At 31.9% G+C, this 135,878-nt stretch overlaps 3 protein-coding genes across 5 annotated transcripts; 1 reads left to right on the top strand and 2 right to left on the bottom strand.

Moving 5' to 3' along the window:
- Nucleotides 1-11,886: 11,886 nt before the first annotated feature.
- LOC143042507 (rho guanine nucleotide exchange factor 17-like) lies at nt 11,887-62,148 on the bottom strand. 2 transcript variants are annotated; one of them, XM_076214837.1, is made up of 22 exons: nt 62,106-62,148; nt 56,202-57,982; nt 53,735-53,812; nt 52,876-53,052; nt 51,676-51,792; nt 50,361-50,453; nt 49,096-49,263; nt 47,122-47,172; nt 46,426-46,526; nt 45,897-45,985; nt 44,644-44,756; nt 43,122-43,237; nt 41,501-41,592; nt 37,577-37,650; nt 35,863-36,068; nt 35,226-35,428; nt 31,808-31,934; nt 30,727-30,813; nt 29,344-29,560; nt 28,579-28,753; nt 26,786-26,959; nt 11,887-21,514 (listed from the first exon to the last, which is right to left on the bottom strand). In XM_076214837.1, the coding sequence occupies exons 2-22, from the start codon at nt 57,849-57,851 to the stop codon at nt 21,222-21,224; spliced, it is 4,401 nt and encodes a 1,466-aa protein (XP_076070952.1). In that variant the 5' UTR covers nt 57,852-57,982; nt 62,106-62,148; the 3' UTR covers nt 11,887-21,221. The 2 variants fall into 2 exon arrangements, with proteins under 2 accessions (XP_076070952.1, XP_076070951.1); XM_076214836.1 differs by having other exon boundaries at nt 62,102-62,145.
- A 4,600-nt stretch (nt 62,149-66,748) lies between these two features.
- LOC143042506 (uncharacterized) lies at nt 66,749-113,539 on the top strand. 2 transcript variants are annotated; one of them, XM_076214833.1, is made up of 20 exons: nt 66,749-66,832; nt 69,186-69,312; nt 70,233-70,301; nt 71,799-71,846; nt 77,054-77,107; nt 78,395-78,430; nt 78,996-79,049; nt 81,062-81,121; nt 84,118-84,249; nt 84,550-84,729; nt 88,101-88,175; nt 88,746-88,904; nt 92,378-92,437; nt 101,636-101,773; nt 103,047-103,214; nt 105,362-105,436; nt 106,244-106,439; nt 107,196-107,282; nt 110,497-110,574; nt 113,010-113,539. In XM_076214833.1, the coding sequence occupies exons 2-20, from the start codon at nt 69,248-69,250 to the stop codon at nt 113,271-113,273; spliced, it is 1,998 nt and encodes a 665-aa protein (XP_076070948.1). In that variant the 5' UTR covers nt 66,749-66,832; nt 69,186-69,247; the 3' UTR covers nt 113,274-113,539. The 2 variants fall into 2 exon arrangements, with proteins under 2 accessions (XP_076070948.1, XP_076070950.1); XM_076214835.1 differs by lacking the exon at nt 103,047-103,214.
- Nucleotides 113,540-119,458: 5,919 nt separating this feature from the next.
- On the bottom strand, nt 119,459-135,269 carry LOC143043507 (gamma-aminobutyric acid receptor subunit alpha-6-like). Its single transcript, XM_076215791.1, has 9 exons — nt 135,169-135,269; nt 133,203-133,297; nt 128,742-128,809; nt 126,313-126,536; nt 124,783-124,865; nt 123,650-123,790; nt 121,842-121,994; nt 121,109-121,314; nt 119,459-119,823 (listed from the first exon to the last, which is right to left on the bottom strand). Exons 1-9 carry the CDS (start codon nt 135,204-135,206, stop codon nt 119,557-119,559), a joined length of 1,275 nt encoding a protein of 424 aa, XP_076071906.1. The 5' UTR covers nt 135,207-135,269; the 3' UTR covers nt 119,459-119,556.
- Nucleotides 135,270-135,878: the final 609 nt, after the last annotated feature.

Below are 135,878 nucleotides of genomic sequence, written 5' to 3'. Positions count from 1 at the left end.
TTTTGAACAATTTTTGCATGTCTATATCGAATAGCCTATTATTTGCGATATTTTAGGAATATTGACAGTTTAAATCTAGCGTTTGACAGAAGTTAACGGTACAAATAATTATTTAACAAGACAATGACGTAAATTACTCGATATATTCAAGGTACTGTATATTTTAATATACAATTCCTTGATATATTGTGTATTGTTTTCATCAGTTGTTAATTAATTAGAGATATAAAAATAATTAGCTGATTTTCATGACTTAGTTTGATGAAGAATGCATATACGAGTCGAGTAAACTCATTTTAGTTCATGAATACCCCCTTCTCCAACAAATAATTAACCAGCCTCCGCGGTCCAGTCTCAGCCGGCCCAATATGTTTTACAATATTTTAGACCTACGATTCTCTGACCAGGGAAGTCATAAAATAAAACTGTAAGCTTTGAATGCTTTTAATTATAAGCCCTGCATTAACTTACAAACTGGCAAATCAGGAAATTTACCTAACCGCCTATCGCCGGGTAAATAATATGCCATACGTATAGATATTTGCTCATGTTGCACAAGTTGGACCATGCATATATATATATATCATATATAATGATCATGATTATGATTGAAATCATCATGCACACCCTCCGGGTTATCATCAGGCCGGCGAAGTATAAGAATTATTAAAACACCCTCGGGGTTATCGGAGAGGGAAGTAAGAATCTGGGACTAATATTATACTTTAGTATAAGAGTTCCAACAAGAATTCAGTATCATCACACCCTCAGAGTTATCGGAGGGATGTTTTAACAAGATTTAATTCTAAATTTGTAAGTAACTTTCATGGTATATACAAATCAAATTGTTCTACTAAGCTGCATGAATAATAATAACTGGACCAGTCATACACACAATATTTAATCTCAGAAAGCGTGTATACATGAGCTAGTGCACTGACCGTCTTGCTGTCAAAACAGTCAACATCTTCACATTCACGGTGACCGACATGCATGCAGTGTTCTTAGTATAGTGTCCAGGGGCGGGTCCAGCCATTTTAAAAAGGGGGGGGGGGTCCCAACCCAGGACAAAAAGGGGGGTCCAACTATATGTCCCCATTCAAATGCATTGATCGTCCAAAAAAGGGGGGTTCCAACCCTCAGAACCCTCCCCCTGGATCCGCCACTGGTGTCACACGGGTAGTGAATTTGCTGTGGCATTTGCCTTAATATATAGTACTTAAGTTTTTAATTCGAACTCCGAAAATGACAGACGCATTCAACTCCAATATTAACTGCATGACTATATGATTGTCCGTTTTCCTACCGATGATGGGTGGTTCTCTCTGGACATTTCAGCTTCCTCCATTTAACTGACCTTCACGATATATATAACCAACAAACATTCAATAAGTGTTTGTTTTACTAAGTTAAAACTACAAATCTGAATCTATGACACACGTACGACTGGATGATTTCAACTCTCCGTGTGCAAACTTTCCTTTTACCAGCAGCAGCATATATATCATTTGTCTTAAGTTATCTTTGTTGTTTTTTGGATACTGTGATTTATCTTATGATCGTTTTTCGTTGGGTTTTTTTCAATCACATTTTCAATTTGTTTTCGACTTCGTTATGAATGTGAATATCCCTTTGGTATCTTTCGTATCCCTACTAATACCTTAAACGTTCGACGGTTCGAACATGTTCACGCTATACCGATTTCGTTAACCGGGGTGTGCTTCTTAACCCCGTCCAAAAATGCTCCAGCACATTAACAAGTAAAAACGACTGAAATTTACACATAAGTTTACGATCAGCAACTCAAAATCAGTGAGTTGATTCAATAAATGTGTCGGTGTATTAACTCGATAGCGCCAAGTTTTTGCCGTCTAATATATCTTATATTTAAGTTGTCTGATCACGGCATTTTTTCCGATTGTGTCCTATTCCTGAGTGTGGCTTTTTAATCGAGTTTGAATTCGCGATGATTGGTGCTGCATGCATAGTAGGAGACTCACCAAGTCTGGCCGCTTCTTTTTGGAGTTCTTGTGGTTCAAAGTTTTTGTCTGTAACATTGATTTGTCTCATCCTATATTCGATCTACGAGATTTGAACATCGAAAAAGTACTGCAGCATAAATCAAAGTACAATAATAAATATTAAAATCTGAAATCACATATTCGAGTATTTTACATACAATATGTTAATCTATGATAAAATTGAGAATGGAAATGGGGAATGTGTCAAAGAGACAACAACCCGCCCAAATAAAAAACAACAGCAGAGGGTCACCAACAGGTCTTCAATGTAGCGAGAAATTCCCGCACCCGGAGGCGTCCTTCAGCTGGCCCCTAAACAAATATATACTAGTCCAGTGATAATGAACGCCATACTAATTTCCAAATTGTACACAAGAAACTAAAATTAAAATAATACAAGACTAACAAAGGCCAGAGGCTCCTGACTTGGGACAGGCGCAAAAATGCGGCGGGGTTAAACATGTTTGTGAGATCTCAACCCTCCCCCTATACCTCTAACCAATGTAGTAAAGTAAACGCATAACAATACGCACATTAAAATTCAGTTCAAGAGAAATCCGAGTCTGATGTCAGAAGATGTAACCAAAGAAAATAAACAAAATGACAATAATACATAAATAACAACAGACTACTAGCAGTTAACTGACATGCCAGCTCCAGACTTCAACTAAACTGACTGAAAGATTATGATTTCATCATATGAACATCAGGCACAATCCTTCCCGTTAGGGGTTTAGTATCATACCATCATAACATATATGAGAAGAACATAACCCGTGTCATGCCAACAACTGTTTTTAGAATAAATGTGTTTAGTTCCGATGCAAAGACCTTATCAGTGACTCAATATTAACGCCAAAATATGCAATCTTTAATGACTTGACAACAGTATCGTAATTATATCCCTTCTTAATAAGTCATGATATAAGTCATGATATTTTCTTCTAGAGAAGTTGTATGTTACTTATCATATCATAGATTAACACTCTTAGAATATTTTAAACAAAGAATCAACTGACAGAAAATCATATAATACAAATGTGAACGTTTTTCATATTTGTCGAGCCTTCGACTTTTGTCGAAAAAGCGAGACATACCGATTCTGCACTCCCTCGTCGTCGTTGTCGGCCGGCGTCGTCCACAAGTATTCACTCTATGGTTAAAGTTTTTAAAATTTAAATAACTTTCTTATTAAAACTATCCTGGATTTGTACCAAACTTGGAAAGAAGTTTGTTTATGATCATAAGATAGTATCCAGAAGTAAATTAAAAATAATCATGTTTATTCGTATTTTACTTATAAATGGACTTAGTTTTCTGTCAGGAACCATTACATTCATTCCGAGATTAAAGTTTTTAAAATCGATCATAAGATCCAGAAGTAAATTTTGCAATAAAAAATCAATCATTTTTTCCGTATTTTAGTTATAAATGGACTTAGTTTTTCTGCCAGGAAACATTAGATTCACTCTGAGATTAAAGTTTTTTAAATCTTATTAACTTTATTAAACTATCCTGTTTTCAGTACCAAACTTGCACAGAAGCTTGTTTATGATCAAAAGCTAGTATCTATAGCGGGAAATTTTGTTAAAATTGTGTACATGTTTTTCCTTTTTTTACTTATAAATGGACTCAGTTTTTCTTCCAGTTAAGATTACATACAGTAACAGTCTGTAGTTAAAGCTTTTAAAACATTTATTAGATTCATAAACTATTCTAGATTTTTACAAAACTTGGACAGAATAGTTATCAAAGGTACCAGGATTATAATTTAGTACGCCAGACGCGCGTTTCGTCTACATAAGACTCATCAGTGACGCTCATATCAAAATATTATAAAGCCAAATAAGTACAAAGTTGAGGAGCATTGAGTATCCAAAATTCCAAAAAGTTGTGCCAAATACGGCTAAGGTTATCTATACCTGAGATAAGAAAATCCTTAGTTTTTTCGAAAAATTCAAAGTTTTGTAAACAGGAAATTTATAAAAATGACCACATTATTGATATTCATGTCAACACCGAAGTGTTGACTACTGGGCTGGTGATACCCTCGGGGACGAAACATCCACCAGCAGTGGCATCGACCCAGTGGTGTAAATAGTTATCAAAGGTACCAGGATTATAATTTAGTACGCCAGACGCGCGTTTCGTCTACATAGGACTCATCAGTGAAATCATAGTTATTCGATTTAAGGCTAAAGCAGGTAGTTGAGTTCAGTTTAAAAAGAAAACCCAAGATATCAAAACATCGCCGATGATTTATTCAACTTTGACCTTATTGAATCCGTTTTCTTGTGACCTTGGATTTAACCCCTTAGCTAGAGATTGTTTACGCATGTGTTAGGCGTGTTCAGTCATTAACAGGGGGAAAAAGGTGGAAAAAAAGGTTAAAAAAAAGGTGAACCATTTGGTTGACAGAAAAATAACATTCTTTTACAGAAAAAAAACCCCGCTGATTCACTCATTTTTATAATCTATAACATGAAATCTAGCTGACCTAGAAAAATCAAATTGAATATAGACACAATCTATATATATTTCTGTTGGCAGTCTTCAGAGGTCATCTGGATGGTTAATCAGACTAAATACACACGAAACGTTGACCCATAAATAAGATGTGGTTTGAGGGCCAGTGTGACAACCACAAGCACTTGTCTCAGAAAAAAATTCTTATATACCTTTATATATAACACTTATATTAAGGTATATAGGAATTTTTTTTCTAATTCTAAGACTGCCTGTGGTGACAACTCTCCATCCAAGCCACAATTTGTATAAAAAGTTAACAATTATAGGTAAAAAATTGTCTATTGTTTATTCACACTTCATGTAATTTGGATATACGTTTTTGTATTTTATAAATAAATATCAGAATTTGAGTCAGATCAGTGAACCCTGTAACTGTCAAAATAAAATTGAGAATGGAAATGGGGAATCTGTCAAAGAGACAACAACCCGACCACAGAGAAGACAACAGCAGAAGGTCACCAACAGGTCTTCAATGCAGCGAGAAATTCCCGCACCCGGAGGCGTCCTTCAGCTGCCCCCTAAACAAATATATATACTAGTTCAGTGATAATCACCGGCGGATCTAGAAATTTTCATAAGTGGGGGCTCACTGACTGCCTAAAGGGGGGGGGGGGGGGGCTCCAGTCACGCTTCAGTGATTCCCTATATAAGCAACCAAAATTTTTCCTGCCCCGCCTAAATCCACCTCTGATAATGAACGCCATACTAAACTCCAAATTGTACACAAGAAACTAAAATTAGAAATAATACAAGACTAACAAAGGCCAGAGGCTCCTGACTTGTATTGTTATGAGTTACAATTTATGACTAAAATTAGCAAAGACCCATCAAAACAACATTTGATACAAAAATTTAACAATACTTTTAGATATTTGGATGATATATTGGCTCTCAATAATGACGACTTCAGTATGTATACTAAAGAAATTTATCCTGTTGAACCTGGGAACAGTATACCTATATGTATATGTTCCTGGTTGAACTTACTTTAAATAAAGCTAATATTAACAATGACCACTGCCCTTTCCTCGATCTTGATATCTCTATCATTAACGGGAAGCTTAATACAAAAATTTATGATAAAAGAGATGATTTTTCATTTCCTATTGTTAATTATCCATTTTTAGATGGTGACGTTCCCTTGTCACCATCTTATGGTGTTTATATATCTCAACTTGTACGATTGGCTCGTGTATGTAACAATGTATTAGATTTTAGCGAGAGAAATTTATGTATTACTGAAAAATTATTACACCAGGGTGTTCGATATCACAAACTAGTCAAAACATTTACTAAATTTTATCATCGATATGAGGAAATAATTTGTAAATAATACCTCAACATGCAGACATCTTCAGGTATTTCACATCCAATCTTTTATGGTAATATTCTTTACAAAGCACAAAAATGTCAGTATTCACCTCAAAAGCTTACAAAACCTTTAAACAGACTTATTAAGAAGGGATATAGTTACGATACTGTTGTCAGGTCATTAAAGATTGCATATTTTGGCTTTAATATTGATTAACTTTAAGGGTTTTTGCATCGAAACTAAACACATTTATTTAAAAAACAGTTGTTGGCATGACACGGGTTATGTTCTTCTCATATATTTTATGATAGTATGATACTAAACCCCTAACAGGAGGGATTGTGCCTGATATTCATTAGATGAAGACATAATCTTTCAATCAGTTTAATTGAGGCTTGGAGCTGGCATGTCAGTTAACTGCTAGTAGTCTGTTGTTATTTATGTATTACTGTCATTTTGTTTATTTTCTTTTGTTACATCTTCTGACATCAGACTCGGACTTCTCTTGAACTGAATTTTAATGTGTGTATTGTTATGCGTTTACTCTTCTACATTGGCTAGAGGTATAGGAGGAGGGTTAAGATCTCATAAACATGTTTAACCCTGCTGCAATTTTGCGCCTGTCCCAAGTCAGGAGCCTGTTGCCTTTGTTATACAAAAAAGAAGATGTGGTATGATTGCCAATGAGACAACTATCCACAAAAGACCAAAATGACACAGACTTGTTAGTCTTGTATGGTCTGACGTCCATTATCACTGAACTAGTATATACATATTTTCGAGGGGCCATCTGAAGGACGCCTCCAGGTGCGGGAGTTTCTCGCTACATTGAAGACCCATTGGTGGCCTTCGGCTCTATGGCCAGGTTGTTGTCGCTTTGACACATTCCCCATTTTCTTTCTCAATTTTACTGTTTTTGGGCAATGGTCAAAATATAAGATTGCGATTCTTTCAACATTTTATTTTATTTAAACCAAAGCTTATTGTTATATGTTGAACAATCCCTCCCTTTGATTCCTTCTGACAATTTATTTTCACATATAAATGTTATAAGGATAAATCTTTCACTTTCGCTGTTTACTGAAAAAATTGTTATTCACAATTGTTATTCACAATTTTTAAACATGATAATAGACAAAATTGATAATTGAGATTTATTAAAAAAAATCCTCAATAACTGTGTCGAAATTGTTTCAATCATATTGAAATTTGTAGGTGTTACATTACTGATATTTATTTGCTGTTTAGTTTCTACTGTCAGTGAGTTGAGAATTTTTTGCAGAACTAGAAGCTCTACAAAGAGTCACCTAACATCATGTGCAATTCCAACAATGGGCTCTCCAACATTGTAGACTAGAATTGAATTCATTCTTGTTGTTGATCTTGAATTGCTGATCATTGTTTTTCTGTTAAGCCTACAATTTCTTTAGTTATTGTCCAAAACAATAAAAGAAGGATAGTTTTCAAGATAATAGACAACAAGAGTGCACACGCTGAAATGTCTCGCCTTCTTTACTAATTATTGATATTATTTTGATAGTCCTAAGTATAAAGCTTTATTAAAAACTCACATAAACTTAGCATTAACCAAGATAATTAAACAAAGACAAATGAACCATGAAAATGAGGTCAAGGTCAGATGAACCATGCCAGGCAGACAGCTAACAATGATTCCATACAACAAATATAGTTGACCTATTACTTTTTTAAGAAAAATAGACCAAAACACAAAAACTTAACACTGAGCAATGAACCGTGAAAATGAGGTCGAGGTCAAATAAAACCTGCGGGACTGACATATAGATCATAAAATATTTCCATACACCAAATATAGTTGACCTATGGCATATAGTATTAGATAAAAAGACCAAAACTCAAAAACTTAACTTTGACCACTCAACCATGAAAATGAGGTCAAGGTCAGATGACATCTGCCGCTAGACATGTACATCTTACAATCATTCCATACAACAAATATAGTAGATCTATTGCATAAAGTATGAGAAAAACAGACTAAAACACAAAAACTTAACTATAACCACTGAACCATGAAAATGAGGTCAAGGTCAGATGACACCTGCCAGTTGGACATGTACACCTTACAGTCCTTCCATACACCGAATATACTAGACCTATTGCTTATAGTATCTGGGATATGGACTTGACCACCAAAACTTAACCTTGTTCACTGATCCATGAAATGAGGTCGAGGTCAAGTGAAAACTGTCTGACGGGCACGAGGACCTTGCAAGGTACGCACATACCAAATATAATTATCCTATTACTTATAATAAGAGAGAATTCAACATTACAAAAAATCTGAACTTTTTTTTCAAGTGGTCACTGAACCATGAAAATGAGGTCAAGGACATTTGACATGTGACTGACGGAAACTTCGTAACATGAGGCATCTATATACAAAGTATGAAGCATCCAGGTCTTCCACCCTCTAAAATATAAAGCTTTTAAAAAGTTAGCTAACGCCGCCGCCGGATCACTATCCCTATGTCGAGCTTTCTGCAACAAAAGTTGCAGGCTCGACAAAAACACTGAAAGAAAGCATCATTGATGTTGTGATCGAACCAGTTTCACAGCTAGTGATATTTTTTCTGACCATCCTAAGGCTTTCTTCTTTCAATTTTTTTTTATACTCTTTTCATTTCAATTTTACTGTAAAAGTTAACAAAAGTACTGAAGTACTGAACAAGGGATGAACGCATTTTTTTTTTATTGTGGATGGTCACAAACCATACCTGTCAACCTGTGACGATGAAAATGCAGGTCATGACCTGCATTGAAGAATCAAATCTCAGTTCATAACGCGTACGAACTTTTTCGAGCTGAATTTCAGTATTTATGGTACATTTTCTTATAATGTATATCAAATATACCAAAACATCAATGCATGTTCACTTTGTTAAGTCATTTTAAATCTTATTAAATATTATTTCATTGCACTTTTAAAGATTTTTATAAATTTGTGTAGCTTAGTCTTATGTGCTTTACTTTTTGAGAAAAAAATACTGCAATCATCAAACACTAGAATTTAATATAATTCTTAAATGTTTGAGACAATTGACTATGTAGCCTTTAACCAAATTATTTTCATTTAACAAGGAAATTAGACTATGATAAAATATAGTAATACAGTTAAAGGAAGTATAAATGTAAAAAATAATTTTCAACTTTCAAAAAAAAAATTGTATAAAGGTATAAGAATAATGAAAAGTTATTTTTCAATATGTATTTGAATTTTATATTTTTATGATTTAATCTTTTTCACCCATAAAACGTAAATATAAGGAATAATTTTGAATGCTGACAAATAAGGGGAAGTAACTCTAGTTTAGTTTGTGAACCAATGCCATTGGCAATGGTGCAATTTATTTACGACCTAAAGCTAAGGTAATTGGTGTTAATTAACAGTGTGTTTGACACCAAAGCTGTCAAGTGAAGCCATGCACTTAATGGGTCACTTAATTTGACAGTTTACATAGCTAGGTGAACTTCCTGTTCATGGAAGAATTACGAATTTGCCGGTATTTCAAAGGACTATTACTTATGAAATCAATCTCAAGGCTAAGAAATACGGGTGAAATCGGGTCATTTTCGGAATTCCCGGGTTATTTCAATGACCCGGCGGGTGTTCCGGGTGATCCCTCAGAATTGTGAAAATCTCGGATCACACCCGCAGAATACGGGTCAGTTGACAGGTATGCACAAACACTTGTCTCAGAGAAAAATCACATCTCTATACCTGAAAGAGAGGTTGACACTGGATTTTACTCGTGAAATAAAGTCTACTTGCATTTTTATACATATTTTTTATTATTTTTCAAAAAAATCCAACTAATCATTTGCTTTTAAATCATTCAGCTTTCACACAAAATTAACGGAAGAATTTAATGTAGTGTAGATCAAAACTTTGGTGAATTAAGACTGATTCCAATTAATACTTACAACATTTTGAATGTAATTGTCATGACAGTTGATAATTATACTAATATTGTATCAAATTCTTACTTGCCTGAGGGAAGAATTGGAGTTATAGCATTTCAAATAAAATGCTTTGCTGAGCGCAGCCTGATACAAACGCAGAGGTCAAACCCTGAACAGTTGGAACAAAAATTGTGGCAATCAAATTAGCTTTATTATCTTACACAAGCATAATATAATAAGAAATTTTATGGAATTTTTATCTACTGATTAAATTGATGTATTTTGCTTTTTCACATTAATTCATAAATAGTAAATAATTAATTATGAATTTGAATTACATAGGAACTATAGCTATATGCTAGTGTATATCTGAAATAAAGTAGCTGTTCAACCAATCAAAAGGGGCCACGCTCCAGTCATGCTTCAGTTATTCCCTATATAATCACCCAGATTTTTTCCAGAAAAAGGGGGGGGGGGCATACCCCCCCTTAATACCTGCCTCTGAGTACCATAGGGTTTGATTGCACTTACTTCATGCAATCTTTATCCAAAAATCATTATTATAGAGCAGTAACTCCAATAAGGAGTTGACATATAATTTCAGTACATGTAATTAGTAAAAGTAATAAGATATGGTATGAGTGCCAATGAGACAACTCTTCATCCAAGTCGCAATGTATAAAATGATTGTAGATCTACTGTCTGATTTTTACTATTAAAAGTTTCTAAGCTGTTAAGTAAATAGTCAAAAAAAAGAGGTAAAAAATGTCTATAAATTCAATAAGGAATCGTCTGAAGATTTCTCCTGTGGACTCATTTGAAGAAATTGTGCTGCTAATGTTTCAAATTAAGAAGATGTGGTATAATTGCCAATGAGAAAACTCTGCAAGAGACCATGTGACTTTGAAGTTTACAACTACCACTAATACATCTATTATAATTTTTAACATAATATTCATAAATGAAAAATGAATTAGTAAAATTTGTCATTTAAGGGAAATAACTCCTATTAGAATTCATCTGACAGTTGTAAAACTTGTGATATAAATGAAAAGTAGGTAGATCTCAACATTCTGAAATTTGCGTCTGTCAAATTTTGTCTTTAAAAGCTGTTCTCAAGATGATAGACAACATTTGTATTTTACCCTTGTATGTTGTTTTTTAAGCTGTCTGCCATGTTGGTTGGAAGGCAGGATTGCCAGACACACCTTTTAAAATTGATACCCAAAATGATAATTGTACAAGTTTGGTTCAATATTTTGTAAAAAGTTAAAGGATGACCACAGAAGCCAAGTAATAAGAAAAGCTTACTTGGCCCTTTGAGCCAGGCTACCTAAATATAGTCCAACATTCTATATGACTGTTCATCTCCCAAGTAACTCAGTGGTTGTCATTTGTTGCTGTGTATCAATTTTGTATTTTGCTTGATGTTTTGTACATGTATAAATCAGGCCTCTAGTTTTCACATTTGAACTGTTTTACATTTGTCCTGTTTGCTTTTTATGTAGTATGGGTTTTGCTCATTGTTTAAGGCCATACTGTGACCTATAGTTCCTAACTTCTGTGTTGTTTGGTCTTGGGTGTAAAGTTGTCTCTTTAGCAATCATACCACATCTTCTTCTTATTTTGTTGATAAAAATCATCATTGAAGGGGGGCATAGTGAGTCATCTTAGAACTTATGGACAATGGTAAGAAGGTAGATTTTAACATTCAGAGCATTTGTTTTCTCAATCTTTTATGGGTTTTGAGATATTAGACAAATGATGCATTTAATCCTTGTGTTCCATTTTTTGCCATGATGGCCATGTTGATTGAATGGCAGGAACCAACCAAGCTTTATACAAGACATCCTAAGGATCACTCAGTTTAAGTTTGGCTGAAATGGTCCACTGGTTTAAGAGAACATTTTTGAAAAGTAAACAATGACTGACCCAGACAACAGACAGTTGGGAATGGACCATATGACCTCTAAAAAAATATTGTTTTTATTGTAATGATACACAATATTGTAAATAAAATATTTTTCAAGAAAGAAGTTTACTATGACAATTTGTAACTAGTAAGTCAAAAATATAAAAAATAAATTTCATAAGTTTAAATCTATTTTTATTTAATTTTTTTACAAACAATATGGACATATTATATGAAAAGGTATTAATATCTTTTAACTAACAAATGCTAACACAAACACTTCATAAATTCTTAAAGCTTCGAAATCCATAACATTCGTATTTCGAGTCATAATTAAACTAAAACAATATAAGACAATATGAATGATAAATACTGTCCTTAAATGACAGACTAGATTTATAGCACCTCAATATACAGGGGTTGTAAATATGGATTCAGTACACTACTTCAAAGGAACATAAAAATGGGTGGTAAGCATGGAACAACAACATAGTGATTGCATAATGACCAGGATATATTTTTGTTAATTACACCTTATAAAAGAAAATCAGATTTTGATTGGTTGATACCCAGTGTATTTTTTACATATTCTAATATTTGTTCCTCATTTCAAACGAATTTGCCTGTTTTTCACCAGTGCCTGTGAATTTGCCATTTAGGATATTCCTTTCTACCCTCTCGAGCATCTTCCCGACAAAAATTTTCAGATATGACGTTACATAAAAAGGCGAGCTAAAGCATATTAGTACATGTATAATTCCCGTGGTTCTTTGATAATATCCTCTTATCCTCAAAATTATGCATAAACATGTTAATGAATTACAGCTTTCAAGAGGGGGGGATAGGACCTTTATCGGGACTCCGGGATCGGGTGTTTTTAAGCTCGGGATTTCAGGATTTACTCCTTCGGGATCCGGGAATTCTTTTTTTCAAATTTCGGGATCCGGGATTTAACTTTATTTAAATTCAGGATTTCGTGTTTTTAACCCCGGGATTTGGGGATCAGGACCCCTCCTACCCCCTCTTTCAAGTATAAACCAGGTGCTCCGCAGGGCGCAGCTTTATACGACCGCAGAGGTCGAACCCTGAACAGTTGGGGCAAGTATGGACAAAACATTCAAGCGTGATACAGCTCTGAATTTGGATTGTGATCAAATTTTTGACATTATATGTTTTTTTTTTACACAAAACAAATGTCAAGATTTTACAAATCAATTAAAGATTTCTTCAAACTTTTTAAATCTAAAATTAAATAGTTGACACAGCATAGGTTTCTGACACAGAATGAATGTGGTCTAATGAACTTAAAAGTTTTTTTTTTGCCTTTGAGCAATTCACTATGCTGTTGAATATTAATCCTCTCAAAAAAATGTTTGAAGAAATTTTCTTTTTATTTATGAAATCTGAAATGAGAAAAATTTAAACCCCCCCTTTTTTTCACATCCCCGTTTCCCTTTTTCCAAAACTGATATCAATTCAAATTTCTAATGGAGTTTGCAACAATAACTACTCTTTTAAATACATCATAAAATATTAAAATGTAAAAAAACTGCTTGTTATCACTGAATGGTAAAGATTATTTTAATTTATCAGTTGGTAGTAAAAAGTGAATATACATTGTATATTGTATATAACAAAGATTTAAGTTGATTCTGGACAAAGAAAGATAACTCCAATTAAAAAAAAATCTTGCTATTGCACAATATTTTGCAATTAGATATTTCTTGCTTACTATTCTGGACAAAGAAAGATAACTCTAATTAAAAAAAAAATTGTTATTTCACAATATTGTGCAATTAGATATTTCTTGCCATTGCGCAATACTGTGCAATTGAAAAGACTTGCTATTGCACAATACTTAATATAATAATTTTAGATCCTGATTTGGACCAACTTGAAAACTGGGCCCATAATCAAAAATCTAAGTACATTTTTGGATTCAGCATATCAAAGAACCCCAAGATTTCAATTTTTGTTAAAATCAGACTAAGTTTAATTTTGGACCCTTTGGACTTTAGTGTAGACCAATTTGAAAACAGGACCAAAAATGAAGAATCTACATACACAGTTAGATTTGGTATATCAAAGAACCCCATTTATTCAATTTTTGATGAAATCAAACAAAGTTTAATTTTGGACCCCGATTTGGACCAACTTGAAAACTGGGCCAATAATCAAGAATCTAAGTACATTTTTAGATTCAGCATATCAAAGAACCTAACTGATTCATTTTTTGTCAAAATCAAACTAAGTTTAATTTTGGACCCTTTGGACCTTAATGTAGACCAATTTGAAAACGGGACCAAAAGTTAAGAATCTACATACACAGTCATGACAGTTAGATTCGGCATATCAAAGAAACCCAATTATTCAATTTTGATGAAATCAAACAAAGTTTAATTTTGGACCCTTTGGGCCCCTTATTCTGTTAGGACCAAAACTCCCAAAATCAATACCAACCTTCCTTTTATGGTCATAAACCTTGTGTTTAAATTTCATAGATTTCTATTTACTTAAACTAAAGTTATTGTGCGAAAACCAAGAATAATGCTTATTTGGGCCCTTTTTTGGCCCCTAATTCCTAAACTGTTGAAACCAAAACTCCCAAAATCAATCCCAACCGTTCTTTTGTGGTCATAAACCTTGTGTCAAAATTTCATAGATTTCTATTAACTTAAACTAAAGTTATAGTGCGAAAACCAAGAAAATGCTTATTTGGGCCCTTTTTGGCCCCTAATTCCTAAAATGTTGGGACCAAAACTCCCAAAATCAATACCAACCTTCCTTTTGTGGTCATAAACCTTGTGTTAAAATTTCATAGATTTCCATTCACTTTTACTAAAGTTAGAGTGCGAAAACTAAAAGTATTCGGACGACGACGACGACGCAGCGACGACGACGACGCCGACGCCAACGTGATAGCAATATACGACGAAAAATTTTTCAAATTTTGCGGTCGTATAAAAAAACCAGTTGATCAGATCCACTTCATCAAGTTAATCCTCATATTCCTAAATTTTTATTTAACCATATAAATAGTCTATAACATCATAAGTGGGGGTAGGGGTGGTGTACTGGTAAAACACTGATCATTCTAATACAACTGCAACAAAGGACAGTGTAACCCATAGTTCTGGTCTTAATGTACAGATATAGCCTTCAGGAAATCTAGCAAAGAATTTTGCTCAACCTAGAGTTATGGGCAACCATGAACTTGCAGTGTGGTGTAAGCTTTGTTTCATGTTGAAGGCCTTGCTGTTATTTTCAGATGAAGACACCAATAAAAGCACTGCTCCTTTGCTTTGGGTTATCCATTGTTTGTTCTGATTCTTGTTGTGAATTAATACACCTTATCCCTTCTTTTCCTTTCTTATTAAAATTTAGAACTAATTGAACCAATAAGAATTTCTTCTTACAGTTTGCCCTATTCTAAATAAGAACAGAAAAGAATCGATAATTATAGAATAACTAATCAAAGAATTCAAATATGGAAAAATATTTGATTCATGACCAAACAACTAATGCATTTCGTGCATTTGTGAATTTATGTGTTGTTTGGTGACTGATTATTTTCTATAATTACCCTTTCTTATTCAGAACTAGGCATGCTGTTATTCCTATTGGTAAATGACAAGATCAACTATCCATTATTTAGATGTTCACAACTGTAGTGATTTGTTTGAAGACCGGTTCATAGCTGATTCAGTTTATAAATATCCCAAAAAATAATGAATTCTTTTACAATATATAAGCAATTTCATTTCATATGAACATGGCATGAAATTTCCACATTTCATATAATCATAAAAACAATTATAAAACAATACAAAACACACACTTTTAAAAGCTACAGATAATTTTCAGAGATAATATGAATTACAGGACGGATTTAAAGCTGTATCCAAACAATATGACAATTATTTCTTCTACTTAATGTTAGCATTATACAGATATATACCACATTAAAATCAATAAATAAGCTAATAAAAAGGAGGATGTAAATATCTAATTATATACATATAGCAGTGTATCTAAAAAGGAGGATGTAAATATCTAATTATATACATATAGCAGTGTATCAACCTAAAACAACATAAACCTGGAGTCTAAACCCCTCAATACACATCAACAATAACAGATCTGATTAAACTTAACAAACTATATAAATAATAATTCTATCTGATATACATGTATATGTCCAGCAGACAAAACACACTGACCATACAAAGCTAGGAACAATGAAACGAAGAAAAATATCATTTAACAGAATAATCCTACAATAGGAAGATGACATAATATCAAGTTTATACACACATTATTGGACCACACATGAAATATATGCAGATATTTATACATTATCAATGGTTTTGCAAAAGAGGAATTGTTTTTCTGCTACAATCTCATCAAAAGACCAACAGCCGTGAGAATAAATGTTGTTGAGAAACATCCCTGAGTTTGGAATCCAATTGATAATATGTTTCTGGCTATTTTGTGTATGCTGTAGTTTGTGTCAACACTGTCAATGGTAGAAGCACCCTTAGTTTCTAGTCATATTTTCTATGGTAGAAGCACCCTTAGTTTCTAATCATATTTTCTATGGTAGAAGCACCCTTAGTTTCTAGTCATATTTTCTATGGTAGAAGCACCCTTAGTTTCTAGTCATATTTTCTATGGTAGAAGCACCCTTAGTTTCTAGTCATATTTTCTATGGTAGAAGCACCCTTAGTTTCTAGTCATATTTTCTATGGAAGAAGCACCCTTAGTTTCTAGTCATATTTTCTATGGTAGAAGCACCCTTAGTTTCTAGTCATATTTTCTATGGTAGAAGCACCCTTAGTTTCTAGTCATATTTTCTATGGTAGAAGCACCCTTAGTTTCTAGTCATATTTTCTATGGTAGAAGCACCCTTAGTTTCTAGTCATATTTTCTATGGTAGAAGCACCCTTAGTGTCTAGTCATATTTTCTATGGTAGAAGCACCCTTAGTGTCTAGTCATATTTTCTATGGTAGAAGCACCCTTAGTGTCTAGTCATATTTTCTATGGTAGAAGCACCCTTAGTGTCTAGTCATATTTTCTATGGTAGAAGCACCCTTAGTTTCTAGTCATATTTTCTATGGTAGAAGCACCCTTAGTTTCTAGTAATATTTTCTATCTCAAGGGAGTACCATGAACTGAAAAATCATCACAAAAAAAGATCAAAGAAAAAAATACACAAAATAGCAATCAATATATCTTTTTTTTTCATTATTGACACAATCATTTAGCATTGGAATGAATAAGAAGCCTTCCTCAAGCCAATTATTTTTAATCTTAAGTCAAGTTTGAAATACAATGTATATGTCAATTGTTATTTACCTATACATGCAACAAACTTGTCAACAAGGGGCCTCTGGAAGATTAAAGGAGTAATTACACCTTGAAAAATTATCAAAAGTAAAGTGTTTCAATCTTTACACAAATTTATTGTATCAAATGTAAACATATGTATTTTAATTTAATTTTGCTTTATGGATTTTGCCCCCTGGAGTGAATTCAGCATAATTATGACAGTCAACTTTTGTTACTAAGAAACATTACTGGGTCAATATGATTGGATTTGATGTTTTCATAGTTGATCTTTGAAGAAAGTTTTGCAAGTTTATTGCAGAGTTTGTTTCTATCGAGATTTGTTTTCCCCTCAAAATAAAGTAGTGTTGCACTTAAAACTATACAATGAATATTTTTTGTCACTATGATGTCTATTGGGTAATTGTGGTTAGAGCTACTGGTTGTAAGACTACTAAAAACAGGAACTTCAAAGATATTAAGATTTGCATCTGGACTTGACCAGGATGAAAAATAAAATATAATCACATCACAAAATAACTATGTGCTTTCATATATTTTTGTTTTTCATTTAAAAACATGAATTTTCATTTAAAAACATGAAGAAGTTGGGGACAGAGATCTGTGTGGTTATATCTTTATTATATTTCACCTTATACATGTATCATAGATTTTGATTGGTCAATAACTTGTATGTTTTACTTTACTTCAATGCTTAATTACCCCAACTTAGGTTAAATAGATTTATAAAAATAATGTACTGAAAATAATCTATGCTTCTGTCAGACTTTTGACGCATACAACAATCACTTTTCCATTGTGGCGTCAGATATCTTTTTTCATGACGCCAAAATTTTACGGGAACCTGTGTGATATCCAGTAATGGCGGACAAAAAGTGATAAGGTGTATTGTTAGAGAGCTCGTGTAACAAACCAAGCAATACAAGATAGTGACAACAACAACAAAAATACATATACTTCATGTGTGATCCATACAAAGTAAAATATGATCTAGCAGTAAAAATACATACAACCAAAATGAATAAACTTATAATAAGACCTTGTAAAGATCAAACATTGGTTACACCAATCTAATAAAAAAATAATAAAGACACAACTAACAACAAAAAGTGAGACATACCTATCAAAATATGACAAAATTCATAAGTCATAAGAATCTCTGCTGAGTTTTCAATGCAGCAGAATTTCTTATTAGAATTCAGAACCCAACATTTAATATATTGCAATATACACTATTAAAGCAGTGTTTAACAACCTTGACCACCCATGAGGGTCTCACATTGTCATTAAATACACTCTGTTTACAAATATAACTCAAAGTCAAATTTCAGGTTTCAAATAATCAGGAGACAGCCAAGTTTTGCTGGATTTTACTTCTTAAAGCTGGATATATTGCACAAATCTGTGACCTAATTGGCACATTAATCACTGTTTTAATACAATTAACAAAAATATACATACATGATTAAAATTCTACAATATGACAACAATAAATAGGACATTCCTTATGAAGCATATTGTTTTATATTTCCCTTACAACACTGTTTATCAAATGCCCCAATATTTTCATAAATACCAATTACCCTTTATTAACGTCTTTTATATTGGTCTCTTTGTTTATAACAATTTAAACTATAATAAACATATTTAATATGATATGTATATAAGTTTGATTGTCACATTCATTTGATCAAGTATTTTCTCTTAACAACAATTCCATTTCCCCATTTCTAACCTTTATCTAGCAAGGATCTGAATATAGAAATTGATAATTACCTTCTTCAATATTCTGAGTACAATTAAGGGAATGGTGTGATCTTTATCTTTAAAATAAAAACCTCCTGATTATGTCAACAACTAATAACTCTTATAGAAGTAAAACATTTATATATGTTCATTTTAATCTAGGACACAAAATCAAACAGACCTAGACCATCACTTTACTATTGCCCATGCCTGTCTGTCTGTCTATCTATATCTATATTTGCTTTAGATCAAGTCACATGACCATAGGCAGTCATCGGAGGTAATCTCTATGGTTAATAAGATGAGATTTTGTCCTAAAATACACACAAATGCTGATACTTTATTTCTTTTTTGTGCATTGTTTATTGTTTCTCTATAGAACTTTTGTAATACATGTAAATTTTTTATTGATAAAATTGTTGGTAATGAATTTGGCATCTCATGCGACTTTAAGAGGTTTGCCATCTAGCTTATATACATAATATCAACAAAAGATGTTTGGTTTATGTCAATGAGACAGCATCAAAACAACACATAAACTGTTGACACAGAGAGATGTCTCACCTGTCTGCATAAAATTCAGAAGACAATCCCATGGACATTAACATTGCTAATAATTCAAACTTGCTGGACCATGAGTTAGTGAGAAGGTTTTCGATATGGTCATATGGTTAGTAATGTAACGTTATATAAAAAACTATTGTCAATTGTAAGTCCTATCAAACTGACTAAAGCAGAAAATTCAACATTGAAAATTGGTAACTAATTCAAAGTCACTGGACCTTTTTCTTGGGGATAGGGCCCCAAAATAGTCGTCAAACTGATATGCACTGATAGTAATGCAATTCATACAAAACATTCATTGATTTTTCAGAAGTTGTTCCTGTCAAACTAACTTAAACAGAAAACTTAACAATTGTCATAGTCGCCATCACCAGAAAAGCAATACCCATGTCTCACTTTCTGCGCCTTTCTTCACAGGCAAGAAAATAAAAACCACAAAAAAAAATAGAGAGGTTAACAAATGGTCTTCAACGACAGACAAATGATTATAAATATGTCAGTTCTAAATAATCCCTTAATATATATGTATATAAAATCTTAATGACATTTCTAAAAAATATTTCATTTAATACATGTATCTTTAAATGACATATTGGAATAATGATCTTATAGCACTCTATAGACTTCAGCCAGTGATTGTTTGGAAATGGTTAATTACAAACTAATTATAATACTATGCATAGATTTTCACTCATAGTCATACTCATAAAATGGTGAAAGTGTGGACAAACTGAAATCTGCGTAATTGATTGTCAGAATAAATATTTCAATGATGTTTGGTTAATATGGTTGACAGTCATTTAGATCAAAGTATAAAAAAAAGATATAATTCTGTTTAAAAAAAAATAATCTAATGAGAATCAACAAACCCTGTAAGAACTAATAGTAATTGAAGAGACAATGAACCATGAAAATGAGGTCCAGATTAAGTGTCTCATAAAGATGTTTACCATAAAAAGATTCTAAAGTCTCTAAATATTTATTTTGTATTATATAATAACTGACCTGACAACTGAATGTCATTATCCCACTAATCAAATAATTATTTTTTTATGTTAATATCTCTGAAACAACAAGTCAAATTTCCAACAATTATGTAACAAAGAGAAAAATGGCCTTACAAGGTTCGTTAACCACATGAAAATATACTGTAAATAAAAAAATTATTGCGAATTTGCTAAATATGCAAAATTTACTTACATGACCCAGAAACATTTAATATTCATGATTCAAATAAAACTGCCGTATTATAAAAATGTGATCTGAACCCATTTGTTTTATTCCCATGAATAAAAATATTGCACTAACTTTTAAATTTACAGTAATCCAAGTGAAAGAATAAAAGCATAAATGGAAACAAAAAACTAAAAAAAAGAGATATTTTTTTTGCACTGTATATAATGGTAAAATATGGATTCTTAAAAGAGGGTGGTAAAGGTTTTTTTTTTGTGCAACATGTTTTGCCATTTTTAAATCACGTGTAGCCGTGAAAAACATTCGTTATTCACCGTGTTTCATGAAATCAGTAAAAAAAATCAACGTGCAGAAAATTTTTAAATGTTCGTTCATTGTAAAATATCAATTTTATTTTGTGTTCTTCCGTGCAGATAACCCCCCTTTACGCCCCTCTTAACAATGATCTTACTCAGAGATAATCAATCAATAAAAACAATGAAAGCAAACAACAATTGATGCAGTCTTATGTTTGAGGTCAACAGATATGTTAGCTAGAGTTATTTATAGAGAGTTACCCTTCTGGCCCCATATGGACTAAACATTAAAGTACACAGGAGACTAGTATAACATAAATACACCAGGGGACTAATATATAAGGTTGACTAGTTATTATTTTCAAACATGCCACAATAGTAAATGATTTGTGCTATCATCACGTCCAGCAGATTCATTAGCAGACGTGGTACGGAAATCCTCATACCCGTCTCCACCACTTATCACAAGCATTCGTGTTGCCATAGTAGCAGTAGTTGCAGCAACAGAGGATCTACGGGGCATGTCTTTTATGGCAAGGTTTTCTGGCAGTGACGATTCCTCTTCATTATCTGTCCTACTGGAAGTTGCTGCAGCTGCATTCATTTCAACACATGTTAAAAATCTAACATGACCGGTATGTCCATACACAAGACCTACAAATATATATATATATATATCAATCTAACATGGCATGTATGTCCATACACAAGACCTACAAATATATATATATTTATATCAATCTAATATGGCATGTATGTCCATACACAAGACCTACAAATATATATATATATATCAATCTAACATGGCATGTATGTCCATACACAAGACCTACAAATATATATATATATATATCAATCTAATATGGCATGTATGTCCATACACAAGACCTACAAATATATATATATATATATATATATCAATCTAACATGGCCGTATGTCCATACACAAGACCTACAAATATATATATATATCAATCTAACATGGCATGTATGTCCATACACAAGACCTACAAATATATATATATATATATATATATATATCAATCAAACATGGTATGAATGTCCATTATATATATATATATATCAATCAAACATGGCATGAATGTCCATACACAAGACCTACAAATATATATATATAATATATATATATCAATCTAACATGGCATGAATGTCCATACACAAGACCTACAAATATATATATATATATCAATCTAACATGGCATGTACCGGTATGTCCATACACAAGACCTACAAATATATATATATATATATATATATATATCAATCTAACATGGCATGTATGTCCATACACAAGACCTACAAATATATATATATTTATCGGACCACAGATGAATTATCACGTTGCAATTGGTTAAATGGCGTCACGTGGTGACCCCCTATGAGACCGTATGGGGTTAGTAAGTTTCATATGGGGTTCATGACGTGTTAATGGCGACGTCATCTATTAATGGTGTTGTGTTTCATTGTTTATTTTTCAACAAAACGCCGCAGTAAAGACCAGCGTCCGATAAATTCGTAATACGGTTAACTACTGACCCCTACGGATCCATAGAGGGTGAATAAAATTCATAGGGGACTTGGCCTCCGGCCTCACCCCCTATGAATTTTACTAACCCTCTATGGATCCATATGGGGTCAGTAGCGAACCATATAACTTATAATATCAATCTAACATGGCATATGCATGTATGTCCATACACAAGACCTACAAATATATATATATATATATATCAATCTAACATGGCATGAATGTCCATACACAAGACCTACAAATATATATATATATCAATCTAACATGGCATGTATGTCCATACACAAGACCTACAAATATATATTAATATCAATATAACATGGCCGTATGTCCATACATAAGACCAGGGTTTCCGCTGGCGGTCGCCATTTTCACAATTTGCGAAAAAATAATAATTGTGGCGATTAAAATTCGTCATTGACGAAAGAATTTGGCGAAAGAAATTATTAAATTATATAACAATTTATTTTCAGCCATCTTGTTTATTTACTTTTTTCGGGTTTCTCGGACTTTATCCGATCAGACAATACCCCCAATTCACCTTGAACTCGTTTAGATTTTGACAGAAAATCAATAATCAGCTGATTGAATAGGTATCGACATCAAAGGACTAATTAATAAAGGTGTTGATTGTATTGTATTATATGATAAAATTATATGGATAACTGGCGTCCGTCACATGTCACAAAAGGGATTTATTAACCACTTTGCGATGCACGTGTTTGAAGCAAAATTTTGACGCTTCCTCTCGATCCTTCTTTTAATGATAGCCCAGAAAAGAAAACAGTTGTTATGACGAAAAATGTTGAAAAGCAAGAAAGGTCTCTGATTTAAAACTTTATCATTTAACTTTGATATAGATATAAGATAATTGATTTGAGTGGGTACTTTAAATTCGTTTCATTGACACACGTGTTTCAAGCATTATCATAGTTTCACTTATTTACGATGGTCTAGTCTAGAAAAGAAAACTGTCGTTATGAAGAAATCTATTCAAAAGGTTGGCATGAGAGTAACCATTCAATGTAATGACTACACCTTACACCAGTGATCAATTTCAAGGGATAAAATGTTTTGTTTTGTTGTAAAATCCGGCTTCTTATTTAGGGGGGGGGGGGGGGCTAAAAAAAAATTAAAAAAGAAAAATATATTGTTTTGGCGAAAGAGGTGGCGAAAAAAATAATTGACCCAGGAGGAACCCTGCATAAGACCTACAAATATATATAAATATCAATCTAACATGGCATGTATGTCCATATACCAGTGTATACAAGACCTACAAATATTAATATAAAATGTAACATGGCATGTTTGTCTCACAAGACTTACAAATATATATATTAAATCTAACATGGCCGGTATGTCCATACACAAGACCTACAAATATATATATAGAATCTACCATGGCCGGTATGTCCATACACAAGACCTACATAAAAATATATAAAATCTAACATGGCTTGTTTGTCCAACCACAAGACCTCCAAAAATAAATGTATATATGTAACACTCAGAAACATGTCCTTCCCCCCAAACATGTTCGATTCCCCTAAACGTGTCCACATGACGTAACTGAACTGCAAAACATGTCTAAGTTGTAAAACAGTGCCAAAGCATGTCATTTGTTTAAACACCCAAACGTGTCTATTTTTAATAAACACCCAAACGTGTCCATCTTTATATTTTTTACTGGAAATGTCATTCGTGTCAATATTATCATACATAGGTTATTTTGTTATTGCTTTTTCATTAACGTATACTCATTTTTCTATTTCATTAAAAAATAGAAAATAACTTTAGGTCTTTTTTTCTAAACCGGCAGAATAACCTGGGTAAAAGTGGGGACGTTCGTTAAGCTATGTTGGATGTAAATGTAAGCAGTCATGCTCAGTTAAATTGTAGAAATAAAATCAGATACCTCGCATAGGGAGAATTTTCCATTCACTGAGTAATTCTAACTGAAGTCATAAAAAAAATCGTTTTTTACTCGCTCTTGAATTTTTTAAATTAATATCCCAACTAGTGTTTGTAACCCGTAAACATTTAGGTCCAATCCTCAATTCCTGGTATGATAATAGAACCAATGAGACAACTCTCCACAAGAGACCTAATGACATAGAAATTAACAACTATAGGTCACCGTACGGCCTTCTACAATGAGTAAATCCCATACCGCATAAACAGCTATAAAAGGCCTCGAAAGGACAAATGTATTTTTGCTAACATAATATCGTTCAAAATGCATGAAATATTCGAAACTGGACGTTATGTCTCTTGTTCGTGTTTCTTTAGTGATGCTCGAAACCTAAAATTTATGGAAAAAAAACCCTGACAACTAGTTTATGATTTGAAGAGCTTTTACAATACCAGACTGAGAGTTGAAAAAAGGAAGTCAAATCTGCTGAAAGCCTGCCATGCAATGTTCGGATAAATATAAAAGCATCATCAGTTTATTAATACAAAATAATTTACATAGTAAACGATTAATTCAACTGTTCAAAAATTATTTGGATGTTTGCTCAAAATGAGCATGAAATACTTGCAACTGGCCAATAAGCAAATACAGTCAAAAGTTAATTCATATGTAACAGATTGAATTTTCAATTATGATAATCATTAATAACCAGCATTGAACAAACTAATGCTAATAAATGACCACTTCATCAACTGTGTCCCCCATCATAGAATAGCCATAAACGTTATTTCATTCGGGAAATGAGTGTATTAACGCTAAAAGACGTGAGACGTTCTAGCTTGTAATAGCGGACACGTTTTGGCGAATAACAATTATCGTACACATTTAGGGGTTCTGAAATCGGACATGTTTGGGGGTATTGAATATTACGGACACGTTTGGGGGGAAGGACACGTTTGGGAGTGTTACATATATAAAGTGCCTAGAAAATCAACCTAACGATGTTAAAGTAGATCTGATTCGTAACTTCCTACCTGGAACCTGTTTTTTTTATTTCTAACTTCTATGAAAACACCGCTTAGTATTGCGCAGAGACCTTATCCCCTCCTCTAACTCTAGCTTATAAAAAATAAGCTCTCGTTTCGGGAGGTGTTTGTTACCTTCTCAGAAGGAATAACACAAGGATCTCTGATACGATATGTGGTGTATTCTTTTTAGTGTACAGAGAGGATCATCTACTCATCTCTTCAGTATAATTACAGGATGCTAATCTATTTTTAGAAGCATACAATCACTGTAATATATATATATATCTAAACATGTAGAGTTGTCACTGGTTCAAACACATTTTCCCCCACAGATCTCTTCATGACAATTTATGATGTATAGAAACATACCTTTATTGCTACCTTTACAGTCACAAACTAAAGAAATAGCAAATCCTTCTTGAACAGTCATGCATAGTGCTAATAAATAGATAAGACCCATGTACACTTATTGATATTTTGGATAAACTTATTCTAAAAAGTTAATAATTTAACAGTGAATATTTGGTTCATCAGTACTGACATTTATTTATTTCACTAAATATGTACATTCTGTATGTCTATACACTTATGGTCATGACAGAAAACAATGCTGGAGCAGGAAAAAAATATTTATAAAAAAAATTAAAACAATTCCTGTTGTTTTTTGGTTGGACTGCTTTTTAGGTGGCTAGGCAGGGAACATCACACACTTTGAATTTTAATTTTGGCCTAAAAACTAATGTTATTTCAGAAATTATTGCAATGTTTTAATATTTATAAACTTTTATGAGTATAAATTAAACTCCGTTTGGTGAACCAACGCCTGTGTGAATCATTTCGAAAGAGTCCCCGAAGTGGATACCTTGGTATGCAGGGCTGTCAAACTATGCAAATGAATGTAACATTTAATTTTACTCCAAAGTGACAACAACACTTTAAATGGTCTGCAATTTTATTTGCTATGGTCTACATGTTTTGCCTGCAAGGCAGGCTTCATCAGGACAATTTTCATACAGAAATTACTTACAGAAGTACTCAAAGTGTTACATTGAATAACTTGAGTTTGTTTTACTTTTATATGATACATGACTAAAGGCTAAGTATCTAAAGAGACCATGGGAAGTTCGTCCATTTAGATACTAAGCCTTCAGAACAATGTCATTTATCATATAAAAGTAAAACGAACTCAAGTTACATTGTAAACAAACTTTATTTTTATCTCATCTATTTATAACTCTTTATTGCTACTTTCACTTTTCATTGTTTCTCTCACCATGACAATTTCAAATTAAATGTACCACTTTGAGTACTTCAGTAAGTTGTTGTCAATTAGGAATATAGTTTTATAGTTATTCTTTGATTCCATGGGGTTGTATATATATTCCACTATACATTGATTCAGTTGTTGAATGGGTTTTATTTGTTTTTACCTGTTACTGATGGGGCTGTCATTTGACCTCTTGTTGTTGTTGATGTAATTCTTGGCATTGGTATGGTAAGTATAACACCAGCACTTGTTCCAACCCAAAGAAGATCTTTACAAATTAACAAGGCAGTTATACGTAAACAAGCAGCTTTGTGTTGTCTTATAATGTCATCTGCAGCTGAAAGAATCAGAAACAAATCTATTAACACAGAGATATGTCTTATCTGCTTTGAACATTAAAAAGAGTAGGCTGATAAAATACCATATTACTGCAGGTACATGTGGAGTAGATATCCCTTTTAAAGGATATCAGATTCTTACCAGATTAGAAAACTCAACATTGAACAATGATATACTTCATACAATGAAGAACATACACAGGTCCTTTATAGCTTGGTGTTCGATTTGAGCTAAGGCTCTGTGTTGAAGACTGTACCTTGACCTTTAGTAGTTTATTCGTTTACAAATTGTGACTTGGATGGAGAGTTCTTATATCTGTCAAAAAAGTCAATAACCTTAACAGTATCCTTACAAATTCTGATCTTATAAGAAATACCCTCATTATAAGTATACATAATTAGTAAACAGAGAGTTGATAACCAATGGTTTATGAAAATGCATCACACGCTCACATGAGGCTGGATATTAAATTTTAAGAAGCTCAGACTTGTTCTGGACAAAAAAGTGACAAATATTCATTGGATGGGTGACTCACAAATATTTACAAGGTCAGAGCATATGATATATGAATTAAATATTTAAATATTGTAAAAATCCAAAAGGTACTAAAGAATTATGAAGGGTGGAACTATAACTATAACTATAGTTGAAATTAAAATATGTCAATACAACTAAAAAACAATTTAAATTGAAAAAGTAATGTTTACATGCAAACTTTATAATTTAAATATTTCAACAATTTGAAACTTCTTAATCACCCAAATTTTATATTACTCTCACAATTTACTTCTGTTGTTGTAGTAGTGAGGTTGAAAAAAATGGAAAACAAGCATGTTCATTCTGTTTTTAAAATAAGTTATATATGTTGTTATATCATTAGTTGAATATGGACCTTCACTACTTTATTTTTTCATTGGAACTTTTATCAGCTACTATTTCCTGTAATAAAATTGCAAAACAAAAACATCCAATTTTTGGGTAAAATGTTGCAATAATGGTATCAACAGTTTTGTGTTGGTTTTTTTAAAAACTTTTTTCACTAATGCTAGCTGATGCTCAACATTATTATGAGTAAGATTAAACATTGGGTCATTTGATGTTACAACAGTTGCAAAAGTGTGGACCTTTTGAGCATTCATACATTGTTCATGACGATATATAAATTCATAAATTTCCTCTGGAAGGGGAGTAAGTACCATATTTGATATCCAATGAATATAAATTGAGGACTGTATGGATAAAGTTTTCCAAGCATCCATTTTCTATAGATTTTATTACCCTTCCGGATCACCTGATTTCACTCCTTGTTTTTAGTGGTGTTCGTGTTGTTTCTTATTTATTGTTTATAACTGTTGATTTAAATGTCCTTTGGTTTTGTGAGTCTTTGTTTACTCCTTGGTTTTGATTGTTATTGTCTTTTAAACATTTGGCCTTGTAAGTTTTAAAATAAAGTAAGAATCTATTCTAAGCTTAACCAATATTTGCATATAGTGAAAGAACTTAAGTTCATTACATATAGCTGTGTCTCTGTAACAATTTTATTTGCAGGTGAGACAAAAGATATTGGATGCAAATAAAAAGTACAGTTTATAATTGATAAAAGTTTTCAACATTTACATTGCAACTTCTGTGTGACAGCATGGGCTATGTTTACTTCCAGCAGGAACTCATAAGTTGTAGCATGATGTAACAAGACCTTTGAACTCTGTTGTGGTGCTATCCAGACTCCCTGTCCTGCTGTCACCATACACTGAACTGATCTGTTGGAATCTTGGCTTTCTTGAAATGATGACTGTATATAAAAAATAATAATCTCTGATGACAGTTATATAAAAAATTCAAAATCCATCTTGGTCCCCCACTCCTCTCCTTCAAAAAAGATTTGAATATCATCTTAAATTTGAGGGTTCAAGTCCCATAACTCTGGAATGACAAATTTGAAGGTGTAAACCAGAGTAAAATTCCCCCCTATGCACATGCCCACTAGTTCAAACAACGTATGTAGCAAAAGTAAATTGACAAACCAAAATCAAATAATTGACTAATTTGTCAAAGATAACCCTAAATCCTGATTTTTAGATACCAATTACAATGACCAATTTAGAAAGGAACAGTTTTTACCAATTTAAACAATAGTGCAATGCAGAATTCCCAGAATGACAGATGTAAGGACAGACGGAAGGAAAACCTAAAATCAGATTCTGCTCCATGGTAGGGGAATATCAACAACCACAAATATTGAGACAATCAGAGAGTATTGAGCCCTTTTTGAATGAACATTTAACACAAAAAAGATAGGGAGAAATAGCAAATAAAAACAGTTTGTTTGACTGACAAAATAAATTTTAAACACATCTACCCCGATAGGTTTGTTTAAGTTACCTCTATTCTAAGAGTCAATGGATTTATAACATTAATCATGTTCTGACAACCACACCATAATTTTCCAGCTACAGCTAGCATTCTATTGATTGGTGAAGTCACAGTTCCAACGGTACGTGTGTATGGATTTTCTGTATCCCATATACCTTCTGTATCTCTTTTATAAACTATCAAATCTCCATTGGCTAATGAAACAAATACTTTGTTATCAAGGTATCTGAAAAATAAATAATTTAATGAAATGGCCTTTTCATAAACAAATCTAATGCATTGTTGATTGCTACGCCAATTTTAAGAAAACAATAGTAGTTTATATAAATTCATAAACCAATATACAAACCAAAATTAAGTAAATTAGAAATGAAGATGGCCACGATTGCATATCATATAGATTATAAAGGGACATAACTGAAGAATGGTAAAAAAGTGACACTACCCAAACTCAACTTGATCTGAGTTTTGTGCTAATAAGTATTGTGTTTAAGCTTCATAGCATTTAATTGAGGCAAACTAAAGTTACAGAACAGAAATGAAAAATTCAGCAATTTTTCCCTTTTTAAAGGATAACTCTAGAACGGTATAAGTGACATCACCAAAATGCAAACTTGATCTGTGTTTTGTGGTAGTAAGCATTGTGTAAAAGTTTCATTTTCTGTATGAGTCTAAACAAAGTTCTGCAGAGATTCACTAGTCCAAATAAAATTAAAACTAGTCTAGAGCATCGGACTAGTGGCTAATGGTGCCGGCCATGTGCATCCAGACTTAATCAAAATATGACAATAGGGAATTGGATATGAAGTAAAGTTTTTAATTCCAAGTGTAACTGCAGTGACAATATGTTTGCTTAAAGAATACAGCTTTAAGTGATCGTCACTTTAAAACCAAATGGAATTGACATATGAAAAGAACCAAATAGTTTTTGTCTCATCAATGAGAAACGAAAAAATAAGGTTATAGAATGTATACTTGAATACCTTGTCATGTCATAGTACTTTAATAATCTACATTCCTGTATGACAACTTTTTTTTAGTAGACAAGAATGTGTCCATATCAACACAGATACTTGCACTATCATTTTCTATGTTCAGTGGACTATGAAATTGAGGTCAAAACTCTAATTTGACATTTAAATTATAAAGATCATATCAAAGGGAACATATGTACTAAGTTTCATGTTGCTTGGACTTTAACTTCATCAAAAACTACCTTGACCAAAATCTTTTTAAAAACATGTTAACCTGAAGCGGACCAGACAGAGACAGATTGATAATCGACCAGAGGCAAAGACTGGAAAACATAATGCACATGAGTAGAGCATAAAAACTGCAGATAATACACTACTGAATTCGGTAAAAGTTGTGTATGATTTGTTTTATACTCACACAATACAGTAAACAGGAGATCCATGATGTATCTTCAATTTGTTCTTTGTTGTCTTAATATTATCCGTACACTGGAAAATGTGTATACTGCAAAAATAAAAAGAATTTTGAGTTAAGATTAATAAACAGCTGCGCTGTGAGCGCATGATACACCCGTCACCTTTTCAAGGAATAAAGTTCAATAACTTCTCAATGTCATATCAGAAATTCATGAAAGACCAAAGGGAGGTTATCCTAATAGACATAAACCTGTCACCAAAGTTTCAGAAAACTGAAAAATCCCTACTTTTTTAATGAATAAAATCCCATAACTGGGAAATGTTACATCTAAAATTAATAAAAAACCAAAAGGAGCTCACATCAATAGATATCAACAATTCACCAAGGTTTCATGCGAATTGGTTGAAGTGTTTTTGAGTTATTGTCTGACATGCTGATGACGGATGGACGGATGGACAGAGGTTCACCATAATATATCCTGTAAACAGGCATATAAAAACAAAATTTCTTAAATATTTTTAATTTAATCCATTTAGATTCTAACAGTCATCAATAGTTTAAGACAGCTTAATTTCATATTTCAAAGAGCTTTTCAAATAATTGAAATTTAACTATTGAGAGTGAAGAAATTTTGTATTATTTGAAATTTGGTGGTGGAATCAAGGAAAGCAAAAAACAATCATGTCTTAATTGAACTTTGACAGATAAAAAACAAAAAATAAAATAATAAACTGATCAGGAAATTCATAACTTGGCTAATAATTGAAACAAAAACATATCTGTCATTTTGCATTTCTTCACAAAATGTTTAGTAAGTCCCTTCGCCTATGAATCAAATAAATGTTTTACTCTTGTAAGAGTTAATATAGATTACCGCCTTGTTCCTAACTTTCAAAGAAAATATAACATTGAAGCAGAGTTGCAATGAGATATAAAGTATTTGCTTTATCATCTGGAAACTAAGTTGACTGTAGATGAGAAAGTCTGATGAATTTTATACCCTGTAACTTTGTAGCATGGTGTATGAATATATGAGAGAGGTATGATGCTTGCATGCCATCAGAGAATCCAAGTAACTTACCATCCATCTTCTGTTCCTAGCCACATAGTACTCTTAAAAGCATCTTGTGTCCAGTTACCAGACACTGTTATTGTATCAGGTGAACTTTGGGTTAGGTCTGAAGGAGGTGGACGTCGCACTTCTATCTCTGAAAAAATAGGCCAAAAAATACAGTTGATATTTACTTGGTACATTAAAGTTTGGAAACTTCTTAAAAACCTATATCCTCTACATAGATTGAAGATATATATATTAAGACTGATTCCTTCAAATTGCTGATATCTAATTTTGAGCCTGCATCTTTTTGAGTTATAACGTCCTTAGAATTCCATTAATTTTAACTTCCTTTGGAAATCTTATATCACAGCAAAATTGACACATACTGCCTCCAACAAATTACTTGTAAACATTTATTCAAGAACTAAATCGTTCCAATTCCAAAGTTTTCAATAAATATAACAGACACCATCAAAAATCTATTATTAATACCATAATCCCCTGACAGTCACGACCATGGCTTCCAAAACAGTCATATATTCCGGACAAATTAAATTTGCCTGGACATTGTCCATCTGAGATAAATCTACTTTTCAAGAGACATTTTAACATAATTCACCAAAAAAAAAAACGGAAAATTTTGCGATTTTTTTTACCAAACCTTTTGCCAAAAGCCAGACATTTCCAGTCATAAAAGTGACATGGTGAATAAGTACTATTAAAACAAATCCTACTTAAATACCTTCTCATTATAATCAAGGTTAATTAGTTGTGGGAAATTTTATTATGCATCCTTGCTCTTAAATATTTCTAAAACTACCATTGATTCATTTATCTAACGTTCATTTCAAGTAAATTTTTGAAGAAATAACGTGGAGAGAGCTACTTAAACTTAATCATGCTTTGAAAATGGACAGGGAATATCCGTATCTGGTCCATGTTTTACCACTGTCAAGTCAACATCCTGTATTAGGAAAATGTGTTCTTCAAAAACGAAAGTCAAGTTTTTGACAACATTATTTTGCACAAATAAAGAGTCTAAGGCAGATATTAGTACACTGATGTTGCACACTTCAAATTAAGAACTGTTAATTTAACTGTTTTCTTCAGAAGATTAAATTCATTTCAAAGTAAAGTTTACTATCAGTTTTTTTATTGTCAATCATTTGTTATATGATGGCCAACTGATTATCATAGTTGCCCTTTGTTACTCAGTCTTAAGAGATTAAAATCAGGATGAGACATAAAATGTCTGGCTGGCTCAAAGATGTTATGAAAGCCCTGGTCACGACACACAAAGACATGACATATTCCACCCCTTTCAAAGTAAACTGAACAAAATAACAGCTTCATCTCATCATTCATTGTCCTTCTTTGCAAATTAGAGGATTCAATTCCAGTTTCCTGTTTAGTTCAAAGGGAAGAAAATTAAATGAAAGATTCTGTGTTTTCTAATCATAAATTTTTAACTATAAACAAGAGTGCACACCCTGAAATGTCTCGCCTTCTATACTAATCATTGATATTATGTTGATAGTCCTAAGTATAAAGCTAAGCTTTAATACAACTGTCACATAAACTTAACATTAACCAAGTCCAAGATAACTAAACAAAGACCAATGAACCTTGAAAATGAGGTCAAGGTCAGATGAACCATGCCAGGCAGACATGTACAGCTAACAATGCTTCTATACAAAATATATAGTTGACCTATTACTTATAGTTTAAGAAAAATAGACCAAAACACAAAAACTTAACACTGTGCAATGAACCGTGAAAATGAGGTCACGGTCAAATAAAACCTGCGCGACTGACATAAAGATCATAAAATATTTCCATACACCAAATATAGATGACCTATGGCATATAGTATTAGATAAAAAGACCAAAACTCAAAAACTTAACTTCGACCACTAAACCATGAAAATGAGGTCAAGGTCACATGACATCTGCCCGCTAGATAGGTACACCTTACAATCATTCCATACAACAAATATAGTAGACCTATTGCATATAGTATGAGAAAAACAGACCAAAACACAAAAATTTAACTATAACCACTGAACCATGAAAATGAGGTCAAGTTCAGATGACACCTGCCAGTTGGACATGTACACCTTACAGTCCTTCCATACACCGAATATACTAGCCCTATTGCTTGTAGTATCTGAGATATGGACTTGACCACCAAAACTTAACCTTGTTCACTGATCCATGAAATGAGGTCGAGGTCAAGTGAAAACTGTCTGACAGACATGAGGACCTTTCAAGGTACGCACATATCAAATATAGTTATCCTATTACTTATAATAAGAGAGAATTCAACATTACAAAAAATCTGAACTTTTTTTTCAAGTGGTCACTGAACCATGAAAATGAGGTCAAGGACATTGGACATGTGACTGACGGAAACTTCGTAACATGAGGCATCTATATACAAAGTATGAAGCATCGAGGTCTTCCACCTTCTAAAATATAAAGCTTTTAAGAAGTTAGCTAACACCGCCGCCGCCGCCGCCGTAGCCGCCGCCGGATCACTATCCCTATGTCGAGCTTTCTGCAACAAAAGTTGCAGGCTCGACAAAAACTATAAAATAAATGTGAAATAAACATTTCTTGAGAAATGGCTAATAGATCATATTATTATGGGGATGTACCTGGTATAAGCATCCTGGATTATTTTTTGGGGGTGTATACTTCGAGTATACTGCCATGTTCACTCAGTCTTTTTGTTAGAGTATTTCTATGTATATTCATCTGATAAGTAAAGCCTTTTTCAAATGATTTTTATAGTTTTGTTCATGTGCTTTTCTGTTACACCACTGTCCCAAGGCAAGGGGAGGGTTGGGAGCCTGTTAACTAGTTTAACCAGCCACATGCTGTATGTGCCTGTCTCAAATCAGGAGCCTGTAATTCAGAGGTTGTTGTTTGTTTCTGTGTATCATATTGATTTTTTGTTCATTATTTTGTACATATATTATGATGTTAGTTTTCTTGTTAGAATTGTTTTACATTTGTCATTTCAGGGTTTTTCATTTTTATAGCTAACTATGGGGTATGAGATTAACTCATTGTTGAAGGCTGTATGGTCACTATGGTGATCTATAGTTGCTATTTTCTTCGTCATTTGGCTTCTTATGGAGATTTGACTCATTGGCAATCATACAACATCTTCTTATTCTTTATACATGGTTTCTTGTGGAGAGTTGTCTCATTGGCAATCATACCACATCTTCTTATTCTTTATACATGGTTTCTTGTGGAGAGTTGTCTCATTGGCAATCATACCATATCTCTTCTTATTCTTTATACATGGTTTCTTGTGGAGAGTTGTCTCATTGGCAATCATACCACATCTCTTCTTATTCTTTATACATGGTTTCTTGTGGAGAGTTGTCTCATTGGCAATCCTACCACATATCTTCTTATTCTTTATACCTACCACTGACAAACAAATCTCTTTTCTCTGTTTCATTAAAATTCTCCTCCTCTTCTTCATCTGATTCCTCTCTATCTTCCTCTGAATCCTCTTCACTGAGTTCTTCGTCTGACTGATATCCTTCTTCATCTACTTCTTGATCTTCATCAATTTTTATTGCCAGATCTGGTACAGTGGCAGTCTTTCCTTTTTTTGAACTTGATTTTCTAAACAGAAAGAATTCTCAAATTATTTTAAAATATATATTGACATGAGTATAGTATCTAAATATTCAAGTGTGAATATAAACAATTATCAGATAACCTTCCAGACGTGGGCTTTATGTTTTAGGTCCCCAAAGTTTGAGGAATTTGCATGTTTTCATAAATTATCAAGATCTTTATTGCCATACCACTACATATTTATAGTATGTGACACAACATAACAAAATAAAATTAAACGATAACAACAAGATTATTAATACATCTATACATAATAAAAGTAAGATATTTCAATAGTCCCCTGTCCTCAATTGTTTAGACTGTTATCACTGTAGATGGATAAACTACTAGAACCATTTGACCTGCCCCCCTCAAGTAATGTCAAAGTTTGTGTATTTTTGAGAATAATTATTATCATAAGTTATGAATCAATACACTACCTTCTAAATATTCCATTATAAGCTGGTACAGCACAAATACATAGTATCCTTGAGTTACAGCCTGGGACTGGTGTGTTCAGTGTTACAATTGGCTCGGGTTGAAGGCTTAGGAGACACATGTGACCTACATAACCATCACTATTACACACCCACACATCACGGAAACCTGTACAATTTACACCATCTATAGCTGCAGCGCAAGAAAACTGAAAAAAAAATTTCGAATCATATCTAAATGAAAATATACCAGACAAAACTTTTGACCATATTTCTTTTGTAAGTTATGATGATGGATGACAGAAGAATTGCTTAACCTTTGATTATTTTGTGTTGTAAGTTGTTGTCTCCTCACTGATATAAACCACACATATCCATGTATTTTAAATATCTTTCAATCATTGATGAGCAAATCTGTCAACCTCTGATCATGACCTGCATTGAGGAATAAAAAGTCAAGTCATGACGTGTACAAACTTTTTTGGTTTCAATTTTGGTATTTAGAGGATTTTTTTGTATATTCTATTTCCTGAAAATATTCAGAATTAATGCATTTTATAATCCCTAACTATAATCATAAAAAATATATAGCAGTTATTATGTACCATGACAAATATATTTTTAAAGTATCCGATATTGCATTTCTCTGTTAAAAACCTTTTGTATTTAGAGGTGATAACAAAGTGATTTATGAAAAGTAGATATAAAAATTCAAATAATTTTGCAACTGTCATCCTCATTGTTATACTTCCATAATTTCCAAAATGTTAATTTTTTTATAATGTTTTTAACTGATACTTTTTAAAGTAATGCAATTTCACAAGACAACAGTTAACAGGGGATATTCCTCCTATGAGAACAATATAAAAAACTATACGATTGGTCTGTTACTAAATACAATGTATTTGGCATTGAAAAAACTATATGCAATTATGGCCCGTTGAAGAGGTCAATAGCCAAAATTGTCAACACAAGAAGGTTATTTCATTAAAGGCGCAGCCCGAAGTGAAATAACTTTTAAAGGTAGACAATTTTGGATATTCATCGATTCTAAGGGGCCACAATTGTTTTATTATACCGAACTAACAAAGGCCTTTTGAACACTTACTATATTCTTTAGACTTTACATAACAAAGACAAGCTGACGTTCGAAAATATATTTGTGTTCTACAATTTCTCGAATGTACAACAAAGGTAGAATCTTTTTGTGAAATATTTATGGCCCTGAAAAGGACCGTTACTTTTTTAAAGAGATATCATCGACTGGTAGCACTCAAGTACAAATCAACAAACTCAAAAGGTTATTTGCCTGTGAATAATAGGGTTATTCACCGCTGGTGGAATTTTTTAGGGTTATTTGTCCTTCCTCGCAATTGAATAAAAAACAACAGAATTATTCCATGCCGCTGGTGGAATTTTTTAGGGTTATTCATCCTTCCTCGCAATTGAATAAAAAACAACAGAATTATTCCATGCCACGTGATAACATTTCACCCAATAGAATTGTTTAAAATATATGTAAGGTATAATAATATTAATAATTATATAATGTACAGTAATTTAACATTTTCTACTACAAATCTATCTTTATAGATGAACTTGTAAGTTTCTGTCTTCAACAGCCCTTCCAAGTTTTTTTAGTTATTTTTTTTTTGCAAACATTATAGATTGGAAAATACATAGTTTAGAGCCAGCTATGATGTCATAAATAACTTACCTGCATTCCCGCTCTTGTTTTAGTTATCTGTAAAGGCTGTAGAAACTCAGGTGCTCTCTTATTGGACAAAATGGCTGGAAATAAATAAATAACTATCTATAGTAAATTCTATTATTACCATGTATGATCAAGTAAAAGTATAGCTATTTATTATCAAACCATGTAAATATTTTCTTATAATTGGAATTTTATTTCATTGAGCTCAGATTTCTTGATCACCATTTGCTTTTGTTTTGTTATACATTTCCTGTAGTAAAACTGCCACTCTAATGAAGTATTATAATCCTGAGGATACTCCTAATAACTATGAAAATGAAAATCTCAGGTCAAAACCTGTACAATCTTTTTTTCAGCTGAATTTAAGTATTTAGGAGACATTTTTTTAAAATTTTAAACAAGCAGTTTCCAAAACATGTTCCAATGGTTAAGTATTACCTTAAAAAATTATTTAAAACTATTATTGTTGCGATGCACTTATGATTTTGATGGATTAATGTTTGAAATAAATGCTTAAACCATACATTAAACCCTTTTCATACATATTGTTTCATGCTAAATAAAACAAGTGAATCTATTGTCTGTAATATTCAAACACTTTGAGAGGTAAGAAAATTAAAAAGCCAGTGATTTCCTGTCAATTTGATAAACATAAGGAATCCCAGAAATGAGTCCGGAATGATTTGTACTTTACTATTGTTGCAAAACATCTGTTTTAATTTCATCTCTAAAATTGACAGAAACCTTACTCGTTACCGATGTTTGAGAAATTTACCATATTGAGAGCCATAAAAATCATTTCATTTTTTAACTGTTCCCTTCTCTTAACTGTTCTTGAACGCTTTGAGAAAAAAAGTAAGAAAATTCACAAAGTCAATGTGTTGACATACTTGCCAACCTTTGACAATAGGAAATCATGTCATGACATGACATGACATGTCAAAAAGCGTGTGAAAACGCACGACGTAGATGCAGACTTTTTAATATGAATGTGGTAATGTTCATTATTTCACATTATACAAAAGTGTTATTATGAAAAAAACAATATATATTCTTCTGTAAACTTTTATTGTATCCTACAGTGGTCTGTTATGTTGCTTTTAAAGCAACACCACTAGCTATATATAGGCACATATTGAAAACAACTGTCAGTTTCAAGTTTAGTGTAACAGCACACAATATAAATGTAACATTATCAAGTTCTGATCTTATAATTGAAAGTGCTCTCTCTCAGTAAGAATTAATACATGTATTTGGCTCAACTCAATTAGCTTTATCAAGCTTTGGAAGAATGTCATAATGGTTTGTTTTTTTTGGCAATGTAAAATGTCATCTATTATCTCTGCCATTGCTCCCATTGCTATAGCCTGGTCAAAACTGGTAAGTTTATCAGAAGATAGCTGGCACTATGAGAGCTGATCCAGCAGTTCTGTGATATTTTCATCCGATGGCGCGTGGAAATCTTTTGGCTAGAGTTGAAACTGAAATTGAAAAAGAAAATGTTTTATAACTTGATTTCCATTTAATAAACATGTTGAATGCTTATTCAAATAACTAAATTGTATTTCCCCTCTCATGTGTATTGTTTATATCATTGCAACTTAAAATGCACAATTCGTCACTCGATCATTTAAACTCGAACTCCAAAATATGATTTATAAATCTTGAATCTTGGTACGTACACATCGTTTTGGCTTAACAATCAGCGGTTTAGACGACAGTACAGACCCTGAATTCGGTGTACATTTCCCCAATAAAGTGAATTTGAAAGAAAGTCACAAAATCGTTAAAACTAATCACAAACTACTTACCTTTTACTGCTCGTTTGCAGAGAAAAACAAACAACAGCTGAACAATGGCAGCCAAACAATTACTTCGAAATTTTCGGTATTTATCGCCGAATAAGGAAAAAACCCGAGAATAGCGATATCACTAACGACCAAAAAACGAAAAGAACGAAAAAGTGTGTAATCGCTTGTTAAGTGGTGAAAAGCGTGTACACGCCATGTGACAGAATTCACGCGTGTTAATTGTTGAAAAAGCGTGTATTACACGCGAATATCATGTCACTTGGCAAGTATGTGCGTTGACATAGTCAAAACAAGTACTTTGGTGCTATTAATTTAGTGCGATTTCTACAATTTTTTTTTTTAAAAGGGTACAAACTTTAATCTCAAAATGACCGAAATTGTGTGAAAAGATTTCCAGATCCTTGGCTCAGACTTTGATTGGCAAGTTTCTGTCTTGAAATCATAATACCGTAGAAATGCTTGTATAGTCTGCAGTTTTATTCTCCAAAATAGGACCTTCCAGATGTGGTGCGGACTATAGAGTACAATAAGCAAGAAATAAGAGAAAAATTTCAATTTCTTGGGTGAGGTCAGCCGAGGTGGTTTGCTTACGCTCCGTCATCTTTGTTATTAATATTGTAGAGGGCGCTCTTATCATTTTTCAAACTAATTATTTTAACTTGTCCATATTAATAAGTTATTTCTATTCAATATCAAATTAATCAGTGTTTTCCTTTTTTCACTAAGGTAAGGTGGGTGTTTTAAAAAAATAACTTGCAACGGGGTGGTTTTTTTTGGTCACAAAAATAAAGATTAGTATAATATTTACATTTAATGGAGTTGAACAAACATAAATAGAAGTAGTCATGTTAATTGTCAAATATTCTTTGATTTGATTTTTTTCCGCAATTTATCTCTTTTCTCTCTTCTTTCATTTTCAATTTTATGCATCAGCATGGATTTAAGGCCTTTCAATCCAGGTTTCTGTCCTGTTTCTTGCTTTTGTGCCGTATTTTTGGCACACAGAACAGTAGTATCCTTTCTCTCTGTGACTATAAGCCATTTGAAGTCTTGCTCATATTTGTTTTCATTGCGTGTCTTTTCCGTTGTTTGGTTGATTTTTGTTCAATTTCCACAACTTCAACATTACTATCATTTTTATTTAACTTATTTGGTCTGGTATTTTCTTTTTTATTTCTTTTTCCTCGATTGAAAACATTGAAATTTGACGATTAGACGCCATTTTTGTCAATGAAAACAAATCAGTGAGGCGCGATTAGTATCCAAATTTTAACGGTACGGAACCAAAAAAAAACAGGAATTTGAAAAAAAAGCCGACCACCTCCTAAAATCGAAGGGTGGTTGGCACACCCGGCTTAAATGCTGAATGGAAAACACTGTTAATACTGATAAATATAAAAACTAAACCTTTCATTACAAATTTCTCATTTCTTTTCAATGCATTGGTTGAAATAAACTGGTATCTGCTTGATTGAAACAATACAAACAGTGAAAAAGACAACCGTAAACCAGCTTAGAATTTGTAAACTACAAAACGTAATTGGTTATTGTTTGTTTCATTTTGGTATTTCATACTGACTAATATGGTTTATATTAGCTTAAGACCCTTCAAACATTAATGTGATAGATATATTAAAGATTTTTTTACAAAAGGACGGAACTGTTTTAATTTCAAAGTCGTATTAAAGTGATATCTGATATGTACGGATTTCGACTCTAACTGGTTAATTTCTTCTTTTACACGTTCTGTTTAAACTTTCTGTTAAACATACACAAGTTTCTAAATTGTTTTTTAAGTGAATTAAACTTATTTTAACAATCATGAAGCGTTCTAGAATCATTTACAAGCAGTTTCAGCTTCTGTTTCATGATGGAAAACAGGTTTTTCCATGAAAATACCGCAAATGACTGCACAGGATTTGAAATTACCGGAGTTTCATTAGACCTTTTCTAACAGTTACAACACTATACAACACTATACAAGCCTTTCTACGGTAGATCAATTGTCATGCAGATGAACAATACATTATTTGATTTCTTATTAATATTTTCCCACAAATTAATTCACTGAACTCTCCCTGAAGCACAAACTAACAGTTGAAATAAAATTCTATACCTAATTTTTGTTTTGCATCGTAGAAAGCTGATTCCCAGGCAGATCTTTTTTCTGATGAACTAAAACATAACTCTAATGGAAAAACACCTTCTCTGTAAATATAAAATAAAGATGTTCTTGAGCCAAAAAATACAAATAAACAAAAGATTAATAGAAGTCTATAATGATCGTCTGCATTTGTTTGCACCTGTCCTAAGTCAAGAACCTGATGTTCAGTGGTTGATGTTCATTGATGGGATTCATAAGTATTTCTTATTTTTTTATAGATTAGACCGTTGGTTTTCCTGTTTGAATAGTTATACATTAGTCCTTTTTTGGAATCATTTAAAGCTTGCTGTTTGGTGTGACCCAAGGCTCTGTGTTCAAGGCCGTACTTTGACCTATAATGGTTTACTTTTACAAATTGTGACTTGGATAGAGAGTTATTATTTGCATGACTTTAAAGCGTTCAAAAAAATGTGAATATCTATGTGAATACATTTGATTTTGATTTTCTGTGTTTTTAATGCCACTTTTAAGCATCGCCTTTGGGGATCTATGTGAATACATCAATTAAGTATTCTTGTAGATTTTGGTGATAATACATAGTTCTTATTCTTATGAGCACTTTTGCTCCAAAAGATTTTCTCATTCTATTATGGCATTCAGGAAATAAGACAATTAATGCATTTAACCCCTATGTTGTATTTTTAGCCATGATGGCCATGTTCATTGAATAGTGATTCTTCAGCCCAATTTTGGTTGTCATAGGTTTAGTAGTTTGAGATGAGAAGATCTGATAGTGTATGACGGTGATAATAAACCACAAGTGTAGGCTATAACTCACAGTTCAGCTAATCAAAGGTACAATTAACCGGTTCAAGTTTTTGGTATTGGATATTCAGTCTTTCTAATGGTTGATCTGTTAACCATTTACAACATAAGTTCCCATAGTATATATCATGCATGAAATGACATTGCTTGATGATTTGCCTTCATGTTAAAGTTTCATTAAAAGCAAATTGATTTTTTTCCCTAGTGAAACTTATATATCTTTCTTTTCTATATATATGCTTAAACAAAAGACACATAATATCAAACTTAAATATCACTTTACCTTATGAAACAAATAGAATGAAATTCAAAACAGTGTGGCTGTGGCCATTGATTGACACATTAAATTCATCCATTGACTGGGACAATTTACGTGAACGTTTGTCTGTAACGACCACTGTTCACGACATACCTACGATAGACATTTAAACTGTGGGATCACCAAAGGTTTCTTAACGCCTTTAATTATAAAATAATTCGAAAAATTAATCAGGAATAACCTTTATGTTTTGATTTATATAATTGATATAAATCAAAACATTGTTTTATTTCTGATTAAATTTTCGAATAACTTTATTAAGGTGTTGAGAACCTTTGGTGACCCCATAGTTTAAGTGTCTTTAAAAAGTACATAGTGAGCAGTGGTCGTTACATACAAACGTTCACCTAAATTGTCCCAGTCAATGGATGAATTTGATGTGTCAATCAATGGCCACAGCCACACTGTTTTGAATTTCATTCTAAAACATGCATCACTTGGATGCTTTATATTCTGTATGCATGATTTGAGTCTTTAATAAACACTTACTGCGTAGTAACTATGATATCTAGTTTGTTGGAGTCTACCAGCCTCATTCTTGCCTGTATTTCTGACAACTGATTGTTCAACATGATTAGAAGGTCTTTTAAAGCAACATCCAACTCCTATAAAAGGAACAATGGAAGACAGCATTAAATGTTTTGTACAATTTTTGAGGTAAAGTACTCGTATATATCATTTTCTTTTTCAACATTATTCTATGTCAAAATATCAAGAGTCTGTGAGAGTGACAGTAAACCTAATTTTCTAATCATTTATTGGAATCCTGTCATTTTTCAATATCACAAGAACCATAACCCCTGAACAGTGTAAGTGACAATCATCAATATTGAATTTAACCTCTATTTTTTTCAACATATTAAAATTTGAAAATCTTTGGATAAAGGTACTTGAGTTTATGAATGGACAAGATTGGAAATACCAGTTTTCAATCATTCAAGAACAGTAACTCCTGAACGGTGAAAATGAAAATTGTTAATATCTACCTGACCTCCATTTTAAAAGCACTAAATTAAGACAAACATACTGTTTAGTTAAGATCAGTTGAACTACTAATAATATTATCAAAGGAAGATGATGTAATATTGCAACATTGTCATAAACTTCCTTGTTAGTAATTGAATAATCAGCTAAAAACCCCTTCTTCATGTGTTTGTCTTTAACATAGGAGTCTGTAATGGTGATTATTGAAGGCTGTATGGTGACCTCTAGTCTGTAATGGTGATTATTGAAGGCTGTATGGTGACCTATAGTCTGTAATGGTGATTATTGAAGGCTGTATGGTGACCTATAGTCTGTAATGGTGATTATCGAAGGCTGTATGGTGACCTATAGTTGTTTACATCTACATCATAGTTTTGGTCTATGATGTAAAGTTGTCTGACTGGCAATCATATCACATCTCCCTTTTTTTTTAGTCTGTAACATTTATGTTCCGAAAGTGATACATAGCAATCCCAGATTCTGTTGCCAGCTTAAAAATCATTTAAATTTAGTCTGTGGTTAACTTTGTCACAACCTATATGCAATTTATAACCTTTATTATGACCAACAGACTGCATCTAGGGCAAAATTTTAAAAATATTTGATTGAATTTTTTTGTATTTAAATGATAAATTGACTTTTTTGCAGTTATAAGTAGGTCTGGGGTTAAACTGTGTTATATATCAATTTCTTTGTCAAGCCTTACTAGAATTTTGTGAAACTTTTACAGAAGCTTTTTTTGATACAGTAATGCTTGAAGCAAATATTTTGAAAATATATATTTTTTTTCATTTTCATAAAATTGATAAATAGGTGAGTCCTCAGGAAGCCTCTAAACAAGTTTTAAGCCTGAACACTAAAGTTAATTTCTAGTTTTGTATCTGTTGCAAATTTGTTTTCAATTTCAGGTTTAAAATTATGAGAATTAAAACACTGATAGACTCGATCATACAGTGAGATATATATATATATATGTAAATTATAGGAAGTAATAGTACAATAAAAATATTAGATTTGAAACGCTTACTGAGTGTTGGCAACTTAGTTGTGTTGCTATGTCATTGATTTCATTCAATCTGTGTATATCTTGTTCTATCTGTTCTGGATCAACTGATGGCTTTCTATTCAACTTTGATTCAGCTGCAAATCAAAATTGTTAATTGTTGAACTAGCTATTGAGATACAGTTAATTACAAAATCGGAGGTTTGATTGTAAGCAAATGTAAGATGCAAATGATGTTTGTGATCAAAGTAAAAGTAAAATGTGTACAAAGTGGTAAGTAGTCATACTTACCACTTTGTACACATTTTACTTTTACTTTGATCACAAACATTATAACATGGAATTATACAACATAAAAACCTTATGTTCAAAGTTATATTTGATACGTGTCAATTACAAAAACTAAATATTTTGTTTTTTTAAATTATCTTACTTCGAGAGTTGAAGACTTGAGAGCAATTTCCTGAAATATACCTTGATATGAATTTGATCAAAATTGAGAGCATTTACAATGCTTATTTCCATATTTGTAAGGGCATAACTCTTCACAAAATAATTGATCAATACTGAATTCTAAACTCGACTAATGAATTGCTGATATAAACCTATAATATAAGTTTCATAAAAATCGGGCAAGAATTGTAAACATGAGAGCACTAATGGTAAAATTTTCCAAATAATTAATGTTTCCAAGGGACAAAACTCTTTAAAAAATAATGGATCTACACTGATACTCATCCAATACATTTCTTATTTAACCTATATTACTAAAAAGACAGATCTCATACTTTAACCTTTCAGGCTGAGTGAGCTAGAAATTATCAGCCTAAAAATCACCAGACAATAATCTAACAAGGAATGTAGAAAAATCCATTCTTACATTACTTCTATTAAGTACAGATGAAAAGTTAAAAGAGAAAGACAAAGTTCTGCATGTATTTTTTTTTATCCACAGTTAAAAGGGGATTATTTCGTTCCCCATTTTAAGTGATAGTAACATCTATATTTGAGGATAATTTTTTCAAAATTTGTTTTCTTCCACAAACAGCAGATGTCAGTTTAACAGCAACTGGGGTAAACTCAGTCAATGTGAAATTGAATTTCTACCATTAACAATAAGTAAAATTAAAGCCTTCTGAAAGCAACTGATTACTTAAAAAGAGTTTATTTTTTGTATTGATAATAATTTGTTTTCAATTTTTAAATAAGTAAAGATTTTCAAGATTATGATATACCATTAAATAAATTCTGCTAAACAACTATAGCCAGACACTTACTTTTAACAACTTCCACATCATCTAAGCCTACCCTGACCCATACTTTCTGTTTGATATTTTCTGCAAAATCCTGTCCAGTTGTCGATTTTCTGAATTGAATAAACTGTATTTATTAATATATTAGTAATTAACTGTTGATCTGCACATTTCATTTTTTACATCACCTATTGAGAATGCTGTTTTCTTTGTCTTGCTGTGAATTTGAATTTAAACTGACATGTGTTAATGATAGTCCAGGATCGTTGCTTTGTGGTAATAAGCATTGTGTATAAGTTTTATAACATTTGGTTGAGGCAAACTAAAGTTAGAGAATGGAAACAAACATTAAAACGTACATATGAACAGACAAGGGTAAAACTTAATGACCACCTCTTTAACAATATGTTTGATCCGACAAAACAATTGTTTTACAACAAATGATTCTTTCTTTCCACTTTTACTTTTATCCATGTGAGAAAATTGCTATCTGAAACCTTGAACAAGCTGTCACTGAATAATTTAATATAATAGTGTGAATGTGGAAACTTACAGTATAATTGTTTTCCTTGGAACAGTGCCACTTCTTCTCTTGACACTACTGATTATAATTAAATCAGAAAATGTCCAAACACAACTTTGGTCCTTTTTACTCTGTAAATAATAAACAAAATCTGATATGAAAAGAGTTGGCCTGTAATTCAGTGGTTGTCGTTAGTTGCTTTGTAACATATTTGTTTTTTGTTCAGTATTTTATACATAAATTAGGATGTAAGTCTTCTCGTTTGAATTATTTTACATTTGTCAGGGCCTTGTATAGCTCACTATGCAGTATGGGCTTTGCTCATTGTTAAAGGCTGTACCATGGCCTATAGTTGTTAGTTCCTGTGTTATTCTGTCTCTTGTGGAGAGCTGTTTAATTTCTTACTTTTACAGTATATATCTTCTAAATTTCATTTGTTTCGCTTCTTGTTTGATATGCATATCCTAACATAAAACATCAAATATTCTTCTCATTTTCAAAGATTATCAAATTCCTAAATATATATATCAAAATTAACCATGTAAGAACTGACAGAGAAATACCATTTCAAAAGCAGATATACATCTATCAAACTTTTCAATAGAACAAAATGACTACCTCAACACTATAGTTCATATGTTTATCAAAAACAGTTTATCTACCTTTGTAGTGATTCTTCAAAAACCAGCATGATAAAAGAAAATTACAATGTATCTGTTTACTTACAATTATCTGTACCATATCATGTCTGATGTATTGTCTGTCTGGTGACACAAGCTACAATACAAAAAAATTAAAACATCACTAACTCATTCCTGCCAACTGTTACTATTTGTGGGGGATTTCCCCCATGAAAGCTTCAAAAATGGAAATTTTTAAAGAACAATTTTGACCACAATTCAAAACAAAACATTCAATTAACATGGTTATAGATTTGTACAAGTATTTAGAAGTGAAACTAGAGGCTCTCAAGAGCCTGTGTCGCTCACCTGTTACTGTAGTTACTGATGTCGGCCATCTTGGTTGGTAGGCGGGGTCATTAGACACTTTTTTTTAAATAGATACCCTAGTAATGATTGTGGCCAAGTTTGGTTTAATTTGGCCCAGTTTTAGAAAAGAAGATTTTTGTACAAGTTACAAAAATGACGAAAAGTTGTTAAAAATTGACTATAAAGGGCAATAACTCCTTTAGGGGTCCTCTGACAATTTTGGTCATGTTGACTTATTTGTAGATCTTACTTTGCTGAACATTATTGCTGTTTACAGTTTATCTCTATCTATAATGGTATTCACGATAATAACCAAAAACTGCAAAATTTCCTTTAAATTACCAATTTTAGGGCAGCAACCCAACAACGGGTTGTGGGATTCATCTGAAAAATTGTGAGGGGATATTTCTTATTCTGATGGACATTTAAATCTTGAAAGATTTTCTCTAAATGTCTTAGTTTTAAAGATATATAGCAAAAACAGCATTTTACCACTATGTTCTAATTTTAGCCATGTCGGCCATTTAGTTTGGTAGGCGGGGTCATCGGACACATTTTTAAAACTATATACCACAATGATGATTGTGGCCAAGTTTAGTTAAATTTGGCTTAGTTGTTTCAGAGAAGAAGATTTTTGTACAAGTTACAAAAAATGACAAAAAGTTGTTAAAAATTGACTATAAAGGGCAATAACTCCTTAAGGGGTTGACTGACAATTTTGGTCATGTTGACTTATTTGTAGGTCTTACTTGGCTGAACATTATTGCTGTTTACAGTTTATCTCTATCTATAATAGTATTCAAAATAATAACCAAAAGCTGCAAAATGTACTTAAAATTACCAATTCAGGGGCAACAACCCAACAACAGGTTGTCCGAATCCTCTGAAAATTTCAGGGCAGATAGATCTTGACCTGATCAACAATTTTACCCCCATGTCAGATTTGCTCTAAATGCTTTGGTTTCAAAGATATAAGCCAAAATATACATTTTACCCCTGTGTTCTATTTTTAGCCATGGCGGCCATCTTGGTTTAATGGCCAGGTCACCGGACACATTTTTTAAACTAGATACCCCAAGGATGATTGTGGCCAAGTTTGGTTAAGTTTGGCCCTGTAGTTTCAGAGGAGAAGATTTTTGTAAAAGTTTACAGACGACCGACGACTGACGCCAAGTGATGAGATAAGCTCACTTGACCTTTCAGGTCAGGTGAGCTAAAAACAACAAAATCATAAATTTGAAGGCCCCTTTTCATGTTTTATAGGATAATTGGAGCCATCTTGCACGTAAAACCCCCATGGGCATTTTGAAATGTTAATAGGTATGCTATCTTAACATCAATTATATTGCTGAATTGTATCCTTTTTTGTTATTTCGTTTAGAACTAGATAATAAGAGATGTTGCAGAACATCAATCTTTCCATAACCTAGGGATCAGTAACTTAGTATAAAATGAAGTTGTCAAATATTTGTAAGTATTTTCCACTATTTCTCAAAGGTTAAAGACTTGACCACTCCTACTGCAAAAATAGAATACTGTAAATTCAAAAATAATTGTGTGCATTTATTATTGTGATTTTTGAAGAATGGACAAAAAAACAACATTTTATTCCTTGAGCTCATGAGGCAAAATAGGTGTGCAGACAATGTACCAATACAGATTATACAAGAACAATTACAGTAATTGAATAATATCACAATGAATGTCTTACATCAGTTAGTAACAGAAGCTCTAATCTTTTCAGCGAGTCTTGGCAATCTTCTTCCTGCCGATTCTCATCCAATGTTCCAAGTTTTATAGCAAAGTTATGTAGAATTCGGTCAGCTTCTTTCAATAAATCATAATCAGGATGACAAGATGGAGTATTCTCTATTAGTCTCTGTTAAATAGAACACATTGACAAATGTTAATTACTGTATATACTTCTCTATTGATATCACAATCAATCTTTTTCCAATTCTTCACTGATTAGTTCTTTTTGTGAACAGGTTAATATATTTGATGTCACGAAAATGTGATATTCAATTTCAGGAAAAGCTGAACAGAGTGATATAGACAGTGGGAACACCATTAAATTTCTTTAAAGCTAAAATCATTTACTTGAAAACAGACAGTTGAATCACAAGAAACAATGTCAAAAAGACAGTTGGACAGGTAAATATCAGCTACTAGACAAGAAATGTAATACTGTCATTGGTTACACTTTGATGATAGGATAACAATGTTTTGCTTGTTTACACATTAATTACTGTTGAAACCATTTTAATGACCACAGAAGTATACCTGTGGTTTAGAAAATTTCAGAAAAGTTGAAAAAAATCAAAACTCATTAGAAAATTGTGCTTGGCCCAGAAAGTGTCAATCATTAAAAATCCAAAGGATTTAGTATAAAGATGTCAAAATCAGTCAGAAAGATGGTACCACTGTGTTAAATTGATAACCTTTATGAATGTTTATTCACATGACCATTTAGCATGCATGTATAGGCTTAATTGGTTAAATTTTGGTTGATTTTTATTTAGTTTGGCCATAAACTGTGATTCATAACAACACAGGAACAAGTCTGCTATTAAAGGGGTGCAATTGGCACCAATACGAATACTATACTCAAGAAGCCTGGACATAATTGCTATAGGTATTATCTTTTAAGAAAACAAATTACGATAAGCAGAATCTAAAAGACAACTATAGTTATAAAACTAGCTATATCCAGTCTAATTCTCAGCTGACAATATATCCTACAAACCAGAATAATTCATATCTTGGGAGCTGAATAAACATATTTACAAACCTGAATTCATATATTTGGATTCTTTGTACAGGTCTTACAGTTATATTTTACAAACCTGAATGTTCTTGAGTAATTCATATCTTGGGATTCTTTGTTCAGATCTAACAATTATATTTTACCAAACTAAATGAGTAATTCATATCTTGGGATTCTTTGTTCAGATCTAACAATTATATTTTACAAACCTGAATGAGTAATTCATATCTTGGTATTCTTTGAACTGGTCTTACAATTAAATCCTTCATTGTCAATTTACTTCCACTGTCTCTGTGACATTGCTGTAAAAGAAGAAGAAACTCATCAACAACTCAAACATGCAAGCTCTGATATTTTTTATTGCGAATCCTATCATAGTTTTCCACAGATTCACCTGCAAGTTACCTGTCCATTTAAATTTTTGTAAGTCCTATTGTCCCATCTAACAAATACAACAGCTATTGTTCTCTGTTTAGTTTATTCAATGGGACCTTTAAATTTCTTGCAAGAGAAATCTATCACTCACTGATTAATTTACCTGAACAAAAAATTGAACTGTCAATGATGGAAATACATGTACAAATAAGTAATTATGAAACTGCATGTGATGTTGTATTTATTCATTCAATAACACATAATTTTCAATTTGTTAGATATAAACACTGATTTAAAAATTTAAAGTTGATTTCTGATCAAATTTCAACATTTTACCTATTAAAATTTGCTTTTTTTAGTCTGTTCATAAGTGAAAACTTGAATTGATAATGTTTAAATAAAGGTCTTCATAAATGTATTCTTTATAACTGAACAACCACAAAAAACATGCAAATTCTTTAAAACGTAAATGCATGCAGTAGTTAAAAAAAAATCAGAAATAAACTTTTTATAATTAAATCAGTGCTTATATTGAACAGATTGAAAGTATATTATTGATATTGAATAAATACGGTATCACATGCAGTTTATGTGAGTTTATACATGTATTTCAGTGAACAAACAAGATATTTTTTTGGTCAGGCAAATTAATCAATGAGTGATAGATTTCTCTTGGAAGAAATTTAAAGGTCCCATCAAATAAACTATACAGAGAACAATACCTGTTGTATTTGTTCAATGGGACAATAGAACTTACAAAAGTTTAAATGGACAGGTAACTTGCAGGTGAATCTATGGAAAACTATGATAGGGTTCGCAATAACAATAAAGAAAAATCCCTTATGTTTCAATGAGAGCTAAACCTACTGTATGTTTTATCATTGCAGCTCTTTTTATAAGGAGGATTGGCTTGTGGTCAACCACCTCTCATTATAACTTCGTCTGCCTCGCAGAGCAAGTGCGGGGGGAAACTGTGATGGAACATCACATCACATAAGATTATTTAGCAACTCTTATCCACAGCTTTTGAATGCATAAATGCACACAGGTATTTCAACAGCCTTTCACAAATGCTGAGGCAAATTCAAATGTTTAATTCAAAGATAAATTACAAATATCTTTTTAAACAGTCAAAGAAGTAACATTTACCTCTATAAATCTTTGTATGGATGATTTATTTTGTATGATGTTTTCTATTTCTTTACCAGAGGTCTTGAAGTTCTCTACAAATGACAGGTAACAATCCAGAACAGTATTTTTGGAAAACTAAAAAATATAAATAAGAAATCAATCATTGGTAAAATATCAACAATGTATGCAACATGTACTTTATTCACCTAACATACTGTCTATTATGCTCTATATGTCCTTAGCATGGAAAATAGCAGTAATTGTGGATTTTTTAAGCAAATTTTGTTAATTTAACTTTTCCGACACTTTGAGTTAATCTCTTGAAGCCAATATAAATATTTTTAGAGTTTAAAGTTTTGAAAAATTTATGTGACAGGGCCACATTTAAAAGAATGTCTGTTTCCCCTCCCCCCGGGTCTACTCTTTGTAAACAGACCAGGCAGGCAGGTAATTTTTTTTTTTTCCAACTGGATGTCATGGATAGTTTGACTTGTCCACTGGAGGCCACTTATCAGTTGTTAGTGCTCAATTTGAGTGTATTTATTTAGATTATCAATCCTTTTGGTAATAGTAATGCATAAAATGCATTTGACGTCCTAATGAGAAAAGCTAATACTCAGGCAAACTCGAAAGTGCCTTCCAAACTTGATGAAACAGCACCAAGATTTAATGGTAAGTATGTAAGTATGTTAAAAAAAAGGTAAGAATTTTCTTTATTTTCTTGAAGGCTTGAGATGGTGTATGGTTCATGTCATTATAAATTAACCTGCCCCACACCAACTCAATTTCTATCTACATCCCAAACTTTTGGCCTGGAAAAAATCCGATTTTTTTGGGGCAAATAATTTTTTGACTCGGGGGCTTATTTTTGACCCGGTCGAGGCGAGGGGAAACAAACATGTTTTTTATTTTGGCCCAGATAATCTTGGAAATAAATTCGACCTTTTCATAGATTTCGTGTTCAAATAAAAATACCTCCCCTGCACCAATTGTTTTAGAATTGAGGTCAAGAACAATGGAGATATAACAGATGGAAACCAAAGAACATAAGACATCTGTATACAAGGTATGAAGTATACAGGTCGTCTACCTTTTCAAAATATAAGACTGTATACCAAACGTTTACAATGCATCATACATTTAGTAGAATAAGGTTTTAGCTTGTACCTTCCTACATGTAAAACAAACACTAAAAAAAAATTTAACCTACACACTTACTGTTGAAATAATAACATTTCCAACTGTGCTTGACTTTGTATCCCAGGTTCTCCAGACTTTGTCTAAAGCATTCTTGTATACTGTGTGATGCATCAATATTTCAGGAACCATGTAGAAGATATTGTCTACAATATTATCATCTACATTACTGGACAGCTTCAGCGGCAACATGTATTTCTACAATGAGAAAAAAAAAACCCACATTATATCAATTCATTTTCAATAAATCTGCTCTAAATCCTGTTAAATGTCAGAATTTTATGTAAGTTGTATATGGTTATTTGAAGGCAATTTTATTGATGCAATGTAAGAAAGACAACTCAAGTGAACCAGACTGAACCTGGTAAGTAGCTTTGAAATATTTCACCTCTTCCAAAATTAGCTGGTGTAGATTGTAGTTTATATTTACAAGGAATCCGCATATTATAAAACTTCTATCTTGGAATCTGTAGGAGGATATCGCCTTACTGGCTCAAGTGAGAAAATGTATCTCATTGAGATGACCAATGATTATCTATAATTATATATGGGTCTAACAGACATACTGACAGAATTTTAAACTTTTATCCATAGTGGCAATGTTCATTGATGGTCAAAAATAATATGAACAAACTATAATCTAGATAACTAAATTTCAATAATGTCAAGTCTTATTAAAATTGGTTTAATGGTTTCATGAAAATCTCTGCAACAGTTTATAGATGAAGGAAAGACACCAGAGCTTCAGCAAGATTAAACAGACCAGCTTCAAAAATAATCACATCCTTTGTCTAAATGGAAGAATTGGAGTTTCAAGATAATGATTGAAGCCAAGTGACACTTACATGTATAGTTAAAATTGTCCAAGGAAAAGACTTACATCTTTCAGTGTAGATAAAGCATCAACATATTCTTGCTCATTTCTGTACAGCTCTTCTACAATGTGGTACCTTTTATCCTTAATAAAAAAGAATCAGGATTTATAAAATATGCAAATTTGTTTTATTATTAAATGCTTCATTTATCATGTTTATTGTGTGGCATTATATATAACATGTATAACAATCATTTCAATGAATGTTTGTGATATTTTTATACTACACAGTAACTCAGAATAAAGTGATATTCTTGAAACACATTTATGACTGTAATGAAATGAATTCAGATCAAAATATTAAAACTTCTGACATACCTTGCACAAAATTAAAATGTTCATGAATAATCATGATGTTATATATAATTATGAATGTTGTTTTACAAAGTTCATGCATCGTCATTAGTTGCTGTACATTTGTATTAGTTTTTTATCATTGTTTCAGACATACAATGTATAATTGGCCATTTGTTTTCTTGTTTGAATTGTTTTACATTTCTCATTTCAGGGCCTTTGATAGCAGACTATGCAGCATGGGTTTTGATCACTATTGAAGGCTGTATGGTGATCTAGATTAATGACTATTATGAGTATAGTTGTTCACTTCTTTGCCATTCAGTCTCTGGTGGAGAGTTTGTTTATTTGACAATCATACCACATCTTCTTATTTCTATATTCTCAAATCATGAAGACAATTTTAGCACAGTTAGAAATAACCTGAAATATGAAACATTTTATAACAATTTGACAGAGATATGTCTCACCTTTTCATAATTTCAATAGTTTATTAAACTAGACAAACAAAAACATAAACATGTGAACTATGCATGCTATGCAAAAGTTTGAAAATCAATAAACCACAATAAGATTAAGGAGGTAGGACCATTTAATCTCCCCCAACATAAAGACACATGTGCATGTTGCTTGAGGTGAGACAAAAGACTACTTTCAACAGGCTATTTAGTGAATGACTTCATAAAGGAGTGCATGGTTGACAAACTTTTCCAGTAGAGGACAAAACTCCAAACTTTATAACATGATAACAATTAGCATGGTAAGTTTTTTTTTTACTAAAATTAAAGCCAAAGTATAAAACCAGTGTTCTCCCCAGGGCCTTTTAGTATCATGGTTATGTGATGCTATAATCTTAAATGTGATGCTATCTGGAGTGGTTATCTTAAAAATGTGATGCTATCTGGAGTGGTTTTCTTATAGACTATGTTAAGGATGTGATGCTATAATTTTTAGAAACAAGATGGTATTTCAATTTCCTCTGTTTACCAGGATGCTAAATGAAATATCTGTGGAGAACACTGAAAACTTTCAAAACATCAAAACTGACTGCCAAAATTTTATAGGTTATTTTTCCTAAATAAAATTTTTGGCAAAATAGTTTCAGTGAAAGCATACACTTTACCACTACATGTATGCATGTATTTGGTACATTCTTGAAAAAACTTTCATTTTGACAACTTCGTGTTTAGGTTATGTTTTGCAAAAACAAAGGTCATCAGTACTGAGCTGAGGGAGGAAAATGTTAAGCAAGGGAACATTTTGATATTTTGATCGTTTATTGTTCAATTTTTAAAAAAAAACAACTAAAACAACATTTTAATCCTGTCCGAAGAATAACTCTCCAGCCCGAGGTAGTTCATAATGACTCTGAATGTGTAATGCATACTGCTGTTACGAAAACACGAATAGTGCCGAGTCTTTTCATGCACACTTGAACAAACAGTTTTACGCTAGCAATCCTAACATTTTTGTTTTTATCGATGTGTTATTGAAACTGCAAACAACATCTTACATAAAGATGAGAACTCTGACTGTAAAAGCACCCGTTTGGAAATGTGAAAAGAAGAAGATGGACTTCCTTCTTGAACAAAATACAAAACTTGTAAACGGTGAATGTACGTACTACTGTGGACTTTGTGCGGCGTGTTGGCTACAAATATTCTGCCAGAACTGACTTATGAACTCATATCAAGATATTTCTGATTAGTGCTGACTTTTGAACATAGGTTTTCATAGATTTAAATGATGAATTTTACTTGCATGTTTATATGATGACCTTTGACCTACTTAATATTTATTTCATATTATGGCTTTGCTTTCGATCAACAGGTATTCCTCAATTATTTACGGAAAAGCAATAATTTATTTTTTCCGGAATAGTTACTTTTTTTTCCGGAAAAGTAAGATATTTATTTGCGGAAACGTAAACCTTTTTTTCCGGAAACATCATCTTATTTTTTCGGAAAGTCATGCCAATTTGTGGAAACGTAAAACGCCGCAGGTAACTGCAGGTGATAAAACTTGGGATTAACAATTGTGACATGAAATACTTTATGCCACAGATACTTACAGAGTAAATCTTTCATAATAACCAGCATTACAGAGAAAAATCTCCACCAAGAGTAATTTGTGGTCGAGTGATTTAGTATACCTACAAAATATATGAATATAGCCTTACCTTGTTTTCTTTCTTGCACAAAGTTGGCATACTGGTAGACTGAACATCTATAATACTTGGTGGAAACAGTGAGACTGGATTACTTTCATTGCTGGCTATACTGTGCTTCCTTAGACTATTCTCTCGGTCTAAATATTTTCTCTCCCTTTGCAACACACTGGCTGAACTGACACTTCTAGCAATGTTTTTCTTGTTTGTATTAGGGAGAGTGAGATACTGAGGAGAGCTATCGGTGGGAGTTGAATCCTCAAAAGTAAAACTAGATACATACAATGGAGGTTTGTTGAAGGAGTCATCAAAAGATTGAGATGTTTGTAATGGTGGATGATTATTATCGTTATCAAGGTCTGTTATCAGATCTGTATGCTGACTTTCACTTAGTGCAATCTCCTCCTCCTCCTCCTCCTTTGTATCTTGCTTAGCTAAATGTGGAGAACTATGAGAGGGTTTGAGAACACCAGGTATATCAGCATTGTCTATAGACTTGCTGCCTATAGGATCACTTTTGGATTTGGGTTTTGTTCCACGAACATTTCTGGGTTTTTCCAAAGCACTTATTTCACTATTAATACTGACATCTTCACTGACGAGACTCTGGCCTAACTGACTATCGGCTAATGATATGTCACTAGGCTGAGACTCCAAATCAAACGAGGTTGTTGGTGGAGCTTCATAAGAATGAGATAATGAACCAAAACCATTGGTATCTACAGCACCCTGTTCAGAGGGGAATGTAGTCTTTGTATTAAGGGGGTGAGTAATATGCCTAGAATTAGAGGTTTTACGACCATTGCTACTGATGGGTCGTAATTCTACACGTTGTAAACGTTTATAACTTGGTTCATCACTTTTACATGGTTCTGGCAGTGGTTTATTAATTTGCATTAAACCTGCATAAGCAGGTCTTCGTTTTGGAGCACCTATTTTATGTAACATTAAAAAGCGAGAATTTGTATCTGTATGTCCTATCAGTTTTTGTTCACCTTCAGAATCTAACCCTTCATCATCAGACAGAGCAGGACTTTTACTGTCACTTTTCCTGCCATGGATCCACCCTTTTCTATTTGCCTGAGACTGTTGTTGATCCTCCGTTACGATTATCTTACCAGGAGATCCTAGAAGACCGTCAGAACTTGACCGTCTATCACACTCTTTGATCTTTCCTGATAACAACTGACTATCACTGATAGATTTAGCACCATCCTCCGTAGGATTACTACGTGGCTGTTCCACCCCCATACGACCACTTTTAAGAATATCAGTGAGAACTTTAAGGCTGCGACTTCTGTTTCTGCTTAGCAATGGATTATCTTCAACTGACGGTGAGGGTATGGGCGATGTAAATGGAGATACATGTGTTGATTGAGATTTAGCTATAGCCTTGGGAAAAGTTTTAGGTCGACTGTAGGTTTTTTTGAAGTCAACTTGCTGTAGTTCTTTGATATCTTCCATAGTTTTATCAATGAGAGCTTTAATTTCTGCCCCTTGACCAGGGTCTGTTTTAGATCTGCCATGATGGCCAGGGCAAACTCTTTCATTGCCAAACTCTGGCAATTTTGGGCGTGAAATCTTTGGTGATATTGAAGGGTTTATTTGATCCTCATCATCTTCACTGGCTGAACACTGCCCTGATGATGACTTCTCTTCCATGTTTCACTATTGTTTTTTATTCTATTGATTAATTTTCATCCATGTCCTCAGGTAGTAAACCTGTATAAGACATCACTAGGATACAACAGATGTATCTAGGTAAACACATAGCTATAATCTGTAAATCCAAGCTGGAAAAAAAGAAATAGAGTAAAAGATTAAACTGCATGTTTTACTTAACATGTACATGTATTGCAATAATTAGAGAACTGTTGTACAAAATGTTCAAAGGGTGCAAGTGTTAGTTCTGCCAAAAGAACATTTTTAAACTATATAGTGCTGCTTCTACATGTAGTAATGCTAACTAGTACTTTATAGTTCGTATAAAAATAATAAAACATGTTAACATTTCAAACAATTTCAACCAATACAATGTACTACATATGCACAGCCAATGTGCCAAAACAGATTGAAAAAGTACGCAGACTGGTTTTTACTCAATTATAGCACACCTGTAGTGTACATGTACATTGCATATTATTTGTTGAAGCAAATTTAATATTTCCTTCTAAATTTAGCCCCAAAACTGTATCATGCATAACTTGACAAATCTTTTAGTGAAGAATCTAGCTCATATCCTATATTTTTCTTCTCAAAATGAAAATTTAATGTAAGGTATGTCAACACTCTAAAAGTGTTAAAAAAGATATTTTCTTGGGTTACCATATTGGGAAAAACAATGAGATAACATGCAAACAAGCATTTTATAAAAAGTGATTTGATGTTAAATAATTGGCTGGAAAATTGATAAATAATTAAAACTAACCTATTTAAAGAGGGTTAATTATACTTTCACTAATATTTCATTATGAACTACATTGTAACTAGCTCCCCTTTACCATGCTTATACATGTTATAGTTGGGTTAGTTTTCATCATCAATTTTCCAGATTTCAAAATGATTCAAGAATCAAATACATGTAATTTCTGGTTTCTACCAAAAATGTAATTAATCTTTACAATTTTCAACCAAAACAAAACTTTCTTGAAACCCACTGACTCCTTTCATCATGTTCATTTGTATTGCTCAGGAATAAATCAAATTAAAATTGTTAAACATACATGTACATTGTAGCTATATAGGTTATGGAAGTAGTTTGGGCAACATTGTTTAATCCAAAGAAAAAAATCAATATCGGCTCATTCCATTGAAGTATTTATAAATTAAAATGTGTAAAAATTATATGTAAAATATGTATATTGTATAAAAATTATAAATACTCATCATTTGAGGTGCACACTTTTTGTTTAATTAAAATAATCATCCTTTTCCCTTCAATCAAGTCATTGTTGTTTGTTGATCATTATCATATTTGTTTTTTATCAATTATATTATGTTGTTCCTTTTTTAGCTTGTAATGTTCTGTTGAACCTTTGTCCCAAGTATAGGTGAGGGTTGGGGGTCTCTTGCATGTTAAACCTTGTCAAAATCTGCTTGTCTCAAGTCAGGAGCCTGTAATTCAGTGATTGTGGTTTGATGCTGTATATCATTTTTGCTTTTTAATGATTGTCCTGGACGGTCCTTTGTCTAAAGTGAATTTGAACCACTGAATAGGGTGCCTGTCTGTGTATAAATACATGTATCTTTATTTAAATATCAAGTCATCTGATTATAAAAATTCTTCCAATCATCTCCATCGGTAATTAGATGGTGTCTATTCTACATGTACATGCTGATCCATTATAACAGTCCATGATGCATTGTAAATTGCATTTTTTTTTTTTGTAATTTGAGTCTAATCGTAAATAAAAACATTCATATCAGAAATTTATAAAAATTAAAAAGCAAGCTTATATAATTACATCAATAGACATGATAGATAAAGGGACCAGAGTAACAGACAATTGGTGGTATTATATTATATATTTTTATTATTACAAATTGCCTACTTCATTTGCTTTAATATTTTACTAGAACACACCTGCGAAATCGCGGGCATTCAGAGCGTAGTATGTAAAGTGTTGTTTGAAGAATTTTGTGAAATATTGAATGACTGGAGAATTTCAGCAAAAGTATCATAAATCATAGGTTATTGGGGACAGGAAAATGTTTTTTTTAATCCCTCCTCCTTCATGTCCTTTATTTCCAAAATTCCCAATTTGTGGTTTTCTATCAATTTCAATATGAATATACATTTAGTATGTTATGAACATTTAAGTAAGGAGCCTGTAATTCAGTGGTTGTCGTTTGTTTATGTGTTACATATTTGTTTTTCGTTCATTTTTTGCACATAAATAAGGCCGCTAGTTTTCTCGTTTGAATTGTTTTACATTGTCATTTCAGTGCCTTTTAAAGCTGAGTATGTGGTATGGTATTTGCTCGTTGTTGAAGGCCGCTAGTTTTCTCGTTTGAATTGTTTTACATTGTCATTCCGGTGCCTTTTAAAGCTGAGTATGCGGTATGGTATTTGCTCGTTGTTGAAGGCCGTACGATGACCTATAGTTGTTAATTTCTGTGTCATTTTGTTCTCTTGTGGAGAGTTGTCAACATGGCAATCATACCAGATCTTCTTTTTTTTGTAATCAATGAATTTTGTAAAAGATTTAATGACTGGAGAATTTCAGAAAAGGTATCAAAAGTGCACATGAATAATTTTAGCGCTTATCTGTATCTATCATATAAATAAAGTGTATTTACTTTCAATTCTAAGTTTTCTAATCGATCCATGGTGGTCATTGATATAGTATACAGACCCTCTCTATTTAATAAACTCTGTGACCACCGTGGATAGTAAACTTGAAAATGATAGCAGATAGAATTCTGAAAATACACATTATTCGTAGTATATGTATGTTCAAAGTATACAGAAAAACGCAAAGCGGAAGTATAATCTGACTTAAAATTTTGTCCAATGACGGGACAATATCCGGATGCCCTTTTTCTTGTTTTTCTCCCAAAATAACTCAATCTGAATAATCATATGAATGGATGACAAATGCAACTATGCACTGTACCTATAGGACACAGAGGCGTGTTAATTAATATATTGTGGAAAGAAGAGAAGCGACACCCAAAATGAGGTCTTCTTGTTTAATAGTATAGATATCAATCAATTTAATCAAAATCAATCATATTATGTACTTTGTTTAACCTATTTTTAATTTACTTTACATTATGTCTGAAAATTATATTGTAATTATTCTGCTCATTTTGGGTGCCGTGATTGGCAAATAAAATATTTGTTTGTTTGTTTGTTTGTTTGTTTGTTTGATATATTAAACAATTTAACAAAGTTTCATGAGACCTGCTGAATTCATTTTTGAGTTATTGTTAGAAAAAGGGAAAAATCACCCTTTTTTTAATGAATAAAACGCTGCAACTCGGAAATGTAAAATATGAAATTTATGAAAATCAAAAGGGACCCCATGTCAATAGATATAAACAATTCACTAAAATTTTTTGGAAATTGGTGAAAGCATTTTTGAGTTATTGTCTGAAAACTGGAAAATCCCCCATTATTAAATGAATAAAAAAACCCTCATAAATCGGAAACGTAAAACTAAAATTTACAAAAAAAGAAAAGGAGCTCACTTTATCACTTTAATACATGTAGATATAAACAATTCACCAAAGTTTTATGCAAATTGGTTTGTGAGTTAATGTCAGACATGTTGATGAGGGACAGACCGACAGACAACAGTATACCATTATACATCCCATAATTGCCCAGGCGTATAAAAATCAAAATCGCTTTCCAAGATGTCATAATTATTGGTACTAACCTTTACCCCTCTTCTTATTTTAGGCCTCTGGACCCCCCTTTTTAAATCCTTGATCCACTTCCAATAAAACGTACCCTGTACATAGTTTTAACAAAGTTGAATAGTACAATACAGAAGAAAATGAAGTTACTTTAATGCTGAATTATAAAGCAGCGAGTGTGAGAAAAGTAAAATGAAGTGTCATAGGATAAATTTGACGATTGCTAGCGATGCCATGGTACAAAAGAACGGTTGTTTACATTGTCGTCTAATCTTTTAAATATTAATTAAGAGTAAAAAATAGTTTGAAATCGGTTAGTGCCCTATAAGAAACCATTGGCTAGTTTTATGCATTACTGCAGTCTTGTCAGCTTATAAATAGCTGAAGATGAAAATCATAAAGGTAAACAAAAGGAATAAAATGATGTCAGAAGTTTGTCGTACATACACAAAATCGTTTGCCAACATCATTTGATGCACACTAATGTGTAGAAAACTATGTTTGAAACGTTTTATCAACTTTTCGTTGTTCTTGAAAACTTTTCTCACCTACATTTATTTTCTCAGATTCATCCGCCATTTTGTTTTCTAATTTCTGACAGCAAATTGTAACCTATAGTTCATTTCATAAAAGATCAAAAGAAAAATAGCAGCAAAATTCTCCAAATAGAAAACTTGGAAGAGCATTTTAAACTAACATTTCATGTCCCAATTCCAAACTGATGTTTTCGTGCAGAATGGAGAGAAAAGCAAATTTACAGCGAATTATTTATAAATATATCATTGTAGATTAATTAATGGTGACTTTGTTGTCAAAAATTGATGACATTGTGTACTTATTAATATTTAAGATCTATATATATCATTACTTTGTACTAAAACTATTACACAAGAGACATACGACAATTTTGCATAGGCGGATAAAAGAAAAAAAGGGGGGGGGGGGGTTAACTCAAATTGCAGCTACTGTAACACTATGATTCTTTGAATTTATTTATAGCTTTCCTTGAATTTTGTCTGTACTAATATGTTCATCTTTTTTTAATCTTGACGTGAATTGTTATTCGCATATATCCAGCCTTCAAGTTGACTTTGGTGAAGGTTCAGATATATGCATGTGCCATGAATAATTTAAACTCACAAGTTTTTAAAAGCTTTGCTTCCCTTTTCATGATAAGGCATACTGACTTGGCTTGTATTCCGGCATATTTTAACAAATTTGAACTCTATGCTAAAAAATTTATATGCAATTAGGTTTTACTCTATCCGTCGTCAACTACAATTTATGTTGTTAGCATTTTTGTCAGCGATGATTTCATAATTTGAATGATTTGTTAGGATTGTAAACCAATTTTAAGTCTGTTTGGGTTGCTCACATACTTTTTTTAATATGACCGAACTAAAAATAATCAACTGTCATACAAGTGCCGGGAGGTTATGCTAGCTATAAAACCATGCTAGTTTAACCCATCATTTATATTTCGAAAAATGCCCCCAGGAATAAGACGGTCGTTTTCTACTCTTTCCGTTGATTGAGATAGTCGAGCATTTAGTTTTGTCAAGTCAAGTTTATGGACTTCCTTCTTGTCAATTTTACTTTGGAGTTCAGTACTTTTTGTAAATACTTTGCTTTAGTCCCATGTTTTACCCGACATATTATGCTAAACAATGATTTTATATGTATCATTTACGAGGATTTTGAGGCACACTAGTTCACAATTGTTTCATTAGAGACATTAGACCTACATATATCGATATAAATGGTTCCATAGTGTTGAAATAGTTGCAAAATGAGACCAAAGCTTAAGGTGAGCTTAGACGGGGTTGTCTGCTGCCAGTATGTCGTCAAGTTTTTTTTTATTTTCATGCTCGAGTCAAACGTACGATTTATGTATTTGGCTGCAAAAAGATTTTTTGTATAGCCTTTTTAAAGATCTCAACGAGCATAACACAGTGACACGTGTCGTTATCGTTGTATCACGCCACGGCCAAGAAAAAAATGTGTTTAAGAAAGTAAAGTCAGTCAACTGAGTTTTAAAACCTCACCACGATCTGAATTGTTAGATCGCGGTAATCGTGGTCTAGTGTGACTGGGGCATAATAAATCTGCAAAGTTGCCGCGGGAAGCAGATTCTCTTTCTTTCCTCGCCGGGATTCGAACCCATGCTAATGGGAGATTGAGACAATACCGACATATATTTATTTAATCTACTTTATAGGTAAACGGTTACACATTTTATTGACTCTCAGATTTAATCTTTAATTGCCATTTTGAAATTATTTTGTATATTTGTTAGGAACATGGTATATTGTTCCTTCCTTCCGTAAGTTTTGACTATCCTTTGTAGAATTTGAAACCACTCCCCACGATTTTCTGTAACCACACGAACTTCAAGGTAAAGTGTTACTATTGCAAGTAAAGCAATGAATAGTTAATGATGGAATATTTGCAACAAGAAGCACATCTGCTATAACGCTTCATCTCCCGTCATTTAACATCTACACTGAGCAATCAATAAAAGCTTCTCAAGAAATGCATATATTTAATAGCTCAAACATTCGCACGTATCATATTCATCAATACATGTTAACTTCATTTTCATATACAGCGTGTCGATTTCCGTTGGAATACCATTATGATGTGCCTTCGGTATTTTCTTATTGCTATCCTTTTTTGTTTTGTTTTACAATATACATGCATGCAGAATCTGCATTGATATCAAATCTAACACCTATTTACGAATTTTTGAAGTTTTGGGTTATGCTTTAAACAAAGAATAATACCTCTTCTATCAGAACTATGTTCTAGTGTCATTAGCTTAAATCACTTTTCAAATTCTCTATTATGTCTTGATTTATATTTAGTGACCAGGAATCTTTTATTTATCTTACTTATTGTACGGTATGGGGTTCTGGTTTGTTGAAGGCCGTATATACTTGGTGCTGTTTTATCTGTGTTAATCAATCTTTGTTAAATGGACACATTTATAAACTAGAAACCATATAAGGGGGATATTGCTAAGTTTGGTGGCTTCAGAGGAGAACAATTTTGAAAAAAAGTTAACGACGACGGATGCCAAGCGATTACAAAAGATATATCTATCTTTTTCTAGGGTGAGCTCTAATGTCACAAGATAAATTATTTTTTGAAATAACTTGAATATGATTTTATAAAAGTACAATAAATTCTACAACGCATAACATGTAGATTTTCGTAAAACTATAAAAAGTCTAATGGAAGCAACCACAAATTAAGTCCCAAATGCCATTTCCAAACAGATGAACATATTCTTTGCCTTTGATTAAGTAACAGTACGTTTACAATCAACTGCATGCATGTTTAAAAAAGTACACTTGTCATTTTTGGGGGATTTTCTCGCTTCGTTGAAGACCCATTGGTGGCCTTCGGCTGCTATCTGTCCTTTGGTCGGGTTGTCCTCTTTGACATATGGGAAATATTTCCATTATCAATTTTACTTAATTGTATCCAAATTATAAATGCCGAGAGGTGGCTTTAAACTGCAGTTTCTATGTTTCGTTATATTTAATACAAATGTACAATTAATATAAAAACTATCAAGAATGACATTATTCGACCAAAATTCTGTAGGAAGTGACGTTATGAAATGTCCTTCATAAACACATACTCTAATGTTGGTTATGCTTTTCGAAAAAAATAATTAACGAACATATTTATAAAATATACAATATTTCATCAAACGTTTCCGCTACGATTGCAATGCACTAGCAAAACACTGATTCGACCAATATCTTTATCCTTGTGGACCTGCATCCTTGTCCAAAGTTTTATTTGAAAATGTCCTGTGTTTCCTTAATAATGCACATCTTAGTTCACCATCTCCTTTTAGCACAAGTGAGCTAATGCCTTTATCCAGCAGCGGTCGTCGTAAAAGTTTTCAAAGATTCGAGATCGATCATGCTTACATTCATATAGAACTTATTGTACTCTTTTCAACAATGTTTGCCTTTTAGCTAGTTGATCTTTTAAAACTATACACAGAGATGTGAAAAAGCCGAAACTAAGAAAAGTTTGTATTAAAATTAAAAAACAATTACTATGAAAGATGGGGTCTTTGGGTAACTACTACGGTTCTGGCATTTACCCCAAAAAGGAATTAGTTGATTATTTCTGTTAATGCGATAATTGTAGATCTTTTCTAGTTTAACATTTTGCTAGACATTATTTTCAATAAAAAGTCGACCACTTTTGCTGTGCATAGTTTCTCTCAATCTAATTAATTAAGTTTCTCTTTGTTTATATATATATGATCGACTTTTTATTAAAAGTAATGTCCAGCAAAATGTTTAACTAGAAAAGATCTACAATTATCGCATTAACAAAAACCATCAACTAATTCTTTTATGGGGTTAATGTCAACGAAACGTAACATACAACCTTATTTCAACTTTAGTAATCTATATCAACAATCGTATGTCATGGTAAAGACGCGGATTTATGGTCTTTTCCCCCCTTTCTGTATACTGAGTGGATTTGTCAAGAGAACGCACGATCATATGTTTTCTGATTTTGCATATATTAGGGAGAATCTCTACAGCACCTTCGTATAACGCGATACCATTAAAAAAATGTTGATACCTAAACAATAACACGTAATTCAGTTAGTGGAAAAAAGGTCGACTTGCCTTTATTCTTGCCACAAAATCCGAGACAAAAAAATAATAATAAAAAAAAAAAAATACCACAAGCAAAAGAACACTGCCTTGTATTTCAGTGGTATAAGACTTAGTACACATGTATTAAAATTCCAATATGCTTTAACAACTCATTTGACCCGACTGAGTAAAAGTTTAACAGTTTAACCACACCTCACGACTCGCGGTCAATTGTTTATATTTATACACTATCGAAATTGATTTCTGTTTTACTTTTTACTCGTCCCAATTGTACATGAAAGACCATGAAATATTTCCCCCTGAACATTGAGCGAACGATAAATATATTCATTTATATATTCAATAAAGATAAACAATTAATTGATTGATATCATTTTACTTTGGAGAACTATTTTAGAAATAAATATTCCAATACAAAAATGTTTTTTTTTGTCTCATAGAAGCTGTCCCTTTCCATGATCTTTGTGGGTTGTACTAATTTAAAACTTCAATATGATCTATTTATAAATTAATAAAGGTGAATATTCATAAGGGTTATTTAAACACAGCACGTTTACACATGGTAGTTGTTGCCATGGACGAAAGAAAGAAAAACAGGAAGTAAATTTAACCAAGTTTGAAACGGTAAGTAAATGATTATAATAAGAAATGTTCTCCACTTAGTTTCATTGATCACATTTATATCTATTAATTATTTTATGCATGTAAACGTTGTGGATAAGTCGACCACCATCACAGGCACTTGTTTCTATCCATTGGAAGACCCACTATCAACGTATATTTACGAGTAACTATACGTTGATAGTGGGTCTTCCAATGGCTAGAAATAAGTGCCTGTGACCACCATGTATGAATAGTTGAACACCCCTTTGATCTGAAAAAGATCACATATATACAAAACATGCACAATCAATAGTCTTTTTTACCCTTTTTATATCGATATACTGGCATTATTTTCTATTGCACATTCGTTGAAAAAAGATCGTGCATTTAACTTTCGCAATTTTACTATTGTTATTTCAATGTTATGAGAACGATATAATTCATAACTTACCCAATTAAATATGAAGACAATATGAAAGGGGCCCAATAAGCAATTAAAGAGTACATCCATCAGCATTGAAATAAAAAAACTTCAAGTAAATACAAGGTGTTGTAGACATACAATTTGCTATCTATTTTGCCTATATTAGCAAATGTAAAAAACTTGTTTCTAGAAATGATAAATGACTTTGAGTCTGTTTTCCTTTTCTTATATTAGTAATCAAAAGAGCGTTGGACTCGGAATTTTGTTTTCCTTTTGAATATGTTAACTTGTCATTTAGCCTGTATTGTCATTTTACGTATATTGCACTTTTCTTAGAAGACATTTTACTGGTTTAATCTCGTGTAAAAGACTGGAGTAAAGTAGGTAGAAATGGAGGAAAGGGGTGGTGATGGGGCTTGGGCTGGGGCTGTTACAAGTAAATTTGTGATTGATGATGAAGTTTTTAGGGAACATCAATCGTATAATTGAAAAGCAAACGAAAAAAAAAGATGTTGGAGCAGGCTTACTACGGGCATTAATTCTGTTGAAAGATTCTACTGGAATGTAAATTCCAATGGATTATTTTATGTAACAAAGGAATACATCAAACATAGTTGGCTGAAACATTATAAACGATTATTCTGTTCATATTTAAGAGTAGGGATTCCCCATGGTTACTGTACCATGTAAATCCCCATTTTATACTATCGCCACAACTTGCTGAAAAATAGTTGAAAATGGAGTTAATTCTTTGCATCTAACTTCTGAAACTTGTTGTTAAAAAGATGTTTTTTTTTTTAAAGAATATGGACAAAACAATTGTTTGTTTATTGTACGGCAAATTGCAGGACGTGGTACGGCGAATTGAAAATAACAATAACTTTTGTCTGTACGGTGTCTTGCACTATATTCTTTTAAAAAACATCTTTTTGACAAAAAAAATCAGTGAATTATATGCCACACTATATAAAACTAAAAACGTGTCTGGAAAAATAATGAAAAACAGTTCACTATCTTCACAATGGGGCGACACAGGATGATTGCCCTCGAAATTTTTCGGTACTAAGTGGCAAGTTTTGGAATATAACACAAAATTTTGTCTTAATTTTGTACTTATCGGCCTAATAATTTAAAGAATTATATATCAGAAAATCATTTCTTAATCGGCACTCTCATCAAATGAGTGGAAATGCTTTAAATTGAATGAATTAACTTGCTTACTTTTTTTTCTATTTCTCTCCGCTTTGTTAGTACCCAATATCCGGTGACGATGATACACAGTGACCATATCATGAGTATAATTGATAATCACACTACCCATTATTATGTATGAGTTGCATATGCAAGGTTTTGAAAAAAGAGAGGGGATGAGGCACTGTCATGACAACGGGAGTGTATGCATTAACCATATATGTAGATCTATGCAAGGGGCATTGCTTCTGTGTCCCCCTTAATCCGCTCTTGACTATTAACATCATGCACAGTAAAACGGGTCCTCGTACTTAAAAGTAGTTGTAATAGTACATCATACAAATCAAATCAAATATATTTTATTGTCAATTAAAGACGCCCATTACAGGCAGAATAATCACAAGTTAAATTTGGTACAATGATTACAAAATGATTACAATTATTTGAGTACAATTAAATCAATGATTACAACGAAGAGAAAAGAAAGACACACTAATGTACAGAATGCAATCTTCTTATACATTTTATTTTCATTGTCTAACCGTACAACCACGTAAGAAATTGAACAAACAAAGCTATATATTCATATTTCAAGTCTAACATTGTTTGGCTAATTTTCAAACAAAGTTTCTATAATTTACAATTGTTTGGAGATAGTATATCATCTGTTCAAGTACAGCTGCTAATTCCGGTAGGTCATTTGAAGAAATAATTCGTCGACATACATAATAATTCTGAATCTTCTTTTTTTCTTTCCAGACTAAATTAGAGACTTTTACGCAATATGAAAACCATATACTAGTAGTATAACTAAATTAAATATGTCGAGCAAAGGAAAAACTAAGCCAGGAGCTTCTACTAAGAAAGCAGTTAATAGTACATCAAAGTATGTTTTCCATATATTATCTTTAAAATTATATCATGTGCATTTGAACTATGTTGGTCTTGAAAGTGGTATCATGTCATTGTATATTTATACAAGAATAAACGGCATGACACATTGAATAAATACTGCACTAACATACGACGAGAAAATTTAACTATCTCGAGTGGAGAAATATCGTATTCCCCTCGATGCATTTGTAGGCTCTACATTGATGATATCGATTTTGTGGTAAATGACACGTTTTTACGGAAGAACGTCATCAGATATATGCGTGTGGCCAAACATTTTTGAAGCTAATAAAGAAGAAGTTATGCTGACATCCACGTCCTTTTTTGCAAATGACACGTTTTTATGGAAGAACGTCACCAGGTATACTTGTGGCTTCCTCCTATTACTCATCGACAATCATACCATATATCCTTAATTTTCATATTGGGACATCCACATGAAAAAGATCTCAACAGAATGTGTAAAGAAGAGGCATTTATTTGAAATCCTTAAGTTCGCCTTCACCACTGAACCAGAAGTTTACCATACGCTACAACAGGAAGTGCAATTGTGTCTTCTCAAGGTTTCATGTCCGCATTATTTAGCTTATCCATGGTCATCAAGATTTTCTTTAAAGTTTTTTTTTTTTATAATTATGTGAACTGATATTATTCTTTTTTAAAAGAATGATATAGTAATATAAGTCGCTTTGTTTGAGATGGGTTGTAGATGTGCTTATCATGCTCGGTTATTTAAATTGATAATCGTCTGTGACTTCATATTTATTTAATGGTTGATTTATTTGAAATAACAGCGAATAGATGCGTAGGCGCTGGTATTTTATTCGTAAAATTTACGCAATTTTGCTAATTTCAAATTTTAAGAGGAAGACATATGGACTTATATCATTATCCTTTCTTTTATTATTTCAGTAAAAAAAGTAATGGTCAGCCCGTTCCGGTAAAGTCAGCAAAAAGAAGTCCAACAAATTTTGACAACAGGTAATGAGCTATTTAAATCATTTTGGTGCGAGAGGCTATAGATGAATTTAATTTCCCCCTAAAGTTTCATTACAAATGAGAATTTGATATCGCCATATAACATGCAGTTACTAAATTGCAAAACAATAATGAACGAGCATTTGTTGTACGCTTCAAAATGTAAAAATTAAAAATAGAATAATATTTTCAGGTGAAACGTGTTAATCGCTTTAATTGCTGAAAGACACCAATGACCTTACGATTAGCCAATGGAAATGTCGCAATAGTGTTTCATTAAATTGCTTGTTGGTCCAATTAAATTAACCATTTTTGTATCACTTATTCGTATAACACTCAGAATAAGAGAAATATCTCGTCATGCGATAAATAGAAACCAGGCCACATATCTTCGCACGAATATCAGCCCATATCATGAATCCCCTGTAAATCTAAAAAAACTATCATAGTAAACTGAAGTGTCTTGACTTCAACATTAATTACCATTCGGATTTTTTTTCACAGGGAAAACTATGCATTCGTTGATCCGTATAGTTTGTTAACCATTATCAACGTTGATCATTACTCCTAGACTAAATGGCTGGGTTTACACCACTAACTTACTCTTGATGACAGACAAACTTGTGCAACTGGAAAAGCTTTTTAGGCCCGGCAGCAATCATACTTCCACACCATATCTCTATATTTGTAGAACATTTAGTAAAGGTTTTCAACAAATAATATTATTGACATACCTGCTTGTTTTGTCTTATATATTTTGAATGCTTCAGTCCTTATTTTTAGAATTTAGGTTTGAACATTATTAGATTGCTGTTATAATTCACACTTTTTAACTAAATTGCGAAGTGGTACACTAAAACTGAACATTGAAACAGGAAGATATACTGGCATGGCTAGAGAATTACGTTTTGAAATGTTGTAATATGCAGTGTGTTGAAAACGAATACCACTTTTTATTAGTATGCCCTGCCTATAGATCAATTAGGCCTATATATTTGCCAAAATTCTATTGTTCTTGGCCAAACCTTACTAATTAAAGTATCTATTTAAATTAAATATAAAAAAGGAAGATGTGGTATGATTGCCAATGAGACAACTGTCCACAAGAGACCAAAATGACACAGACATTAACAACTAAAGTCTGTTTTACATATTAAAAAAATGTGTAACTACATAAAATCTGCGTGGTCAATCAGATCACATATTGTTACTTAATGTTATTTACTTTCTTATAATGATTTATATGTATTGATCTCTGATGTTTATCATTTGTCACGTTGTAAATATGTTTTTCGTTGCTATAACATATATATATGCTTTTTGCAATAAAGTATTCATTGATTCATACTGAATAAAAGTTGTAATGCACATAAGGAGGAGCTGAACAGCTATAAAATGTTCGTTACAGACAAAAATTGCAAGCTCATTGAAATTGAACAGTTATGAATATATATTCATGTCGATATAGTGTACTTTCATTAAAAAGGACTTTTTTTCCAGAAATGAAAATCTTGAAAGTGATACGTCTTTTTTATTCACTGGAACATCGTAAGTATAAATATGAATTAAATATTAATCTTAATTTTCTCAAGAAATGACGTATACATTTTTTTGGCAAATCAGTTGGAAAACTGTACAAAATAATTAGAACATCTGCAATTGAAAAAAAACGTACTTGAGTTTAAGGTAGTACCAAACACCTTGACTAGAATTAATTTGGCTCGTTCAATTTTCGTGAAATTTGACAAAATATTCACTTTGGTCCTTTAACAAAAGTGTGAAAAAAACCCTTGAACACACAAAAATTCCATGGCGGAAAAAATAGCAGTTTGATAAACGTTAAATTTGATCATTGAGAATCTTATTATTTCCTAAGATTAGAACGTGATTAAAACGTTCATTTTGAGTTATCTCCCTGTAGTGATAGTACCACATTAAACCACTGTTGTCATGGCGCAGTCAGTTTCTTTTCGACATAGAACCACTAATATTGGACAGCTGAAGGTAGCATAACTGATTCTTACAGGTAAATGATAGTCCAATCACTGAAAATAACTATCAATTCCGCCAATTGTTTTATAATGTTAAAAAAAAGGATTTGCGTAATATATATATATAAAAAATTACAGGTCTAGGCCATCAACTTTAAAGTTGATAGACTTATTGTCTGGTGAAAACACAAAAAAGCTTTGTAACTTAGGAAAATATATACATTTCTCTTTTAAATTAAGAAACATTTTTTGTTGAATTTGAAGGTAGACTTTTTTTTTTAAATTGTCGGCATTCCTATGGGAATGATCTGAGCGCCTCTCCTTGTCGACCTCTTCTTATTTTCATATGAATCGCAGTTCCTTCAGACACTTGTCAAAAACAAGAAGACAAAAGAAGCCAGATTATTTAATTTCACTTTCAGATATATTGATGATGTTCTTTCTATTAACGATTCGAACTTTTCTGATTGGGTTCCATTAATATATCCCCAGAGCTAGAAGTTAAAGAAACAACAAACACCAATTCCTCCGCCTCATTTTTAGACTTATAACTTGAATTTGACATACACAGGCTTCTCAGTGCCAGAATCTATGACAAACGAGACGATTTTAATTTTGCAATCATCAATTCCCCCACCTTAGTAGCAATATACCAACTTCACCTACATATGGGATATACATTTCCCAACTTATTCGACATTAAAGAGCTTACAGCTCCTACTCAGACTTTGTAAAACGTCTCCAGTGTCTGAGCAGAAAGTTTGTGAACCAGGGGTATGCCAAAGAACGTCTCGTACTTTTTCTAAGAAAGTTCATTGGAAGGTACCGAGACCTTGTTAATAGATATTCCGTATCAACTTCACAAATAATACATGATAGTCTTGGTGTATAAATAACGTGTTATATTGTTCTTTTATTTATCTATGTTCTATTATTAATATTACTTTTACTGTTTGGTCTGTTTTTTTTGATATCCATTTGACGTGGCTCGGTACTTATGCATCCCATCAATGTGTTATTTGTATTATCTTTAATTTTTGCGGGTGTGTTTTGTACGTGTGACTATTTGTGTTTCTTTGGTACATATGACGTGACTCTGTACTTTTAAACATCCTGGCATTATGTCATTGTTCTATTATAATTTTGAAAATATTTTTAACGACACAATTATTTTATATCCCTACATATGTGACGTTTACATTCTGACGCATAACACGCGATTCTACACCAGAGTTGATGTGAATCTAGCCATTTAGTCACAGGACTTCAAATATTTCAATCCTTTATGGATTGATTTGAAATACAAAAATAAGTAAGCAATGAACGTGGTTGTTAAATTTGATATATGTTTTTTTTGTGCTTCTTTGTTTAATATTTTTGTTTTGTTCTGATTGAGATTGTGACACAGTTATGACTGCTGTACCCTTATTTTGACAATTTTACCCATTATGTATGTTTTGTTCATGCATGGTTGTACATATAATGAAATTTAATGCGACTGTCATACATGTGAGAGGTTTAGCGCTCTAAAACCAGGTTCAATCCACCAGGTTGTGAAGTAATACATTTTGGGGGGGGGGGGGTGCTTTTCATCGATTTTTTCTTTTGTTTCATTTTCTTGAATTTTGATGTGGTGTATCTTGTTGCGTTGTTCTGCATGAGTGATTTTCGTAGTCTCTTTTCGTGTATGATGGAAAGAAAACTAAAAAGAAACCTAATGGGACAATGATGAATGGACAACAACCGATAAGGAAACCCAGGAACTAGAATATACTCTTTATTTTTATGTAGAAAATAATTAAATTGACATAATCACTCACTAAACAAACCTTTCTCACCCGATTACAATACTGAAGTACGCTGATTTGGTATTAATGTCGGAAAGCAAATATGCATCTCCTAGAATTTAAAACTAATAAATAAGAATTGATTTGAAACAAGTGGCGGAAAATTACAATTACTGGGTCGATGCCACTGCTGGTGGAGATCTATTTTCCCGAGGGTATCACTAGCCCAGTAGTCAGAACTTTTTGTGCTGACATGAATTATCATTGATAATGTTATATTTATAAATTAACTGTTTACAAAATTTAGAATTTTTTGAAATAACAAGGCTTTTCTACCGCAGGCATAGATTACCTTAGCTGTATTTTGCAACACTTTTAGAACTTTTGGATTTCAATGCTCTTCAACTTTGTACTTTTTTTTTTTTTTTTTTTTTTTTTTAAACTTTTTTGAATTCGAGCGTCACTGATGAGTCTTTTGTAGACGAAACGCGCGTCTGGCGTATATACAAAATTTAGTCCTGGTATCTATGGTGAGTTTATTTAGTACATGGATATACGATTTGTACAGTTTCCTTACCAAGATAGTCGTAGTCATGTCCTAGGCCTTTCAAAATTAAAATTTCCACACTCAGTCTGCTTTAAATATCATACCGCTTAATTCTTCTCTGAAAAATCAGTCCTCGAGTAGCCGTTATTTTTTCTTCTTTCATTTTTACAATGGAAAATAGTGTCACTCATTCAGTTTGATGTTTTACTATTATTTAAAATATTAAAAGATAGGCAAAAGTTACCACAGAGACATTGAAACTCACAAGTCGAAAATAAACTGACAACGCCATGACTAAAAACACCAAAAAAGAACAAAAGACTAAAAAACAAATAGACAAACAGTAGTACAGAAAACACAACATATAAACTAAAGGTAATGACAGCACAAAGTTGCAACTGCAATATTTACGAAAAGCATTGATGATATTACAATAATCCAGCCGGTAACACATTATGTTGGAGCATACTATATTGTTAAAGCATCTTAGAGAGAATGCATAGCGCAAATGTATAAACGTCTGCTGTTGTCAATTCATCAGGTATTCAGCTGGTATTAAAGATGGTTGTAAAATTAATGAATAATGATAAAATATTTAGCTGCTAATTCATTTTTTTTTTAGACATTCTATGGCTTATTTCTCTTGGCCTTCATACTTTTGATGTATTGAGTCCATATTCTATTTTTTTTCTCGCCCCACTTAATTTTTTATGTCTTTTCATTTTGGATTTAAGTTTAAATAACGGTTTATTAAGTGGTACATATTTAGTTGATGTCTTCTTAGTTGATGTTATAATATAAATTGAATTGTTCTTTCAGTGTTTCTTCTCTGTCATGTTCGTTTTCTGCTGGTTTTAGTCTTTAGTGGTGGTATACTTTGAGAGTTCCTTTTTTAATCTAACCTGGCCCTACCAAGTGAGCTTTTCACGTCTCTTGAGTCTGTCGTCCGTTTTCGTCTTTGTTAACTTTTCCAAAAATTTTTTCTCTGAAACTACTGGGCCAAATGCTACCAAGCGGATGTCTGAAAGGAAGTCGTTTGACAGTTTTAGTTAAACTCGGCAACAATTATCATTGGTGTATCTAGTTTAAAAAGTGGACTGAATAACCTTGCTTTCCAGCAAAGATAACCAACATGGCTGAAATTAAAACATAGGAATGAAATACAAGTGCTGTCTATTGAAAACCTTTATGAATAGCGAAAACCTGATGCAAAAAGCATGTTTAAAAAGTTGAGCTTTACTCTCATGTCCATTCACGTAAAAACGGTTAAATGATTTCTAATAGGAGTTTTCGCCTTTATATGACACATTACCACTTGTTTGCCGATAGTAAAAACTATTAATTGCAAAAGTTACCAGCAACACAAGATTTACAAGGTCTGAGGTCAAAATGCCCGGCGAAATCATTAGTCGACTCGTTATTAGAGTCTTCGCTCTTCATAATTTTACCAATCTTTGGTGTCGTTGATGTTGTTACCAAATATCTTGAAAACTATAACCGATAGCTAGAAACTATTGAAACAAAAATGGTCAGCAAGGCAAGATCTACAAACAAGTTAATATTTCCGTTATAGTAAGTAGACTTTTTAAAGTAATGATTGACCTTACAGGACGGACGACTTTTCGTCCTCTCTTGTGTTTTGGGTAACAATTAAGGAGATGAGAGATTTTTATCATGAATTATTCAAGTCTATTATGTTGGAGAGTTCCTATTGTTTAAGAAGCACATAGACCTAGATGAATAGCACGTGCTCTTTCTAGCATCTTGTTTCTTTTTAGCTATCAATGTTATGTATTTCCAAAACTGTTTGCTATTTTCTGTGATATCTAGCTCCTATTCTACCGTCAACTTAATTGTTGTGTGATTTCATTTATACTTCAGTCGTTATTTATTTTCGTAATTATTTCCATTCTCCCCCTTATATTCCGTCCATATACATATTTCTTTCCGTTTCCGTTTCCGCCGTTTAGCAACACCCCGAAAGTACTCGTTTAGAACGCAGAAATCAAAAAGTGTATTTAGTACCATATTTAAATTTTCTATTACTTTAAACATAGTTCTTTTTCGAAAAAAAACCCGGTACACCGACTATGCTGCAAAACGAATCTTTTAATCAGCCCTAAAAGATTCAAAATACGAAAAGATGTTGCAAAGATACATTTTCCTGCTGATAAAAGAGGGGTGATTAATAGAACGGTGACATAGAGTTGCTTACATCCACGTCATTTGATAATAAAAGAATTTTGGAAGTTGTCTTAATTTTTGACAATCATACCACATTAAAGAAAACCTCACTAGAATGATATCAAAAATATCAGTACTTTATAGTATTCTCTTTAAAACACTAAAATTAAGATATGTTGAAAAGCTTAAACATGACAGATTTGTTTTGATGACAGTAATTTTCATTTATAATTCATTTGTTTCCAGACCTGAGATATTAGAAGATCAGTGGTTAACCAGAATTCATGAATTGGTGCAAAAGTAAGATTAAAAATGAAACATAAATTGCTATATGTTTGTTGATTAAGTATAACTCAAAGACGTGATTTTGGTTCTGCTAAGCTGACACCAAGTATGAAGATAAGCATATAGCAGCAAGTCGTTTTGAAAGGAAGGACAATTTTTCTGTCATCGATTATTTGTTAACTGACACTAGTATGTTATGGTATAGGAGGAGATTAAAAATGTAAAGCCTTTATTTGACCCTAAGCATTTTACGTAAATTTCATTTATAAATTATTTAGATACATTAGCGATCATAAAGAGATCGAATTGACATATTTGACCTGAAATTGACATTTTATGCACATTTTTTTGTAAAAAATAAATATTAACCAAGAATTCAAACAAAAAAGAACATCTACATCTAGAAAAAAATATCAACAAATATCAAAAAGTTTTGCCAAAGATTACTTTGACCACATATACCTGTTGATAGAAAAACCTCAGCGTTTCTGATAATTGAATTTTGTTGAAAGTTAAATTTACAGAAATTTACTGTCTCAATGATAAATCATATCACCACAGAAATGCTGACTACTGGGCTAGTGATACCCTCGGTTCGAAACACCACAGCCAGTGGCATAGCAATATTGATTCTAAAACTAATTTGATACGTTATTTTGTATTCATAAGACTCATCATTTGCATTACGGAAGTATAAAATGAATCAGACATTTGTTTGATGAGACTGTTCATCAGCAGCGGATCCGACACAAGTATACAAGTATTTTATGTGTCGAAAACGCTGCTGACGAACAGTCTCCAACTTTACAATTTTCCAATAGCCAGTGCTTCGATAATGACAGGGTTCAAATGGTAAATCTTGTCATACATTACCAATATTTATTTTAATTTTCAATGGTAGTTTTATCAAGGCGTTTCTCTTTCCGGTAGGGTTGACAAAAAACTTTTTGTTCCAGTTCAATTATTCCTATTGGGGCTCTCACTCCCAACGATGAACAATTTCCCTCAATTTAGCGGCTTTGGGTGAGGGGGCTTATTTACAATAGCGGGTGTAATATGGATAAAAACTGGTAGCATTTATATCAGACTACTTTTACAAATTGTGACTTGAATGGAGCGTTGATTCGTTTGCAATGATACCACATATTCTTATATCTATAAATGGTTAATGCAAAATACGTTGCTCCGGATAATCTGAGCACATGTCTTGATTTACAGTCGTACATTTTCATTTTCAATATCGCCATAAAATTGAATAACACAGTTAAACTATCAAATAATTGCATTATTTTTAATCCACAGGAAAAAAAAGCTACCAGAAGAAAGAAAATTTTCAGAGTAAGCTTTTAATCTGTTATTCTGCTTTGAATATTAAATTATGAATTGTCCATTCAAACTTTATTTTGATGCCATTCGTGTTGCTTAGTAATTAGTATTTGTGTAGTGTTAGTGGACTTTCTATTTGTTTGTCTCAGTTTGGTCCTGATGCTGCATGTGATTTTTCAAGTAATCGTTTTAAATTGTTCCAATTTGCATTTTGTTCCAGAAAGCTTTTTTTTGCTCTGTAAATAAATCAGGTTTACTGATGATACACATTTCCTGGAGCACTTCTATGAACGATAAGGAAGGAAATATATCTTTCATCAGCAGCCTAATTTTATTTTCATTATTATTTGATCCCTTTTTATGCTTATTCATACTACTATTACAATTGTCGGTAAGTGTGATTGAATGCAATTCCGTTAATCGGGTGAATTAAGTTGAATTTTTCTCAATTTTGACCAAAGCGGCTGATTAAAATATTTCTATTTATTGTACTTTTCAACAGCCTTGTATATATTGCATTTGTATGCTAGTAGGAAATAACCCACAAATTTACAGCACTTTTATGTTGTATTTTTAGGTCTTTACAACAGATATATGACGCCCTGTTAAAGGAATTAAGTGCTCGATGCGGGTAAGTGTGCCCTATCTAAACGCATTTTCCTTTTTAGCCTTTGCGTTGTCAGTTTATTGTCGATCTATGAGTTTGACTGTCCCTCTGGTATCTTTCGCCCCTCCTTTTAATCATCGCAAAAGATACCAGGATTATAATTTGCGGGTGTTGTCTACATTAGACTCTTCAGTTTGGTTCGAATCTCACGGTAAAAAGTAAATTAACAAAAATGCTTATTCATTGTACAGGCATTGTCTTAAGTAGAAAATTTTGGATTAAACATTGCGTCATAGCTAGCTTATCCTTTCACTTGTTCTACAGTCGCATAAAATTTCATTATATTGACACCGACGTCTGGACAAAACTTACAGACATAATAGGTTCAAATGTCAAAAATAGGGGAAGCATAACATTGAATTATAAAAAACAAAAAAAATATGCCAACAAAGAACCACAAAAGGCATAAAGACAAGCACATTAGCAAAAATGAAAGACAAGAATTCATAAATACCGCAATACCACTTTGACGGGAGCCACGTGAAATGGATATTAAAAAAAATAAATTAAACAATAAAAGTATTATTCACAAAGACAAATAGAAAAACACTATAACACGTTATTATGAAAATAAACAACATCAGTACTCACAATCTATACTTCAAGATAATCCTGTAATATTTGTGAAGTTGATACGGAATATTTATCATTAAGGTAGGTATTGGTATCTTCCGTTGAACTTTTTAAGAAATAAGAGGAGACATTCTTTGACATACTCCTTGGTCATCAACTGCCTGCTCAGACACTGGTGGCGTTTTACAAAGTCTGAGTAGCAGCTTTAAGCTCTTGAATACCAAATAAGTTGGCTAAAGGTATATCCCATAGGCAGGCGAAGTTGGTATTTTGCAACTAAGGTGGGGGAAATTGATAATTTCAAAATTAAAATGATCTCGCCATGAAGGACTGATGATTTTCCAAAATCTCGTCCATTTCAAATTATATATTTCGTATGTGTGATTACCCGAGTGCTCATTTATTTCTAATTCTTTTACAAAACACTTGTAGTAGTACGATTTACATACAAAGACAATATTAATTAAAGCTTTGTCCGCAGGAACAATAACAAACCTATCGTGAAGATACATGTATTATAGACATTTCACAGTCGTTTCTGAAAACGGACGTTGGTCGACCAAACACATAGTTTTACAACTCATGAATGCGATGTTTTATCAGAGACATGATTGTTTTGACCCATTCTGACAAAGTGTTTAGTTCAAACAGCCAGATAAGTACGAAGTTAAAGACCATTTGAAAACTTAATTCGGAAACGTTGTACCAAATACGAATAATACTTGAAGAAGTTGGTTTACTAACTCATAATTTTTGGCACTGAAATGTTTTAAATTTAAAACTACAAAAATGGCTAATTCTGTCAGTTGAAGAAGAATATTACTAATTGTGTCATTTAGTGATGTATTTGCGTATCATAAATGATTGTACAGTTCTTTAAGCTATGATTTCTTTGTATGATTTATCAAAATTACCTGCATATGGATCGATCGCCCAATTAAAACGATGTTCCTTTCATTTCCTGCCATTATTTCATTTCTATGTTATATTTTGTGTACTATTGTTTAGTCATGGCTTTGTCATTTTAATTTCACACTTTGAAAATTTGAATATTCCTCTAGTATTTTTCGCATCTCTTTTTTCATAATTTACCAAAACGTAGTATATATATGATTCGTGCTTTGTTCAAATATATATATTAAAAGTGATATGTCATCGAGCTTGTTTTCAAGATACAGGAATGAAAATATGACACACTTTGTATGGAATATAAAGGGAAGGCATCCTTTTGCGAATAAAGAGCAAACAATTTGAAAGACAAGCTTTGCAAATATCAAAAGGCTAATTGGATCATCGTCCGATTTTTCTTGCTAAGTCATACGTTTTATTTTAACTATTTCCGAGTAGCCTCCAAAGGCAGAAGACTCACAATCCACTTTAAATGATGTAAAAACAATTTACAGGGTGAAGTTTGAACCAATTTTTGGAAAAAACACCGAAATACAGTTTGACACTATAGAAAGGTTAGTAGTATATAATATATTTTGGAATAAACTGAAGTTTCTTCTAAAAAGTACAACACGATAAAATAATAAAAAGTAGTCGATACATTATTATTGAAAACCTATTACACAGATTGTCGTTTTATAATGTCTAAGCATGTGTAAAAGTTGTATGAAATATTTTTGAAACTTTTTTTTTCAAATTTCACACCGAACATTTTAAGCAAATGTTCTTACCATGAACTGTATGTCCCATCGACAGTCTTTTTGTCTATGAGACATATATATTCACCATGAACTGCATGCGCCATCGACAGTCTTTTAGTCTATGAGACATATATATTCACCATGAACTGCATTCGCCATCGACAGTCTTTTTGTCTATGAGACATATATATATTCACCATGAACGGCATGCGCCATCGACAGTCTTTTTGTCTATGAGACATATATATTCACCATGAACTGCATGCGCCATCGACAGTCTTTTTGTCTATGAGACATATATATTCACCATGAACTGCAAGCGCCATCGATAGTCTTTTTGTCTATGAGACATATATATTCACCATGAACTGCATGCGCCATCGACAGTCTTTTTGTCTATGAGACATATATATTCACCATGAACTGCATGCGCCATCGACAGTCTTTTTGTCTATGAGACATATATATTCACCATGAACTGCATGCGCCATCGACAGTCTTTCTATCTTTGATGTAGATTTCCACAACATATACTGCATATTCCGTCGAAAGTTTTTCTATCTTTGGTGCAAAGTTTCAATCATCAATCGGGAAAACATTAACTTATTTTTAACTTGTTGTACTCATGGCCACATAGGTCAACAAAAAAGTAATATGAAGAAAATGTACTTTTCCTGCGTTAATCAATTGTAGATTATCGGGGGAAAACCATTTGCTATAACAACTTCGATCACCGTCTCGAATACTTTCCAATTGTATCAAAAAGTAGAATCACAAAAAAACTGAACCTAAAAGAAAATTCAAAACGGAAAGCCTGTTTACTTGTGTAAAAATATTAAAGAGAAAAGGAGGCCTGTTCATATGCCTAGTATTACAGATATTGATATTAACGAACAACTGAATAATATGGAAAGTTTTGATACCGCTTACTTCAATTCATTTTTTTAGCTCACCTGGCCCTAGTGAGCTTTTCCCATCACTTGGCGTCCGGCGTCCGTCGTCCGTCGTCCGGCGTTAACTTTTACAAAAATCTTCTCCTCTGAAACTACTTGGCCAAATTTTACCAAACTTGGCCATTATAATCATTGGGGTATCTAGTTTAAAAAATGTGTCCGATGACCCGGTCAACCAACCAAGATGGCCGCCATGGCTAAAAATAGAACATAGGTATAAAATGCAGTTTTTGGCTTATAACTCAAAAACCAAAGCATTTAGAGCAAAACTAACATGGGGATAAACTTGTTTATCAGGTCAAGATCTATCTGCCCTTAAATTTTCAAATGAATCGGACAACCCGTTGTTGGGTTGCTGTCCCTCAATTGGTAATTTTATGGAAATTTTACTGCTTTTGTTTATTATCTTGAATATTATTATAGATAGAGATAAACTGTAAACAGCAATAATGTTCAGCAAAGTAAGATTTACAAATAAGTCAACATGACTGAAATGGTCAGTTGACCCCTTTAGGAGTTATTGCCCTTTATAGTCAATTTTTAACCATTTTTCGTAAATCTTAGTAATCTTTTACAAAAATCTTCTCCTCTGAAACTACTAGGCCAAATTAATTCCAAACTTGGCCAACATCATTATTGGGGTATCTAGTTTAAAAAATGCGTCCGGTAACCCGGTCAACCAACCAAGATGGCCGCCATAGTTAATAATAGAACATAGGGGTAAAATGCAGTTTTTGGCTTATAACTCAAAAACCAAAGCATTAAGAGCAAGTCTAACGGGGTAAAATTGTTTATTAGGTCAAGATCTATCTGTCCTTAAATTTTCAGATGAATCGGACAACCCGTTGTTGGGTTGCTGCCCCTGATTTGGTAATTTTAAGGAAATTTTACAGTTTTTGGTTATTATCTTGAATATTATTATAGATAGAGATAAACTGTAAACAGCAATAATGTTCAGCAAAGTAAGATTTACAAATAAGTCAACATGACCATAATGGTCAGTTGACCCCTTTAGGAGTTATTTCCCTTTATAGTCAATTTTTAACCATTTCGTAAATCTTAGTAATCTTTTACAAAAATCTTCTCCTCTGAAACTACTGGGACGAATTAATCCAACCTTGGCCACAATCATCCATGGGGTATCTAGTTTAAAAAAATGTGTCCGTTGACCTGGCCATCCAACCAAGATGGCTGCCACGGCTTAAAATAGAACATAGTGGTAAAATGCAGTTTTTGGCTTATAACTCAAAAACCAAAGCATTTAGAGCAAAACTGACATGGGGTAAAATTGTTTATCAGGTCAATTTGTATCTGCCCTCAAATTTTCAGATGAATCGGACAACCCATTGTTGGGTTGCTGCTCCTGAATTGGTAATTTTAAGGAAATATTGCTGTTTTTGGTTATTATCTTGAATATTATTATAGATAGGGATAAACTGTAAACAGAAATAATGTTCAGCAAAGTAAGATTTACAAATAAGTCAACATGATTGAAATGGTCAATTGACCCCCTAAGGAGTTATTGTCCTTTATAGTCAATTTTTAACAATTTTCATAAACTTTGTAAATTTTACTAACATTTTCCACTGAAACTACTGGGCCAATCATTATAGATAGAGATAATTGTAAGCAGCAAGAATGTTCAGTAAAGTAAGATCTACAAACACATCGCCATTACCAAAACACAATTTTGTCATGAATCCATTTGTGTCCTTTGTTGAATATTCACATAGACCAATGTGAGTGACACAGGCTCTTTAGAGCCTCTAGTTTAAAGATAAAAGATAAAAGATAAAAAGTGTGTAAAAATAATAACATTATAGTGGATAGATATTTACATATATTTCTGTTTTGCAGCGAAAATAAAAATGAAATTAACACTTTGGATCTTGAAAAAAAGATGTCTGAAATGAAATTGACAAATGAAACGTTGACGAAAAGAAAAGAGGAAGTAGAACAACAATTAACCAAAGTCAAAGACGAACAAAAGTAAATATAACATAGTTATACGTACCATGAGGTTATCTGAATGCGCAAAAAATAAAAATAAAACATCAATCATTATAAATGACATAAAGTATTCAGCAGCACAAAATCAACAGTTTGAAATATTGTAATAATAAACACATTAAAAAAAACGTATTGTAACTAACCGGTCATTACCTCGGATATTTTGAAAGTGTTTTGTTTAGAAACTTAAAAGTACTGTTTTTTTTTATTCATACACCAATAGAGATATCAGTCAGTGTTCGATGGTCTGTAATAATAAAATTAATATTTTATGATTAGGAGGCTTGATGACAGCAATAAAAAGTATCAGTACGAAGTACAGAGTAAGACAGCAGAACTCAATGAAATAAAAGAAAAGATGAAGAAATTAGAACATGAATTAAAAAAGGAAAAAGAAAATCAAGTGGGAAAAGCCAAAGACCAAGTAGAAACGAAGGTTGATAATAACTTACAAAACAAGTATGTGATATTACCGTAAAAGCTTAGCAAGTAATTTAAAATTTCTGTAAGAAATTTCATTTTTGTATGTGAGCATTTTATAAAAAAATATTTTAGGAGACATTTTGAACTTATCAAGTAGAAAGCCTTGGCTCACACTGAACAGCAAGCTATAAAGAGCCCCCAAAAATGAGTAGTGTAAAACTATTCAAACAGAAAAACAAACGGTATAATCTTTATAAAAAACGAGAAATGAGAAACACTTATGAAACATATCAACAAACGACATCTACTGAACCTCAGATTTCAAAATTAGGACAGGTACATACAAATGTAGCGGTTTTATACGTTTTAATAGGTACATACCTTTACCCTTGTGTGAAACAATAGTATTACATCACAAAATAGAAAGACACACTATAAAATATCAATTGAAATGGCTTAACTCAATCAAAAGACATATTACCGTGAACATACACTGAACAAATTAATTTGATCTATTATTCAATGTAAATACAAAATCAATAAAATAAGGGGTGAAAAAATAAAGGTAACAGTAGAATACTTCTGAGACATATTAACCAATTAAATAAACCCATCAATAACCTTTAACAAAAAGTATGAAAATACAAAAAGATACACAGGTAAATGAAAATCAATTCTTTGTACCGTTAAAAAGTCGTTTTAAATAATTCGAATACACGAAAATTGTGTTAAAACAAGAGAAATGTAATGAGCCTCATGAAGACGCATATAAACCATGTTCTATCTATGCATCTCGTTGTTTACGATTTAAAAATGGATATTTCTTTTACTGTCCAATAATAGTACAGTTTTCGGCATGTGATATTGACATTTTTAAAACCTTTGCTTACTGTGAAAGAACTACGTATTTCAGTATTTGCAAGACAATTTTGTGAAAATTTTGTTTGAAAACAATAAAAAATGCTGCACAGCGTCATGTTTTCTCTGACTGTGAATGAGTCTTTACACCAAATTTAATGTATTTTGGGTATGCACTTATTGATATCACTTTTTGTGTCGTTGATTCATTCGTGTGACGCACAGTTCGTAATTATATCATGCTGTTGTTGTGTACTGTCTTAAATTAAACGTAGGTGTTCGTTGTAATAATGTGGTTAACAGTCGAAATGTATTTATTATTTACTTATGTGTTTCTCTTTTCTGAGTGTTCTTGCATTTATTTGTGATGTATTCCTGTCGTGTAATGTTGTCATTTTAGCAGTATTGTTAACATTGTCATTTAGCGCGATGTTTGGCTAACAATAACACTTTGTTCAACCCACCATCTTTCTAATAATGTACTGTACCAAGTCCGGAATATGTCAGTTGTTATCAAATAGTTCGTTTCCATTATATGTTGTGTTGGCGTTTTTTGTTGTTGTTGTACTTCAGTGTTTCTGTTGTTCCGTTGTTTTCCTTTTATAGTTGAGGTGTTTCCCTTGGTTTAAGTTTGTAATCCGGATTTGTTTTCTCTCAATCGATTATGACTTTTAAACTTTTATACTACTGTATCCTTTATTAGTCTTATATACATACTTTTTTCATTATTTGTTATTGGCTTTTTCTGTAACTGCGAGTACTCCACTGATCTGAACGGAGTGTTTTTTGTGTTTTCTTTTAGTATTTTGTATGCTATGTATCGATATGAGTTAAGCCTTTTTTACTGAAAATTTTATAGATTGTTCTGATGTTTTACTGTTGCACAACTGTTCCAGGTTAATCTCGTGTTATGCTGTAAGTGCCTCTCCCAAGTCATGATCCTTTAATTCTGTTGATGTCGTTTGTTGCTATATATCAGTTTGTTTTTTCGCTTATTGTTTTGTTCATATATAAGACAGTTCATTTTCTATTTGAATTATTTTACATTTGTCATTCAGGGGCCTTTTATAGCTTACTATGAGGTATGAGGTTTGCTCATTGTTGAAAGATATATTGCTCATAGTTGTTAACTTCATCCCCAGTTAGTCTCTGGTGGAGAGTTGTCTCATTGACAATTATGCCACTTTGTTATGCCCCACCTGCGATAGTAGAGGGGCATAATGTTTTCTGGTCTGTACGTTCGTCCGTCCGTCCGTATGTCCCGCTTCAGGTTAAAGTTTTTAGTCAAAATAGTTTTTGATGAAGTTGAAGCCCAATCAACTTGAAACTAAAAACACAGGTACCCGTGATATGATCTTTCTAATTTTAATGCCAAATAAAGTTTTGACCCCTATTCCATGGTCCACTGAACATAGAAAATGTAGGACGAAGGTCAGGTTAAAGTTTTTGGTCGAGGTAGTTTTTGATGAAGTTGCAATCCAATCAACTTGCAACATAGTACTCATGTTCCCTATGATATGATCTTTCTTATTTAAATGCAAAATAAAGTTTTGAAACCAATTTAACGGTCAACTGAACATGGAAAATGATAGTTCAAGTTGAGTATCCGTGTACTATAGACACATTCTTGTTCTTTTTTTTTAATGGTTTTCCTGGTTTTTTTCCTGATTACACTGAACAGACAATGTGCAAACTTTAACTTAAGTTCTGATATGATCACAGTTGAAAGTAAACATATTGATAATTTAAGTTTTAGTATTGAATTTTCTGAAATACTTAGAATACGTTTTCCCTATACATATACACTATATTTAATTTTTAATTTTGTAAACATAGTCTTTTGACTTGAAAGGAAGCTCTCTCGTGAATTGGACATATTTTCTAACTCGCCAGTACAAATAAGCTGGTTTTCGACTGACTACTACATTTTGTTGATATATAAAGCGTAATAGAAGCGGATGCCAGTTTACAGTTCAAAGTGATTGTCAATTTTGGTGTGTCTTGGTGAAAGAAGGGTTTCTTATCTTTTCCAACGAATCTGTCTAAGAATCTCACATTTGTTATACTGGAGTTTGGAATTTCGGTTGATGGTCAAACTTAGGATCGTATAATATGCTTATGGTGCAGCTGTTTTAACATTTCTACGAACATTTTTTTTTGATTTCCTGGAGAGCAATATAGGTAGGTAGGAAATATAGAAATGAATCTTAAATGTAAAATAGTTCATTTCGTCAAGTTATATTATATTTTACATCGATTTTTTTAATTTTGTTTCGGTTATCAGTAGCTTTTTTCTGAACTAAACAATTGAATCATGAGAAGCAGTTTATAAGTTTATAAAGGATGTTAACAAAATAAAAAAAAAGATATATTCATTGTATATGTAAAATGCTTACTCTGTACGTGTATAAAACAGGAAGGTACATGGTGAAACAAGTATTTTAAACGTATATCAAAAATCAAACACAACATAAATGAACACATTTTCGTTCGATCACTTAAATGATAAAAGATTTTCTGTAGATATTTAATAACTTTCTTTTGATAAGGATAATGAAATTAGAAGAACAGATAGCAAATATGACAAATACTTTCGAGAAGGAAAAATCTGATCTGAATGTCAGGCAAGTATTATCAACATAATAAAATATTAATAATGTTTACTTCACGACACCCAGGGAAAAATGATAAGCTTCATCAACATATTTTATTTACTTAAATGAAAAAAAAAGTTTTTCCGTGTCTTGTGCTAATGGGAGAATATTTTTTTTAAAGTCGATAGGTTTTAATTTATAATTTTGAATTGCAGGATTTATTAAAATGTCATTACAAAGAGTAATACAAATGATTATCATTAAACTCAAAACTTGATGAGAGTAATATCCAATTTATCAACTTAACTTTTGTGAACCGTAAATGCAATTGAACAATCTTCGGTGATAAACAAAAGAAGATGTAAGTATTGACCAAAACCAACCGCATGCAAGTTTGATGTAAACATTGGGATTTCTTTACTAAAAGCTACTCAATGTACTAGCAAAATAGATTATAAAAAGACATAAAAAGAAAGATAAATCACAAACTGATAGTTTTCATTTCCTTCAATTATTACTTTATTTAATTCACACACAATTAATTTGATATTTCGCTCTAGCTTGTATTCTATAAAGCTTAATGCAGTTTTGTTTTTAAAGATTGCAACAGGAAATCTCAAAAATAAAACAACAACTGGATGAAAAAAATAAATCATATGACAAAGAAACCAGTGAACGAAAAGCAATTGAAAAAGAAAATTTGGAACTGGCAAAGAAAAACACAAGTTTAGAACAAGAAGTCCAGGAATTGAAATCAAAGTGAGTGCTTTTTGGTGTAATAAAATATTTTGTTTAAATAGGAAAACACCTGACTCAAGTAATAAGCTGCAACAAAAAGCTGTAATATAACCAGATTTTATCTTGAAAAACTCCCAGATTAAATCTATTAGATTTTTTAATGTTGTTGGGGACCACTTAATCATGTTAAAACAATCATTTCAAATTTGATCGATTTTGCTTTGAGGCTTTCTTAATCTTTAATAGATAGATAGATATTTTTATTTTAAAGTACAACTTGATACATATACATGAAATACAATATATTACAATTTTTAACATAAGCAGTCAATTAACGTGTATTTTTATACCAACCAGCCTTTAGAGGCTTATGATGCACTGTCATTTATGTACAAAAAATTATATATATATAATATTATATATATACGAATATAATTTTTGTTTGACACTTGAAAAATTCAAGTTTTCACATAGAACACTGAAATCAGAAATCAGCTATTATATTTTTAATCTGTTTCCGCTTTATAGGAGATTCAAAAGTCGAAAACAGACCGAGAAAGCTATGTGAAAAAAACCGATGAAAAACGATTAATTGTCTAAGGGTGACTTTTAAAGATAAAATTTCAAAGTATTAACTCTAAATACTAAACCTGTCTTTCACTGAAATTTGTTATCAATTTTTTAATGAAAATTGTTCATTGTAGACACACCTTTAATTATGTTGGTTGTAATGCTTTGTTTTTCAAACATCTTTGACAATCAGCAAACATAAATTCATTGTGTAATGTAAAAATATGGACATGTTGTATTATTTCGACAAATTAAAGGATGTTTGCAATTATAGTCAAAACAGCCTTCAACAATGAAAATAAAACCTAAACCTTATAGGCGGCCATAAAAGGACACGACATAACAAATATGAATCAATTCAAATGCGAAAACCAACAGACTAATTTGTAAGTTTAAAAGAGGGGCGAAAGATATCAGAGGAACAGTCAAACTCTTAAATCTGACAACGCCATGCCTACAAATGAAAAAGACAAACAGACAGATAATAGTACACAAGAACATATTTGTGAGTGTTCAAACCTTATCTATCCTTCAACAGTGGTGTAATAGCACAACATGAAAACAAACTATAAAAATAAGTAGAAAAAACATTAACTCATCAGATCGACACAAACAAATACATCAAACAAAAACCCAGACAGGTCGTGGTAGGGTATATATTAGTGTTTTCAACGGTTAACCGGATAACAGTTCGAACGACCGAATACCGAATACCAAAAACGCTAAACGGTTAACCGGACTTATTATTTCAATTTTAATTGATTTGATATAAATTTGTATTGAAATCATTAAATAGTTGTGTTTTCTTAAAAAATTGTCACCGTGGTAATTAATTTGACGGATCAATTGTCCAGTATATTGATTGCTATTGTTAATCCGAAAATATAAAATTAATTAGAACTTGTCTCCTACCTCGGGGCAAGATCTTAAGGAAACATAATTAGTTACATGTTTTTTTTTAACAGTAACTTTTAATCAGTAATACGATTAAATTTTACGATTTACTTTATTATTTCATTTTTGATCTCATATTGTGTAGACCTACATCTGAATGTGCAATCTCCGTCGTGCAAGGCTTTGTCATACTTTAAACTAAATGCTTACTCAAAAAACTGTAAAAAGCAAACCAACGTGAGTGTAATCAATTTATACTTGATGGTACAAGTATCAGGATTAATCAATTTAAATTAAAACACTCCACATTATTTTCGGAGACAACAAGACAAAATGAAAGAATCTTTTCGGACATATTCAATTCTACGAGATCAAAACGTGTTTTTTTTTAATTTTTCAAACTGAAGATAGTACAAACGGCAAAGTTGATACCGTGAATTTGATTATTAAAAGTCAAACTCCGACAGGAATCTTCACAGACAAGCCTTATAATACCAAAGGAAACACTTCAATTCATCGTATTATAAAAACGTAAAAGTATGACTTGGATGAAAGGAAGTCACATTGACACTCACACCACATCTCATTATATCGATATGTAGGGTACTATGGACAAGGTCTTCAAACATCAAATTAAACAACCGGTTAACCGGTTAATCGGTCGAACGGTTATACGAATAACCGGTTAGGCAAAACTGTACGATTTGGCAACACTAGTATATATATATATATATATATATATATATATATATATATATATATATATATATATATATATATATATATATATATATATATATATATATATATAAGTACGTCTGAGTCAGTGACAACTCTACAAGTTGTCACTGACTCAGACGTACTTATAAATATAATTATTTTCTGTGACTGTATATTACATTAATTTGTAGGATCCTTTACTATAGATAATTTAGCTGATCTGTAACAATAACATCTTCATGCCTTATATATCATGTACTGTAGTACGCCGCTAGATTAAAACTGACGAGGAAAAGTAACACACGGCCAGCGAAAGCTCTTATTTTGAGAGCCCAGGTGGTCGTGTGGTCTAGCAGGACGGCTGCAGTGCAGGCGATTTGGTGTCACGATATCACAGTAGCATGGGTTCGAATCCCGTCGAGGGAAGAACCAAAAATTTGCGAAAGCAAATTTACAGATCTAACATTGTTGGGTTGATGTTTAGACGAGTTGTATATATATATATATACACGTATATATATATATATACAACTCGTCTAAACATCAACCCAACAATACAACTCGTCTAAACATCAACCCAACAATGTTTAGACGAGTTGTATATATATATATATATATATATATATATATATATATATATATATACAACTCGTCTAAACATCAACCCAACAATGTTAGATCTGTAAATTTGCGAAAGCAAATTTTTTGTTCTTCCCTCGCCGGGATTCGAACCCATGCTACTGTGATATCGTGACACCAAATCTCCTGCACTGCAGCCGTCCCGCTAGACCACACGACCACCTGGGCTCTACAAAAATAAAGCTTTCAGTGGCCGTGTGTTACCTTTCCTCGTCAGTTTTAATCTAGCGACGTACTACAGTACATGATATATAAGGCATGGAGATGTTATTGTTACAGATCAGCTCAATTATCTATAGTAAAGGATCCTACAAATTAATGTAAGATACAGTCAAAGAAAATAATTATATTTATAAGTACGTCTGAGTCAGTGACAACTCTACAACAGATTTATCCATCGGATCGCCATCAATGATGGTGATACATGGCTGTGTACATTATGTATATACAACTCGTATATATATATATATCCATCCCTCACCAATAACAAAAACAAAGACAATAAGTGCAGATCAGAGAGTACTTGCAGGTACTGACAGCTAGTTTAACGCCAAAGACAACTAATAAAAATATCATGTATCTTGCACTATGCATGATTTTATTTATTTCTTAAAAGGTATCTTTCTTTTATTACTAAAATGTTAACTTTCTTTTAAATATCTTTCTTTCAGCAAATCTACACAAGACACGAACAAAGAGCAAATAACAAGGTTAACTAACGAAAATGAAAGGTATGATTTAATTAAGAAGGCTAAGATAATTTTGTGCGTGTACATGGCATATCGAATATACCAGTTTTGATGACATGATAAATCAACAAAAATTATTACAATGATAAGCTAATTTTTGGTGCATACAGGTTAATTTAATACATAAAAAACGCTTCAAAATAACTAATATTTTTTTTCCAGTTAATTTTAGAATAGCCAAATGTTTCCTCATTCATATAGCCATACAATCGCTGGAACAACACGATAAAAATCCATCACACCCTTTGATAATACTTAACTTCAAAGGAATAATTCTTGGATTGCTATACCTTATTTTAAAAAATATTTATTTATTGCAGAATTTTTCCATTTAGTTTTGTTGTTTATCAAACTGTTCAAATGTCCATTCAGACATCAGGAGAAAGTTTCACCTCGCACCTTAAGAAATGAGTCACTGTGCTTATTTGAATATCATTTAGATGTAAATGAATTCTTTGCCTTTTTATCCTCCTTTGGATTTTTTTCCGAAGCGTTTTCTGTTTGTTTTCGACTGATACCCTTTGTATGTCACAACGGTATCTTATGCCTCTCTTTAAAGTACACGAATTTCTTTTTGTAAAGAAGAATGATCAGGTTTTGGTGTTTATGATAGTGTCGACAATGCTGCACTGACAAATATATGATTCGCGTTTTAGGTAATAAAAAAGGTAATATTTAAGAAAATATCTTTATCACAGCATAAAATGTTTTAAAATGAAATTAAATTATTTTTCGACGTCCACTGCAAATGGTTCAAACGTTTATCGTTCATTTAAATAGATGTAGGAAGATGTGATGTGAGTGCCAATAAGACAACTCTCCATCCAAATAACAATTTATAAAAGTAAACCATTATAGGTCAATGTACGGCCTTAAATTTGAAAATTATGTTTTTGTAAACTTATGTTTAATGGCATATCCTTCTATTCATATTCATCCAATGAATAATTTAGTTATATAAAAATAACTTATCAGAATATGTTTTCAGTTCTTGTAAGAATTTAGAAATGTCTTCGCATTCTTATAGCAATACACCTGTTGGTAATAAAAACAGGATTATTATTTTTAATCCAACACACAGTTGATTAAACCTAACTTCAAATTTAAAAGTAAGAATTCTTGGATTATTTCTATATTTAGATTAAATTTGTTTATTTACATTTGTTGATGTATTAAATCAAAGTACTAAATTGCATTTGAATGTTAGCTCAGTAGAAATTATTGATGATCTATAAGGTTATTGTTCATAAATTTGTTAAACTATTCGAAACACAAAAATGTGTTTTGATATGCCTGAGCTAGATTTGGCACAATATTTTTTAAGTTTAGATTTTAAGTTTTTATACGACCGCAAAAATTTTAATTTTTCGTCGTATATTGCTATCACGTTGGTGTCGTCGTCTGCGCCGTCGTCGTCCGAATACTTTTAGTTTTCGCACTCTAACTTTAGTAAAAGTGAATAGAAATCTATGAAAGGAGTAGGTTCAGTAAGACCCCTTTTTGGCCCCAAAATATAGCAGTTTTACAAAATTGTTAAAATGTAAACCTTTAGTTATTTATTGGACAGTAGAATGCTTCTGCTACATAAATATGGGCTGTTTTTTTACAATACAATGCACATATATCCGGTACTAGCACCATTAAGTCATGCTAAATTACTGAAATTCTCATGATTCTAGCATTTTAGTTAAATTTTAGACGGTTTTCGTGTAAAACGAAAGTGGCCGCATTCGTGTTCATCCTTAATATTGAAATGTAAGTTGTATTTTATGATATAACATAACATATATAAAGGTTGAGGATGAACACGAATGCGGCCACTTTCATTTTTACCAAAAACCATCTGAAAAGTGACATTTTTCGGCATATTTGGTAGATTTTTCATATTTGAGCTTGAATCGGATCGTTTTTAATGACTAAATCTGTTAAAATCTTTCACATAAACTAATTAATTAAAATAAAATAGACACTTAAGTGTTTAAAAAGTGGTCAAAATCTTTCGTCAGATGAACCTGAAATTTGAGGCCAAAATCGGTCCTTACCGGACCTACGCCTTTTAACACAAGGTTTATGACCACAAAAGGAAGGTTGGGATTGATTTTGGGAGTTTTGATCCCAACATTTTAGGAATTAGGGGCCAAAAAGGGCCCAAATAAGCATTTTCTTGGTTTTCGCACAATAACTTAAGTTTAAGGAAATAGAAATCTATGAAACTTTGACACAAGGTTTATGACCACAAAAGGAAGGTTGGGATTGATTTTGGGAGTTTTGGTTCTAACCGGAGGTTGGGATTGATTTTGGGAGTTTTGGTTCTAACAGTTTAGGAATTAGGGACAAAAAAGGGCCCAAATAAGCATTATTCTTGGTTTTCGCACAATAACTTTAGTTTAAGTTAATAGAAATCAATGAAATTTAAACACAAGGTTTATGACCACAAAAGGAAGGTTGGTATTGATTTTGGGAGTTGAGGTCTGAACAGTTTAGGAGTTAGGGGCCAAAAAGGGGCCCAAGTGAGCATTATTCTTGGTTTTCGCACCATAACTTTAGTTTAAGTAAATAGAAATCTATGAAATTTAAACACAAGGTTTATGACCACTAAAGGAAGGTTGGGTTTGATTTTGGGAGTTTTGGTCCCAACAGTTTAGGAATAAAAGAGGGACGAAAGATACCAAAGGGACAGTCAAACTCATAAATCTAAAACAAACTGACAACGACATGGCTAAAAATGAAAAAGACAAACAGAAAAACAATAGTACACATGACACAACATAGAAAACTAAAGAATAAACAACACGAACCCCACCAAAAACTAGGGGTGATCTCAGGTGCTCCGGAAGGGTAAGCAGATCCTGCTCCACATGTGGCACCCGTCGTGTTGCTTATGTGATTACAAATCCGGTAAATAGTCTAATTCGGTAGGTCACATTCATGAAAGGGATGGGAATTGTAGTTACGACGTAAGGGGGCCCAAAGGGTACAAAATTGAACTTAGTTTGATTTCATCAAAAATTGAATAATTGGGGTTCTTTGATATGCCGAATCTAACTGTGTATGTAGATTCATAATTTTTGGTCCCGTTTTCAAATTGGTCTACATTAAGGTCCAAAGGGTCCAAAATTAAACTTTGTTTGATTTTAACACAAATTGAATTCTTGAGCTTTTTTGATATGCTGAATCTAAACATGTACTTAGATTTTTGATTATGGGCCCAGTTTTCAAGTTCAAATCAGGATCCAAAATTATTATATTAAGTATTGTGCAATAGCAAGAAATTTTCAATTGCACAGTATTCAGCAATAGCAAGAAATCTTCAATTGCACAATATTGTGCAATAGCAAGAAATTTTCAATTGCACAGTATTGCGCAATAGTAAGAAATCTTCAATTGCACAGTATTGTGCAATAGCAAATATTTTCAATTGCACAGTATTGTGCAATAGCAAGAAATATCTAATTGCACAATATTGTGCAATAGCAAGAAATTTTTAATTGATTGGAGTTATCTTTCTTTGTCCAGAATAGAAGTTGAATCAACTTAAATCATTGTTTTATACAATATACAATGTATATTCACTTTTACTACCAACTGATAAATTAAAACAATCTTTACCATTCAGTGATAACAAGCACCTTTTGTTACATTTTAATATTTTATGATGTATTTAAATGAGTAGTTATTGTTGCAAACTCCATTAGAAATTTGAATTGAGATCAGTTTTGGAAAAAGGGAAAGGGGGATGTGACAAAAATGGGGGGGGGGGGGGTTAAATTTTTCTCATTTCAGATTTCATAAATAAAAAGAAAATTTCTTCAAACATTTTTTTGAGAGGATTAAAATTCAACAGCATAGTGAATTGCTCAAAGGAAAAAGAAGTATTTTAAGTTCATTAGACCACATTCATTCTGTGTCAGAAACCTATGCTGTGTCAACTATTTAATCACAATCCAAATTTAGAGCTGAATCCAGCTTGAATGTTGTGTCCATACTTGCCCGAACCGTTCAGGGTACAAATTCTGCGGTCATATAAAGCTGCGCCCTGCGGATCATCTGGTTCAATTTTTTTTTATCGATTTGGTCTACTGAGATTTAAAATTCGTCGAATCTTATTTGGACGAAACGTGGTCTGGTTTTCTAAATTATAATGGTAACCTGGTAAGTTTTTGCAATCACTGGGTCAACTCCACTGCTTGACGTTTTGTCTAAGATGTTACCATGCCAGTTATCTTTTTTTCTCTGCTGAATTTAAATATTATAAATGAAGTAATTTTATGTAAATTAGATGTTCATTAAATGTTAAAAAAACACTAAGGGTTTTCCCTTTTCTAGTCTAAAATTAATTAACATGCTTTGCTCCGTGTTGAGGCTCCGTATTGAATGCTGTACTTTGACCTATGATGGATTACTTTTACAAATTGGGACTTGGATGGAGAGTTGTTTCGTAGGCACTCGTACCACATCTTCTTATATATATTTGCTATCCAATAATTAACAACTATAATCTGACGTCCGGTCGAATCTACGTTAAAATTGAAGTTTCGTATAGAGTTAGTGCCAGTCCCTCTCTGTGCGCAAACAAACCTTAAAACAACTCTTTGTAAGTGGCCTGTTGCGAGGCAAAATTTCTATCCATATCCATAATACCTTAACTTTTCAGTGGCAGTTCAAATTACACTGACCTTCGCCAATGGTGACCCCTTTTACAGGACCTACTTATTGTCTTATTATTTTAATGTGTTCACGTCATAAACATGCACATGTCTACTTTTAAGCTCACCTGACCCAAAAGGTCAAGTCAGCTTTTCTCATCCCTTGGCGTCCGTCGTCCATCGTCACCACCCTCAGTTTTTGGTGGGGTTCGTGTTGTTTATTCTTTAGTTTTCTTTGTTGTGTCATGTGTACTATTGTTTGTCTGTCTTTTTCTTTTTTAGCCATGGCGTTGTCAGTTTATTTTCGATTTATGAGTTTGACTGTCCCTTTGGTATCTTTCGTCCCCTTTTCTAAAATCTTCTACTCTGGAACTATTGTGCAAATTAAATCCAAATGTGGCCATAATTGTCATTGGGTTATCTAATCAAAAAAGGTGTGTTTGATAACCCTGCCAGCCAACCAAACATGAACCATAGAACATAGGGATAAATGTACTGTTTGGCACTAATCGTTTATCCGTTAAAGGGACATAAGCTTCGAGATATATATAAAAAAAATAAGACGTAATTTTCTGTTTAATGGATGTCAAATAGTGAAAAATTCACTTCAAAGTTAAGCGTGTTCAGCAATTTAAAGAAAAAATGTCAACCTTGAATTTCAAACAGAGGGGGATCATTTCGTTGACTGATTCGATCCACGAAAAACATTTCTTATATACAGGTAAAAAGCTTATTTTTTAAAACATATAACCTGTAATCAAACAGACCAAGAAAAGTCCAATTACCGAGAGAAGTTTTTAACGACCTTGACTACCCACGAGGATCCTATACGTATCGGTAAAAAATGAATTAAATCGAATTGCACGTTTTTTTTCAATCTATTTATATTGATCTATGTTTTTATCGGGTTTTGTGACCGTGGGCAGTCTTTGAAGTCATCATGATAGTTCATATGTTGGCGTTTAGACTTAAATACAAACGAAAAACCGATATATATATATATATATATATATATATATATATATATGTTATCACATAAGCAACAGGACGGGTGCCACATGTGGAGCAAGATCTGCTTACCATTCCGGAGCACCTGAGATCGCCCCTAGTTTTTTGTGGGGTTTGTGTTGCTTATTCTTTAGTTTTCTTTGTTGTGTCATGTGTACTATTGTTTGTCTGTTTGTCTTTTTCATTTTTAGCCATGGCGTTGTCAGTTTATTTTCGATTTATGAGTTTGAATGTCACTCTGGTATCTTTTGTCACTCTTTTTAGCTCTTAATACTGTTATTTTCCTTTAAAGGTGATTTTTGCGCACAAAAATGTCAATTGTTGAAACTACAGATGATTAATCCACAACAGCTTTTTATAGCTTCTTTTTTGCTTTGTCTGATTTAGCAATCTAATGAGTCGACCCCTTTCCAACTATAAGTGTTTCAGGTAAGAATGAGTTGGATGTCAAACACATGAGTTATAGAATTCAGTTCTTTTAAATTTTCCTTAAGTGAATTCAGAAATTGTTAGAAAACACTATTTTCCTTAAAGGGAAACTTCGCAAAAAAATCAAAAATTGATATTATGTTCATTCTGTATAAAAATGCTCAAATTCATGAATATTAAAGTTTTATTCTGCTTGATAAGAGATCACCATCGATTTTAAATTTTGAGTATCAATTCTCTCCGGTCGGCCATTTTGTTACCTTCTCCGAATTGCTCCCAAGATATGTCTAAGGACCAAAACTACAGTAACCCGATGTAGTCGTAATTGCGTGTTGATATCTTGTCAATCGTACGGTTGTTTTATCCAACTAGTTAACTATAACTAAGTTGATACAGAAAATTTTCTTATCTTTTTTTTTAATAACCATGATCTGTTATTTTTAACAATAATGATAGTATTGGAATTAGTTAAAAAGTAAAAGTTTCAAATCATAAATAAGTGTTCCGTGAAACTTGAATTGTTTTCGGAAATCTAATTAGTTCATAATTCTTTTATGTAATAAACTTTATTCAAATAAATTAGGATCTTCGCTCCACTGATCACCTGCATGGCTAAAGTTATTACTCCCAAAGGTATTGCAGGGGGTGTGACACGTCCAGGTATTCAAGCGATTTCCTGTCGACCTTGCAAATTCATGCATCGTTTCACTTCTTAGGGTATTGGTCAGTGTACACGGCCGATAACTTATAACTTTCCATTTTGAACTATTAGGTGTATAATATGTATCTCTATCTTGCGTGTCCGAAAGTGATATTATATACTAGTCATTACTAAACTCATACCAAGGATTTGTATAGTTAGTCTAACTATACAAATCCTTGCTCATACGCTTGTTTATGAATAAAATTTCTGATGTAAAGAAAATTATTTATAAAAATATAGATAATACCTAAAAATAAACAACAGATTTGATGAAATAAAAATCTATATACATATTTTTTGTCAATGGTGAAGGACAGATCGGACCATACCAGAAATTTTGATTTAAAAAAATGTACGCACTTGTTGACCATCGTATATACGCCAGGATAAAAAGTTACGGAACTATAGCGCAAATTCAAATATATACATGTATACATTGTACATAAGAAAGAAACATACATTTTGTGTAAATTGTGGTAAAAGTTTTGTTAGTGGACTAGTCCACGTATGCCAACAGTATGTAATCATCAAATGTCGAAAGACTATTGTATACCAAAAGAAGAAGAAGAAGAAGAGATTTAAATACAGGTCGATATATAACTTTCTTTGGCTCATCGAAGTTATGGACATTTATATATCAATTAGATTGTTCTCGAATAAAAGAAGAAATTCGTCATCATCACAATTGTTCCGACATGCATGTTATATGTACGCAACTGGACGTACACTAATAATCCCTACGGGATGTGAATATTTTCCAGGAAAACTATAGAGTATCAAAGTTTCAAATCAATTTCGGGATTTATTTTCTTTCTTGATATTCAATGACAGCAATTTAAAGAACAAACTGCTTGTCCGCTTTATAGGTATTCTTGCCAGTTGAAACAGACTTATAATAACATTAATAAACAATAGGGAAAGATGACATTAAATTCGTTCTGTTTTTTTTTTTTTATACATTGTTGGTCAAATAGCTAAAGTATTATATATAATTGGGCCCGATATAGTTACGGTGTGAGACGAAGACTATTTTGTTAAGGACATTCCCGATTATGTAAAACAAAATGATGTTGTTTTTCACACTTGAAAAGCATATATGTTCGTAAATTTCGATTCCATTCCAAAAAGATTCTTAAATTTTCTGTCAATTTTTTAAAAAAATTATCAAATATCTGAAGTATTCGTGCTTTGTGAGATTTGAAATATTTTGATGAAAACATTAATTCCTAAATAGGTAATTAAAGATAACTTTGGATGGACTAAATTATATAATTGCAATTGTTAATGATCTGTTTGAAATATTTAAGTCTGCCGATCCTAATCTAAAATAGTACAATTTTTGGTTCATACACTCGTAATTAGAAGGCCATTTTTATTATGAATTTATACTTCAATTAAAATAATAAAGTATTTTATCGTTACTGAATTAATCAAAAGTCATAATTCATTTAAAAGTGATCTTATCATGCTTATGCAAAATATAAAAATATACAACAGCTATCCAGTTATTGTGCGACCTTATTATTCCCGTTAATTAATTAACTTTTTTTTACATTTCTGCAGGGACGTCTATATAAGTCCTTGATTTCGGTGTCTAAAACTTTGACTCCCGTTTTCAATTCATACGAAATGTTGTTCACACCTTCAAGCCAGTAAACCGTGACGCCTAGATTTCACTGAATGAGGATCAAAGGATTAGAATTACATAATGCTATGCATTAATCCTTTAATTACCTTGAGTTAACCGACGCACTCAACATTCTTTAGGTGTCACAAAACAATACACATTTTATTTCCACCGTACAAGCAAGTGAAAATGTTTGCTGGAATGAAGCAAAAAGGTCAAAATACAAACGTGTATTTTTATTACACTATTGATCATGTCAATTTCATATGTTTGTTTAAAGTATTTGTAGAAAAAATCATAAAAATGTTCTCTTGTATGAATTAATTTTATTATTAAAATTCGATTTAAAATATCCACACGATCTAATTTTAAAAGTTGCATGGCTATCACTTATTTTTCGTTGGTTAATAGCTACACCAAAAGTCGTCGATGCGCTTTAAATGGCGTTATTAAATGGTTAACGAACAAGACTTAAATGAGATATTTTCACTCCCGGCATGCATCAAAGACTTAAACTACGTCACATAAGTCAGGAAGTTTCAAGAAATAAAATTAATAATTCCCAATTTTCTCCTTTATTAGATTTCATATCAAAATAAAACTTGGTGAATATGTTTTTTATGGTATTATGAACAAAATAAGATTAAAAGTGAAAATTCGCGAATTATCCCTTTAAGTGAATTCAGAAATTGTTAGAAAACACTAAGGTTCCATCTCTTTCAAGAATAGAAGCTTTAAACAAACTTTTAAAACAAATTGGTTTATAGGTTAAAGCTTACCGAGAATCAGTCAAAAGAACTTGTAGAGAAGAAAGAAAAAGAAATAAAGAAAATGGAAGAAGCTCATAATGTGACTAAAGCAGAAAAAGCGTCTGTTCAATCTCTTTTGGATGAAATAAATAGCAAGTAAGTTAAGTTTTGTAAGAAGTTGTATTTGTGACCAAACATTTTATAGTTATAGATATAATAATAATCATAATATTAATATTAAAAATAATCAAAATATAATAATAATATCAATAATAATATTAATAATGATTATAATGATCATAATATAATAATAATATCAATAATACTTTTAATAATGATTATAATAATGATAATAATAATAATAATGATAATTCCTTTACAGAAATACATATTAGTCGATGATGTATACAAAAAAATGTGAGAACGGATTTTTTTGTTTCTCATTGCTTAATTTTTAGTTTTTCAGTGTAGGTTTTTTTAATATTGTATGCATTTTCGTCAGTTTCTGTTCGCGGTCATCGTGTTGTTCGTCCTTCATCAAATAAAAACTTTTGATTTTCACATTGTTCATCATTCTTTAAATTACATTTTCCTGTATTTAAGAAAAATAGAATTAATGAAAAAGCGGATTCACCAAACAACAGATCGAAATGTAAAACTAGTAAAAAATGAGTGAAATAAATATTACTTATCAGTAAAATGATCACGATTGCGTCAAATGTAAATATACAAATACGATATACAATATATGGGGGTCTTACTTCATTTCAAGCATTGTTGAACTACAATACTCCTGTCTTACTCAATATTTATTATTAGTATAGCCGGCTTTCTTTTCATTATTTTGAATATCATTTTTTCATTTAAAAAGATATCCTATGAATGGTTAGTTGGTTTTTGTTTGAGATTTCCTATACGTAGCATTATTTGTCAAAATATTAAGCACAGATAATGATATTTTTTTTAGACAGAATATAAACAGAATTTTGTCATTTATAATTGTTTGAATGGGGAGATTGGGTGGAATGCTTGAGTACCACGTTGACGTATCAGAAATATCAGTATGGTATATTTTACACGAACAAGTGAAAATCAGTAGGAGTCTAGGATAAATTCCTAGATAATAAATATAACTAGTAATATCTGTTTTAGTAATACTAACACAGAATATCTGTTTGGTATTATTCAATGGTTTAAACATATTTTCAAATACAACGATGACGGTTTAGATATTGAAAATTAAAAAAAGTCTTCCTTAATTATATACATTAATAATTATTCATTTGTTTATTTCCACACAAACCAGCATCACATATGTATGTATAAACAGCATTTGACACTTAAAACGAACAATTGCTTGAAATCTATGTTTCAAAATTCCAGAGTGTAATTTGGAAATTTTATTAGCCCCGTTTCTTGAATTTTATAGAGTTAGACAAGAGGTAGATCAACACACTAAGAAAACTGAATCATTTTCTCAGAATTTAATGTCAAAAGAACACGAGATTTTGGATTTGAAAAGAAGTAAAATTGAATTAGAAAGAAGTCTGTCATCCTTAAACAAACAGATAGATGATCAGAGTAGCACAAATAAAAGGTATAAGATAGGTGGGCTGGCAATCAAACACACCTGGAATACACTTTGTTGCTCTTTTGTACTAGATTGGCAACCAAACACAACTGGATTACACTTTGTCGCACGCTTGTACTAGATGGATTATTTTATACTAGAATGAATTTGGAATGAATAAGTTGAGTTAGGCCTATTTTTGAAATATTTTAAGTTATACATTACAATAAATCCTAGGGTTTGAGAAGACATTCTGAAAATTGCCCGGGCACCATGTTCAATATCGAAAACGTATAAAGTAAACATATTTTTTGTTCGACATAGTTGCATAAACAATTCTTTTAAGTAATTGAAAATTAAAAAAAAAAATGAATTTTGTGACTAAATTGTTTACTTTAAACCTGAGTTGATTTGATTTGACCAGTTCTCTCCAATTGCCATGTTAATCTGTTTTCAATTATTTGTGTTTAAGATCAGGAAACATTTAATTTTGTGTAAAACCAACTGATTCCTACTAACTAATACACACGAGATATATTGATATTTCAACTGACAGCCGGTATAAAAATTTGTTATCATAGGAAAACCCAATTTATCCGTTCAAAGAAAAAAATGTATCTTGAAAAGTCTTTTTCTTCTCTTGCAGATAAATTGTTAATTCTAGTCCCTCAATAACGTTTATCTAAGTGAGTGCTTGTATCTCATATGTAGACTGAGATCGACACTACATTAATTTCACTTACAAAATGCCTGATGTATTGATGAAGTGATACGATATGTTTATTTCTCAATCCACAGGCGACATGTTTTCGCATACTATGATCTTTATACACCGGAATAGTAGACTATCCTTTCCTAAATTAAGATATATCAGTTTAACATGGGAAGCTCCACACTTGAATTAAAGACAAAAGTGAGAATTTTTTGTTCTAATTGTTAATTTTCCTTTTGGGATGGTGTAATTCCTTTGGCACCATTTAACACTGTTTATATTTCTTTACTAAACTCTTCCATAGATATACAATTTTGGATTTGAAGTTTGGTCGTACCTGTAGAAAATTTATCTCAAACGGGATGGCAAATCCTCATTTTTACGGAGATGTTGTTAACCGTGCATGGAAATTTAGATACGATCCTGGTAAATTTATCGATCCTTAATATAAACTTATTCTAAAGATTTACCAATTCAACACTGTGATTAGATCTTTGGATGTTGTTTTTTTTTTGTTATCAGTAAATTTAAAGCAAACTAGATATTCTTGTAATATACATACTAGTATGCACTTTCATGGATTACTAAAACTAATACTAATATTAACGTAACACGTAAAGAAAACCCGATCAATTTGTTATATGCCTTTTTGAAATGGTGACACACCTGATATTTCTTAGTTAAAATTGAGAATGACTCCTTTTGTCTACTAACCGTAAAACTTCCGTTAAACCTTATGGAAAACAAACAGGTCAATGCGAATCCAAAAGTGGAAAGATGACATATTATTATTTCAGTCTCCATCAACCCCCTCCCCCCACAAAAAAAGAATAAGGAAAACACTTCAAATTTAGATAAATTTAAAAATTTTGAAATACAATTATAGTATATATGTGCTCAGTTGACACAGCATTTTATTGTCTTGAATAAACTTTTCGTATGATAACACATTTTTTTTCATAACGTGGATTAATAATTAGGACCTAGATTTGTACAGCAAATTATTTTCAGTTTCCCCTGTTGAATAATCAAGAATTTCATCAATTGGCTTGGAAATACATTTTATTTATATGCAACGGGCATTAATTTCTACATAAGAAAATGCATGTACCAAGTCAGGAATATGACAGTTGTTATCCATTCGTGTGATGTGTTTGAGCTTCTGATTTTACCATTTGATAAGGGACTATCCGTTTTGAATTTTCCTCGGAGTTTAGAAATTTGGTGATTTTACTTTCTATTCAACCCTTGCACGCTATAATTTTCTCTCTGACTGAAATGGGTACACACTTTATTTTTGACTGATTTTGAATTGTTCATCAATTCATCAGTGTTGGTAGTAGAACAAAACATACGTACAGTTTAATGATACTTTAGATTTTTACAGTTAACGCAGGTAAGTAGATATTTTAATATCTTAATTTTCAAAGAATGTTGTACAATTACTTTAATATTCCTATAGGAAAAAACCCAGTACAAAAGCTCCAGACCAAAAATTCAAAGACCTACAGGAGGAAAATGAAAAACTAAGAGACAGGTATACATCTTGTTTTCATTCCCCATCACCTCTTAATATTAGTTAAGGTTACACTTAAAGTCACAAGATTTACCTCCTAAAAAATCGCCTTATTCACATAAAAAAATCTAGTTTTGTTGTTACTTGGCAATGAAATATGCTTAAATACACTTTTGATTATTATTAAACTAAATATAAAAAATGTTTTATAATTGCCCCTGAAACATATCTCAATCGAAGATCATATGAAACAGAAGTCAACGTACGGCCTTCAACAATGGGCAATACTCATATTGCCTTGTCGGTTATAACATACCCCGAAATGTAAAATAATTCAATCGAGTAAACTAACAGCCTAATTAAAAATAGTTCTTGTTCTAAATTAGTCTAAAGACAAAACTTCGATGGCTTTTAAGATAATTAAAATGACACAGTGTGTTGTTATTAATTTTTAACACCGGTATACTACTGTTGCCTTTAGTTATACTCTATATGCAGACACTTTTTAAAGGGTGACATTGTTTCTTTTTAAAATTCAAATATTGATTGATGTAGAAATTATAATTGTGTCTACAACACGACTGTTATTATAAATATTTAGTTGCTCGGAGTAAATAATGTACTCAGTATATGAAATAGAGAAAGAAAACGAGGCTTTCATTAATATCTTGTTTGAGTAAATCGTAATTAATAAATTTTTACTTGATTGCACAATATATTAGAAATGATTCGAACAATAAATATGTTTTATAACCTTCATATTGCATATTTCTGTTATTTACAAATATGGTTATTCCAATCTAAAATGATTTTATCCATTAATGAAAGGTTAAGTCAGGTTGCGGGTAGTAAGTTAACTGACGGTAATCCAGCAATAGCAGATTTAGGTGATCCGAACAGACCTACACAACTTGGCGAAAAGTTCTCAGAATTGTACGACAATGAATGGACAGATGCTATGGAAGAACTTGGTAATGCTGGAGACGAGAAATCAAATATCACCACTTTAAGAAATATTGTCGAGGTGAATATATCTCGCAAATTTACAAGATTATGTATCGATATTTTTTTATGCTTGAAACCATCAATATGAAATAAAAAACACTTTTATAGTACTTTTTAAGCATAAATTGCATTCGTCAGAAGATTTTGTTAGAATTGTCAAAAATCTACATTTTGTTGATATAAAAATACATGAACACAATCTGCTTATATGATTCGAAACTCATTCTGTTAGTCGGATATATCATACAACCCTTTGTAAAATCAATGAGTAACATATCTAGTGAATCCAACGATAGTTGACAAAGTCTTATTTCTTGTATGGATTTATTCATAAAAAATGTTATATTACGATTAAGAGAAACAATATTTTAGGCTTTTAAGCTTCGTAAGTCATTTATTTTTCTAGAAAAAATGATGACGAAAACAGAATAAACATATTGTAAAACCATCACAATGTATTTAACTGCCTTGAAAACTTCAAAGTTGGCATCCTGTGAAAATATTTTTTAAGTGAAAGTGCTGCATAGTATTTTTCACCATGTGGGAGTCTAAAGTCACAACTTAAATTAATGTTTGAATGGATAAAATTATAAATGACTGTATATTTTGTTTAAAGAAAATCTTTGAAGAAAACCGTGTTTTAGTGATGTGCACAAATTTAGCCTTTTTTTTTTTTTTATTAAAAGCAGAAAATCTGATTTGATCATATGACCTTTTAAACTACGATTGATTAAAGAGGATAATTTGTAGATCTTACATTAATTTTGTTTTGCAGAAATCTTACGACTTCGGGAAAAATAAATCAGAAAAGTATGCAGAAGGACTAGAAAGTGCATTATTACAGATCAGTAATAGCATCGAGGTTTGTATTTTCAGTAATATGTTTCCTTGACAAGTTTGCTTAAACATGTAATACCTAGGGTATAGTGTCAGAGGGTATTGATACTATAACGAAGTAAAGGCATTTTATATAGTGACAACAGGTTTTATTATATGAGAAGGAAATTTTCAAAAATACATCAACAGTGTAAAGATTTACTTTAGCTATGATTAGTGATTTTATAATTTGACATTTGTAAAATAAGATGCTGTTAAATGGTAACAAGAATAATATGAACATTAAAAGTAGTCGTAGATTCAACCACGTAATGTGAATTGTAAAACACCCAAAATATAGACAAAATAAAATGAAATAAAAAAAAAAGATAGTGGCCATTAGAACGCACATCGTTTTATTTGATTTATGTTTCAATATTTGGCAATCAAGTAAATTTGTAATCAGTGACTTTCTGTACAATAAAAAAGTTCAATAGTTAAGATTTTTCTTTTGTAAAATATGTAATACTTTATTTTTTGGTTTTCTATGTTTCTTTTTTCCCATGGATATGTCAGTTTATCTTTGCACCTGAGATCACCCCTAGTTTTTGGTGGGGTTCGTGTTGTTTATTCTTTAGTTTTCTATGTTGTGTCATGTGTACTATTGTTTGTCTGTTTGTCCTTTTCATTTTTAGCCTTGGCGTTGTCAGTATATTTTCGATTTATGAGTTTGACTGTCCCTCTGGTATCTTTCGTCCCTCTTTTATCTTTGAGGTATAATTTTTGAATATCCCCTTGGTATCGCATTACCTATCATTTTGTAAATACGAGACAGTTCTTCTGAATTTGTAAAAGTTAACAGCATACAAATACTCTTGTTGCCAGTTTCACAGTTCTACCTTGCGCATTTTTGTTTTGCCTGGCAGCATTATATAACTTCATAGTTTGGTTAATGTTCTTTCTTGTTCTTTAAGAGTCGTGTCCGAGCGGTATAAAAAGTCGTACAACTGTATCACAAGCCTATCAACACTGAGGGTGTAAGTTCGAATTCCGCAAGTGGCAGGTGCGCTCTACTTCAATCTTAATTGATTGTCAGTTTTCATACTGAAGGCCGGTGGTTTTCGACGGATGCTCCGGCTTCGTCCACCAATAAAAACTGACCGCCACGAAATAACACAATAATGATGAAAGTGGCGTTAAACACCAACAATCAATCTATTCTGTTCTTTAAGGTCCTTGATTTATATCGGAATTAAATCAATAATTCCTGTCCTCATGTTATTTGCTAAGCATCTAAGCTTTGTTACTGTCAACATATTTGTAACTTTGAACGTGCTTTTAAGTTGGTATTTCTACTGGAAGTGTGGTGTCCGTGATGCATTTCGGCTCCTGAGGAATTTTCAAATCTGAAAAGTATTGTGCAATAAAATTCATTTTTAGACAGCTAATTTAGGGAATAAAGTGTTTAACAATGACAGTTCTTATTGTCTTCATTGTTTGCAGTCCTTAGCAACCACAGCTAGACATTTTGACACAAAGTTTATATGTGTACTCTATTGGCTAAAAACCTGGCTTCATGAATGATTGCACTTTATGTAGTAGCCTAAGTATTGAACTCTTTTCTTTCTTTCTTGCAAATATATCAAATTATAATTATCAAGGTTTTATGTTACATTTGGGCATATATTAAATGTATAGTTGATTCAGCTGTTTGAAATTGTTTCCCTTTTACCAAGTTTTTTTAATCAAGGCTTTACACATAAAGATGAACAGTTTCAAGCTTTAAATTGCTAAATTTTGTACAATTTTGCATCTTCAGAGATTTTCTTTCAAATTTTCTACATTGAAAACTGACACAAGAGATATAGTTTTCAAAATTATACCAAAATATGAGATAAAAATGAAATTTTACACTTTGACTTGGCACCTTTCTTCAAATCAGTTTTTGTCGCGTTTCAGTTTCAACTGATAAAAGAGGGATGAAAGATACCAGAGGGATAGTTAAACTCATAAATCGGAAATAAACTGACAACGCCATGGCTAAAAATGAAAAGGACAAACAGATAAACAATAGTACACATGACACAACATAGAAAACTAAAGAATAAACAACACGAACCCCATGATAACCTTTATAAGATATTCAATACTAAAACATTTTACAAAAATTAAAGACCATTTTACTCGTTTTAGCAGAACAGAGAAAAAAAATTACTATTAAGATAGCAATACACAGTAAGGAGTGTGGTTTTGCATTTTGGCTCCCATGCATGTTTTTAAATATGAAAGTTGTTGTGCAATACAATTCATTTTTAGACAGATGACTACTTATTTAACATTAGTATGTTTTACATGTTTTATGGTTTATTTTCTGTTTAACTGTTCGTATTTCCATATCTAGACCAGCAGTAGGTTCAGAAATTAATGTAATGTTTACACACATTTTTACACACGAAGCTTTTGACGCAATTTTACAAAAATAATAAGACGAAAGACATGATTTTGTTTTATTTCTTGATAGATACATGTTAACACTTTCAGAAAGATATCACTCCAAGGGAGTGTAAATTTACTTCTGACCAAATATTGTGGGAATATGTGACATCTTAAGCCTTCCTTTTTGCAACTTTATAGCATATAAAATCAAATTGTTTCCATGGATACACCAAAAAGAAATGACATTTTATCATTTCAACTACTAAATATCGATTCTATGGAAGACACTGATTACAAACATATATATAAAAAAGGAGTTGTGGTATGAATGCCAATGAGACAACTCTCCACAAGAGACCAAATGACACAGAAATTAACAACTATAGGTCCCCATACAGCCTTCAACAATGAGCACAGCCAATACTGCATGTTTAAACGAGAAAACTAACGGTCTAAGTAATTTATATACAAAAAAAATAAACGTAAATCAAATATGTAACACATCAACAAACGACAACTACTGAAATACAGGTTCCTGACTTGGGACAGGCACATATATACATACTGTGGTTGGGTTAAACATGTTAGCGGGATCCCAACCTTCCCTCTTACCTGGAACAGTGGTGTAATAGTATATTATAACATAAATCTTACATGTTTTTGATTTGTTTGCCTTGATATTGGAATTTTGTCTTCGACTTGAGTTTGAAAACCACCCCTCCTTTAAGATAAAATGTGCTTATTGATGACAATTGAAAACAAATTCTATTTGGTTTATAATTAAACTTTATTTACTTATTTACAAAGAATATTACCTTCAATAGGTTACCCCTACCATTTCGAAATATCTTAAGGATCACAGAAAAAACACAGCCTTGCTGGTAGTGGATTCGTTATTTAAGGTATGTCGTATTGGTGCTATGTGATATTATGTATTTCAATTTGTCTGAGTAAGGCAACTTATTTATAGATATGTAAGAAAATTACGTACATTAAATACAGTTTTATGATATCACTGAAATAATTACGACCATGCAGATAACTTTGATTGCAATATATACACCACGTTCAAAGTTCAATTGATAAAATTGAGAATGGAAATGGGGAATGTGTCAAAGAGACAACAACCCGACCAAATAAAAAACAACAGCAGAGGGTCACCAACAGGTCTTCAATGTAGCGAGAAATTCCCGCACCCGGAGGCGTCCTTCAGCTGGCCCCTAAACAAATATATACTAGTCCAGTGATAATGAACGCCATACTAATTTCCAAATTGTACACAAGAAACTAAAATTAAAATAATACAAGACTAACAAAGACCAGAGGCTCCTGACTTGGGACAGGCGCAAAAATGCGGCGGGGTTAAACATGTTTGTGAGATCTCAACCCTCCCCCTATACCTCTAACCAATGTAGTAAAGTAAACGCATAACAATACGCACATTAAAATTCAGTTCAAGAGAAATCCGAGTCTGATGTCAGAAGATGTAACCAAAGAAAATAAACAAAATGACAACAATACATAAATAACAACAGACTACTAGCAGTTAACTGACATGCCAGCTCCAGACTTCAATTAAACTGAATCCATTCTTACAGTCATTTATGTTCAAGAAAGTTAGCAAAATGCATACATGTAAATCCTACTCAAACACAGATGATATAATTATAATTTGCTATGCTACATCCGCATTTTGACTGTTTAAATTCATCAGTAGCGCGCGAATCATAATTGTTTGAAAGCCAATGAAAAAACAACGATGAAAATAATGCATAGAAAAAACAAAACGTTCAAACCATTGTAACAAACACGACTAAGATTGTCTTTACCTGGGGTTGACAAACCTTAGTGATTAGACTAATTATTAATTTAATAAATAAAACATCTTCAAAATATGACCAAAATAAATTCAAAGAGATGGGATATGTTCGCTTATGTAACAACTATCTACCTGAAACCAAATGAAGTAGATGTCACGTTTTAAAATAATGCAGTGCGTGTTATTTTTTTGAAACATTTTATGACATCTTTCGACCTTTCGTCTATCTATAATATTTGCAAGATATGACGCCGATCTGCTGTTTGTGGTACTTCAATTATAAAATTGAAGCACAACTCCGTAATTGTCACCAATGTTAGAATTTTTTATACGAAGCTTTACTGAGCACCTCAACCATTCCGTGTCGGACAATTAACAATACTGATCTCCAGTGAAAATTCAAATCAGAAAATCCCTTATGAAATGGCAAAATAAAAAGCCCAAACACATCAAAAGAATAGAAATCAGCTGTCATATTCCTGAGTAGGTAAAGTCATTACCTTATGTAGAAAATACCGGATTGAACCTGGTTTTATAGCTAGCTAAACATCTCACTTGGATGACAGTCGCATAAATTTCATTGTATGGACAACAATGTGAAAACAAAACAATCAGACATAACAGGTCAAATGTCAAAAATAAGGTACAGCAGTCAACATTGTGTTAGAATAACAGTCACTGTAAAAACAAACAAAATATGTCAACAAAGAAAATAAATGGCATATAAACAAAGAACAAAAGCAAAAAATGAAGGACAAGAATACAAAAAAAAATAATACAGTACAACAACACAATGGTTAGATGCATAAGTATTCAGCCACGCCAAAAGTATAATACCAACAACGGACTAAACATTAAAAACTTTACAAAGACAAACACAAGAACACCATAACATGTAATTAAGATGATAAACAACGTCAGTACCTGAAATCTATAATTCAAGACCATCTAGTATTATTTGTGAAGTTGATACGGAATATTTGTCAACAAGGTCTTGGTATCTTCCGATGAAACGTTTTTTCCATCCCAAACCGAAGACCAAATGTGAAGAAAATTGACTTGACATGAAATTGCACCAAATATTGCTTAGTAACTTATTTCGTAAATAAAGACAAAAGGAAGTGTTCTAACAATACTATCTTCAATTCATACCAGCACTGGGTATTCATTTAATATTACCTTAATAAACTAATTGTACAGTCAATATGTGACGTAGTTTGCTTTTTATATTAAGAATGAACACCCGAGTCGGACGTTTCCAAGCGTCCGCACGTCATTAATAACAAACCACACATCAACTTGAATCCATATATGATATATTTACCAAACATGGTTTGCTATTGTCCGTTGGAATTAGACAGACATCATTGCTCTTTAGATTACTAAGTCATAGGACAACGTCAATAGTTTGTGTAGACGAAACAATCGTCTAACTTACTAAATTATAAGTTTAGTATCATAGATATGTGTGATTTTATAACTTGCATGATGAAAATCCATTTGTTTGTATACTTTCAGTCTTTTTTAAGTTCTCATACCGAGTTTAATGTTGGTGGTAAAGATGTGCAGACTTTCATTAAGAAGACATTGTCATTGTGCTGGTTGATGACTATACAAGATCCCCCAGTAATACTCACTACAGAATTATCCGGAAAATTTAATACTGATCTTTTCCGACATTATACCAAATCAGGTTCAAATGTTGACTATGTAGTTTGGCCGGTAGTTTTCCTACACGACGGAGGACCTATTATCTGTAAAGGAGTTGCTCAAGGAAAATAAAGTTTGTCTTTCAGGATACACCGATGGATGTAGCATTCTCTAACCCATGTCTCATTTCCATAGTAAATATATTTCAAAAGTATGGAAATAATATACTGTCTTTTGTGCTTATTGTCTCTTATTATCTTGATATGAAATGTTTATACTATCACCATTGTCTATGTTTAGATGAAAAAGACACCACGTGTGGAAAGTAACGGTATATGTAACATATCTGAATGCGGCAGTACATGATTGTGAAAATGAAATTAAATGATTGTACTGTATCTGACTTCTTTTACAGTACAGATGTAAACTAAAAAAACACCTAAAAGTTTAACATGAACATAAATTTGGGTTGATAAAAAACAGATGTTTGATATTATAAACATATAAGACATGGATGTACAAAATATTTATATACCATATTTTGCATTTTATCCTCATTTTTATGTGCTACGTTTCTGTAGGTATGTTTTGTTTTTATTAAACACAAACTTTTGACATATCTCAGTAAGGATTTGATATTATTTGTATGGTTATATGGCATTGGCAATGGCATCAAGTTCATTGCAGTTGTAATTTGTGTATATTGATTCTCTTTTTGTGATATATTTTCTGACTTATAGTTATGAATAAGATCAGATCTTATGAAGTTATAGTATAACGGTAATTGTCATGAAGTTTTGTGTTTCTTTCACAGCTTTTTGCAAAATCCAAGAAGATTGTTATTTTATGATATTTTAACTGCATATGTTTTGCTTTAAATCTAGAAAAAATCCCCTCCATTAATTCGACTAAATAGGACGAACTGTGTGATTTGATTAATGTTTAGAAAACTTATTCGGGAAATTTTTGTTCTTAAGAACTTGGTTTAAAAGAAAGTCCGTTAAGTTGTATTGTAATTGTAAAAAAAGACAAAGATAGTGTGACCCGTTTAGAAATATGGACTACAGAAGAACTTTGTGGTCACTTGCTTAGGACGTCCATGGTATCCCGTCTCTTTGTTTCATATGTTGTTCTACAAAATCAAAAAGAACAAAAAAGGTCAGAAACAAAGATATGTCTAGCCATAGCTGTTATTCAATCTCTTGATCTTGTTTTTTTATGGTTTGATAATAATTCCTTGTTCATTGGCAAATTTATTTATGCAAATCTAGACAATAATAGTTGTTTCCCTCAGTTTTAGTTTGTTACCCCGATTTTGTTATTTGTCCATGGATTTATGAGTTTGAACAGTGGTATACTACTGTTGCCTTTATTTACCGATGTTTTAATTTCAAGAATCGATTGAAAAGACAAATCAAGGTAAAAAACAAAAACAAAAACTGAGTGAATTGCATGAACTTCAAAAGACAGAGTAACCTTAAAACTTGTCATACAAAAGAACTTAGGAGGGCTATTAGATAATAATCGGATAAAATCGGTCATATTTCGATAAAAGCTGACGCATGTCTCTAGAACAGATTTTATTCTTCTTCTTAAAGAGGCAGTATCTACAACAGTCGTGAATTTGTTAGAGGGATAATTCGCGATTTTTCACTTTTCGTCTTATTATGTTCATAATACCATAAAAAACATATTCACCAAGTTTTATTTCGATATGAAAAGTAATAAAGGAGAAAATTGGGAATAATGAATTTTATTTTATCAAACTTCCTGACTTATGTGACGTAGTTTAAGTCTTTGAGCATGCCGGGAGTGAAATTAATCTCATTTAAGTCTTGTTCGTTAACCATCTAATAACGCTATTTAAAGCGCATCGACGACTTTTGGTGTAGCTATTAACCAACGAAAAGTAAGTGATAGCCATGTAACTTTTTAAATTAGATTGTAGGATTCATGTGTGGATTTTTTATACGAATTCTAGTAATTAAAGTAAATAATACAATTGAACATTTTCACGATTTTTTTTTTCAAATACTTTAAACAAACATATGAAACTGACACGATCGATAGTGTATTAAAAAATACATGTTTGTATTCTGAACTTTTTTGCTTCATTCCAGAAAACATTTTCACTTGCTTGTACTATGGAAATTAAATGTGTATTAATTTGTGACACTTAGTGAATGTTGAATGCGTAGTTAAACTTAAGGTAATTAAAAGATCAGCATTATGTAATTCTAATCTTTTGATCTTCATTCAGTGACACCTAGGCGTCACGGTTCAGCATTTCAGGTGTGAACAACATTTTGTATGAATGATATACGGGAGTCAGTTATAGTTATAGACACAGAAAAGTAAGAAAAAGAATTAAAATGAATTTACGGGAGAAATAAGGTCGCACAATAACTGGATAGCTGTTGTATATTTTTATATATTTTGCATAAGCTCACTTTTAAATGAATTATGACTTCTGATTAGTTTTGTAACGATAAAATACTGAATTATTTTAATTGAATAAATTTATAAATAAAAATAGCCTTCTAAACACGAGTGTATGAACTAAAAATTGTACTTTTTTAAATTAAAATCGCCAACCTTTAATATTTCAAACAGATTGCAATTATATAATTTAGTCCATCCAAAGCGATCTTTATTTACCTATTTAGGAATTAATGCTCTCATCAAAATATTTTAAATCTCACAACGCATGAATACTTCAGCTATTTGAAAAAAAAAGATGTTTTAAAAAATTGACAGGAATGGAATCGAAAAATTGCGAATAGAAATTCTTTTCAAGTGTGAAAAACGTCAACCAAATTTATTCATAATCGGGAGCGTCCTTATTAAAATAGTCTTCTTCTCACAACGAATAATACTTTAGCTATTTGACCAACGATGTTTAAAAAAAAAGACAACGAATTTAATGTCACCTTAATTTCCCTATTTTTGAATGTAATTGTAAGTCTATTCAACTGGCAAGAATACCCCTAAAGCGGACAAGCAGTTTATTCTTTAAATTGCTGTCATTGAATATCAAGAAAGAAAATAAATCCCGAAATCAATATGAAACTTTAATACTCAAAAGTTTTCCTAGAAAATATTCACATCCCTTGGGGTGTATTAGTGTACGTCCAGTTGCATATGTTTTACATGAATGTCGGAACAATTGTGATGATGTCGAATTTCTTCCTTTATTGGAGAACGATCTAATTGATATATAAATTTGTGATTTTACTATGTTCATAACTTCGATGAACCGAAGCAAGTTATTATATCGACCTGTATTTAAATCAAATTGGTCTTCTTCTTCTTCTTCTTCTTCTTCTTCTTCTTCTTCTTCTTCTTCTTCTTTTGGTATACAGTAGTCTATCGAATTCGATGATTACATACTGTTGGCATACGTGGACTAGTCTATTTACAAAACTGTTACCCCAATTTACACAAAATGTATGTTTCTTTCTTATGTTCAATGGAAGTGCGTACATTTTTTTTAAATCAATATTTCTGGTATATTCCAATCTGTCCTTTACTATTGACAACGAGTATATATTAAATTTTCCCAAATTAAACCTTGGAAAAAAAATGTAAATAGATTTTTATTTTATCAAATCTTTTTTTTTTTTTTTGGTATTATTTATATTTTTATAAATAATATTCTTTACACCAGTAATGTTATTTATAAACAAGCGTATGAGTTTAGTAATGACTAGTATATTATATCACTTTCGGACACGCAAGACAGAGATGTATATTATACACCTGATAGTTCAAAATGGAGAGTTATAAGTTATCGGCCGTGTACACTGATCAATACCTACAGAAGTGAAACGATGCATGAACTTGCAAGCCCGACAGGAAATCGCTTGAATACCTGGACGTGTCAACTCACACCCCTCACAATACCTTCAAGCTGGGAGTAATACCTTTATTCATGCTGGTGATCAAATGAGGGAAGATCCGAATTTATTTGAATAAAATTTATTACTTTAAAGAATTATAAACGAATTAGATTTACGAAAACAGTTTTCACGGAACACTTATTTATGATTTAAACTTTGACTTTTTAACTAATTCCAATATTAACAGTTTAAAAATAACAGACTATGGTTATTTAAAAAAAATAAGAACATGTTCCGTATCAAGTTAGTTTGTCAGATAAAACAACCGTACGATTGACAAGATATCGACACGCAATTACGACTACATCGGTTACTGTAGTTTTGGTCCTTTGTGGTTTATAGACATATTGTGATTTTTAATCGGGGAAGACGACAAAATGGCGGAACGCAGAGAATTGACACTCTAAATTTAAAATCGATGGTGATCTCTTATCTAGTGGAATAAAACTTTAATATCTATAAATTTGAGCATTTCTATATAGAATGGACATAATATCAATTTTTGATTTTTTTGCGAAGTTTCCCTTTAAGGCCGTGAAAATGCAGTAACTTTAAAGGTATCAATTAAAATTTATTTCGTGTCATTTTCAGCTGATTGAATATGCAAGAATGAACATTCATGTCACGAGATATGTCCTACCCCTTCCCGAAGCACACTTGCTCACAAATACGAACAGCAAAAAATTCAAATCGGCATTCGAACGGAATTAATTAAATTACTTGATACTCTTTTCTGAAGCTTTTTTTCAAATACTCAATCAGTAGAATTGTTACGCTTTTAAAAGTACAGTATGTTAATCGGTATGGATTTCTTTTTAGAGTCAATGAACTCATCGAAGATACCATGATTGAAAATATGTATTAACGCCAGACGCGCGTTTTGTCTACAAAACACTGATCAGTGACGATCGAATCAAAAACAGTTAAAAAGGCCAAATAAATTACGATGTAATAATCGAAGACTAAAAACTCCTAAATGGTGACGTTCTTTACTAATAGTACTACTAACGATTTAGATTGAAGTACACTTGTGCTACTCTCGTACTAAATTAAAAAAAAAAACCAGTTTTTATGGCCCATTTATCGGCATTATCTTTTATGGTCTGTGCGTCTGTTCGTCCGTTTTCTAAAACAAAAAGCATCAAAAGGGTAAGAAAATAACAATATAGTACGTCTACTCATCACGCAAATCATCTAAAGCCACTGTAAGGCCTAGTCAATAACATTAGTAGTAGAAATGGGTTATTTCTAAAAATTGGCTTCAGATGTTCATTCATTGAAATGTAAATTAAAATACAAATGGCCGAATCAAATAATTCATGACGGTATATGATTACAGAGTAAAGTGCTTATGTTATCATTTAAGCTTTTGATAAAAGAGAGAAAGCAGTTTTTATTTGAAAACTGTTTCAAATCACACGATCCTTCAAACGGAAAAAAGGCTGTGCCGAGCTTTTTCCCCGTTTCGGGCCGATATATAGTCAACGCTTCGTTGTATACATTTGAAACAAAAACAGTTTGAAGAGGTCGTTTGAATAATTAAATATAGTTTGGCAACTGCTATTTAATGCTGTTCATGAGGAAAGGTGATATTGGATCAGCGACTGTATATGACATAGAAATATACAATCAACGCATTTTGGCTGCTCAAATAGAACGAGTGCAGTACAAATATATATAAATGGCTAAGACCCCGTTCACACTTAGACATTAAGATCGATTTATACTTAACTGCTTCACTTTAGATCGATTAAAGCCCAATATGAACGCTTTTAATAGATCTTCAATTGGTCTTAAATGTAACACAAAAAGAGGTAGATTAGTTTGAATCGATCTAAAGAGGGATTCTACATTAATTTTTTCAGGGGACACAGTTATCGTATTTAGATTATGTTCTAAAATAGAGTACCTAGTGTGGACATAAATTGCAAATTGCTTTCATACTCCTTTACAATCTATTTCATTATATTTGATGCATAAATTAGTCAGAAGGGGGATGGAATTAAAAAACTTTGGGGAATAAATTGTTAGATAATGTTGTGATTGGTCAAATTTGAAAAGGTAAAAAATAATATGTATGAAGCTGTAAAACTGAATTACAAACCCCCTCAACATAAAATTTCCCATGTTTTGAGTAAACCCGATAGACTTTTCTATAATTTTGATATGATATGTCACAAAAGTAGTAAGTTTTTTTATATAAGATTTGATAAAACCAACCAAATAATATTAGAAATCCTTAATGCCGATTTCTGTGTCGTTGTGTTGCTGTTTCCTTGTTCTCCACAAAGTTTATTCAAATAGGAACGCCTGGCGAATATCGGTCATTTTCCGTTACCATTTTGACTTGCTACCTTTACTGAACGAGTATTGCAGTGTGTATTTTGTGCTTTTTTAAAAAGAGGGAAGAGGGAGAATTTTATTCACTTTATTTATAACTGCAAGACTTTCTTCAGAAAACAATATAAAAATCTAGCTCTGGTTCGACACAACATTCCTTAAAATGTTTCATGCTTTTAAGATATTTGAAAATTGCCTGAATCCCAGTACCAACTCCAATAAAAAGCATGAAAGAAAATAAACGATGCCGGAAAAAAATATCGTGATGTCATGTCAATTTTACTGACGCTGTTTCCATTTTCGAGGTCCGCTCTAGCTACATTTTGATTACGGAACTGATAATTCCCAACTAAGCATCGAAGGAACAAGTTGTGACAGCTATAATGTCTTACATTTGACTCAGTTGATATTATACCGTTACTTTTAGGATCAGTGACAGGAATCTACAAATGAAAACAAACGCTAATGGTGTTAAGTTATGAAAAGAATGTAGAATATAATAGAGGTGGTTTCTCGATTAGATACATATTTTAAACAGGCTTATCAACTTATATTATTTGGTAAAATGTTGTAGTTGGATTGTTTACTCATCACATCCTTGTATTAATTGGCAATACGCACTGTAACACAATGTATATTTAAACTCCTATATACCACTAATGTTTTTTTATGTTTCTGTCTCCGTTTTTCATTAGCTAATACAGTTCACAAATAACGCCTAATCTCTCAGAAATGAAAGGGTTACAACTTTCTGTTTACAACGGAACAGAGCTCCCAAATTCATAACCATCAAGGATGATTTATCATATGATGAATTTCAAACTGTTCAATCCTGATGCTCAATGGCTTTATGTGAAATTGAATTATTTTCATTGAAATCAAATTTAAGGTTAAAAGAGTAGCGAATACAAGATGTCAACATATATATCTTTTGATAAATTTGGCAACATCCGTATTTTTCTTTGGAAAGCACAAAAAGTAATTCCAATAAAAAAAAATATAATACTACCAATACTTTTAAGGACTGACTTTTTGTTGTCGGTTATTTCGAAAAACAATATTCTGTTGAACTACGGGTAAGTTTATTGGAATTAGATTAGTCCTTCAGATTTTAACGACAAAAACAGTCTGTTCTTAGTCAAAGGTATATAAAAAAACTCTATGAAAAATACAACTTTTCATTATATCAATATATCTAGGAAATGAAAGTTTAATAATTATAAAAAAATATATATAAATGTTCAAGCTATCCAAAACGACCCTTACTCTGGGTTATTTACATTTCTGGTAAATTGGCTTGATGTTAACCCAATCGCGAAAAGCAAATAATATAAAAATGTTATTTCTGATTTATTTTATAGAGTTATTTGGTAGCAGAGTGCATTTTGAAAAGACACCTTAAAGGTGAAATTGATTGGTCTTCTAGCGACTTAATTTCTTTCTACAATAAACATACACACATGAAAATATAGACGAGCAACGATTCTTTCTTCTTTCGACTGTTTTCTTACACACTTCAACCAGAGTTAGCTTAGTCTAAGCAGTGCAACTACCTATGTATAACCTGACATGTAATTCAAATACGATGAAAAGTAATGTTTAAAATCTTTTTTTTCGATATTTTTCATTTGACGTTTTATTTTTAATTACATTCTTGTATTGAAAGAATTGATATTTTGCATGTAATGTTTATAAGTAGTTATAATTATGCGTCTCTTATCTTATTACCTGTTCTTCTTCGCTATCACTAGTTGATCCTTCTTTTGGAATTATTTTGGTGAAATAATTAACAGCAGCGTATTCTATCATGGCGGCCAGGTTATATACAATACATACATTAAGATAAACATCAAGTGCAGTAGCGTACGGAACTCTGGGTAAACCATCCCTCACCATCATTCCTGTAGAGGCAGTTGACAAAATAGTAGTCACTCCTTCAATTGATAGAAGTAATGAAATATTACTTGAAAGATTGGTATTATTCATGTAGGTTTATTTCTTTGAATGTTTTGCAAAAAAAAAGCTTTAAACATCAAGTAAAATTTGGTATGAAACTAGAATACAGCGCATTTACAAGTGTGGTCACCGTTTCTATAACAGACCGTTACAATAACATCTAGATCATAAAAACCTGTATTTGTATTGTCCATATAACAGTCATAATGAGGGTTGTCTCTCAATTGTTGACTTCAATGTCTATGTGCTGGTAAATTGCACAATATTTATCCCTGAGTGCGCTTCCAGTTTCTGAAGTGTTTCGTTATGCCCAGTCTTTTTATTTTGGGATTTATGTACTGTCGTTTGTGTGTTTTCATGTTTGTCTTTTTTCTTGTCTAGCCATGGCGTTGTCAGTTTGTTATCAACTTATGCGTTTGAATGACTTTTGGTATCTTTCGGCTCTCTTTTAAGCTTTCAAAACGAAAGTTCTAGACATTCTATAATTGTACAGTGTCTGACTTACCTAGTAAAACTCTTGCAGGAGCTGCATCTCTGTTTATCCAGAAAGAAACCCAAGATAAACATACTATCAGGGTACAAGGTAGATATGTTTGAAGCACAAAAAAACCTACGTGGCGTTTTAAATGGAAGTATACCTCAAGAACAGAATGCTCTCCTGTAAAATATACAATCATTCCTTTATTGTTGAGTAATTATCGGAGGGAGATGTTTCGGTAAGATATAAAAGCGTCAACCTTATTAAACATGTCACGAAGTATTTTCTTACATTCATTTTCTTACTAGCATGTACATTTCATCAAAATAACTACAATCCGTATAATTCTTAAAATAATAACCTCTTATACAACTGGAGTAAAACGGGGAATTAATTTTGCCCAAAAAAGCAATGTTCTCGTCACATAGGTCTTCTGCTTAAAAAAGATACTAGTAGTTATCTGTTGGTTTTTTTCCACTAACTTACTTTTTGCCACTTTGGTCTCTCCTCACGTTATTGTTTTACAAGTATTATTTTATCTTTTAGTTCATTCTATTTGTATAATGAAACAGACTCAAATGTTAAAATACGATACAAAGGACAGGAGAAGTTACATTAAAATCAATCCAATTGATACATTAGGAATTGCAAAATGAACACGTAGACATTAGAACAAAAGAACACCACGATAATTTATAATTGTCAATACAGTGGAATTGTATACGACTGTCATACAAGTCAGATGTTGAGCTAGCTTTAAAACCAGGTTAAATCCATCATTTTCTACCTTAGAAAATACTTGTACAAAGTCAGGAATATGACAGTTGTTATCCATTCGTTTGATGTGTTTGAGCTTTTGATTTTGCCATTTGATAAGAGACTTTCCGTTATGAATTTTCCTCGGAGTACAGTATTTTTGTGATTTTACTTTTTATACACTTTAGTTTATTAGGCATGGTAGGTTATGCAATGATACAACCATTACCACATGTAACTTCTCCTATGTTAGCTCAAATTTTCATTTATTCTCTGATATGCAAATTAAATTAAAAATACAAGAGTGAATTAAAATAATTGAGAATGTGATGATTTCAAATATATCAAATTCCAACAGGGAAATTTTTCAATTTTCAATTTTCAATTTTCAATATCTATAGATACATTTAAAGCAAAACACATTGTTGTTATATACATATGCATTTTTATGTATCTACAATCTGTTGGTTTTTTATTAGTTGTTATTGGCTTTGACATAGCTGTCAGTAGCTGCGATTACTTTCTGATATGTACTTAGTGTCCTTGTTGTAGGGTTGTACAAGTACCCGGCCACGTCCACTATATATTTTTGTTAAATGTATTTCTATCTATATCCATCTGATGAGTTAAGCCTTTTTCAACTGAGTTTTATAGTTCATTTTTATATTGTACTGTTACACTATTGTCCTAAGTTAGGGAGGATTCCGATATAATATTAAGCCCTGCCACATTCTGTATGTATATGCCTATCCAAAGTCAGAAACCTGTAATTCAGTGGTTGTCGTTTGTTGCTGTGTTACATATTCGTGTTTCGTTTATCTTTTCACCGTACATTAATTAGGTCGTTACTTCTCTCGTTTGAATTGTTTTACATTTGTGATTACGGGGCCCTTTATAGCTGACTATGCAATATGGGCTATGTTTATTGTCGAAGACCGTACGGTGACCTATAGCTGTTAATTTCTGTGTCATTTGACTTTTGTAGAGAGTTGTCTCATTGGCAATCATACCACATCTGCTTTTTTTTTCAAATAAAAGCTTCTTTTAAAGATTTTTATACACAAAAAAATAATGTTTACCGTTATGATCTATCTTAGTGAGGTTCTTGGTTTGTATTCCCCGGATGTTAAATTGTGACATAGTGACACCTTCATACATTTCCACTGACTTATCTTGTCCATTTTTCCATATATACAGTATGTCGTTAACTGTATATCCGTCTACAAATATCAATTGAATTTACATAGTTTCAAGTTTTTATGTTAATCAAACATTTTATCAATCTATACTTAAAAAGGAAAATGTTGATTTTTTCCTCTAGCTACGAATAAGAAAGAATATTAAATGTTTTGGTTCTATTTTATTTCTTTGAATACATGTATGCCGGCTTCGTTTTGTAGTTTGATGTGAAATGCTATTATAAAAATAGAAAATAATTAGATTCCCAAAAATCTGAGGCATAGATGTTCTTGCAGTTATGGGTTTTTCGTTATGTTATATCTTCCTTTTTATTTTTACATTTTTATTTTCAAATTTGAGGATTTAAAGTGTGGATGATGTTTTATGTGTGATTGTGTGATTGCTTGTGTTTAACACCAAGTTAAGAGTTGAACACACCTTGCCAATAGTTATCAAAGGTACCAGGATTATAATTTAATACGCCAGACGCGCGTTTCGTCTACGACTCATCAGTGACGCTCAGATCAAAACAGTTATAAAACTAAAGTGTTAAAGCCAAACAAGTACAAAGTACAAGAGCATTAAGGAAATAAAATTCCAAAAAGTTGTGCCAAATACGGCTAAGGTAATCTTTTCCTGGGATAAGAAAATCCTAAGTTTTTCGAAAAATTTAAAGTTTTGTAAACAGGAAATTTATAAAAATGACCATCTAATTGATATTCATGTCAACACCGAAGTACTGACAAAACCGTTAACACTCAAGACATAAAGAGCAAATACATACCAAAATTTAGAACAATTCAAATACCACAACCAACGGTCCGATTTATGTTAAAAAAGTACAAAATAACAAATTTGGCAAACAACAACAAACTTTACCTATTAAATTACAGGTTCTTAACCTGTGACAATGGTACAACAACACACTAAAAACATACTCCAGAATATCGTTGTGAAAGGATGAATTAGACGAATCAGATCGGCATGAAACACAAAAGGCATCTGAGTTTAGATGTGTAAATGACTAACTTACAACTACTGATAATAAGTGGACAGACAGGTCTATCCATAGGATATTCCATCATCTTCATTGGACAAACAGCATGAATTGTTAATCTAAAACAAACGTTCATTAAAAATATTCAATATACAAGTACAAATATGTATTTGAATCAAGCTGGAAATACAAACTTAACAATTCCTGACATAAAAAACGAATAAAAACTATATTCAGATTTAGGAGAGGTAAAAAAAAAAGGTGATGTAAAATATTTTTCTGAGGTTTTAATGTTCAAATATACACATTAAAACTTTCAATATAAAAATCAATATAGGAAAAAGACCAATATTTACAATACCGGTATTTAAGATAAAAAAATCAAAGCACAAGCAAAACAACAAAAATTTAGTTTATCAACATATCATCATAAGTTGCCTTGAAAGAGTTGTTGCAAAGGTTCTTCAAAAATAGTTTAGCTGATAATTTGTATTGAAAGAAAATACAGCTTGTAGAACGGAAACCAAATAAAACGTATAATTCTTCAATAGCAAGTTAGCATTTATAAAGCGTTGTCAGTTTGTTTTCGATTTATGAGTTTGACTGTCCCTCTGGTATCTTTCGTCCCGCTTTTAGACATGTGATGTCGAATTTTTACCCCGGTGAATTTTCTTTTCGTTTTATTTTAAACCTTAAAATAGTTTTTGCTTTTTCAATATTAATAGGGCAAATGAATGCAATATGTTGGCATAAATACACATTTTCACCCTCTCAAAAAATGATATATTGTAAACCGAGTCTTTAGAATAGATTGATAACATATGTATGCAATTCTATAACACTAAGGGGACGATCATTTGATGTTCCGGTGGAGATGGATTTTGAAAATGAAATGCTGACCTGATAAGCGTTGTAAATAAGTGACCTTGATAGGAATAAAATGAATATCCTGTAACACAAAATGCAGGAAACATTTAAGGATTGAATGCTTCTTTTTGTAAATTCATTGGGGTATAAAGGTGTTGACCGAAGTACATTTTGTATGAAGCGAAGAAGCGCTTCATTCTAAAAATGGGCGCCCGGTCAACGCTTTTACAATACTTTTTATTACATTTTCAGCTAGGATCAAGAAAACACGATTTCTATCAAGTTTTTCTTTAATTAACATGTGCATGTTATTGAAGGACCTCGTGTCATCATGAATGTTACATTTCATTGTGTAATTTCAGAAGGACGCGAGATTGCTGTTAGTCAATCAAAATAACGTATTAAAATGAAATATACATGTTATGTAATTATTTAAACTGAAATATTTTTTTTGTGCAAAAGCGGCAAAAGAAATAAGCATGCACTGCAACAGATGAAAATGAATACTTAGTAGTCAATCTACACCCCCAAATTTTTTTTTCGACTCGGCCTCTTGAAAATCGAATGGTGGTTCCCTTAGTGTTATTTTTGATATATAGCTTAATTTGTTAGAAAGTCAAGAAAGGAGGATGGTGAAAGATGATAAGATTTATCCTAATTTTATCTTTAAGAAGCCACGATATCTTATATCAACCTTACCTTCGGGACATATAAATTCTGCCGTCTTGTCGTATCCTTACAAATACATTTGGAACTGTAATATTTGGTTGCTGTGATCGTCTTCCATTTATGAAATAAGTATTTGGCTTCCAGATATACTTCAGGAAACTATTACTCAATGTGACTTCTGTTATGTTCTCTAGATTAAATCGAAGTCGGTTGTCATACCAACGTTGTCGCAAGTAGCATTGCATTGAATATGACTGAAAAAAATAACACTTTATACATTTGAACGTTTAAACTACATGTACTATTCTGCATTAATACTTTCATCTAATGCAAACATGTCTAGAAAATGCAACTACTTATCTGAAAAAAGATGTGGTCAGTTGAACTTATCAGTCATTACAGCCAGCTGTAAGAAATAGGAATATGATGTAACTAACTAACGTTATATGGTGTTGAATTAGAAGAGTATCATTTGGGCTGTCCTTTCTCCGTATAAAACATTCTAAACGTTATCTTATACAGCAAATATTCTTCTCGTCAGTTGCTGAAGATTTTTTTTGTATTGATTTTTTTTTTTTATCACAAATGGAATTACTGGAACCATGCATGCTTATACTAATTTTATAATTAAAGCAATAATACGGTGGTAGAATAAGCCCAATAATATAGTAAATGTTCATGAAAGTTATTTTCATATTAAGATATCAAACTTGGTCAAGATCAAGAATTCTATTTAATGTCCCACGATTTTATTACATCACGATGACCGTGAGGGCATTCCGATGTTTTGTTATCGCCTAGATTTCCATTACGAATCTCTTGTTTTTGGTTTTTAACTGATCTATAAAACTGATAAATATGCGGGTACCAACGAGTGCAAACTAACATTCCTTATCGTTTGTTATAAACACATCTCTTCAATGAATACTGAAAAAAATATTTTTGTTTAGAACATAAATTAATAATATGAAAATGTATTGTCGTAAAAAGTGCGGAAGAATATCTCAAGAATGTTTTGCGACAACACCGGAAAGGACCGTTAACTCTGTAATTGTTTTTGCGGGAAAATATGAATGACTACTCATATCCAATCTTTTAGAAAAATCGAATTTTTCCAGAAGAGTATCCACCATGCACTTGCATTGCGCTATTATTAGAATAGTAGAATAGAATGATATACAAATGGATGAAATTATATATACATGTAACTGTTATTTTACTATAATATATAACAACAAACCAGTGTATACTGATTTGTATCCCTACACTATAATAGTTATTACGGTGAGGTTGAATTGCCTGTCATTTATTCATCATCCACGCACGAACTTGTCTCAGAAAAAAATATATCTCTGTTTATTAACCTCAGTTTCAGATGTAGAGATGTGATTTTTTTCTATGACAAGTGCTTTTGACCATCCACAAGAACATGCGATCATCCGATGTTCAGTACTTCAGTACTTTGATTATACGAAAGTGTTTCACCAAACTCCGTATAGGGTACATATTTACTGATGAAGATAGACTTGACAAACTTGGTTTAACATATGTTCCTGGGGATAAGAAATATTTCCTCTTGGAGGACTATAGAATAATAAACTAAGACTGGCGCTATTTAAACATTTAAGATATTGAAAAATTAACTTTTGTCACTTCCAAAAGACATTAAACCTATATCGACAGAATATGTGAAACTTATGGACTATTGTTGGAAACAGTACTAGTTATTAGAGCTTTGACCAGAAGGAGCTTAATGTTTCATGTTTATATATTTATAAGATAAAAACTCCGATCATATAAATGTTCAAATCCCGGCCAGGGAAGAACCAAAATTTGCTTCCTACATATCTAACATTGTTGGGTTGTTATTAAGACCGATTATATGAATTTCTTAACTAGTTGGCTAGTTGTCTGCCATTCTTTAAAGGTCCGATATTGTTCATATATCATTTAGGTTGTACACACCTATTTTCCCTTATTATTATGAGTAATAAGCTAATTTATTTGCATACATATATACGTCTATCCTGGTAATTATTTTTTCATGACTATGCCAATGAATTAAGAAAAGTAATTACGTTTAACTAGTTGATGTCTAAATTAAATGTATATTTTATTCTTAACGTTTGTTTCGTTGGTATTGATAAGTAAGTAACCATGCAGGTTTATGCATTCAGTTTTAACTATCTATATATTAATGTTGGTGCCCTATTTTTTTACTAGAACGGCGAGTTCATTAAAATAAAAAGTACTTCAGACTTGCATGACGATCAAGTTACAAAATTACATATGTTGGGAAAACACCAATGCAGATATATTTGAAAAGTTGGTTTATAAGAGTCTAAATATGTCTTTATCAATTCAATTGAGAGAGACAAGAATTAGAAATCAGCCATAATAGCGTGACACCTGTTAAACAATAGTGTACTGGACAACATATTGATTCTAATTGTACAAACCATTTCACTTTCCTTAACTGGCCCCATGCTCCGTACTAATATATCTGTTTCTATTCTTATTGCAGGTCCTGAAAAGTAATTAGCAATACTTCTAATGTCTAATGATGCGACAGTGTACTCATGATAGTCTCTTAACAAAATTGTTTGCACTACACAACCAAACAGATGTTATCATATAGGTTAACAACTGACGAAACACCGATTTCGTAAGTGAAAGAATGAATACTGTTTAATAAATAGAGATAAATTAATGCAAATTTTGAAATAGCATTTGGTGTTAATCTAAATCGTGAAGCTGTTCTTTTTAAGCCGATACTACTGTACGTGCTCATGCACCTGTCCAAGCACGGAATTTCAATCATAAAAAAAACCCGATTGTCTGTGTGCATTAAAAAATACATTGATTTTATAAATAACTTCCTCGTTTACTTTCATTAATGAACAGCTAACCTATAGTTACTTTAACTTGCACATATTGGTCATTATTCTACAACATGTACAAAGTCTTCAAAGTAAGAAACACATATTGTCATAATATCGAACATCTTTTTATTTGAAAATTACACTTATCAAATCATCAGTTCTGTTTAAAAACAAAGGACCAGAGATAAATCATGCAAATTATTGAATGTTTGCAAGACACTCATTTCCTTAGAGTGAAAATTGAGAGTAGGCGAAACGCAAATGCCAGGCTAATCGGTTTGACTAAATTCATCGGAATGTGAATGACAATATAGCCCTACAATTCTTTTTGGTTAATCCCGTTTAACACATGGTATTTGATTTGCGCGGGAACTTTTTCCGTTGCCATCGATTTTGAATTATTGTAATGTGACATAAATTGTTTTTAGATGTAATGTGATAACATTTTAAAATATGATATTATTTGTTTTTATTCTACAGTACATAATTTGACGTCATTTTTGTACAAATTAAGTCTCTAGTCTAGTCAGAACTGAAGTAGATGTACAGCATATATATACCATCATATTTTTACCAACAAATACAATTGATTTACACCACAACGGTTAAATTATACTCCTTTAGTTAGTTTTTTTTTTTTTATAAAAATCGTTATTGTCGATTCCATATACCATTGTTTTTATACATAGATAACTTCATGGAATTTTACAAGCTATTTCATAATAAATGAACAACTTCATTGATATTACAAAGCTTCGTATAAACGAGTTAACTGCACATAGCGTGTTCATTATCTATATAAGTCCCTCTCGTTAATTTGAATAATGGTAACACTAAAATAAAGTATAATGATCTCCAAGATTAACACCATAGCAACAACCAGATCCCAGAAAGTATTGACTCTGGTTATACCATAAATTAAGAATGAATCGTAGTATCAAAGTTGGGAAGAATAATCAGAGACATATATATGCCTATATCTCTTATCTGGAAAAACGACGGCGTCAAATTTCCGGTTTATATTTGTAGAAATGGTGTCAGCATTACCATGATTACGGATTTCAGTGTCAATATTATTCCTCAAACGTATAATTGAAGTACACGTTAGAATAATCAGCGATAAAATTGACTTATAATGTCCTTTCTCTTACTAATAGATATACAATTATAGTTTTCTCTTACTAATAGATATACAATTATAGTTTTCTCTTACTAATAGATATACAATATACTTTTCTCTTACTAATAGATATACAATTATACTTTTCTCTTACTAATAGATATACAATTATACTTTTCTCTTACTAATAGATATACAATTATAGTTTTCTCTTACTAATAGATATACAATTATACTTTGAATTTTTTGGGGGATTCTGATTACAATCTCTTTATACTCGTTCAGCTAAAGTTATGTGGCTTTGCTGTGAGTGTTTACTACTAAATTTATGTAAAAAAATATCACAATAAAATGCTATCAAGGGATATTATACAGAAACACAATGTACAAATGTAGTTCGGGAAAGATGAAATGTATTCATATGTTTTTTACATTGACGATGCACATATATATAAATATGGTTAAAGACTAGGGTTATCTTATACATACACGACCTCCTAGTGGGATTAGTATTGTTGAATACATTACAAATAATTGGCTCCTCGGGCGACTATAAAAGACAGCTAACATTGAACTGCCAACAGTTTTTTTACGTTCTTGGTATAATTTATATTGCTTACTGGCATAATTTCCCTTGACACCAGAGTGTTATTAACGTTAAGGCATGATAGCTGTATAATTGGTGATATATTAGTATTAGATCAGACATTTATTTTTCATGAACCATCAAATGACATTACAGACCAAGCCAATCTAATAACGTTCAATTAGTTTAAAGGTTAGACAATTCTCTGATTTCAGTAAAAGCGTCCCCCCCCCATTTCCCTGGTCAAGTATGATGATATGTGTTGAAAAATAGGTACAAGAAAGAAAATGTAGAGGTAACCCTGGTGATTTTTTCTTTTCCTTTTCTTCTTATTGCTTTATTATTTAAATTCAATTGTTGATTCCGACTGTTGTTTCTTGATTAGAAAAGTGTGTCCTCGTTTCGGAGAGTCCATTTAAAAGTTGAGTTATTGACATACAAACCTTGAATTTCAAACAGAACCCTAATGATATACAACAACAAAAAAGAAGAAAAAACGCATATTTAGCAGTCATATCTAAAGACTTATCCAGATGTCATGTCTTTACATTTTAGATACTTCTTTCCAAGTCAGCGATAATTGTTATCCGCCGAATTGTATTCACTTTAAAGAAGTCTAGAAACCTTTAGTCTTAAATCCGATATTTCGTTTGTGACATAAGAAATGTCTATAGCAGCAACAGCAAAAATGTAATAATGAAAAACGCTTTAAGTCGAAAAATCGAAAATTACGACTTCGTCAGATTGCAGAGGTGTCAAATAACACAGATGGTCAGAGGTACAAATTGTCAATTGAAGCTATTTTAGATTGACAAATGTATTCTTATTTAATAAATAATAAAAATAAAAAATAATTATAAACAAAATTTGTACTGAGTGAACGCACTGGGTATAACTTAGATAAAAAAAATGACTTCATGAAATTACTGTGTTCGGTTATGTAAATTTTCAAATATTTGACACTTTGCGTCAATTTTGCTTCATATAGTGGAAATCTGACACTCAAGGAGCTACAGTCATACATTCCACTTTTTGCAATATCAATATCGCACTCTGAAAAATAATAAAATCACGAAGGAACATAAGGGAACGACCAACGACCATTTAACTTAAAAAAAAGGGGAGGGCGTTATGTTTTCTTCTAAAAAGTAAAGAGATAATTTGATTTACAATCCCCAATTTGACGAGCAGGTGACAAAGAAATATTCTGAATCCAGATTTTCCCAATACCTTTTAGCGTTTTAAAATTATTAAAAAAATAATACTTTAATTGAAAGCGTAGTAAAAACAAGTGATAAATGCTCTGACTCAGACACAAATTTTACTCCCTTTTGAAGCTAAATGGTTACTCCCTATAACATAATGGAGGATTTTCTTTTTTAAGCACTTTGAATTCGATTCTAAGATAAAGTTGACTGGATTTGATTTAAAACTATATTTTTGGATTGGGAGAATGGACACGTTTCTGAATACAAATTACAAAACATAAAAAAAAAGTTTCATCTAAGACAAGTACACATAGCCTTAAGTGCATGTATTAGCATACATAACTATCAAATAGATCAAAACACATAAGAATTAAAAAGCAAGTATAAGCATCAGATTTAAATAAAAGAGAATATTGGTCTAAAGCACTTTTAACATATCACATAAATAATGACTTAAAACAAAGCAATGATGTTATAGGCAAAATGTAAAATTCTCAACACATACAGAAATTATTGATTGCACTTGTTAAATTAAAATAGTTAACAATCATTTCTAATTTAGTTTATAATATTTTTGTTTTATGACCTTATTTTCACCAAAATAACATGTATTGTAGGGTAAGCTTCAAGATTTAATTTCCTTTTATAGATTTGTTCCAATGTCTGATATAGAAATCAATTTTCTGTGACGAACAATGTTCTTGTTACATTTCTTAACATTGCTTCAGTAAATGAACTCAGAAATAATTCCTAATTTCCTCCGATGGCAGAGCAATTTATTTACAATACCTCATCCAACGGCTTTAGTTTAATCATTTTATTTCCAAATTGACACGACATGTGAACTTTTTGCCGCGAATCTTGCTAAAGCCAATGGCCCATCTTCATCTAACAAGAATTTTGTGTCTAAATCGCAAATCGAATGACGTTGATGGATTAGACGGAAAAGACGTTAGACTAATGATACTTAAACTGTATAGTAAAAATGTCAAAATGTATGAAGATTTAATGCGTGAAATTTTTCTACCTCGTTTGGTAAGATTTATTGGCATAACAGCTATATAAATGTTTAATGAAGACATCATACACTTTCCAGTGGAATTTCTATTTCGTCTAAAACATACCTCCAAGTCCAGGTCTGACTTCTCTATGGTAACCCTTTAACAATTCATTTAACAAAAGTGTTACGTTTTCCATCGGAGATATTGCAATGGTATACCTAAAATCAGAATAATAAACACGAGAAAATAAATACTTTTTTTTAATCATTAATTCAATTAATCAGGTAAAACTGTTTCGACAATAGGAAGTACTTGTTTTGGCGATTTTATTACACATACAAATATGATATTCATTTTGATTCGATAGCATGCAACAGTACAAACAAAAATCATTAGGAGTATTATACCTAATACATTACAAGTAAACTTTCTAATTTGATCTAGTAATTTTTTAACTTCTTTTCCCTCCCTTAATTATAAACTTAAGATAAATTAGCATGCAGATCGGAATGCGGTCATACATAAAGAAGGGGAGGGGGATACAAAATGAAATATAATGAACTCTGAACTTACAATTCTATTTGTTTTCATGAAAAAAATTGATTTCAAGCATGATGCTTTTCGAGTTTAATAAAACATAAAAAAATGAAAGACGAAGAATTGAATAATAACGATAAAATACACGTTTATTGTTCTGCATAAACTTTCATGATAGAAATAAAAGCAACAACATAGTCTATCTAAATAGAGGCAAGAGATAACAATCTGACCTTCAAAACTCATTAGCCGAAGATAAACTTACAATGTAATTGCAAAATGCGAAAGACGACGAAAAGACAAGTTCATAACTTAAGACACTACATAAACATCTTCTATTCATCAAATCGTTATATTAACCTTTGAATAGTTTAGAGTAACACCCTGTGTGGAAAATGTATGCCTGGTCAACACCGATGTATAAAACTACAATGTAAACATTAGAGTTAACGTTGTTTGATTTTTAACATGACTGTATCAATTCAGTGGCGGATCCAGAACTTTTCCTAAGGGGGGCCCGCTGACTGACCTAAGGGGGGGGGGGTCGCTCCAGTCATGATTCAATGATTCCCTATATAATCAACCAAATTTTTCCCACGAAAAGGGGGGGGGGGGCCGCCCCCCCCCCCTGGACCCGCCTATGCAATTTAATTCATCTGTTAATCTATATGAACGCAATTTTGCCTATTTTATTTAATATATATATAGTGCTCAATTGACCGTGAATGACACGACCCTTGATTTTGTTGTTGTCTGAATTAACAACCATATTAGTGTCATTCCAGTTAGCCCACATTTAATTTCAGTTTGTTTATAAAACATAAAGTATTTTTTTGTTTTAACAATAATAGTTTATTTCTGAATTAAATTTATATTTTTGGTTTATACCCGATTTTTAATTTTTAGCTAAGACTATAACCTATCATTTCAAAACTTGGGACAATCGGGAAGACATCTAACTTGTTTTTACCTTCATTTTACCTGTAAAAATAGTATAATAGTGGACGTCCAGATTGAGAGTTAAAGACGAAAGACTCCAACTACCGAAAGACGACCACAATACTTGCCCTCGACAAGCTGACAGTTCTCTGTCTGGATAACAGGAAATATAGTACGACATAGTACGATGTAAGCCAGGTTTTAACCACCATTTTCTTTAGAAAATGCATGTACCAAGTCAGGAATAAGGCAGTTGTTTTCCATTCGCTCTGTTGGTTGATATAATCTTATTGTTGTTTGAGTCATGTTTTATTTGAATTTAAGAATTTACCTTGAAGTTAGTTTTTTTTCTTTGATATTTTTATTGTTATATGAATCCAAAACAATATTAATACTTGTACAGTTTCTTTCAAAGATATAAAACAGAACATAAATAATTCTAGACTAGATTTAAAATTCGTTATCCGAGATTTAGAAATAATGACTTTTGATATATTTTGATGAGAAACCTATCCGATTCAAGTCAATGATTTTATCATTAAAAACACAGCGTAAAATTGTAATTTTCATCACTGTAGTCAAATATAATTTTTAACTGTGTATGATAACTTACCTTAAAATAATGTGAGCAAGAAAGTAAACTTTCCTCATCTTCAGTATCCACAAACAAATTAATCAACATTCACAAAAGCTGTGTTCTAGAAATAGTTCACCGTTATGGCGCTAGTTTACAAAAAGTTCAATTAAAAGTGTCGTCTTTAAGTCATTTTATTGATTCGTTTGGCGGGATAGGTTTCAAACGGCTGATGCAGTAAATTCACGTAATTTCAATGTAATTCAATGCAGTTTAAAAATCAGCAGACAAGCACAACACGATTAAGTGATTATATACTAACAATCAAAACACATAAATCAATAGAAGGAACCTCAACAAATTTGACATTTCGGCTACAAATACAACAGCTCAAAGAAACATCCAATTCTTCTCTGTTTGTGAAAGAATTTTGCTGCTTTCATGGATATATTGACCAAGACATTAGGTTTACCAAGAAACTCATAAAATAAGACCGAATAACATCACTTGGTATTAGAAAAATGACAAGGCTTGTAAAATTAATAACTTTCTTTACGCTCGTAGAAGCAACTAATATAGCCAATTTAATTATGACAAATGTTTTTGTTGAATTTTCAGATTGCGATTTTAACGATTATTTTGCATGAGTATACTTCTAATATAGGCACTTAAAGATCACAATTTGTTATCTGTCATTGCATATAATTTTAGATGGATATTAGAAATAAATTGGTTCTATGTTTGATAAG

This window comes from Mytilus galloprovincialis, chromosome 8 (genome assembly GCF_965363235.1).
Source record: "Mytilus galloprovincialis chromosome 8, xbMytGall1.hap1.1, whole genome shotgun sequence".
Taxonomy (NCBI): domain Eukaryota; kingdom Metazoa; phylum Mollusca; class Bivalvia; order Mytilida; family Mytilidae; genus Mytilus; species Mytilus galloprovincialis.
Note: the sequence above shows the minus strand (reverse complement) of the source record. Positions and strands in the feature narration are given on the sequence as shown.

Coding starts and splice junctions, on each gene's coding strand:
- LOC143043507 (XM_076215791.1), bottom strand. CDS start 135,206: ATGAGGAAAGTTTACTTTCTTGCTCACATTATTTTAAG. Junction 121,995..123,649: donor CACTAAGATAGATCATAACG/GTAAACATTATT, acceptor TATATTTTACAG/GAGAGCATTCTGTTCTTGAG. Junction 119,824..121,108: donor GTGATAGCGAAGAAGAACAG/GTAATAAGATAA, acceptor TTTCATTTGTAG/ATTCCTGTCACTGATCCTAA.
- LOC143042506 (XM_076214833.1), top strand. CDS start 69,248: ATGTCGAGCAAAGGAAAAACTAAGCCAGGAGCTTCTACTAAGAAAGCA. Junction 69,313..70,232: donor GCAGTTAATAGTACATCAAA/GTATGTTTTCCA, acceptor TTATTATTTCAG/TAAAAAAAGTAATGGTCAGC. Junction 107,283..110,496: donor AGATCAGTAATAGCATCGAG/GTTTGTATTTTC, acceptor TACCTTCAATAG/GTTACCCCTACCATTTCGAA.
- LOC143042507 (XM_076214837.1), bottom strand. CDS start 57,851: ATGGAAGAGAAGTCATCATCAGGGCAGTGTTCAGCCAGTGAAGATGAT. Junction 46,527..47,121: donor ATGATATGGTACAGATAATT/GTAAGTAAACAG, acceptor TATTATTTACAG/AGTAAAAAGGACCAAAGTTG. Junction 21,515..26,785: donor GACAGCCCCATCAGTAACAG/GTAAAAACAAAT, acceptor ATATATTTGTAG/GTCTTGTGTATGGACATACC.